Source organism: Patiria miniata, unplaced genomic scaffold, assembly GCF_015706575.1.
Source record: "Patiria miniata isolate m_02_andy unplaced genomic scaffold, ASM1570657v1 HiC_scaffold_24, whole genome shotgun sequence".
NCBI lineage: Eukaryota > Metazoa > Echinodermata > Asteroidea > Valvatida > Asterinidae > Patiria > Patiria miniata.
This window is the reverse complement of record NW_024037063.1, coordinates 21,548,457-21,651,413: the sequence shown is the minus strand read 5'-3', so window position 1 is coordinate 21,651,413 and position 102,957 is coordinate 21,548,457. Positions and strand designations below refer to the sequence as shown.

Sequence of the window (102,957 nt, the reverse complement as noted above, 5' to 3'; positions counted from 1 at the left end):
AAGGACACCAATAGCTGATCTGTAGCCCTTAATTGTTGAAATTTGAAGGCCTGAATTAAAAAGGTGAAGAAAGAAATCCCCAATCGAGGTTACAGATGCAGAACGGCGATTGACAGCTCTCTCCTCACACCATTTGGTGAAGTGGAGAAGTCTACTATCATAAGTTCTTCTGGTGGATCTCCGTCTGCTCTTGGTTGCCAAGGACGTAGCTTCCTCCGAAAGTCCCGCTGATCGGAAGGAGACTTTGAGAGCATCCAGGCACAAAGATGGAGAGTGGATGGATCCGGATGCAGAATGTGAGACCCGGGTTGTGACAGGAGGTCTGGCCGGTTGGGAAGTATGAGGGGCGAGTGAACCAGGAGATCCAGAAGGCGAGGAAACCAAGGCTCGAATAGGTCCACATGTGGAGTCCGAGTATGTTGAAGATGTGTTTGACTACAGGAGGGTGGAGAGACCAATCTGTCGGAGAGACGCGACCCCTGGAAAGGGCGTCGGCGAGGATATTCTTCTTTCCGGCCAGATGGGTGACGTGAAGAGATATTTGACGAGGAATTCACCCGCTGAGTAGCTCCCAAGTGGCTAGGCAGAGAGACGGAGAGTGAGTTCCCCCCTGGCGGTTGATGTAAGACACTACTGTGCAGTTGTCTGACTTGACTAGAACTAATTTGTTGAGGACTTCGGACTCTAGGGAAATTAAAGCCTTGTACACTGCCCGGAGCTCTAGGTGATTGATGTGAGGTAGACTCTCGTCCATCGACCATGTGCCGGCCCGTGATAGATTGTCCAGGTGAGCTTCCCAACCCAGAGTTGAGATGACGCCAAGAGTGGACCCCGTTGGAAGCAGAATGATTGCGTTCTTGTCCATCAGAGAGAAGATTTCCTTCTCCAAAGTCGCCCGGCATGCAGGATCTGAGGGAACAGGAGTTGGTCGTCTTGGAGGTTGAAGAGGAGGGTTGCTGGTGAATTCCAGACGGTACCCTGTCGAGATAGTTTGAAGAACCCAAATGTCCGAGGTTACGTGAAACCATCTCTGACTGAACTCCCCAAGACGACCACCTACTGGACCCGAAGCTGGAGGGCTGAAAACTGCGTTGTAGTCAAAGGCCCTTGTTACCTCGCGACCCCCGGGACTTGAAAGGCCGCGAATATCTGGAAGGCTGTCTCCTGGTGTAACTGGGGGGAGACGAAGAAGCCTGATGCCCCTGATTCTTGGACTGGTTGGAGCCCTTGTCGGTAGAAAACGGGCGTTGATTGTTCTTGTAGGGCTGACTGGGGGCAAATGTAGAGGGGCGTTTGGCTGAACGCCGACGAAGATCGAACTTGTCTTCAGCTTTGAGGCGTTTGGCTTCATGTAACATAGTCTCGTCGAACCTGTTGTCAAAGAGATCACGCCCAGCCAGGGGAAGGTCTAGCATGCGATCCTTCGCTCCAAGGGAAGGGAGAAACAACTTGTCTACAACAAGGGAACGTCGCAGCAACGAAGTTGAAGCAAAACCCAAACTAAATTCCTTGAGGCAAAAACTCAGACAATCATCAAAAAAATGGAACATTTCGGGTATCTTATATGGCTCACACAAGGAAGGATCTCCATAACATTGAGCAAGGGTATCCGATAACAGGATGGAGAAAGAGGCCACTTTGGCCCCTTGACGCAGATGGCTATCCAAGTAGGCAATTCTTTTGTCAAGTGTTTTCGTCTTAGCATCAAAAGTTTGCTTCTGAGATAGCGGATTCTCACGTCTCAGCAAGTCTTTGGCCTCAGAAGACAAGGAAGGGGTAGAAAAAAATCTATCAGTGTCCGCTTTATTGGTGTTGAACATGCCTGCAAACCTGCTCGGTCCACAAGAGAGAGATTGCTTGTTTTGCACCTGACTAAGGGACTCATTCATAGAGTCAGCACACATTCTATCAATAGGAAAAGTGGGCTGCGAAGGCTTAGATTTATGAGTACCAGAATCTCTGCGATATGAAGGTCGAGTAGATTCGCCTGGGGAAGGGGGTGGAAACTGAAGGATCTTACCCACTTCCGTCATCGTAAGATTAGCCCGTTGGACATTGGAGAGACTATCTTCATCCACTGTCTGGCCCGAGGAAAAAGAAGACCTTGAAGGAGATCTAGAATGTGAGTGTCGGCTTCGATGACCAGAATCCGACCGTGAGTAATCACGATCATGACGAGAAGAACGATGTCGGCGCTGATGTCGATCGTCGGAGTCCGAGCGGGACCGCGCACAAGACCGGGAACGGCGCCGTGGATCGCGGCGTTCTCTCCCCGCCCGGCTGGTGTGTTCACCGAAGCGTTGCGGAGAACGGAGTCTTTGTCCTGTGAAAGGTACGCCATGATCTTGCGGAGAATGTGAAGAATTACCCTGATAAGGTGTGTAATGGTGTGAAAATCCCATCGGAAAAGTCTGGGGATAAACCCGCGGGTCGTAGGCTGGAACACTGAGTGGATACGGAGTGCGAGTATTGTGGTCGAAGTGACGAGGATCGTTCGGGAAAAAGGACCACGTGTGAGGTTCCGAGTGATGAAGAAAATCTTGCCGAGATTCGCTTGTAAAACTAGGTTGAGAATACGAACCCGTAGTATGGCTGACTGAAGATGATGGTGGTGGTGGTGGTGGTGCCCCAAGCCTCTGTGACCCGGCGGGGCTGGTCGAATTACCGAGGGACCTTTGGGTTTCGAACGCCAAGCCCCGCCGTCCCGCCTGCACATGCGAGTCGACCTGTTGTTCCGAAGCGTGCATGTGCTCCTGCAGACTGCCGTAAGAATGCGGGATTTGTCGGGGAGTGGCCATAATTCTCATTGGAGAATTCTTTGACCCTGGAGAAATTCCAACTGCCGAACCCGGGAGATTGGACCCAGTCGTAGCAGAGGAATTATCACGCTTGGATTGAGTAGAGGGTGACTTTCCAGTAGAACGGCTTGAGACGGTTTTCTTCTTGGTTTTGGCGGAGTCCGCCATTTTGTAATCACAGCGAGAACAGCTAAAAATTGTACGTCTTTACACTACGCGTCGCTGAAAAACTAGGACGAGCTATTACGTTACAGGGTCCTTTGTGGGCGTGGGGCATGCAGTGGACAATGAGGGTGTGGCTTGGGCGCTATTCTTTTCAGCGAATGTTTGTGCGCATGCGCGCTGATATGCAAATGTAGGTAAACAGAGGTGAGGTATTTTCTGTAATGGAATCAGGTCGTTCGCACCATATGCACAACGCTAGTCAAGACGCGGGGAGCTGGCCAAAACTCTGAGGTGTGTGATGTGTGCGTGTGTGGCGAGCGGCCCACCATGGGCAAAAATTTTGGGAAACACGCGGCGTGTATCACTCCAAATACGAGTAGTGCGATCTCAAAATGAACTCTTGAACACAGAAAATACATACACAGACAAGCTAGATCAATTCTGTAAATCAACTTGCAAAAATGTTCTTTCTCCATCGGTGTTTTCTTGGCATTTTTACGATGTCGATTCCGACCAGTTGACAGTGGCCTGCACTGTACTGATAGTGCGCTATCGGTCGCATAGCTAGCTATGGACTGGTTACCGCATTTTCGTTATGTCTTCTAAATTGGCCCCTGCGTGGCGCGGCGGGAACCAGTCGTCGCCACGTGATTATAGTCACCGTGCGTGACATCGAATTGCGAAGTAGTTATATCGCGAAGCGAATTTGTAATAACGGAGGTTTCTTTTGAAAAAAAGCGAATGTAAGTAAGAAAACAAATAAATACAAGCATTTTTGGATGCAAAAGGGTTGTTGAGAGGTATTTTGTGAAGACAGAAAAGACAGATTTTATTTTTATTTATTCAATTTTTTTTTTTTTTTTGGGAATTGCCGATAATTTTTTTAGGGTCGCAGCCTAAAAATAGGGTCGGTCGGGTAACCGGAAGCAGAACTATTCTTTTTTTTGGCCTGATGTACGAACAGGGACAGACATTTTGTGACAAACGTTCAGTCTGTTTGTACGTTTAAATCCTGATTATAAAATATCAAATAATTCTTCACATTGACTCTGAGTTTTCTAGGTTTTGACTGATAGCATTCCTCCAGGGTACATCTTCTTAAATAAGTCAACATTTTATAGGGGATCATGAAATTGTATGCTTACTTTGTGAATTTATCTAAAATGTCTGTCCTTCGTTACGTATGTAACACTTTAAAAACAATGTCCGCTATATTTTCTAAAATACGAAACTATCTTTATCCTTTGCAGGTGTAGATATTTGTTAAAAGCTTGCAATGTTTACAGCAAATATTGAGAGACCAAGATCGCAGTTTTATTATCAAAACTTTAAGGTCTTCTCAAATGTCACACTTTTGGGCTCATTAGTGTGGAATTGCCCAATTGTATTTAATTGTGAATACTGTGAAATAAATGAACTGAACTGAACTGAACTGAACCTGACCTAGAACTCTCCAAGAAAAACCCAATAAAAATTGCCAATGCCCTCAGTAAAGTAGGAAAGGATCTGATTAAGAGTGTCTCAAAACACAAATCAAGGAGGGATCACTGTAAGATGTTATACTCCTGCCCAAGCTACAAAACTAAGGCTATCACCCAACTAGGCCAATGGAATGTCGAAACCTCATGCAAAATCTGAAACCCAAAGTAAAGGAGTCATAACTGGTATTACCACAGATATCACAGACAATGAGCTATTGTACACATGTGAAGAAGAAGGAGTTATCGCAGTTAAACGACTGATGAGGAAAAGGTTTGGTAAACTTGAAAAGAGCCTGTCGGTTTGTCTCACATTTAACTCCCCAAATATCCCTGATGAATTTCATGTTTGCTAGGACCAAGCAAAGAAAATTAAGAACGCACTCTCAACCAAGCATAAAGAAAGGAGACACCCATCAAAGTCCGTCTCCAAATATGGACCAAACACCCACCGCTCAAACAAACACTGACTCACTAGCAAAATGGGAGGGAAAACCCAACACTTCACTATGAATCTCCTCATCATGGTTCTCATCTGACAACGGAATGCCCAGTCTCTGTTGGCTCATGGAAAAGAATTTAAAAACGCTATTAACACTTGGAAAGACAAACCGGATCTCATTTGCATTCAGGAAACCTGGCTTAAAGAATCAAGAATATCACCTTCCCTGGCTACAACATTTATAAAAGTGACAGAAACAATGACTCTACAACAAAGAGTGGTGGATGTGCTTTCCTTGCAAAACGAGACGTTGCATTCAGCTACACCTTAGGCGTTTCCGATTCCATTGAATATCAAATCGGCGAACTCTACCATACACAGAAAAATGAAATTTCTGTCACCACATGTATAACCCTTGTAATAATTTAGAGACTAAATCTCTTAAAGGGACACTAGGTCCTGGAACAGCCCAATTGGGCTACAAAACGCGCTTTGAACGAGATGATGTTCACCGGAAAGAACATTTAAAACTTGGATAGAAACATCCACACAACTATCCTTTAAAAACTGGGCGTTTTTGTGTTATTCCTGTATTATGCGTGCGAGAACGAATTTCGGGGTCCACTTTTGTGGCCCCATGCTAGTTGTGATTTCATTCGTATGCCTAAAGTGTTCGTCTTTTGCGGACGTTGAAGAAACCACAACTGTTTTGCATTATTGATTGGTCACTGCTATTCCCGAGACACACGATGTGTATATCGTACACTGTATGAGAACAACACGAAAAATGTATTTGTACTCCGTCGTGTCCGATGTAAACAACCAGGTTTTTTTTCGTCTTTTCTCGGGTAAGACATTAGGTTGGTTTCCCTTCAACCACGTTTGAAATAGGATAAGTAAACAATCCAAAACATGAAATTTTCAGGGATTTCAGGACCTAGTGCCACTTTAATACTTGAAAAAAAAAAACCAGACCACCCATGTATAGTATGTGGTGATTTTAACTGTCACAACCCCCTATGGGGCAGCTCTAAACTTGATCACAATGGTACAATCATTGGAGAAGTGCTTACTCATACCAATATGGTCTGCATCAACTCTAATGAGGGCACAAGAGTTGACACGACAATAGGACATCAATTGTCCTGTATTGATATCACTTTTGTTTAGGCCTAATGTACATGTAGCTGCCAAAAGTAACTGGAAAGTTCCAAATTTATGACACATGGGGAAGTGACCATTGCCCAATTATTACTGAGGTCAATCATCCCGTCCAATATAACTAAGGAGAAATAACTCAAATTGGTCCTACAAAAAGCAGACTGGAACAAATTTGAGGAATGCAATCAATATGTCACCCAACCAAACGAGCTGGATACTATTCATGAAATTTATGACAACTTTCTGCATCAAATTGATACGGCTATGATCAACTCTATCCCCCAAACCAACCCTAACCATTCTAAACCTCCCTCCTCATGGTGGAATGACGAGTGCCAACAAGCCATCCTCAATAAGAAGGAAGCCTTAAAAACCTTAAGAAAAACCCGCCTCCCATCAGACCTTATCGCATACAAGAAGGCCAGTGCCATAGCAAGGAAAATGATCAATAACGCTAAACAAAAGTGATATTAATTCCAAAACCAACAAAAAAACTATTTGTAATATAGCAAACGAATTGAAAAACACATACTACCAACGGTATCCCTGTTCTCCGTCAAAACAACAACACGAACGCTATCACCGACGAGGAAAATGCGGAAGTGCTTGCCGATAGTTTCACCAAAGTCAGCAGCAATAATAACTACCACTCTGCATTTATCCCTAAGAAAGACAAAGCCGAAAAAGAACTTGTCATCGATAATTATAACGACGGTGTTATCAATTAACCTTTCAATATACAGGAATTAAATCACGCTATTCACTCCTCCAAATGTACCTCTCCTGGAAAAGATGGCATTAGTAATATAGTTTTGAAACATCTCCCCATTAAAATTTGTCATTATCTACTCTTTATTTTCAACCTTATCTGGCAAACATCAGAATGTCCTAAACAATGGAAAGATGCTATCCTCGTTCCTCTCCTCAAACCTGGAAAAGACTCAGCTAACCCCCAATCCTTCAGACCCATCGCATTAACCTCCACCCTCTGCACAATCATGGAATGAATGATCAACTCTCGTTTCCTTTGGTATATGGAAAATCACAACTTTCTCTTGAAATCTCAGAGTGGCTTCAGGAAAGGAAGAAGCACCAAAGATGAGATCCGACGTATGGTTTCGCGACGATCGAACGTGTTTCTGGATGCTTGTGAGCGCGCGAAAAGTTTTTGAATCTCTGAAAAACAGTGACTGTTTTTTCCCTTCGATCTTCGGTTCTCAGTACAAGATCTTGCTGGCATCGTTTTTTTGGTAAGCAAAATCTCAATATCAGGAGGCTGTAATTCAGGTTTTTCAGATTTCTGGGCCAATCTAGGCCTGGATTTCAACTAACAATGGAGGATGACATGGAGTCTGAAACTTCATGGGATCAAATGTCACAATCTAACATGTCTAACCCATCACCCCACTATGATGACCCACCTAGATCAACACTTGACAGATTAATAAGTCAGGCACAAGATAGCTCTCAATCCCAGACTAAGAGCCGCAAACGGCACATAACATACAGCGATGTATACTCTGACTCAGACAGCGATACTTCACAAAACCCCCAACCTACAAAAATGTAAATGGCGATTCACACAGAGTCAAAACACAAACAGCCAACCGACACTTGTCATCATAAATTCCCTGGATGTTAAGCTTGCTAAAGTTAACCCAATCAAAATAGCTAAAGCCCTGAACAACCTAAGTGGTAATCTTGTAAAAAGTGTCACCAAAAACAGCCAAGGCGGAATTACGGTTAGGTGTCATACCCCAGCCCTGGCCAAAAAACTCAAAGCCATGTCGCAACTTCACAAATGGGCAATAACTACAGAATTTGCGAAATCAGAAACTCAAAGTAAAGGAGTTATCATTGGAATCCCCACTGACATTGAAGACAAAGAAATCCAAGAGACATATAAGAAAGAAGGAGTCCTGGATGTTAAGCGTCTGATGCGCAGAAAGGATGGCAAATTAGAAAAAAAGTCTTACTGTCTGTCTAACCTTCAATACACCCACCCTACCCGAAACTTTCCAACTAGGATACAACATTTTCTGAGTCAAACCCTTTGTCCCACCTGTAGTACGCTGCTTTAATTGTCAACGACTTGGGCATGTTGCTAGCAACTGCCGCAGCTCAACCAGATGTGTTAGATGCGGGGATCTCATTCGTATGATCAATGTAAACAAATAGATCAGGTTAAGTGCTGCAGATGTGAGGAACAACACTTATCGGCATATGCAGGATGCAATACCATTAAACAAGAAAGACGCATACAAAACATCAGGGTATTGTACAATATATCTTACTCTGATGCAGCAAAAGCCATAAAAACAGACATCTCATTCAGCCCTGACGTATCCAGTCAACGTGCACCTAAAACACAAGTTACGCAACCGGCAGCAACAATAGTTGAGAACAAATCTAACCCAAACCCCAGGCCCAGAACAAATGGTAGGACTAAGGACAAAAGACCTAGCCAACCCCAAAATCATCCACCGAAACACAAAAGTCAGATGCGACTACCCAAACTGAACAAACGACAGCCACACAAACGGAGCCTACGCATCAGTGCCTTTGCAGTGAACAAAACATCCTAGAACTACTCACTGGAGTGATGCAAATCTGGGACTCTACCAAGAACAAAGACGAAAGAATAGATGCAACAAAGTCTCTAATTGAACACCTCCGTCTCCCTGAACAACCAAAAAAACCCAAAGAAAAACACGGTAGACGGGGCAGAACAATCTCGCAGTCACCAACCGGCATAAGGAAAACTGATACTCAGAAAACACAGCAGAAGAAAACCAACTCTCAATCAACTAACCAACAAATTGGAAATTAACTCCCCAAAGGCAAACAAAATACGACATCATGAATATCTCCACTATTATGACTAGCCTTCTTATTTTACAATGGAATGCACAACCTCTCACAGCACATCATAAAGAACTTAAAGCGACTATTAATTCCTGGTCCACTAAACCTGACATCATTTGTATACAAGAAACATGGTTGACAGATGACAAGCATTTCCAAATGCCTGGATACGATGTCTACCGATGTGACAGGAAAAACACCATCAAAAAAAGTGGTGGAGGATGTGCATTTCTTGTAAAATATGGCGTTGGGTTTAAGTACAAATCTGGCTCTGACACTCCTGAAGAATTTCAGATAGGTGAAATCTATGATAACTGCAAGAATAAAATCAACATCATTAATTTTTATAATCCTTGTACCCAACTAGATTTGAACTCTCTTAACCAGATCATAGGAAAAATTGACAAGCCCTATATCATCTGCGGAGATCTCAATGGTCACAACCCACTCTGGGGCAGTTCTAAACTTGACCACAATGGGCAAATTCTGGATGACGTCATATCCAATAACAACATGGTTTGCCTTAACACCGGAGAAGGAACTAGGATTAACTCATCTCACTGCTCACACATAGCTTCTCCTTGCATAGCTGCCAAATGTGACTGGTCAGTACTTGACGACACCTGGGGAAGCGACCATTGCCCAATTCTCATCGAAATCAATCATCGCATTTACAAAAGTCCTTCCAATAAATCACCAAGATGGTCACTGAAAAAAGCTGACTGGGGGAGATTCGAAGATGGATGCAATCGACTCATCACTAAACACTTAACAATGGCATCTCTATATTCACAGCTGAGCTTTTTGCCATCCTTCTAGTCCTAGAATGGATTGAAGATGTCAAACCCATTCATTCATGTGTGATCAGTGAATGTCTTTAGTGCAATTCAAGCCATCTCGAACTCCATTCCTCAGAATAAAATTATCTGTGACATTCGCCATACCCTTATAAATATACAGCACCAAGGCAACATTGTTGTCTTCGAATGGGTCCCTGGCCACTGTGGAATTCCTGGTAACGAAAAAGTTGACAAAATTGCTAAATCAGGCACAAAAAAGCCAAATGTTGACCACGATATCCCCTTCTCTGATACCGAAATCAAACGATGCCTTAAAAATGATCTTATAGACCAATGGATGAAAGTTATCCTAAACCTCGATCCGACAAAACATCTTAAACTTAACCCCTCTTTCACCTTCACCAATTGGGGTAAAAGACGCCAACAAGAAATCCCCCTTCACAGACTTTGGCTGGGAACTTGCAAAGGACTTAATACCTTCCTGCATAACATTGGTCAACACCCGACAAACTTTGCGTTACATGTGGATGCACGGATGACGTCGAACACTTCATGGTTAAGTGCAAAAAGTACAATGTCCAAAGACAGTTCCTCCAGAGGGCACTTGGATACTCTGATGCTCAAATGACACTCAAACAACTTCTAGGTCAGAAACATAATTGTGACGAAATTCTACGATATATCCACAACTGCAACATTAACATCTAATTGCTTTGACCAATGACACGCCTCTACTGATATTCTATTTTGCTTAGCCATCCCTCCTTGATATTGTAGATTTTGCGCATGTGCGGGAGAGGGGAGCGTCGATGGTTGGCTGGACACAGTGTTGCCCTCATCACCTGAAGGCGTTGCGGACCTGCGACGAACCCGGCGGGGCCCGGGCCCTTAAATTGCATGGTGAACGGTCCGGCCTTGCAGGACACCAGCGACACTGCATGTTCGGCGGATCATTGGTGCTCCTCCCACTCCTGCCTCCACGCTTTACCGAACTGTCACTGCTTGTTTTTTTTTTTTTGGCATTTTCTTTCCTTTTGTCTTTCGCAGCTCTCACAAAGTAGCTTTGTATTGTTTTGCCTTATTTTTGCTGAACAGCCTACTGATCTGTAACGCAGCAGTATTGTTTATGGCACAAAGGGCACTAGATTGCCGAATGTGCCATTATTCACAACAACAACAACATCCCTAAGAAAGACAAAGCCGAGAAAGAACTTGTCATCGACAATCATAACGACAGTGTTATCAATGAACCCTTCATTATACAGGAATTACATCACGCTATTCACTCCTCCAAATGCACCTCTCCTGGAAAAGATGGCATCAGTAATATAGTTTTGAAACATCTTCCCATTAAAATTCGACATTATCTACTCTTTATTTTCAACCTTATCTGGCAAACATCAGAATGTCCTAAACAATGGGAAGATGCTATCCTCGTTCCTCTCCTCAACCCCGGAAAAGACTCAGCTAACCCCCAATCTTACAGACCCATCGCATTAACCTCCACCCTCTGCAAAATCATGGTAGGGATGGTCAACTCTCGTTTCCTTTGGTATATGGACAATCACAACTTTCTCTGGAAATCCCAGAGTGGCTTCAGGAAAGGAAGAAGCACCAAAGATCACCTTCTCCACCTGGAGTCCTCTGTCAATAAAGCACGCTGCAACAAAGAAAGCACCTTAGCCGTCTTTCTTGATATAGAAAAAGCATATGACATGTTACGGCGGAAAGGTTTCATTATTAAACTACAATCCTTGGGCATTACTGGAAGAATCACAAAATGGATTAACAACTTTCTCAGCTATAGGAAAATACAAACTTGTCCATGTTAAAGGGAATGTACAACATTTGCTCTTGCTGCAATTTTCAGTAGTAAATGGATTTAGGGGAGTAGCATAATATAGCAAATATTGTTTAACTGACTTGTTTCACGTTTTGGGCTTGAAGACGCTGGAAAAACCAAGAAAAACATCATGTTCTTGTAGTCTGGTTCCCTGACCCCACTTAAAATGAAACGGAGCAGTTCGTCAACTTTTGGGAATTGTAAGGTCAGAGAATTAGTCCGGCAGGCTTGTACCCCTCCATATGTGTGTAGTCAATTGCAAAGAAAATGCGGAAAAACTAATTATGAAAAATTACAGGTAAGAGCAGTTTTTGAAAAAAGCCAGTTTTCTCCAATACTGGTCGGCCGACCAGCGTTGGAAAAATAAAAATTTTCTTGAAAATGTCAGCACACCAGGAGCCACGATTTTACAGGGTGCTTTAGAATGTCATTCCCTAACCATCCAGTAAGATATTTCGTGATAATTTGATCATTTCGTTTTTTGATGTTTGCAAATGTTGTATCTTCCCTTTAATAACACCTTTTCCAAAGAAAGAACCTTATATAACGGCGTACCCCAAGGAAGTGTTATCAGTCCCCTCTTATTCGACATAGCTGTAAACAACCTTGCTAATGAAATCACTGACATCAACGATATCGCCCTCTGGATATCTAATCAAAATATACTCTACTTACAGAAGAAAATTTGACAAAACCTTGATAACATCATAAATTGGTGCGGAAAATGGGGTTTCAAACTATCTGCCCCCAAAACAATCGCAGTCCTCTTCACAAACAAATTGAAATACCCGCCCATTTCTCTACCGATTCAAAACCTAGCGATCAAGACTAGTTCAGCTGCCAAGTTCTTAGGATTAATTTTTGACAGTAAACTTACCTGGACAAATCACACTGACAGTGTCACATCAAATGTAAAAAGAGACTCAATATATTACGATGCATATGTGGTGATTCCTGAGTGCAAAAACACTATACCAACTATACTCAGCACTTATCAACCCATATAAGAATACAGCTGTGAAGCTTGCGACTCTGCCTCTCAGACAACTAAACAAAGTCTCGACAGCATTCAATACCAAGCTCTAAAAATATGCACAGGAGCCATTCAAAGTACACCGCTCTACCGACTTCAAACCGAATGCGCTGATCCTCCCCTTGCACTACGCCAACAGTTCATGAGCAACTTATACAGGAGAAATTCCCTCAATAATCACCCAAATGACCAAGTTAACCTTGATAACTGGCAAAAACATTACTACGCAGAAAAACGGGATTCCTCCACCCATAACACCCCATTAGAAGCAAGGACCTCAGTTAATATCCTCTGACCATTTTCCCTCTACATGATTCATTGCCTTATTGGCATTATACAATCCTAACATCCCCACAGAAATTAAATCTCTTGTGGCATATACTGATAGCATACAACAAACGAAATATTAGTCTGGAAATTATCAATACCAAATGGAATAATTGTTTACACATCTACACAGACGGATCAGTTAACCCCACCACAATAAGGTAGGCTGTGGGATCTACATGTACATACCACAACTGAATTACTCTAAAGCATCTCGACTCAATAACAGTGTCTATCTTCACTTCAAAACTCTTCACCATCCTCCTCTCCCTGGTAATATATAGCAAATATTGTTACACTGACTTTTTTGACGTTTAAGGTTCGTAGATGGTATAAAAACCAAGAAAAACAATCATTTTCCTGTAGTCTGGTTCCCTGACTCCATTTAAGATGAAACACAGCATTTATAGACATTGGGAAATTATAAGGCCGGGGAACCAGTCTAGCTGACTTGTACCCATTCATAGGTTTGTAATTGATTGCAACCAAATGTGGACGAACTAAATATGGTCGATTGGGGCCAGTATTTGAAAAAAAGCCAGTTTTTCTTGATATGAAAATACCACTTTTCATGAAAATGACAGTACACCAGTTGCCATGATTTTACAGGATGCTTTAGACTGTCATTCACTAACAGTCCAGCAAGGCATTTCAAAATAATTTGGTAGTTTTATTTTTTGATGTTTGCAAGTGTTGTATTTTCCCTTTAAGATGGAGCAACTTGACATGTTTCAATTCAGAACTTTAACGAATTGGTCATTGTTTTAGGGTTACCTGTTTTTAAAAAAAATACATCCTGTAGAGGGTTAAATAGTGAGGCTGAAAAACATAAATACCGTCACATGCACAAATGTCGCTGCATGCAGTCAATTCATCTGAACATTTTCTTATGTTTTCATTGATCAATTGTCAGAATCTATTTATTACGCACACCATTTCATACTGACATTTCAAAGACATGCACAATCAGTTTTAACTGAAATTTTCGAATTAAAAAGTTCAGCAATTGAGAATGAGTTTAATGCAAACTTTAGAATTCATATTTTAATAGCAAATCAAGCGCTGTATATTTTACCGGGGGGGGGGGGGGGGGGTAAAATACCATCCGAGGAATCATATTTCTTCACATTCTGGTCTCTTTTTCTTTCTAAAATAAAACTCACAAGAATTCAAAAGAGCATTCACGGTATTCATCAGACCGCGAGTCGCCTACTCAGGCCAATTCCATGGGTCTGCACCACGGGTCAAAAAGGCTGTGGATCGACAACTCAAAACAATTTTAGTTTGTCGTTTTGTCTTTTACCCCATAATTTTCCTTACAAATCAAAGTCCTGCCCTCTGCACACAAACTTAAAACTGCAAGTGCAAATATTGAAGAAGTCGTCTTTACCAGCTGTTCAGATGTGAAAAAAATATCAGAATATCACTTTTGAGTGCCTTTTACTTTTAGTCAGCTGTTTTTGGTGAGTGTAATCTTAATACACAAAAGATTACTGGCAAAGATGCAAGCACATAACAGGGAACTTAATTACATGGATTGAAGCATGGCTGAAAGATAGAAAACAACGAGTCGTAGTCCAGGGAACAGAATCGATGTGGGGAGACGTAACAAGCTCTGTTATCCAAGAATCAGTTTTGGGACCAATCTGCTTCTTGATATACATGAATAACCTAGACGACGTGGTGGAGTCAAAATTAGTAAGTTTGCAGATGACACAAAAGTGGTAAGGGGAATTTCATCACCGTCGGACAGGGAAGTACTGCAAGGTGATATGGATAATTTACATGGATGGGCATCAAAATGGTTAATGAAATTCAATGTCAAGAAATGTGGAGTAATACACCTGGGCTTCAACAACACAAAGGAAGACTACAAACTGGCAGATGAGGAACTACAACATGTATCAGAAGAAAAAGACTTGGGAGTTTGTGTACAGAGTTCACTCAAAGTCAGTAAACAATGTGCCGAAGCATCGAAAAAAGCTAGACAAATTCTGGGAATGATTCGACGAAACATCCAATACAGGGATAAAAAATCATGGGGAAGCTATAAAGCCTTGGTAAGACCACACCTGGACTATTGCATGGAAGTTTGGAGTCCGCACTTACAGAAAGACAAGGACGTGCTTGAAAAAGTTCAGCGGAGGGCCACAAAAATGGTGGGAGGGCTCCAAAATAGAGATTACCAAGAAAGGCTTAACCGAATGCATCAAATGTCATTGGAAGATAGAAGACGAAGAGCCGATCTAATCAAAACATTCAGGATAATGAAAGGAATTGACAGGGTTAATGCAGACGTATTCTTTGAGCCAAGCACAGAATCAAGAACAAGGGGACACAACATGAAACTCAAGAAACAACCCTTCAGGCTAAACTCAAGAAAATTCTTATTCTCGCAGAGGGTAATAGAGGACTGGAATAACCTCCCTCAAAAGAAGCAGTAAACAGCACCACTCTACTGGGTTTCAAATTAAAGATTGGACAATACATGGGTTATCAATGGGCTTAAAAAAGCCTTCTGATCCTTTCCAAACACCAGACAGACCATATGGATCTGATGGAGGAGGTGTGTGGTATCAAGGTAAATCAATATAGGAATGGGGTCCGAAACTACACAAACGCTAGTAACAGAGTAGCCCCACTAGTGTGGCCGCGGTCTGCTGCGCTCAGAGGTTCAGCGCAGCATACCGCGGCCACACTAGTGGGGCTAGTAACAGAGCAATGGTCACTCACCATGACGGTGTTGTTGAATGTTGGCTTGCAGACTGCTGAGCTCCAGCACAAAACTCCCAAATTGTCACAAGATGAACTCACAAAAGTCATAACTGCACCACCAAGTCTTTGCAGCTCAGACAAGACCAAGTGAGCCGCAAGCAACTCATGTTGACAAAGTTCGTCAATCTCACGTCGACTGGTTTTAGTCCGCCGCGCGTGAAAAGGCGCGGTGAACGGTTGAAGTTTTCAAGTGCAGATTGCGGCACGCGTTCCTGGAGTCAATCCATTCGAGAGATGATTTGTAGGCTTGTTGTAGTTTTATAATACTTTCCACTCGCCAAGATGGTGCAGAAGATCGCTAACATTGCAATACTTCAGTAAATACGATTGAAATCCTCGCCGAGGATCCTCCGGGCAGAAGTAGAAAATCCTGCCTGATCCCCGCTACACAAAAATTGCAATGTGTCACGTCAAACCGTCAACTTCAATTGTTTGTGAAAAGAGGGCGCGCTACACAAATCGTGGTAACCATTCGGGGTCCGCTCATAATAAGGGTGCACTGAACCAATTCAAGCCCCATTGAAAACAGTGTAAAATCAACAAAGTTCAGGGCCAAATAACACGCAAGCCGAAATCACTGGGGTTTCTCAAACAAAAATTAAATAATTGTCTTGCACTTCATCTTTTCAGTTCTTTTCAATTTTGGGTAGGCTAGCCGATTATTTTTAAATATTCACACCAAATAAAATCACCTCCCGAAAAGTGATCGAGTTCCCAAGCCTGCATGTAGCCGTTTTACAAGTGGCATCCTTCCACATTCTCAGGCAAATAGGACCCATTTTTTAACCGTAATTTTATCAAGCCAGCCCTCAGATGGAAGCCCAAAAACCAGGGAGTTGATCCTTGGCTACATTAACACAATACCACCGTTTTTAAAGCCAAACGGTCTCCGTTTTCAATAGCCCGACTGCGTCTGGCCGTACAGTACTATCGCAAGCTCTGTAGTACGGCCAGACGCTCAATGCTTCCACACAGACTGAATTTTTTTCCCCGCTGATGTAGCGATAATGTGAAAATCAAAATTTGGCAAAATCGACACGTTTTTGTACATGTGGATGTGTGGCCTATGTTTACGGAGGCAGTCCAGTAAATAGGCCACATTTATGGGGCTAGGCTGAAACAACTCAGAAACACTGTCTTCAGGATGCATGATCAATACATTTCAATACTCATGTGCTGGCTAGTTTCGACATTATTTGGATAAATATAAAGAACCAGAGAAATAGGTGTCAAAACAAGCTGGAGATGTATTTATACATTAGTTTATTTTCTTTGCATGTACATGACCCCTGGCATTAGCTGTTTGACTTCTATTTGTGAGCGCACACATCATGCATTTTAAGTAATTATTCACACAGTCAGCAAGGACATAATGACGTAGTATACAGTAAGGTGGACTGGTTACTTTCTCTTCAAAAATGTTTCGTATTTGCAAAATAACAGTTTTGTAAATTAAACATCTGTTAATGTCCATTGTTGCAAGACACACCAGCTTACGCTTGCCAACTTCTGAGCAGAATGTTCGTGAAGCTGTATCAGGAAACGTAATTACACAGTTTCCTTCTGCTATCAAGCTGAGACAAAAGAAGATTAAACAATAAATAAACTGGCAAACTAGTGAAGGGAAAGGGAGTTTAAATTTCCAAGTAACTGAATGTGCCAATAGTTTGATAAGTTTGTTAATTTTAAAACATAATAACTATTTTTAGTAAACCAAATACCAATGCCAACACAATGCTCGCATGACTTGCAGACGTAAAATTGGCAGTGCATAAAAACAATACATAATTAAATTGAATGTTAGTAAATGTTTTACAAAAGTGTTAAATTATATAAAACTGATAACAAGGTGTGTATTGCAAAAAAAACCTTGAGTAAGGTTGCCCTAAACAAGAAAAATCAGCATGATACAAAATAGTCAACACAAAACAAGCTTCATATGGCATCTTACCATTGCAATCCCTAGAAACATCCTGATCATGGAAATGCACGGTAATTTGAGACTGGCCTGAAAAAAAAAGCTGCATTTTTTTTTTTTAAATTTTTATTCATTCACTCTCTCAGATAGATGTAGCACAAGAGGCGTTTTTGTTTAGTTGTAGTCTGGTTCCCAGACCAAAAGATTCTGACTATAGACCTTTCTTTTGTTTGTAAACATTGGCGCCATTTTATATGGGCTGCCGCAAGCGCATATATTGAAGCCGTGGTTGGCAACATGTTTTACCCAAAATATTCCCCCAACGCCCTCAATACAAAGTAAAAAGGCATGTTTAGGAATTATGTTGTAGCTTTGTTGACAATGTTGTATTTCCAACAATCAAATAATATTTCGGTTATCTGTAATAACTCTTCTTCATTTTTACAGTGTTGGACCTTCCATAGTTTTGCAACCCGTGGTTGGCAAAAATGCAGTTTGCCAACCAAGCGTAGAAAGGTCTATACCTGATTAGATCATAACAGTTTAATTTTAAAAATCGTGTTTTCGTAACTCACGCCATGCTCGCGCTGCGACAAATTGACTCTGTTTTTACCCCAGACACCGCATACAAAAACAAACGCTAATGTAACGTATATCCAGGCACCAGACTGTTCCTCATTTGCATACGTGTTCAAAAATCTTGCACATGCAAATGATCCAATACCAGGGTGAGAGATGAGAGCAGGTAGTGATGGGCACGTACTGCTCGACACCCTGGGGACGAGGTTGACCTGACGTACAATTTAGACGTGAGCGTCGGGAATAATTGTCAGGTCTAGGGAACCAGACTAGATTAGTTGTTGTCCAATAAGTCGGCAGCATCTTTCGATGGTATATGTGACACCTAATTTCTTAAAAAAGAAAAAAAACACTTCGTTGTCTTTGAGTCACATTGGTTTGGTGGTTTTTAGCTGGGTCTACTGGTTTTCCAGTTATTCCATATTACTTTTACAAGACTTCTTTTCGAATTCGTTCCGACTACATTTATGCTGACTAAAATGTGAGATTCTTCACTAGAGGTTAACAGACATACATGTAATCTACCCATAATGACATAATAGTTTCACATGACTGACTCTGGACGATTACCTAAGATGAATCTTGCTAGCTAAGCATTGTGTTTAGACTGCACTGAAGCACATACAGCTGGATGAGGTGTACGTAACATTGACACATTGTGTGTTCATTAGTCTTAATGCAATTTAGCTGACCAAAAACCTTAATTAATTTCTAATAGGGCGGTAACGCCAAGCATGGCAAGAACATAGTTGGTCAAAACATGACATAATTCCCGGTTTCAGTTAAACAAAGAGTTGTATTCATATGTGTCATACTTTGTGTCATTTGTTTTGCTGATTCTTGTATTTTTTTCTTGAATTCTTGCAAAATGTAAAGTTCTGTAGCATACAATTAGGGCAATTCATTATTCCCTCTCCAATGTTCCTTGTTAATTGGTTCATATTGCCAACACACCTTACATTATTTTATATGATAGCCTTACATTTGCTTTTTTAAAATGAATCCAGCATGGCTCATACACAAATGTCATTCACTACATCATTGTTACATAGTCCTATACATTAATTAATACTACAGTAAGAAAATAAAATTTTTACTTTTAAAACGTGAGACACACAACTGTTACATTCCAGTATTTAAGTAATGACATTTGCTACATACCCTAGATTTTTAATTTAAATATTTAAACAGATGAGCATTGCACCGATATATTTGTCACTTTCATTGCTTTTACGTATAAATTGCTACTGCTTGCAATAATACTTACAAACGCTGCATTTAAAAAAAAAAATCAAGTACGTGGCAGCAGTGTTAGTTGAATCAGGCAACATTATCCAAAAAGAAATAACTTATTTGGTTCATAACATATAATACAGTTTGTAAAATTAATCAAAAAAGGCTCCCCAGAACAAAACAGTCAGTGTGCGTGGCAATTGAAAATCATTAACAAATTCTTTGTACAATTATTTTTTTTCTTCATAAAATAAAAAAAGATGTACAATGCAAAATATTAAAGGGAAATGGAACAATCAGTGAAACTTGCAGAAAGACAAAGTGATGTGATTTGATTGTAAATATTCTATACGTACTTATCAGGCTATAAGCTAAAACATCTAAACATTCTAAAGGCACTACTGCACTAGAAGGAACAACAAAGCACACGGAAATTGAGCTTGAGTTAGGAATCAAAGCCACATTCAGAACTTGGCTACCGTTCCTATTTGTAAACCATTTCAACCCCCCCCCTTTTCATTTTCTGTTCCTAACCTTGTGCTCGTCTGTAATTATCAATCCTACATTATAAACAGCCGTTTGTAAAATGTTTTCTTCCAAACTTTTAGTTCCCTTCAATTTTTAGTGAAATGTAAGTTGTGTGATGTTCAATTTTCCTCACGTACACAGTACAAGGCCTTTGTTTAGCTTTGTTGGCTTACAATCATCTTTAAAGTAACTACAATTCTATTTTCTACATCTATGAAACTGCTACAGCTTAGATTTGCCGTCACACTTTTGCTCAGTCAAGTTGTTTTTATATATGGCAAGCCAATTTGCATAAAAATACTCATATATATAGATCACAACAAAAACTGCCATTAATTCTCCATTATTTTACCATTTCCTATGTGATATTTACAAGTACATACTACACCTACTCATGATGTCACTTGACGTAAGTACGATACGCACTATGTACACTGCATTTTTTAAAGTCTGTGTTCCTCCTCAACTGCATATTCATTTATGTAACGCATGATAAAGTTCTGTTTGACTTGAACAATACTGACCATTTTATCGTAACATTCAATACATCCACAGCATTTAACAGGTCAAATTATTCCTTAAATGTTTTTTTTTTTTTTTTTTTTTTTTTTACAATTGCAGAAATCTGTGTGACAGAGAGGACACATAGTTATAATTGTGATTCACTGCTTCGAAAGCATACAAAGTAGCCTTAAATTTTAAAACAACAAACTTAAAAAGAAAGAAAACCTTCAGAAAATTCCAAATTGTACCGACCTTTGGTTTTCATTTGTTACTTTCCAGTAGAATCAAAAAGATTAAACACAAAACAGCAATCCATATTATATCACAGAAAATCCACCATCACAACCCCCCCCCCTTTCCAAAAAAAATTGGGGAAAAATAAAATCACCCATCTTTCTGTATATATATGTCTGTGACTATAGGGTTCAGTCAGCATTACATACATCAAACAAAGAATGAAATGACCCAACAATGAAAAGAGAAAACAGGACTCTCAATGACACTCTCCAATCACAATCTGCACAATCTGTCCCATCAGCACAGAATTCCATCAGTGAAAGACTTGAATATAGTTTCCCTACATTTATCCCACACAGTTCTATATCTACACGTAATATAGGTACATTTACTAGGACATTTCCACTGGACAAATACAGCACAGTCAGGCTAGTATGTTGGGGTTTTCCAAGCTAACAGTATGCACGAACATATTCTAAAAGTGGTAATTTATACATGAAACTAACTAAACCAAACATCAGGTTCTCTTTGGCTACAGTGCAAGTTCCCTGATTGAATCCTTCATAATCCAAAAACCTGCTCATTCCATCAAAATCAAATCATATTAAAGCACATATATTCCAACAGAACCCATCAACAAGTGTAAACCCTACTTTAATCCAACAGAAATCCTACATAATCCAACAGAAATCCTACCGGTACTTAATCCAACAGAAATCCATTAGAGATCCATCAGTAAATCCCGAGGCAATTAGAATCTAACAGGTGCAGAGCAAGCTGAATCCAACTGAACCAAATCCAACAGAAACAAAGAATAAAGCACAAAGACCTTAATCCAACAGAATCCTAGAACTGCATGACCATCCAATCAAACTGAACCAAACAATAGTGGTACCTGTAGCTTTGAACCAAAATAATCTGACGGTTTGATGCTTACTGATTTCACATGGAAGAGTGAAGTGGACTGAATCTGACAGATTCCTACAGCTAGATTAAAAGTTCTTGAACTATGACACCACCTCATTCAATTCACATGCAATCCGAACAAAAACCCAGGAAAACAATCGTTTGGAACACTGAACTACGCAATTGCGCGTATACCCTGAAGTATGGACCCTTGTAACGACCCTGCCACTAGTTTTTTTGAAAACCAACCCTGCATTGAAATAATTTCTTCAACAAAACTGTGAGGAGGTGGATAAAATAAAAGGGTGGATGAATAAATTAAAAATGGAGGAATGAGGAGCTAAAAGTGTCCGTAAAAAATGGCAAATCTTAAAACATGATGTTGAATCAATTTGGCAGGTTTACTTAAATAATTCAATAAAAAAAACTAATGAGATAATTCCCTTTCAGTTTGAAGGCAACTTTCTAGCCTCACGGATACCTGCACTTGGGGTTGAACCTGAACCTTTAACGTCACTAATTCATTTGTCGATATCTAGATCACCACATGACAAACATTTTGGTCAAGTTTCACATTTACTTTGCTGAAACTATTAATTAAAACACTAAACACTGAACGATTATTTACATTTGACCGGACTATTTTTACGTTAAGACAACTTGCAGGATATTAATATACAGTATTTGAACATGAGTTGTCTAGGGATTGGAACATGTGCAAGTTATAGTTATACTATGATTCTAACTTTGGCAATATTCTGAGTTGCAGTTTACCAGACTTGAAGGAACCGGAGCTTGACTGCTAGATGACAAGAGAGCTTTGATTAGATTGGTCCAGCCAGAAGTAGGCCAAGTGCAAACAACCAATCAAGAACGTTCTTTCAAAGCTGGGTTTAACAACAACACCGCTGAGATCTGATTGGACCAGCCGAGGCTTGCTCTCAGTTACAGCAGCCAATCACAGATAGTCTTGCTTACACCTTGAGCTGGGTAGCTAGACGGCGAGAGAGCTTGGATCTGATTGAACCAGCCAGGAGTGGGTTGAAGGCATACAGCCAATCAAAGACATCCTTATCGCCGATGGTTTGCAGGAGGAAGCCACGGTATTTGGTGATGACTGAGAAAGTGTTTGGCGTCTGTGAATCAAAGAGAACAAAATACCAGTCTTGAGTGTTTAGGAGTAGGGGCCTTGAGCTTGACTCAACTCAAGAAGGGAGTTCCAAAGAGAGACAGGACAAATGTGATCATTCATACATGTACATGTAGTAGTACATTTCCATGAGCATGGCACTGGATTTATCACATCAAATCATACAAAACGTTTTGCCTCTGCTTTTCCAAATTCATTCTAAGAGTCTACTTATGTTTCAACCTTGATGTCAAAAGTAGACTGTGTAACTGACTTCCTACTTTCCGATGGGATACTTTTCTTTTGGTATAATATCGCTGTTCCATTGTGCTCAATATCATTTTAAGAGTAATCGTAGAGTTTGGAAGGATGCAAACTTTAACAATTCATTAATTTTCCAAATTTGATGTTACAAAGAACAAGGCAGCAGTTTAACCCCTAACCTACCCTGAGCATTGCTTGCTGGTCTTCGCTGTATTCTATCTGCGCTGTGGCTAAGTTGATCAAACTTCTCTCAATGGGGTCTTTGTCGTTGTCGTAGATGAAGACATACGGACGACGCACAATGACATAACGCATGACCCACCCTGCTGTCTTCTCCTCAAGGAAGTTAAGGTAGCCTCGCCTTGACACAACAGGACTGGGGGGAAAACCACATAAAGGAATGTAAGGTAGCCCCTCCCTGACACATGAGGATTAACACAATCAAGGAAGTTAAGAAAGCCGCTTCTTGACACATCAGGACTAAAAAAAAGATCAAGGAATTTACAAGTAAGGTAGCACCTGACACAAGGGGTTAACCCTTTCATTACCACATTGTTTATTGACTTGGCTCTCCCCAGGACCAAATTGTTTGCTCAGTCATGCAGAAATCACTAGAGCGTGAACAAAATGACCACAAGTCCAAAACTCACTTTTTTCAACCCAGATTTTCACTGCCAAGGAGTGATTTAAATCATAGGTGTTGTGTGTAAAGTTTGTTCCTTGAACCTTACTCTTGTATGTGATGTAAAAATGAAGTCCATATGTGTAAATATAAGAAAGTTATGCCTGTTTGTTCATCTGGTTCCATTTATCAAACTGCAGGCCATTTCACCACATGACCAAATGGCACTCCATACCTCAATTTGTGCGTGGATACTTCTGAAGCACTTTTCTCATTTTTTTGTAATGGCAACACTATGAATAAACTACACCATTAGAACGATCCGAAAACACTCTTTCAGCTGGTACATGGTTGATGTATGGGCGGCCAAAAATATCAACATGCCGCCTTTCTGAAAAGTAGTGAATATATCTGTGTTGAGGGTGTTCTGTGTGTGGTTTCCTGGTCGACTAAAGTCGCCCATGGGAACCAGCAGGGGGGTTCTTCTTGTGGACAAAAGTCGCCCATGGTAAGGAAAGGGTTAAATAACAAAATCAAGGCCTCTTCTTGGTAAAGGTTTCAGACATGGCCTGGACTAGCTTGAATTGACCAATCAATGAGGCCCATGACTGCTGGACACTGCCCACGTAAGCAACAACATATGTGCCTCTCAATGCCACATGTCAGACACACGTCATACGCGAGTGCGCATGTCTGACTTGTAATCACTGCTGTAATTGGTCAACATGTCACAGGGGAGGTCCTTCTTAAGGCCAACGAAGGTACTGAAGCCACACATACCTGACTCGGATTTCTTCAACATCCGGCACAAACATCCCCTTGCCACCTTTCTTCATCTTGCTGGCATCCCCTGATGCGCCTGCCATGTCGTGGCCTTGTATCCCCGGCAGATCCGTCGGGATCGGTAGCTTACGCGTGCCGGGACCCAACAGCTGTAAGTCTGGCATGGAGCTGGAGGACGACATGGGTTCATCGGGGGTCATGACCTCCTGACCTTGGCTGCCGGTGGCCACTGAGGCTGATGCAGTGCTTTCATCAACGTCTTCAGGTCTCTGGAGAGTGACAGTGGGTGGCTCAGAGGTCTGGATAAGGGGTAGGGATGTTAGCAAAACACCAAACCAACAGAATGTTAGTATGTTAGTCACTTTATGTTGCATGCAACTATTATATTAACATTCTTAATCTTGTAACACCACTGTTAGATTTGTAACACTACTCGTTTTATAACACCAACATTAGTTTCATAACACTAGTAGTATTTTTGAATCACCACTACCAGTATACGTTTGTTAACACCAACAACAAAAGTTTCATTTTTGTAAGGTTTATTTTAGTACATTGGGATTAGTTTGGTTGTTTTAGTACATTGCGATTAGTTTGTGTATTTTAGTACATGTACATTGCGAATAGTTTTGCGAGACCACTGTCGACACTTTTGCAATCCCACTTGGTATATTTGCACCACTGATCATATGTAACACCAACTTCAGTTTAGAAGCGTCACTGTTAATTTTATAAAAGCTGATATTTTGTTTATTATTTATGCAACATCATAAACAGTCCACTTTGGTTGATTTGGATTTAAGTTATCAAATCTCTGTTAATGGTCATACCAGTATTATAAAGAAAAGGAAATGTCTGTCAAGGGCAGATCCAGAACAATTTTTTTTTTGGGGGGGGGGAGAAAGAGGGCTCCATTTTTTTTTAAAGATCCTATTTTTGGGATCTCTGTAATCTCCTTGACCATTACTAGATGGCGGATGTATAAGAATTGAAAAACATATTTTCAGGTTTGTACACTGAGCTATGAAAACCTCTGTCACGCACAGTACATGTACATAACACTAGAATTACCCCAATGTAATGTGCAGCCACCACCGATCTCTATATAAAGACCGGAAACGTACATAAAGCCGCAGAAGAAAGCCATTTAAAATCAACAAAATGCGACCCCACACAATTTTATTAGTTTATTTAGATCAAAATTAGCCAAAATCGCCTATACAATTGAGTCTTTTATCTGCAAGTGATTATGTTGTTCTGGTATTATCCAAAAAGAAAATATCATGGTCTAACGTCAGTGAGTTTACGTATACTTTTAAAATAGGTACGTTGTCACATACTCATCATTGCAACGCAGTTCAAAAAGTCTGATCAGTGTGTCTCAAGTTTCTCCGTATGTATGTGTGAGTGCTTCATGCATGTTCTGTGCTAGCTGTAGCTACAGCAGCGCGGTATTGCGTGTCAGGGGAAATCCCCACGGCAATGTCTGTGCCCAACAAGCAATTCTATTGGTTGACCGGGACTTACACGGCCGCACAAACTTTCATCGCCATGCATCGCGGAAACCAAATTTTTGATGAAAGTTTTGTTTGAAATTGGAAAGAGAAATCATGTAAGCAAAGCGTCCTAATGAAGATGACATTCAAGGAATTCTTTGTAAAAAAACATGGGCAAGTCGTCCACAATTTTTCAATTGATATACAAGAGGCCAACCTGACGAACCACTGAGAAATGTAAAGAGCGTCGACACGACAGTGGTTGAACCCATGTTCCGTGCTCTATGGTTGAACTTATGAACTTTTCACGATAAACATGTCTCAAAAATCATCCCAAACACTTGGACTGTTGACCACTTAAACATGTTAGTTCCCCACATGTATATGTCTCAAGGGGAAAAAACAAATAAATAAAATAAAATGTCATGCCGGCTGACCGATGCAACTATTTTTTCTGAGACCCGAACCAAAGGTATTTTTTTGTTTAGTCTTGCCAAATGGGGAATTGCCGCATGTAGTCATGTTGAATCAGATGCGGCCTACAAATAAAACACAAAGCGGAATGTGAAAGACAGTGTCTGTGTGAGACTCACTTTGAATGGCGGTGGTGACAGGACAGGCGGCTGGTTGCGCATCATCAGCTTGACGCAACGGTCTAGCAACTCATGCTCTCTATCCATACTGTCATTGGACAGGGTCGTGTCCAGGGAGCTATCTGTCTCAGACTTCGGCATGCCCTCTCCACGCGTGTTGACCAGCTCCTGCTGGATTTTGTCTCTGAGAAGGAGGTTGTGACGTGCCTTCTCAACCTGCATCAATAAGAATTGGCAATCAACAAATTGTTCCCTTGGACCTGCGTCTATCAAAAGTGCTTATTTGTTCAGGAGTCAATATTTCTTCGTATTGATGTCCAAACATGCTGGATTTAATCAACTGATTTTAAAAATAAACCAGCATGCATTTAAGAGGTATCCGACTTCATCCACAGTATATAATTGGTGACAAGTACATGTACATGATGAACTTTAATAGCAGATTTCACATTTATGATGGACGCTCATGATCATCTATAGACTAACAATTTCTTTGGCGATTAAAAACTGTTTCTGTGTAGAAGACTTTTAAATAAATTTTAAACTAGATGCTACTAGATGTTCATGTAAGGAACTTGAAAAGTGGCCACTTGGAGACACATTGTAGTGTGATGTAGTCCTTTATGAGGTATCTATAGACTCCATGCATTAGTACCCCTCAACTGTTACAAAATGAAACTTGGGAGGGACAATGTACTGTGTTAGAGACTCTTGAATGCATTGCCAACAGCACCTGATGCTTATGCAAAGAGGTGGAGGTCTATAGACTACATGCATTAGTACCCCTCAACTGTTACAAAATGAAACTTGGGAGGGACAATGTACTGTTAGAGACTCTTGAATGCATTGCCAACAGTGCCTGATGCTCATGCAAAGAGGTGAAGATCTATAGACTCCATGCATTAGTACCCCTCAACAGTTACAAATAGGAAACTCGGGAGGGGCAATGTACTGTTAGAGACTCTAGAATGCATTGTTAACAGCGCCTGATGCTCATGCAAAGAGGTGAAGATCTAAAGACTCCATGCATTAGTACCCCTCAACAGTTACATATATGAAACTCGGGAGGGGCAATATACTGTTAGCGACTCTTGAATGCATTGCCAACAGCACCTGATGCTTATGCAAAGAGGTGGAGATCTATAGACTACATGCATTAGTACCCCTCAACAGTTACAAAAAAGAAACTTGGGAGGGGCAATGTACCTTGTTAGAGACTCTTGAATGCATTGCCAACAGCGCCTGATGCTCATGCAAAGAGGTGGAGATCTATAGAATCTATGCATTAGTACCCCTCAACATTTACAAAAAAGAAACTTGGGAGGGGCAATGTACTGTGTTAGAGACTCTTGAATGCATTGCCAACAGCGCCTGATGCTCATGCAAAGAGGTGGAGATCTATAGACTCTATGCATTAGTACCCCTCAACATTTACAAAAAAGAAACTTGGGAGGGGCAATGTACTGTGTTAGAGACTCTTGAATGCATTGCCAACAGCGCCTGATGCTTATGCAAAGAGGTGAAGGTGCTTTGGTTTTGTACACATGCGCGCTTCTTGCCACATGTACATGCGCAAACCAGTAAGCGCACACAGTGTGTCTTTCCCACTGGGGCTCTTGTGAGTGTTGAAAAAAGTGCCCTCTATTGTTAATGAATGTCCAAAGAAAGTTGCTGCACGTACCTCTTCAAGTCGGCCCAGTTTCTCTAGTTCCCACTGATGATCCAGCAGCAGTGAGTCAGCTCGTGGGCGCCAGCCCTGAAGGTTCTCCTCTCCTCGGACATAGGTGCCTGAAGTGTCAATCACTTTGCGTAAACGACGCTGAGTGCCTAATTTGCAAAAGACAATAAGAACATTAACGGCAGAACCCATCTTAGTACCACACCATGATTTCAAAACTATTGCAGCCTAACACTAACTCCTTGGACAGTGTTTAGGAACAAAGTATTTACTCAAACTTTACACAGGATATTGAGCCACACATGCCAAGTTTGAATATTAGTGGCTAGGTTTCATCTTCCTCAGTACTGCAAAATCCATCAAAATATGATGGGTCTGGCAGGGATTGGATTAACTGAGCAATTTCACAATTGTTCGCAGACTACTTTAATGTGTAGATGGGGAATCAGGTTAGCATAGCAGTTCTTTCCTCGCCTTCACCGCTGTGACCAAGGTTTGAATCCCGCCTGGGCCAATATGTGGATTGGGTTTTCAGTCCCCGTCGATTCCATGAGGTTTCTCCCAGAATGCTCTTCTGGGGTTTTCCTCCCACCTCTAAAACTGTAATTTCTTCTCACTGTCTTCTCTCTGTCTTCTCTCTGCAGGTTTCTTTAGGCTTGCGAGCTACAGTGCCTAGGGCGCTTTTGAGGAATCCTTGGTTTTGTTACCAGAAATGGTTGAAAATAATAATAACAGTAATGTTCCCACCTATGCAGTACTGTGCCCATTGTGTTTTCTAAATTGATAGGTTATCTATATTTTTAATCAACATAAATTCCGATTGTGCTACTCAGAAACACAAATAAACATGAAGAAAATAGAAACAGGAAAATATTTGAAGTAGAGGTAGAATGTTCCAACACACAAAACAAATAAAATGGAATGCCAGCCTAACATATTGTTGTGCTGTCTTCTCTATTTTCTCCTTTTTTTAAGGTCAAGCTGCAAGTCTGTATATTTTATCAGAACTTCAGAGAAGAAAAAATCAAATAAGATTTTGTATCTTGAAAGAATGGATGAAAAAAGATATTCAACAAATTTGAATAGATGACAGACAGACCATGCTGAATTTTGCATCTCTCATAATGCACTGTTCTATAGTCTAGTTTTCATTCAGTTTCCCTAACTTCACTGTTTGGAGATTTCAGAAATTCTTTATCAGAAACAAACATGCGGGAATCTTCAGGAATCTAAAGAGAGTTGTACATACCGAAAATTAATCTGACTCAGCTTACCAGCTGTGTTCTCAATCAGAGAAAGTTATAACACAGCACATTTCGTCCACTTAACTTTGTTTTATTACTGTAAAAATCCATTAACACTATGGGAACGTTCACTGGTAATCACGCAAATTCTCTTGACATTTGCAATTTTGTTCATCAGTTATCGTGCAGAGCCAGATATTGCTGTCTCTTCCAAGATGCCACAAGACAAAATATGACTACTCTACGAAGTAAACTCTACAGACAAGCAAGACGACCAGCAACTACGACAATTCACTCGGCAAAGAAAACAAAGTGACTACTCTAGAAGCCTACCTCCTACAAACTGACTGTCACAGGTCAACAATGATCTGAACACTGTAAATAAACATCAATACACATCAACACAACTCTGCAATCATTCCAACCGGTAACCCTTGTCATGTCGTTCCCAAGTCCTGGTTCCAAGACGTCCTTAGTGGTGCCATATTTCAGCGCGCATGGGTTACTGGACTCAGCAGCAGTTCACCAAAGAGGGCGCCAACAAGCCGCAAAGGACATCTTGGGAATCTTATATTTGTGCTTGCAAAATTCCAAGCAGAAGTGCGTGTGCATTTGCATGCATACATGACGCAGCATGTCTGGTTTCTGTACTTACTGCAGTTTTAGCACCTAGTCATATCCAATGAATGTGTACATGTACGTTACGTCACCTGACTATCGGTTTGCATATCAGCTCTAGTGTTTCCACCATTGCGCACGCTGTTATTTTGCATATAAAGTCACGCCCAATTGCAATGCAAAGATTCCCAAGACGTTCTTTGCATGCGGTTTGTTAAACGCGTCAGGTTCGTGGATGGCCCTATGGGGCCAGGAATATACATGCTGCTGCACGCAGCACAAAGGCTCTGTCGTGAATTACCCCACCAAGAATGTCATGTACATGTACTCAGACTATATCTCTCCATGGTAAACCTTCACAGATTGCAGTCAACACACATTTTTCAATACTTTCAATTTGAGTGTGTGTTAATGTGCCCTCACTGCGTTATGGGAAGTTCTCTATTGTAAGGGAAATTGGGACTGGGTTATAGGGACTTTCTGCTGTCCCTATAGTGTCTTCAGTCCCCATAATAACTATCGCTCAACAGGCCTGTGGTCCCCACAACTATGGAACAAGATTGTGTGGGTTTTATTGTGCAAGTAAAATGACACTCAGATTTCCTTTACTCGGTGGTAACATTTGGTTTCTGTATTAAGAATAGACACTCTTTTCAGGTCCTTCAGCAAACAAAATTCTTTACTTCAACATAATCACACATTTTACCTTGAAAATTAACATTTTTGTATCGATGGTACATGCAATGAGACATCGGTACATTAACATATCGTCTAAACACACACACACAAATACCATCCTATTCTAATATCACTTCTTTATGAACTGATGGGGATTACACATGTGCCTATGTGTGTATTAGGATGTGTATGGGGGTATTTATCAGGGGTTCTGGTACACGGCATGCTACATATACGGTATACCACATATTGAGCGCTTCAGGGAGTCAAAAGTTGGAAGAAAAGTACTGAGAAGTTTGAAGAAGTCTTGAGGAAGCACGAGTACACTTTTTAGAAAAATATCTTCACAGTACAATGTGCTTAGGCAAGGATACACAGACATAAAGAAAGAGTATTTCTTTCTAAAATAACAAGTTGACATTAATAAAATCTATCTTAAGCACATTTTACCCCGAAATGTGATAGAAATGACAAAAATGTCAACATATTCATGATTTTTTTTTTGCCACATGTATGAACTCAAAGTCAACAATAATAGCAAGTTACCATGACATTATTTTGGCCATGCTTCGAGTCCAAATTAAAAAAAATAATCCCACTTTACAATCTGAGAAAAGTCATGCAGAGAAGCAAACTTTTTGTGTTATTCTCAGCCAATGAAAACAAAACTTTTTAAATAATAGAACAAAAATATCCATGATGTGTGAATATACATGTACTCTTGACATGTGCAAATGACATATTCGTCTGATAGAAAATTGAGATATGGACATACCTAATGCTGCTTCAATATTTATACAGAGTGAAAGAGTGAGAGTTAAAGAGAGAAACACAGAAATGCTCTTTTTATCAAAACAAGTTTCAAGTTTTTGGACACAGTTTCGAGAGGAAACAAAGATTCATAACACAGACTGGAAAGAAAAGGCAATATCTACATGTACATCAATGTCACTGGTCACTCATCATTTGATTCAAGACTATGTTCGCCTGCATCCCTCCAACTTTTGACTCCCTAAGTCGGCCCTGACTTGTCGAGGTGTTACATTCACTCGTACCCATGAGCTCTCCGCTGAGATTCCCTGGTACAGGCCAGAATCAAACATCACAATGACTTGCTGATGGAAACACAAAGCACCGTGGATGAACCTACCGGTACACACAACTGACTTGCATAGAGTACAGCTAGCCTTAGGCGCTGTGAAAGCCTTCATGATTGCTTAAAATACTGGCATATATAATGTTACCCAGAATACACTGCATACAAATTTGCCCAATGAAACACTTCCTAAAATCAGCCTGTACCAGGCCCTCAGTTTTGCATGTCTTGGGTACGAGTATCGAGGAGGGGCCAGAGATAAGTCTTACCACTAGTCTGGGGAGTGTTAGCCCCAGGCGAAGTCGATTCCAGTAGGTCTCTCAGATCATATTGACTGAAAGATAGCCCTGCTGGATCGGGCCACAGAAAGGCAATGAGTTAGACAAACAAACAAACCAAAAATCATGAGGGGGAAAATAATACAAGCAAGTACACCAACGCGACAGAGATAAGACAAGAGGTGCAGGAAAGAATGGGGAGTGTGCTGAATCTGTCATAATGTAGGGCAGTTAGGAAAAATTACAACACAAAATGAAAGTCAGGTTTTCCATAGAAAGCAAGGTTGAGACCGTTAGGAAATTACATACATGTTTGTGAAGGTACAGGTGTTAAATAGTTGAAAATACCATGTCTGAGCACGACTATTTGAACCTCAAATATATTCATGGGTTGTTTCCCAAATGCACTACTACCATTGGCAGGCATGCAACGAGGAAGTTACAAAAAAGAGATTCCCAGCTTTATACTTTATACAAGTGTGAAGTGAAAAAGAGGAAATTAGCTGATCTGATGACAAGTTGCATGCCTGCATTGGTCCATGTTTTGATGTACAGAGGGAAGCTAAACAAGCTCATGCCTGGGCCCACATTCTCCACACACTAAGGCCATTAGGATAAGAATTACAAAGTCATGTGGACAAGTTTGCCAAACTTAAAGGATACTTCAGCCTGAAATTTTACCATACATTGAAATTCTTCGAAATGCCAATAACCCTTGCAATTTCAACTTATTCTCCAACACGTATAATGGCTCTTTTGATCATGCTTCTGGAAATCTTCCAAACTTCTCTCAAATCCGCCACTGCAAACTTTCTGTGAGTGTGTCCCTTATTTACTACAAGTTGGTACAATATCATTATAGTGTAGAATAACTAGAAACATACACTGTAGTGTACAAATACATCAGTTGACCAACAAACAGACTACAGAGGGGATAAACAGAACAAAATGAAAATACAGATCTATAGATGAATTAGAGAACAAAGTTATAGAAATCGAAGAAAAGCATTTTACCAAAAACAAAATAACAAAAGGCATAGACTATTGATTAAGAGAAGAAATTTCATATAACCTGGATGACCAAGGCAATAAAAAGGTATTTAATGCAGGAAGACGTAAATTATGTAAAACAAAATCAGGAAATGAGCCCAGCTACGTGTACTGTAACATTGTAATGAATGAAGCAAAGCAAAACGTGAACAAATAAACAAAAGAATTTAGACTTGAAATCAAGTCGTTAGACACTGTCGTGTTTTGTTAAGCACTGCTGTGTGTTGTCCGTGATGCGTGGATTCCAAACGATCAAGGAATTAGCTTTCAGCCACTCTGAGTCAAGCAATCGATTCAATCCAGCCTGTGTTGCACGGTGAACTAGAAGCATTCACCACGCGCGTCAGTGACATATGACACCCGTGGGACCGGGATCGGTGCTGCACCGAGCGAGACGGGTAAACAAAATACATATTCATATCCTCCTGATTCTTAGCCAATCAGAGTGCTCCGTCCAATTTTGGTAGCAAGCTCCATACACTTGTGCTCAAGGGCTTGCAGATGTTTCAAGTCGGTAATTGAAACGACGCACACACATATTGGGGCTGAGGTTGCACTGAACGATCCCGCACGTTATTTTACCGCACACTACACATAACCCTGAATGGTACTGTATGCGTATAGTGCTGTACTGTGTCAACGCCAGTGCAGGCGGTACGGTATGATACGCAGCGGCCCCGGCAGACTAAACCCGGCCAATTACCGGCTTGATTTCAAGTCTAAAAAGACTTAAGCTACATAAACATATATGTACTTCTGGAAAAAAATATTGGAAGCCTGTGTCGCTTCCTTTCCCAAAAATCTTTGATGGGGAGCAGAAGTTTCCGAAAGAGCAGAAAATGGTCTTTGGGCATGCACTGCACTAGTTTCTTATCACTTCATAATTTTGGGTCTTATTCTTTCAAAATGACAACAAAATCACAGTGAAGCAAAATCTTACACACAAATTTTTCTTTTCTTAAAATATTGTGAAATGTTTGATGAATAAGTTATAGAATAACTTGAATGATGAATAAAATATAGAATATGCCTGATCATGCATTTAGAACATGCAGTCCAACAATTAAAAGGGGCCACATTTTTAGAAGCATTTTTAGACGTCTTTTACTTTGTAAAGACTGAAATGCCTGGAATAAAGAAATATTTTTGATTGCAACAGCCAACCACAAATTAACAAATTCAGACCAGAAAAATCACTTCAAAGCAAACGTAGAAACAGAAATTGAAATGAATAAAACAATGTCACATCCATGTCATACATAGGCACATGTCTAATCTACCAGCTGGCTTGAACTAGCAAACCAAAGCATATGGGCTGAATTCAGGGCCATGTCCCATAATATGGCAACACTCATCAATACAGTGCCTTCAGTGGGATTTGATTGTCATTGTGGCAATTTGAATTTCACAGGAACACTCAGGACAAAAACAATTCCATCTTGATTTAGAGGAACTTTAGAAAACAGTTTGAGATAACATTGTCAAATTTCAGACTTCATACTACATGAAGCCACAATGCACAAGTTAAAGGTAGAGAAGATCATTTGGCATTTGTGTATTTTTTTTCTGTTTGAAGCAACAAAAGTGCTCAAAATCTACAGACAGGTGCTTAGCAACTAACCTGATGAACTTTTAGCTCAATGAATGCTGTATATTCCAAGTAAACAATTTTCTAGCATCTTGATTGCAATTCAAAAGGTGCAGAGTCATGTTTTGAATTGCGCCCGAAATTAGCGTCCGGGACACATTCTCATTCAGCCGATAGCAGCTACGCGATGTCACACACTGAACAGACGAAAAATAGCAACCGCGTGCATATGCATCGTTTCAACACTTGCGCACACCCACTCACGGATTCGCCAAATTACAAACCAACTACTAACAAAAAAATTCCAAAAATGTGTCAGTTGCCGCATCTTTGAGATGGCCTTCTTTCAATGTTTTCTTCAAAATGACAGCATGGCAAAAAGAATTAATTCACAGGGAGTGTATTGCCATTACTATCTTCATACTAAGTAAGCTTTTTAAGAATAATTTGGTCAGTTACTTTTTGGAAATCTACAGGCCAGACGCCAATTTCCCTAAGATTGAAATTGATTTTTTAGTTCAATTCAAAAACTTCTCTGAAGTACATGAATGCAGAAATTGATACAAAAACTGTAAACTTAATAATACTCTCACTAAATCATACCTGGGCTCAGAGCTTCCGCGGAACGACGCAGTGATAATTCATATACCCCGGTCACACGACTGCAACCAAAAACATAACAATTATAGTGTAATTTACAACAAAATAAATTTTGAGTCCAAATAACCTTAAATGATTTTCATTTGTCAAAGAAGATTAGCTTTCGAACATACGCATGCCTTGAATGGCTATTGGCAATTTAACACATTCAACAGAAATTTACTTTCATTTATTAAATTTAACATCATTTGTTTACGGTTTTAATTTCAGTTTCAAGTTTATACCACAGTACTTCATTAAAATGCACCGTAATTCATGAATGCAACATTCAAATCCATCACAGTTTCTAAAAATTGGTGATAATTTGAAAAAAGCATTTTTTTGGGGGGGGAGGCATTTTTTTTGGGGGGGGGGGGCATATTACCTGTCAGATGCCTTGTAGTAGCCACTACCGAAGAGGGTACGCAGTGAGCGAGCTGGGCTGATACGAGCATCGCGTTCATACATCTGTAGACAGATGTCTTTGGTTATACAGGCAGACTGGGTGCAATTATCCAGCTGGTAAACCGAGAACAAAATTAACAAATCTTAGTCTTGTACCTTGACTATCCAAGGTTATGTCAGCATAATCCCATGTAGTCGTAATGGACGAAGACCTAGACAATAGTTCTAGACAAGCAATCCAGACACGGCCTTACTCACAATCTGAAGCCAATTGCTTAGAGCCTGTAATTCCTTTTTTTTTTTATATTGACATCATTAACCGGTGCTGTGGATCAAATTTTGCGGTGTTCGACTCGTGTGCCATGGTCTGTGGGTTTGACCCAGGCCGACAAGGAACACTGCCCTTGCGTTCTTGGGCAAGACACTTTACTACAATTGCTTCTCTCTGCCTAGGAGTATAAATGGGTACATGTGAAGGTAGAGAGCAAATTGCGCTGATCTTGAGCAGCTGCAAAAACATTGTCTCATTCCTGATGAACAGGGATAATAATTGTGAAGCGATATATAAGCACATTATTATTTTTTCATATTATTATTAAGAACGAAAGAAGTAAAAACAAAATATCTGGCAAAAAATATAGCAAAAACAGTATCAAAATGGTTCCAATGATTATCTCAAATTAAAGACGAGGGAAAAATAGAAAAGGAGAAGTAAAGAAAGAAATCAAGAATATAACAAAAAATCTTGTCGTTACCACGTTCCTACTTACCTCCAGGTAAGCAGAGAGTGTAAGGTAGACCCGCTCACCATAGGGGGTCATTCTGTTAAGCAACACCGAATTGTGTAGGGAGGTGTCCCATGCCGCCTCAAAGCGGAAACAGGTCCTATACAAAATACACAATAGTAATGGTGAGGCAAATAAAAATGACATGCATACTTTTCTACCAGAAATCCACTCAGGTTATTAGCGATGCTTACCTGTCGTCTCCTGGTTGTTGTATGTACATTGCTGGCAGCAGATTGAGTGACAGGACAGACAGCTCATGATCTGGTTCTGTCACTTCCAAGGTCGTCCGAATACGACCTGAAAGAAAGAAAAAACCAAGTCACATTGGTGCAATTGTACTTCTCCACCTTCCACCTCTGTGACCAAGGTTCAAATCCTAACCTGATCAACATGTTGGTTTGTTTATGCAGTCCCTGCCTGATTCCTTGGGTTTTCATGGAACATTTCTTGAGTGTCTTCCCCCCCGCCTTTTCTTTCTGCTTCTAAGCTAAATATGTTTGGCATGGGTGGCAAGTGCTCGTCTCTCACCGCTGTGTCCCAGGTTCGAGTCCTGGCTCAGACCATAAGTGAGTAGAGTTGTTCATTGATTCTCTCCTGTGCCACAAGGGTTTTTCTCCGGGCTCTCCGGCTTACCTCCCTCTGCAAAAATCAGCACTTTCGATCTCTGGCTGTGCTCCGTAATCAGACATGGGGCATATGGCGGCTGCCTAAGGCGCCTTTACATGCCTGCGGCTTGACCACGTTGTAGCCGCGTCTTTCGCAATTCAGCTTCTCAGCTGAGAGTAAGGATGCTTATCTCCCCGAATTATTATTATTATATAACAGTGCCTAGTCACTGTTGTGGCTCACTGTATCGGTACTAGTTGCAGGATTCTGAATTACTTTCCCAGAATCTTCCAGCAAGTTATCGGCCGTTTGCAAACTGATAACTTGGTTAATACAGGGAAGTTTTTTAGACTTCTGCTACTAATTCAGGCTATCGCAGACCGAGTGCAGATTAACCAGTCCACATTTTGTCCTGGATATTTAATCGGATTGACTCCTTACCGACCACAAGTTCCCTGACATCTCTCCAGATGAGCTCGTTAGACGATTCATGGATGACGGTGATGGCAATACGTCGTTGGATACCCTGATGTAGGAGGTACACACCACTACATGGTAACTCATCGCTGTGGTCTACCACGGCAGGAAGATACCTAAAGAAACGGAGATATACAGCAACCTTGTTGGAGTGGCGTCCATCACAAGTTGAACACAAGTTCAGTTACAAGAAAGGTACAAGTCAATTACAATGCCAGTCACAAGTAATTGAGGATGAACAATAACAAAGGAATGCCACTGACATTGACTTGGGACTGGATAAATTGATACTTACTAGTAATGGACTTTTTAAAGAGTTTAAACAGATTCGATACTGGAACAAGGTTAACATGGTTAAAGGGAATATACATCATTTGCTTTTGCTGTAATTTCAGAAATGGATGGAATTGGGGGTTGGAAATATATAGCAAATATAGTTACACTGACTTTTTTGAGGTTTGGGGTTCGAAAATGCTATAAAAACCAAGGAAAACAATCATTTTCCTGTAGTCTGGCTCCCTGACTCCATATAAGAAGAAACAGAGCAGTTTGCATACATTGGGGAATTGTAAGGTCAGGGAACCAGTCTAGCTGGCTTGTACCCGTTCATAGGTGTGTAATCGATTGCAAACAAGTGCGATGGTCAATTGGGGCCAGTATTTGAAAAAAAACCCAGTTTTTTCCAACGCTGGTCGGCCGATCAGCGTTGGAAATTGATACAAAAATACCACTTTTCTTGAAAATGACAGTATACCAGATGCCACGATTTTACAGGATGATTTACACTGTCATTCACTAACAGTCCAGCAAGGTATTTCAAAATGATTTGGTAGTTTTTATTTTTTGATGTTTGCAAATGTTGTATTTTCCCTTTAATGCAGTGCGTCTGTGTTCCATAAACACTCGGCTGTTGGCTTCAGGTCATATAGGACACAAACACACTCACACACTAGCACGTTTGTTTATGGTGTAAATCGAGGATTTTCTATTGTTTCTCTTCCCTTTTCCTTTGTTTATACTCTTAATTTTTTTGCTACAGGTCTCATTGATTTTGTACACGTTTTCTAATCGAGGTCATCCTCGATTTGGCTCCTGTCCTCGATTCATCGATGATGTTGCATGTGTGTGTCCTCGACTTACACCATAAACAAACCACATGCTTGTGGGAGTAATTCGAGGCCAGATTTATCAATTTTAAGAACACATTTTGAAGGAAATTTCTGAAGTTACTTACTCTCCTGATGGTGCGAGTTCACAGATCTCAAAGAAGACCAGTAGATCATGTCGTGAATGAAGATGACTGGTACTCGGCGTGCTAACCAGGCCGAGCTTAGGCGATGGAACTAGTTGGTAAACAACAGTATCAATTACTATTGAAGCTTCATCTCCCATCAAAGGTTTGCAAATTTGCTTACAGGTTTGCAACTTTGGTTGACTACAGAACTTAAGGTGATTATCCACCAGTAAGTATTTGATTTCATCATTTTATGGCTTGTGGTGCAAGCCAGTATCCATTCCTCTAATGGACGACTAGCTTCAGTTGAACACAAGCTAGTTGATCGTACGTAGTTGACTATTGGGGCCTTAGTCTCCCAAAGATTGGACACACTTCTGGTTATCGTAGCTTTTGCCAAACAGTGCTTGGCAAACTATGAGCAGCCATCATTGCAAAACTTAATAACAAAACTTTTTTTTATAAATTTAAATGTATGTGTCCCATGTGATGCTCGGTAAAGTTTTAAATAAACTATAGTGGAATCCGGTGAAAAGAATTAGAAGCTTTTACTGCGGTGGTGTCACGCTAACATGCATGCTGCGCGCGTTCTTAAAGACGAGGTGCACGAGCATATCTGTATTCCTATTGGTCGAAGGAGCCCGGAGTGTGTGCGTACAACCTGAGCACGACTCGCGCAAGCCTGTCGCCACCATAGAAAATGGGGCCGTATCATAAGTCCGACGCCTCTTAAGTCTGACAATGGACAAACGCTATTTCGGACTTACGAGGCGTCGGAGCTATGAGGCGTCAAACTTATGCGGCGTCAGACCTATGATGCAGAATAAATAAATTGTATGCCTCATAAGTCCGACGCCTCATAAGTCCGACGCTTCATAAGTCCGACGCCTCATAAGTCCGACGCCTCATAAGTCCGAAATTTCAGACTTATGAGGCGTCGGACTTATGAGCGGCCCCCTAGAAAATGGCTGCCGCCAGATTTGTCTTTACAACCAAAATCTAGATAAAGGTTCCTCCCTCTTTAGTGCAGAATGAGATGGCCTAGATGTGTCATTTTGAGCCAAATAAAAAGGAAATTTATGCAACTCATGGCCGTCAAAACAAAATGGCACCAACGATTATAAACAGAAGATGGATGGATAAGCAACTGGAAATGCTCCAAGACCTGGACTGGGGGTAACATTTGTACCTGGTCTGGCAAGAGGAAGGCTGGGAGGAAAGTTCCGCTTCAGTGGTCGCAATCTGCAAAAACATATTTTAAAAAATAAGTCTATTGACATCCATTTCAAAGTTTATTTCAGAACCCCTAACTTTAACAGATTTGTTGTATCACCCCAAAGCTCCCTGTCTGTTACTCCTTATACTGACCCAAACTGCCCCAGTACTCTATGGTTTAATGGATTCATCATGGAGTATATACAGTGTAGTACAATGTAATACAAGAGCTAATGGGTTCATCATGGAGTATATACAGTGTAGTACAATGTAATACAAGTGCTCATGGGTTCAAGTAGCTCTGGAAACTTCTGCATCATGTCCAACATCAGATCACATTTTATGACACATTCAATATGTTAGAGAGCCCATTAGAGAGCCCAATGTGATTGTCTTTATGCTGTCCTAGTAAATGCACCTTTGTGTCCCATTAACCCTAATAATTCATTTTCATTTTGCCATTTTTAAGGGCATTCTGGCGCCTTGTTGACTTTTATGTTAATACAAATTTGCATATTTATAAGCAAAAGTGTGATGTCATTTCAGGCAGAAACCTCAATGTTACAGCTATCCGCTCCGTTCACAAGTACCCCCTAACCGGCAAAGGAAGTACAGTTGGGGGTGACCAACCGACGCCATCTTGCCTGACTGCAATTCATTTGCCGCGAAGCGCGGCCACTGCGTGTAAATAGAACAAATCCCCTGGTGTACGTGCGTCACACACAAGGAACGGTGAGCGTCAACCAGCGAAATGCCCCGCCCATGAGACGTCGTTGTTAGGTAAAAGGGCGTCCTCTTTTGGTAGCGCACGGAGCTCATATCAGCATCAAAATTTGCCAGAATGTGGTTCAATTTTTCTTTCTTTGGTGATTCGAGTTGTCTCAGTACATGACAGTAAGCCAATGAGCAAACTTTTCTCACAAATGTTTTTAATTAACTAATTTTGGGTTCACAATTTGAACAAAAAACCCTTAATCTGAACAGTGTCTTCCTAAAATGACATCACAGCAACAGCGCCCTCATTAGTCAGAAAAAGCATGGACAATTTTAAATGTGCACTTTTCAATAAGATTAACCAAACAGGGATGTCAAGTACTTTCCATACATTTACGAAGAGGAGAAAGTTGCACAAAATATGTTCCCAAGTGAAATTCATGTCATAGGCCCTTGAACTGCTTTTGTACCTGGTAGTTTCTTGGCTTTGGTGATGCAGAGGATGGGCCTGATAGTGGCCAAACACCTCAAAGACAATGGGTGAAGTGCGGACGTAGTCAAGGAACGCTTTGGTCACGGTCACGGAAATCTAGAAGGTGGAAATAGTATGCAATGATGCGATCAAACTGACAAGGGTCATGCAGTGGTAAATCAGGAACAAAGCAGTGTTGTGGGCAAGACTTCACACAAGTCAATTACACGTCATCCAGCCTCAAGTCAAGTCACAAACTATTGAAATAAACTCAAGCGTTCCTTTGCCACTGTCTGCTGATATGAAGGCAATACTTGTCATTTCATTTGATTGACGTGTGATTGACTTGCGACTGACAGGACTAAAAATCGTCACCCAGATTTCAGCAAATCAGAAATCCACCAAAGTGATGCGAAAAGGTCATACTTCACTGAAATCTTTGGTTTTTTTTTTTGCTTCAAAGGTTCACTTGACCCTATGCTAGTTATTCAGTATAAAATACAGGCTGAACTGCAATTCAAGTCCAATAACGCATACAAATAACGTTCATATAGCTTAGCCAATAATGAAACAAAAGTGCAAGAAATCTAAAAAAGCATCTACAACCAATGCTATACTGCACAGAAATTACGGGTAACAATGACAACTATACTACTTCTATGTCGGGTTTAGAATATGTGTGGTATATTCTAAACTCAATACATGAAAACGGGAGGCCTTTGTCTGGACTGACTGATGTAAGTTTAATAAAAAGCTATTTTGCTTTTTAGAAACTTTGACGAGGCACAAATGCCATGGGAAAGCTTCACGGCAATCAAAATTGTAGAAAGAATCAGCTTGAAAAAATCAAACTGGAAATGAATCATAAATGCATATTGGTTGTCATTTTCAATGTAATCACTTTTTGGTAACTTCATTTGTTTCCTGAAATATAACAGAATGCAACCTCTCGAAAAATGTAATGTTAACGGATCCATCAACATCAAGTTTACAATGGAATATCATGAATAAGACAACGGATGTTTAGGATGCTTCAAATCAACAACAAACAAAAATCAAATAAAATGAACATGTATAATGTCATAAAGTATAAACTATAAAGAAATGAATTTCATGGGGAAAATGAGGAGAAAGTCATGAGAAAAATCTTTTCAATGGGCACATATAAAAAAAACCCTCATATACATGTACAGTACACGTAGCAAACACAAATGGTAGGAACTTTTTAATTCTTGTATTAAATTCATTACTTCAATTCCCACCATCATTGGAATGCAGTTGTCAGCTGTGGTATGCCGTGGCACAGGGCTAGTGGGTAGTTCCACAGCTGCAGCTTTTGTGCAGTCCCGCTACCACACAAAGGCTGTGCAGTCATGCGGGCCACTTGCTCTATGTGTGGAGGAATGTCCCCATTACACCCCGTCCTTAAGGGGTTAACCAAGATTCCAGAATATGGATAACTTCTGTTATTTCTTCTACCTTACTTTGATCCCAAAAAACAAAAAGGCAGAAGCAACATTTGCGTTTGCTATTACATGTACATATACAAGCAAAACTAAAACACTGTAAATTTATACACAAAGAGCAAAAAACTACGCACAACCGAAGTGAAGCCTGATTGGTCTCTAAGAATGGGTTATATCTATTCTAAGTTCTGCCACAGCTGCCAGCGTTTGTGGTTTTTGCCCCAACAACAATAATGTACCGACTTACACTTTGAACAAAGTAAAACCCGAGTGGCGCCCCGCCCCCCTGCACCTTGTTCTGCACAGGCTGTGTGACAAAGGCCTCGCGCCCATGAAGCAGACTGCGGAATTAAAAGAAAAGAAAACTAAAAGAACGAAATAGCGAAGAGCCGTGCAGGGCAACAACGCGGTCATTTACTGGTCTTTAGTTTTTGTCAAAACAATTTTTTTTGGGGGGGGGGTTTAATGAGCCACTGTGAAGCAAAAACAATGAAAGGGTGTCAAAATGTTGAAAAGAAAAGTCAACGGAAAGACGTGACGTGGTGACAATCGTACATGTGCAGGTGTGTTGGCCGAGGGGTAACATGGATTTTTTTTTCATGGAGATTTCTTTTTGTTTTCAAGTATCACAAGATTTTTGAAAATAGATTTTTGGTCTTTTTATCACTAATTTTGTGTCACTTTATATAGTTTTGGATTGGAGTGTGAATCCGTGGAATATTTAGTGATTTCAAACTACTATTTGTTGAATGCCAAACTCTTTAAACAGTCAATGCAACTTTGTCATAATGCACAGTCATGTGATCAATGAAAATGCTGAGCCATGTTTAATGGACAATTCTCTGGTCAGATCCCCACCCTCATGCCACATCCCCAGCCACACACAGCCACAAACACATGTACAGAGAGATGGTACACCAAGTGGCTTTGCAAGCAACATTTTTTTTATTATCATTCCGTAGGGTGTATATGAACCCACTTACATTCTGGACATGGTAAAAGCCCAGAGGAGGGCCTTTGCCTGTGTTCTTCAAGGGTTCCGTGGAGAAGGCTTCGTCGTGTCGATGATGGAAGCTGACACCGATGGGAATGGAATTAGAGGCAACAATGGTTCCAAGCATGCCAGAGATTCAGATTTTTTTTTTTTGTTATCTGGCTTGCGGTTCGGTCATTTTTAGTTATAAGCTGCATTACATGTACATTGTACCAACTTGACAAGACAGTTTGCCGAGTGAAGCTGGACCCAAAAAATGGAAGGCAATATTTACTCAGAGTCAGTCAGTTTATGACTCAGTCGGTCAATCGGAGGACGACACAGACTGGACTTTTTTGTCCAGCAGAAATAATGATGTTATAAGCAGAACTGGTGATTTCAAGGAGGGCATAATCTACATTGCTTTGGTACCAATGAAATGAAATAAATGTTCCCAAACAAAAATATTTGACATGGCTACATGTACGTACCCTTGAAATTAAAAAAAAAATACCAGCTCTGATGGTTTGACTACACAACTCAAAATTCCAGAGTCAAGGCTGGTTTATACCTACCAGTATTACTGCCCTTGTAGTTGCAAAGCAAATTTAATGCCACAAATAATACAAGATAAATTTTGCTGGAGTTAAAATGTTTCCAAATTTAAAGGTAGATTAGACCATTTGTAGTAGATCAGTTTTCTTTTGTTTCAACCAACAAATTAGTGCTCAAAATCTAAACAAGGATGCTTAATAACTGTTGTAAATTTCAAGAGAACCGAACAAACATAACCACAATATTCTGGATCTCGAATTCCAAAGTTGGCAAGTCAAATTTTGAAATGTTATCCTTTTATGACCATTCCCCAAATCAGCATTCAGGACATGATTCTCATTCAGCCGGTTGTCACCCATTCGTGGATTCTCCAAATGAAAACCATGAACAAAATTAGAACCCATTGGGGGGGGGGGGGGGGAAATAGATTCAAAGACATTTCGGAAAATGTGTCACTTGACACATCTTTGGAAACTGACGGCATGCGAGGTTGTCACCCATTGGTGGATCCCCCAAAAGCAAACCAAGAACAACTTACACATTGGGGAGGTAGATTCACAAAAATAAATCCAAAAATGTGTCACTTGACACATCTTTGGAAATGGACAGCATGCGAGAAAGCAGTCACCCATTCATGAATCCCCCAATTGTAAACCAAGTACAGATTAGAATGCATGGGGGGAATCACAGATTTTTCCAAAAATGTGTCACATGACACATCTCTGGAAATGATCTTTTGTTTTCTTAAAATTGCCATGCCAGAGGGTTGTAAACCATTTGTGGATTCCGAAATGGCACACCAAGTACAAATTAGAATGCATTGGAAAAACGGATTCACAGGAATGTCCAAAAATGTGCCATATGACACATTTAAAATTGACAGCATGCGAGAAGGTTGTCATCCTCCAACCAATTGCAAACCAATTACAAATTAGAAAGCATGAGGGGGAAGCGGATTTACAGAACTTTCCAAAAATGTGTCACATGACACATCTTCTGAAATGATCTTCTTTGGTTTCCTTCCAATTGACCTTTCTCGGTAGAATCGCGTTAAATTCACGTAAACGCAGCTTGTAAAATCTTGTCCAATTACATATACAAATGGGCGTGGAACGCGCAAAATCCGAGACCGGATTCCACCCTCCCCCTACGATCTCGACCATCGAGTGACGAAAAATTTTGAAACTCAGTACATTCATAGAGTAACTTATCATGAACATACCCAAGAAATGTCATGACTATAGGTCAAAGGGTTTTGGAATTATGGCTAATTAGTTATTCATATGCACGAATGGTAATTCTGCTCCGAGTACACTACGTATTTGGACAAATTCAGGAACATTTTTCGCTGCGTGGCTACCCGTGGTCCGATTATCATGTTTTTGGTATCAAAAGATGTGCAAGGCTCGAGGCTAAAAAGTCATAACAGCTCGGGTCGCAAAGTCAGGGGGGGGGGGGGGGAATCCGCCCCAAGCCCCTTTAAGGTTAAACCAAGTTAACTTTTTCACAATAATCTGGTTGGTTATTTTAGCTGCAAATGGTCTAATCTACCTTTCAATAGTAACAATTGTATTAACAAAGCGCTTTTATCTGCAAATATTGGTACTCTAGGTGCTTATTACTCTTCCTCATCCCAAACATTCCACATACCATCTCAGCTCCCCGAGACATTGAACACTCAGTGCTGCAATTGTGGCTCTAAATAGCTCAAACACAACCTTGTGAAAGCCCTTCTGCCTCTCCCTGCCTCCCTCTCTGCATTAGCCCATGGTTACTGTATCGCCCCAAAACATCCTGCCTGTTACTCCCTGTACCGCCCCAAACAACCCTGCCTGTTACTCCCTGTACTGCCCCAAACCACCCTGCCTGTTGCTCCCTGTACTGCCCCAAACCACCCTGCCTGTTACTCCCTGTACTGCCCCAAACCACCCTGCCTGTTTCTCCCTGTACTGCCCCAAACCACCCTGCCTGTTTCTCCCTGTACTGCCCCAAACCACCCTGCCTGTTACTCCCTGTACTGCCCCAAACCACCCTGCCTGTTACTCCCTGTACTGCCCCAAACCACCCTGCCTGTTACTCCCTGTACTGCCCCAAACCACCCTGCCTGTTACTCCCTGTACCGCCCCAAACAACCCTGCCTGTTACTCCCTGTACTGCCCCCAAGCACCCTGCCTGTTACTCCCTGTACTGCCCCAAAACACCCTGCCTGTTACTCCCTGTACTGCCCCAAACCACCCTGCCTGTTACTCACTGTACTGCCCCCAAGCACCCTGCCTGTTACTCCCTGTACTGCCCCAAACCACCCTGCCTGTTACTCCCTGTACTGCCCCCAAGCACCCTGCCTGTTACTCCCTGTACTGCCCCAAAACACCCTGCCTGTTACTCCCTGTACTGCCCCAAACAACCCTGCCTGTTACTCCCTGTACTGCCCCCAAGCACCCTGCCTGTTACTCCCTGTACTGCCCCAAACCACCCTGCCTGTTACTCCCTGTACTGCCCCAAACCACCCTGCCTGTTACTCCCTGTACTGCCCCAAACCACCCTGCCTGTTACTCCCTGTACCGCCCCAAACAACCCTGCCTGTTACTCCCTGTACTGCCCCCAAGCACCCTGCCTGTTACTCCCTGTACTGCCCCAAACCACCCTGCCTGTTACTCCCTGTACTGCCCCAAACCACCCTGCCTGTTACTCCCTGTACTGCCCCAAACCACCCTGCCTGTTACTCCCTGTACCGCCCCAAACAACCCTGCCTGTTACTCCCTGTACTGCCCCCAAGCACCCTGCCTGTTACTCCCTGTACTGCCCCAAAACACCCTGCCTGTTACTCCCTGTACTGCCCCAAACCACCCTGCCTGTTACTCACTGTACTGCCCCCAAGCACCCTGCCTGTTACTCCCTGTACTGCCCCAAACCACCCTGCCTGTTACTCCCTGTACTGCCCCAAACCACCCTGCCTGTTACTCCCTGTACTGCCCCAAACCACCCTGCCTGTTACTCCCTGTACTGCCCCAAACCACCCTGCCTGTTTCTCCCTGTACTGCCCCCAAGCACCCTGCCTGTTACTCCCTGTACTGCCTCAACCCACCCTGCCTGTTACTCCCTGTACCGCCCCAAACCACCCTGGCTGTTACTCCCTGTACCGCCCCAACCCACCCTGCCTGTTACTCCCTGTACTGCCCCAAACAACCCTGCCTGTTACTCCCTGTACTGCCCCCAAGCACCCTGCCTGTTACTCCCTGTACTGCCCCAAACCACCCTGCCTGTTACTCCCTGTACTGCCCCAAACCACCCTGCCTGTTACTCCCTGTACCGCCCCAAACAACCCTGCCTGTTACTCCCTGTACTGCCCCCAAGCACCCTGCCTGTTACTCCCTGTACTGCCCCAAACCACCCTGCCTGTTACTCCCTGTACTGCCCCAAACCACCCTGCCTGTTACTCCCTGTACTGCCCCAAACCACCCTGCCTGTTACTCCCTGTACCGCCCCAAACAACCCTGCCTGTTACTCCCTGTACTGCCCCCAAGCACCCTGCCTGTTACTCCCTGTACTGCCCCAAAACACCCTGCCTGTTACTCCCTGTACTGCCCCAAACCACCCTGCCTGTTACTCACTGTACTGCCCCCAAGCACCCTGCCTGTTACTCCCTGTACTGCCCCAAACCACCCTGCCTGTTACTCCCTGTACTGCCCCAAACCACCCTGCCTGTTACTCCCTGTACTGCCCCAAACCACCCTGCCTGTTACTCCCTGTACTGCCCCAAACCACCCTGCCTGTTTCTCCCTGTACTGCCCCAAACCACCCTGCCTGTTACTCCCTGTACCGCCCCAAACCACCCTGCCTGTTACTCCCTGTACCGCCCCAAACCGCCCTGCCTGTTACTCCCTGTACCACCCCAAACCACCCTGCCTGTTACTCCCTGTACTGCCCCAAACCACCCTGCCTGTTACTCCCTGTACTGCCCCAAACCGCCCTGCTTGTTACTCCCTGTACCGCCCCAAACCACCCTGCCTGTTACTCCCTGTACCGCCCCAAACCACCCTGGCTGTTACTCCCTGTATTGCCTCAGCACTCTACGGTTTTATTATCCAAGTACAATGTTGTACAGGGGTGAATGGGTTATAATGGACCCATCTTCATAGTGATATTTACTAGACGCCAAAAATGCGTCACTCGCCTTCCAACCCAAAACCAAACTTACTTGAACTGGCAGAAGATGTCTGAATATTCTGTGGATATACCGGAGGCCTGTAGCACAGTGACACGGAATGTGAACGTAGACCCTAGCTTGAGCGATTCATTCTCTGGAACGTCTACCGTTGAGATTGACGTCATACTCTCCGTGGTGCTCATTGCCTCAACGTCTTGTTTCTCAATCATATCTGAGAGAGAATTATCTAAGGATGTGACGTTTACGCATTTCAATGAGAAAATTTTTTCCAAAATGTGTAAACAGAACCCAAGTTTGAAAAAGGATTTGATATTTTATTTTCAGGTGATATACAACATTTGCAAACATTAATAAAACTACCAAATAATTATGAAATACCTTACTTGACTGTAAGTGAATAATAGTCTCAAGCATCATGTGAAATCATGGAACCTGATGTGCTGTCATTTTCAAGAAAAGTGGAATTATTTTTCTTGGGGGGGGGGCGGGGGAAATGACTTTTTTTTTTTAATACTGCCCCAAATTTACACATCTGGGAATTGGTGCAAGCCAGCTAGTCTGGCTCCCTGACTTGACAATTCCTTGATATCTATAAATTGCACCGCTTCGCTTGAAGTAAGGTCAGGAAACCAAGCTACAAAGAACACCATTTTGTCTTGGTTTTTCCAGCATCTACAAACACAAAACTTTAGATAGGTCAGTGTAACATATTTGCTATAAAAGAAAAATCCCCAAAACCATCCATTTCTGAAAATTACAGCAAAAACACAGGTTGTATATTACCTTAAAAAATAATCAAGGATGCCTCTAAGCCTATTGAACAGATCACATTCCAGAAACTGTAATTGATACACAATACATGGAAAATGTAGGGCTCAACGAAGTACCTAGCTTTGCAATACATGTGCAACCCAATACAGTCAGTGCGTATACTTTTTGACAGATTCATCTCACCAAGATCGGAGTTTTCTCTCTGTCCCTCCACAATCCTGACTTCATCCTCGGAGATCGCCGATTGGCTCACAGTGGTAGGACTACGCTTGAACTGAGTTTTAAAAGTAAAACAAATCACGTGAAGGAGAGGTTAAGTATGCCAGGGTTTCTGGGAAATTGCGTTCAGGAACAATCTGAAACCATCGCACACCTACCTTCCTCTGGAAGTATTCGTCATCATTGAATGCTATCTTGGCTGTCCCCGATTGGCGCACGCCCGAGCCATAGTCTGGTGCCTCCTCGTCTGGTGCTACATGTTGCACAGCAATGCGCAGGTAGCCCTGCACGTCTCCCTTCTCATTGACGATGGCCACACGGTGGACCAATGGAACAGGGTACAGCAAGTTACTCAGATACACAAAAGATCTGCCAAATGAAAAAAGATCAACGTCATCAGCCAAATGTGGCCAGAAATAGGACAACTTGATTTTTTTAACTAACAAAAGAAACAGCGTTCCTACCTTCCAACGAGTCGGAACCATGGGAACCGATCATAGAAGGGGTCACGGCAAGTCACGGCACTGTTCTCAAAGCCGAGCGGTTCAGGGGTGGTGGGCGTGGCATCGGCTGCGTTATCGTACATCTCACGCATTAACTCTAGACGTTTCCTGATTGACAGAGGAAAAAGTCGCAATGATAAACAGCAAGCAATGCAAAAGTTTTAATATCCTAAGCACTTTAAACCAGTTCGCGCCAGGATTATGTTTACATTGACCGGACCCAGGCGTGGGATTGTTTTTCACAAACCTCAATGCCAGACGGGTTCAGGCCGTCATCTGTAGGTAGCACACCCTGATATTTCTGGCCTCGCTTGCTGCGAGTGGGTTGCCGACAGATATTTCCAGCTTCGCTCATTGCGTGTTTATCTGTCATCCGTTCCTAATACCGCAAACCCTTTTGCGAGTATACAAGTCAACCGACGTGAAATGGTTAAAAACATGACGAAGTGTGTGGAAACCAGTGAAATATTGATCAATAAGAGCTGCACACATGCATAGCTTAATCACTCTTATGTTTTTTTTTCCCCAGTTGGTTGAGAGAATAAGATAACAAACCTTAGTTTTTCCAGGGACCAGTAGTGCATAGCTCCATTTTTCTTGTCGGTCACCTCCACAGCGACCACGGTGCGTGGGAAGGGATGCTCCAAGATGTCTGTGTTATCTGAGCTGGACAGGAGGTCAGGTGACAGGGGGGAGTAGATGGTGTCTGTCAGCAGCACAAACTGGAACTCAACCTAGAGAACACGGGGAACCATACATCATTGATTACCGTCCCTAATCAACCTCGTTCCCATGGGTACGAGATCTTGCTGCGCCATGTTGTTTCCCATCATGCCTTGCGCAATCTCAACCCCTGGAATTGTGTAATTTAATTGTGTCAAAATATGGCACATTATAATTAGGCTGCAGTTTATCCGTTTTACACGCCGACGCCATCTTTAAAAAGTTGAAAGTTGTGTTTTTGAAGAGTCAATGCTTTCAAACATAAGGTTTGGACGTTGCGTTATTTAGCAAAGATTTGTATTAAATGTACGTACCCCTTTCGTCCCTTTACAACCGCAGATACAGATTTTTCTTTGCGAAAAACGAGGCCATAATCCATATCGTACAGGCATCGTGCAGTTTTGAATATTCGTATGTGATGTGACGTGCAAAGCACGCGAGCGCACTATGGGCGCGCCCGGCGTGCAATCTTCGAAATGCCCGCGCAGTACGCTCTGAAGAGCCAGTCAGCATCGTTTACGTGTACATCACGGCCAGGGGTTAGTGAAGGAACACACACGCGCCCATGGAGTCGAGGCTGGTCCCTAAAAACAACGATAGGCCTTGTCCGAATGACTTGCCTACGGCTGGAACTAACACACGGGTCTATGGGAAATGGTTCTAGCCGCTTCCATTGACACGTGTGATTGTAAGCCGTAGCTATGTACAATGTAACTTCCAAATGGCCATCTTGACAAACTGAGAGACCACATGCTCTCAAAACAGCAGCTTGTCTCAATTTCTAAGCACAAAACAAGATTTGATCAACAAAAACAGGCTGCCCATGTAAATGTTGATGTTCTGAAACTAATTCTCAACACAATATCCTGAACGGAAGAATTTAATGAGTGGATTTTAGATAAACTGGCTGACGAACCTTTTTCTTGAGTTCCACGCTAATGGCATTAGCCTCCTTCAGGAATATAGCGTTACCCCACAGATCATCCTGAGAAAAACAGAGGAAAAGACTATCATCAAAATATCACCAAAACTGGTATTTGACAATTGTAAGAAATACACACAGCGGCATAACAAGGGTTAAACTTCTAGGGGGGCACCTGGGGTGGCACTAGTTTGACAAGGGGGCACCGAAGGCAACTGATATACTGTTTTAGTGCAATTCAATTTTTTTATATGGGGGGGGGGGGGGGCATGGCCGTAGGGCTGTAAAAAGAGGCTTGTTTCACTGTATACATTGTGTGCATACATCCGTTTGAAGCGGTCAATATTTGCATATTATAACACACTCAAAACATCTAACTGAACATGCATCTCTTGAAGCAGTCAATAATTGCATATTATAACACACTAAAAACATCTGACTGAACATGTATCCGTTGAAGCAGTCAATATTTGAACATTATAACACACTTAAAACATTTGATTGAGCATACCCTGATTGAAGTGAAGCGATAGAAACGCCACTTCCTGACCACCCAGCTAGCTAGGGAAAACTCCCTCGGTGTCCAGGGATGACCTGGAAAAAAAACCAGACAGGACATACTTGAAAGTTTGACCAAGGCACACGTCTCAAACAACAGCATAATCACATCTTCGGACGTATCGGAATTGACAAGCCCAATTCACAAAGTTCCCAATGTGTAATGAAAAAAAAATGCAACAATTAAAGAAGGCCACACTTACAAATCAAATTCATTTCCAGTTCTTTGTTTTTGCTTTTGGTTAGTCTCAGTTTTGTTTTTGTTTTGTTTTCTAGAGAAATTCATACCAAATCCATCCAAATTTCTCTACCTACACTTTATTTTTTTACATTACACTAAAACAGTAGTTTCTGTGATATAAGGTTGTGTTGTCTTACAACTAAACATTGTAAACCCACGAAAAACAGTTACGTCAATCAACAGTTCCTCTAAAAAGTTTAATGTACCTGCATGGAAGACAAGAAATTCCACATGCATATTTTGACATAACATAAAGATAACTAAATATTTCCTGTACAAAAATAAGAAAAGAAAGAAACAACTCCATTACTGGAGCAAACAAAGAAGGAGCAAACAGCTTACCTTCTCCCCCATAATGCACTAGGATAGACAAATGACAGCCCAATGTTTGTTACCATGGAAACTGAACTAGCAAGATGAATGCTCCCTCTTAAATTTGCTCCTGGACACAAGCAACATTCAAATGAACGCAAGACACAAGCATCTACATGTACAGCTACACATACAGGTATATTGCAGCCATATTGGTCTGGTTACCTGACCACTCAATTACAAAGTGTGATTAATTAACCAACAATTCTTGCACCAGGTTCACTTTTCCTGTCGTGCTCTTGCCCTTGACTAACACATTGTTGGGTGCTGTGTTAAAGTCAAACCCTTCCCAAAGCCTACTCTTGTTTTGAGGAGGGAAAGTTCTTGATTTTAAGATCAAGTTTTTAGTTTTGAAGTTATCAAAGCACAGCCAATATTAAGAGCCTTATATGTAAGTCATAAAAAATGACCTTTGTTACAAATGCATAAGCAATGAAATGAAGAGAACATTGTTACCATGTAGCCCGTTGTTAACAGGAGCTGAATGTTAACTTTGCACTAAAGCAATGTTCTAGAACATACCCCTAATGTTAAAATTAGAATATGACCATTATTAGTAGGTACCGTACATTTGTATATGAAAACCTAATGTACATGTATATTAATTGTTTACTAATACAAAACATGACAAAGAGTAAATATCTGGACAGAAATGACAAACGAGAAATCATCTTGCATTAGTATTACATGTATATGTACATACATGTATGTATATTTTTATATTGGCCAACAATTTTAAATATTTAGGTAACCAGGCAAAGAAAAAGATAGAGGTTTCATTGCTCAGCAGACTCAGTAATGTGATTGGACAGTACAGGTCAGCTGACCATAATAAGCCCTTGTGATAGGACAAACATGGCTGAATAGTAAAATACTCTTTTTGGCACTCATGTAAAAGTAGTATGTATGTCAAGAAAGATACCGACCAATTTAAAAAATTTCGTGAAAAAAAACCATTTGCATTAAATTTTGCAAAATTTGCATAAAAAATCAAAACCCCATTATGTTTGCAGAAATATGAATATATCGGCAGCATAGTTGAAAGGAAATGACGGTCATGGTTATTTACATGAATTTCCAAATGAAAGATGATAAACCATGGCACCATGACAAAGTAAAGATCTTTATTTTCCATTCTAAATGTATTTTGCAGAAAAAAAGTTGACAAATTTGTTATCATCTATTGATGGCAAGTGAGAAAGTTTAGATTGGTAAAATGACAAAAAGCGTTAGTATATGAACTTATGTACAAGAAAAAGAACCAGCAATAGTCAGTGACATGTTATTGAATTTATGCTACATGTACGTATCCAGGAGCAAATGTTAGAGTGGGACGTCAACTGCTGAATTCAGGTTTCCATGGAGACAAACAAAATGGCTGCCTCTTGCATGCTCCAGTCCTTCCTCCAGCGGTCCAATCAGACGACTTGTTTCATATTGCTCAGCTTTGAGAATCACCGACGCAACTTGATGAACAGTTTGCAGGGTTGATTAAATGCAGATGCAGCAAAATAATGTCATGATCATAAAATACCTTCACATTCAAAATTTCGTTCTTTTTCTTTTAAACAAACCAGCATAGAGATGATTTTCAATTGCACTCAAGTCATTTTTACAGAGATAAGTCAACGGAGTAAAAGAGTAGCAACTGCGACTGGACGAACACACAAACAACCTTGTGCTCAATTTCACTGTGATCCTACTGATATCCCCTATAATTCCCTGGGTAGAAGGAATTTCTTGGGCTTTGGGTAAATCTAAATATAAACAAGGTTACAGACCGAGCAGCAGTAATTAACTGGTATGCTGACCGTTAACCAATGGGCAGCCTTGCTGGGCACCGTGGAATTCTGGGAAATTCCGGCCCAGTGGTTGTTGGACAGGCCTCCCTGGAGAGGTTGCAGGATTAAAGGGGCACACCACGTGGACATGTTATGTGTAATATGCATCACAGTTGACACATTGGGTTTAAAAAGTATATTGTAGCCTTTAATTGTCATCACATTTTGTTCATCTATAGAAGATATATCCTAATGCCTTTCAAGAACCCAAGATATATTCATTCAAAAAAAGGAAAAATTAAAAAAAATGAAATCTACCTTATCCAGATGATATTTGAACAAACAAAATATACGCAAGAGTTTAGATATGACTTTGGTCTCATCGTGTGATAATATTTATTTCTCAACATAAAATATAACAAAACATAAAATCTTTTTCTTTGCTGGCGAAACGATGATTCACAAGTCATGATTCATATCATTTTTGAAAGTCTCTTATTTTGGGGGGAAATTCAACTCCTTAAGCCAACATTTCTATCATGAACGAGCGCATTTTGGTGTTTTTAGCCCCCCCCCGCAGAAGTTTTGACGAGCATTTCAATACATGTACAGCATACACAGGCAGTATAAAAAGGCCCAAAATGCTTCCTCTAAAAATGCAGACGCATTATATTTTCCCTGTTCCATGAGTGCGAGTGGGACAACAAATTTATCTTCAAGCAAACTTGACGCGCAGTTAAAGGGAATATACATCATTTGCTTTTGCTGTAATTTTCAGAAATGGATGGAATTGGGGGTTGGAAATATAAAGCAAATATAGTTACACTGACTTTTTGGAGGTTTTGGGATCGAAAATGCTATAAAAACCAAGAAAAACGATCATTTTCCTGTAGTCTGGTTCCCTGACTTCATATAAGAAGAAACAGAGCAGTTTACATACATTGGGGAATTGTAAGGTCAGGGAACCAGTCTAGCTGGCTCGTACCCGTTCATAGGTTTGTAATCGATTGCAAACAAGTGCAATGGTCAATTGGGGCCAGTATTTGAAAAAAAGCCAGTTGTTTCCAACGCTGATCGGCCGATCAGCGTTGGAAATTGATACAAAAATACCACTTTTCTTGAAAATGACAGTATACCAGGTGCCATAATTTTACAGGATGCTTTAGACTGTCATTTACCAACATCCTATTAAGGTATTTTGCAAAAACTTGGTAGTTTTATTTTTCGATGTTTGCAAATGTTGTATATTCCCTTTAAGATGAACACGCACACTACATAAACTTTTCAGTGGTTATCCTATTACATGTGCATTTTGTACGGAATGGTGCGTGCATCTTAGAATAGCGCAATACGCGGAGTGCGGTATGGACCATGGCCGTGCTTCATGGTTACATGGTTATATGTAGCACGGCTTGTTGTAATGGATCGACCAATCAGGATCGAGGATTCAAGTTTACTTGATGATAATTATAAATGCCTACAAATTTTTGCACTACGAGGTAAAAAAAACACCTAGATAAAAAGTCTGCCGTGCTGTTATGAAAAAAATGTCGTCCAATCCATGTCATAAGTTTTAAAGCGAAACTTCCAGAATCAGTTGACGAGATGACATGTTGAATCATGACTTGTGTATCATCCTGTGATTTAAGTACTGACAATATGTAGAGCGCAAGGCGGGTTAACAACAAGCATGATACAATACAATAAATTAAATATATAATGACAGCTGTCTACAGTAAATACATGTACAGAAGCAACTTTATATGTGACCACTGTTTGGTGAGATGTACTGAGTTTTTTCAAACTGAAAGTATTGATATAACTATTTACACTTTTTGGTCTGGTTAATAACTTATTTCAATTCTGTACAAAAAATATATACATGTAAAAAAACAAGGTCAACTTTTGACGGCAACAAACAAAAAATAAGGTACTGTTAGATGACTTTATAGAGTTGAAGAAGGAATATCCGATGAATTTCTGTCAAACCCGTTAGCAAATTCTTTGTATGTAGTCCCCAGACCACCCCATTCTACGGTCTGTCCAAGTGCGAAAGGAATGCTTGCTAATTTTTGACTTTCTTTCAAATGGTGCACTCAGAGAGTTTTAAATATTTTGATTCAAATACTTATAATATCAGTAAAAAGTTTCTTTTACTTTGGTAACATTTACCCTTACTTTCCAGATCCTCATTTGAGTCAACAAAATGTAAAGTTATGTTAGTTTAAGTTTCCAGAAAGCATTCCGGCAAAAATGTTAAAATTCACGTACAAGTACTAATGTAATACAGCACACCAATTGGTTTCGAATATTGCAACGTCACATCAACTGTCTGTGTGAATTTTAGTTTTTTATTCAAAGTAAAATAATAAATTATGACATAAATGGGAAATTACTAGGATACCAGTAACCCATATCCAAGTAATTTCAGTGGTTTAATGATGGTTGATTTGGGGGAAATTCTCCTTTATGCAATAAAAAAGTTCAAATAAATTTCTTTACTGCAATTACTATTGTATTAATTTTTTTCTTGGAAGTTAGACACAAAATTTGTTGTTGACTTGAAAAAAATATCAAAAATTGTAATTTCGTCAAAAGATCTAAGTGGTACAAAGAGTTTAAGCAATCCTTCCTTGCATTAAACACATTTGCATATATGGGGTAAGATTGCAGGAAGCTTCATGATTGGACAATGCATTGTATAAATTTGCATAACTTAAGTAGGTAGATGTAAATCAAATGTCACTTCTTTCTCGTGCCTTAAGAAATCGCTGGAATTTTGAAGTTAGGGAATCAAAGGCTGCCTAAAAAGAGGCACTGTACCACAACGCTGACCCTGTTTACACTAATTTTAAGTTTGCTTAGAAAACAAATGTGATTAAAGGTAAGATTTGATGGAAATATTCTGCATACTTCTGTATACTGATGCACTTATAAGAGTAAGTTGTGTAGCAAATTGTAACGAGCATAGAGTGTCTACTGTGACAAGGCACTGCTTAAAGAATTCACTGATTTTAAAGAAGGTATCAAATATCCAAAAATTACAGATACATTCCATATAAAGAATTCAAAAATTCACAAATATCAGTGGCGTATCAAAAGATGTCAAAGGAAGAAACATCCTTTATTATGGAATAATAAACTTCATCGTTTCGCAAACTCAACACTGTTCTCTCGCGTCAGTACTTTCACATGTTGACAACACATTTGGAATGCAAATCATTTTATGAAAATATAAAAAATTTACCTCAAATTATTAAATCTGCTGTTAAATTATAAAAAAAGCCGGCATGGTTCATTTCAATCGATATAATTTCTGAGGTCAATATCTTTACACTCAGTGATTATGATTGATTTCAAATCAATCAATGATCAATCTCTGATTCGTCAACTTGACACTGAACTTTGTCATTATACATGCACGACCGATATTGCACTTTTTATACGTATGATATATAAAACAGACAAGTATTAACGAGAAACAACACACGAGTACATGCTGATATTCCAATCATATGCTTTTTTACATAAATGTGTTACTTTAAGAAGTTTAAAATCAGCACTGGGCAAGTTTTGACATTTAATATTAAAATTCGATACAAAAACACTGAAAAGCCGTAAAAACACTGGAAGTTCTGTTGATCCAACCAGCCAATCTCATGAGGTGATAGACACCACAGGTTTAAATGTAAAGTACAATGGATCTGATTGGCTGTTAAGCATTTCCTTTGACCAAAATAGTTTGGTACCAAGATCGAGTGAAAAAGTGTATGATGCATTCACGTGAGGTTCTTGGGTACAAGACAAGACATCCAGGTAAAAGATTGTGAACGTGAAAACTTGTCCACGAATTGCATCTTAAAACCAAAGACAACGGCAGATCTGGCATAATCCAAGCACACTGAAACAAGGAACATAAAACTCTACAACTATTTACTGTCTTACAGTCATGAGGGAAACAAAACCAACACAAACACGAAACAGAAGCAGAATCATTCCTCGGATCATTCCTAGTTTGATTCACTCCTTTTGGGACAATAAACCTCACATTTACTAGTGCAGACGTATGTTAATTGCTCAATCACGGAGCTTATCAGATTCTGAATCGGCCAGCAAGACTCAGCAAGCTCGGTGGTTGAGTAGTGAAGATGTCTGCATCAGGGAGCATGAGGGCGCTGTTTGACTGCCACCCAGGCAACTTCTCAATATTTTGATGCACTCAGTAAACAGTGCTGACAAAGTAATGTCAGTATTATTCATAAGATGGAATTTGCATCGGCTGATGTAACTCAAAATTAGGTTTTGCCCTTCACCGACATGTTAACACTGTATACTCTCACTGTATATTCTTATGAATAGTTAAATGCGGTACCCGCTGCTACATGTACATCAGATTCAAACCAGCCAACCGATTCCGCAAGCTCGGTGGTTGAGTGGTAAGACATCTTCACTAGAAAGCAGGTGGTCGTGGGTTCGAGTCCCATCCGAGTGATTTTTTTTTCCAACACTGAGCATTCAGTGTTTACACGCCGGTGAATGTCAAAACCTAATATTGATGTCAGTATTACAGACCCAGGATCAAATTCCCATCTCCCAGGCACAATAATTGACTCCTAAAAATGTGATTAAAAAAATGGTTCGGGCCCCAACCGACTGTCACCTGAGCTCCACAATGGCCACAAAGTAACAGCTAACTAGGAACAAGAAAGACACGATAACGACCGAGAAGCTGTAGATATTCCAGAACAGCATGGCCAGGAAGACAATAGTCAGGAACTTACTTTCCAGGTTGTCCTCATCATCGCCGCTCAGGTCACCGGGGGTTGTGTTACCAGACAGGAGGGACTGCTCTTCTACCTGACGCTGGAGAGCCTGCAGCTTGCTCTCGTAATCCTGGGAAGGTTAAAAGGAAGGAAAAGATGTCTTGAAATCAATTAATAATCCAAATTTTCCCCAAAGGTATGAAGTCTACAATCAATGACTTACATATACAGCAACCCTCCTCCTCACAATTTTTTTTTTACAATTCCATGTATATTAAAAAAAAACACAGAAATACTAACTTTAAAAGACATTTTTTCAATGAAGTCTATTACTACTATGAACTCATTTCATTCATGCATCTCACCAGCCTCTGTTGTTCCAAGAGCTGGTCAGCCTCTTCCTTTTCCTTCTTGTACTGCAGTTCCATGGCAAGCAACCTGTGCAATGGGACACATGGGAAGGTAGATTATAATCTGACATATTGTCTTCAAATACAGCCGTTAACCCTTGCTTGCAGTTCTCACAAAACAAGAAGAGAATTTTCAAGTAATTAGGAATTTTCAGAGTTATCTCCGATGGATACTGTCGGTAGCATCAATGGTCATTTCTAGTTTCGACTGACAAGAAAGTGGTAAATCAAAGAATTGAGTTATTTTTCTAACCATGACAAAAACTCCATTCTGGGTTTCCCAGACAATTATGTAATATTCTGCAGGGGACAATGCCAGGGGATGCTGTAGTGGCGGTATTCCTTCATGCGGTTTTGTTTGGAGGATGTAAAAATTAAGGCCATATGCGCAAAAATAAGAAAGTAATGTCTGTTTGTTCACCACATGCCCAAATGGCACTCCATATCTCAAATTGTGCGTGGATACTTCTGAAGCATTTTTCTCAAATGTTTGTAATGGTAGCATGGTACTACCATTAATATTAAACTACACCTTTAGAACAATCCGAAAACACTCTTTCAGTTGGTATATGGTTGATGTATGGGCAGCCAAACATACCAACTTGCTGGAAAGCAGTGAATAAATCTGTGTTGAGGGTGTTCTGTGTGTGGTTTCCTGGTCGACTAAAGTCGCCTATGGTAAGCAGCAGGGGGTAGTTCCTTGTCGACAAATGTCGCCCAAGGAAAGACTTAATCTCCCAGTGGGGAGTTAATAAACAACTAATATTACAAAAACTCAAATTCTTTGATACAAAACACCCCTACTCTATACCTTCTCTCCATCTCGTCCTTGATGTCAATGCCTTGCTTCTGCAGCAGCTCATTCTGAGCAAAGGACCAATCCACCGGTTCCTTCTCAGCTGCCAAGGTGGTCTCCACCTGAGGCGTCTTCTCTCTCTCCTGACGGGCCAGCTCAGGGTGGTTGTAACGGAACACGTGGTACTTGCCCAGGATCACACGACAACCTGGTAGGGTTCAGACAAACAACGACTTCAACAGCTAATTACAGGAGACAGTATGCGGCTGTACCATGGGAACAAGTATGAGTACAAGAAGACTTCTTTTTTTGAGGGGGGGGGGGGGGTTTCCCATACCTGATCGTAGTAGTAGCGGATTGGACACTTTCTTTCCGTTGATGTAACACATACTCCCCTCAAATGGTACAATCTTGACTAGGGAATCTTCTTTGGTGAATAAGCAATGCTCTTCCTGTATATGTGAGCCTCTGAGTTGTATGTCCTGGGTAATGTTAGCGTCTGAACGCCCAACTCTGCAAAACAAAACAAGTATCTGTAAAAAAGACAGGCTCCCTATATTTGGACTCCATAGAGGGAAAAAGCTGCATGGATAAGACTTTATATTTTCTGCATATTTGCACCTAACATAGACATCGTTTAGCTTTTCTGAGTTGATCAAAAGTCAATTTTTTCTTTACAATCATTGATATTTGGGTAATTCATTTGTACATTTATTTCAATTTTATTATCAAGTGTAATGAATGCGTTTATGTCTTTCATTTGAAAAAAATTGTGGATTCTCGCTAAGGCTTGACTTTTAACAGGTCGCCTTTGATTTCTGACGACCATTTCTTTACACATTCATTTATGACTCGCACACGTTTAGCTTCCAAAGCTTAAAACAATCTGACACCCAGTCAAAGCCTTATTTGGTACTCAATTCTTGTTTGTCGCCTTGATATTCTCAAAGACAAACATTAAAAGATTGATAGTCTGCAGTATCAAGCCAGTTACCTGGTGACGCCGTCCTTGATGTAGTAGAGTAGACATTCAGACATGAATGGATCCTCATTCAGATTGACAAGGTGGGGGGTCTTCTTGGGTGAGAACACGCCCACTGTGTTGCCATCCTCCCTGATAGCCACGCCCATCTCAGCTAGCATCTCCTCCCTACACAAAATAACACAGAAATATTAAAGGTGCACTTTGTCCAGAAATCGCCTTGTGCTCCGGTGCATTCTAAATGAAAGTGTTTTTCAATTTAACCAAATAAATTACAAAATCAACCTTTAAAGGTAATATACAAAACATGTGCAAACATCAAAAAACAAAACTACCAAATTATTATGAAATACCCGACTTGACTGTAAGTGAGTTATAGTCTCAAGCATCCTGTGAAATCATAGCACCTGGCGTGCTGTCATCTTCAAGAAAAGTGGAATTTTTGTATCAATTTTTAATGATGGTCGGCCACTGATGGTCAGCCGACCATCATTTTTCAAAAACTGCCCCTTATTTACTAACTTAAGTGCACATTTCGTTTGCAATCGGCTACACATCAATGAAAGAGCGTAAGCCAGCTAGTCTAGTTCCCTGACCTGACAATTCCCCAATGTCCATCATTTGATCTGTATAGTCTTAAGTAGGATCAGGGAACCAGACTACAAGAACAGCATTTTTTCCCTTGGTTTTTTTCAGCATCTATGAACACAAAACTTTAAACAGGTCAGCGTAACAATATTTGCTATAAAATACTAACCCTCAAATTTATCCATTTCTGAAAATTATAGCAAAGGCAAATGTTGTTTATTACCTTTAAACAAATAACGTAATAATCATTACGGGCCTAAATCATGGCTTGCAAAAGAATGCATACTGCTGCCACTCAAGCCCAACCTACAGCAACTCAGTTAGTTTCATGACATCAACCAATAGTTACTCTAGCATTGCTCTAAAAATCTAAAAGTTTTGGAGTTAGCGAAAATCTGACCTCTGCAGTCTGATGGATTCCGTCTTCTTCAGTTTCTCTTCCCATGTTTCATTCAGTTCTGCGATCAGCTTCTCTGATTCCTTGAAAAAAAAAAAACCACAAAACATTCAGTGACATTGATAGATACGCCCCTATGGACAAAGTTCACCAGTTCCCCTCAGCAGGTACGGACAGAAATAGGAAGGATTTGTATGCTAGATGCTCACACGAAGATGATACAGGTTTGTGAACTTTCACCAAAAAAATGTGAAGCGTTCTGACAAAATGAAACGGAACTGGGCAAAGGCCACAGTGGAGAGAAATAGCAAAAATCTGAATGGGCATGATTTTTTTTTTTCCATTTTCAGATTTATTTATAAATCTTTGATACGTTAGCACGCCATGCAGCAGTCATTTTACCTTTAGCCTATCCAGCGCATCCTCTTTCATGGGTTGTACAGGAATGATTCGTTGCTGCTGCTGTTGTCCGCTGCTCTCCGTGCTGCCAGAGTGCAGCGCGTTCATCTGGATCCCCTCAGCTATCAGCAACTCCCGCAGTCGTTGCACTTCCTCCTTGAGCTCTCGGATCAGCTTGGCGTTGGGGTCTTCATTAACGATGGCTTTGCAGACGATGTTCTTGGCTCTGTCTGCGTATCTGTCAGGACCAAAGAAAGAGAGTCCTATCAAACATTCAATCCAAATTCTGTCTGAAGTCATACCTGCCTGAGTTTGAAGGATGTGGACTAATACTGTAATAGTGCCCAGACTCTACCTCCCTCGTTCCTACAAAACCCTTCAAAACCACTGTTTAATTTTGAAGGATCTGGGATAATAGTGTAATAGTGCCAGGGCTCCACCTCCCTCATGCCTACCAAACCCTACAAAACCACTTGTTTGAGTTTGAAGGATCATGCAAGGTTAGGATTTACAATGACCTTCTCCCCTACCTGAGTGTACTGAGTGTCTCGTCATAGTTGATATCGGCCGGGCTGAGCGCAGCGATCATGGCCGTCTTGGAATTACCACCCAGGTTCTCTCTGAGTAGCCAGGTGAGTACTGAATCTCTGTATGGAATGAAATCTGCCTTCTTCTTCTTCTTGCTTGCCTGGGATGCAAGGAAATAAAGCCAAGATGTCTTAGAACGTCTGCTGAGCAATCTACGGTAGGACCTCCTAAAAAACCTTCATCACTTGCAATTTAGAACTTGTGATAACAGAATATTTGTTTTGCTTTTCTTGAAGAGGAACAAGCCTACAGATGGCAAGCTTTTGCTCAGCTGGAAAAACATCCTTCAAAAGAGGATCCTTAATACCATCAAAATGTGGAAGAAATATTCTTTTTGAACAAATGAAGCATATAATAAATTTGTACTGAAAGATACGGTACGTGTACATTATTACCATTGGAATTACATGTATGGGAGTGTGATGCTCACAATTCAAAGTTTGACACTTAATTTATTTTTTTTACAATGGACCAAATTTATATTTGTTTGAGAGTGTGTGATTTCCGACTGAACAGCTAATAATTTAGCTCACACCTCAATTGCTGCATTTATTTTTTGGAGTGTCACACCGACAAATCAAGAAGATACAAAAACATTTCCAAACCATGCAAATGTACTCACTAACAAAAATAATACACATAAATGTAGACGTTTACACAAAATGAAGTCTTCTTCGATATAAAATATTAAGTACTGCGCATAAAATATTTACCGCAAAAAAAAAGAATGCATGTTAGGCATTCTAGAAAAACGAGACTGGGCAGAGGTCGAAATGAGGGTTTGCAGATATTAAAACAAGAATAAAATTCTCCTTGCAATCTAGTTTGTTGCACTTCAGTCGGACATTCCATTGACAAGTTACTGCTGTTTAAAAAAAAAAAAAAAATGTCAAAAAACCAAACACTGATGAGAAAAAGACCTCTCAAATTTCCAAATTTTGTTGTAGTCTTGAAAATGAAAAATGCCTATTGTTTTTCCTTAAAAGCATTTAAAAAAAAGGTGTCTCCACTATGGCCTGTTAGTACGGCAGATAGGTGATAGTGCCTTTGATGATAAAAACATGGCATTTGGCACACAGTCAGAGTATGTCATGAGAAAGATATTTGGCCATAGGGCCATCGCAGATTTGTCCTTTGAATAAATATAGGTAGAATAACAAGCAAAATTAGCTACTGTGAAAATTGCTTGTTATTCTACCTATATTTTTTTTTCAAAGGACAAATCTGCGATGGCCCTATAGCCAAATATCTTTCTCATGACATACTCTGACTGTATGCCAAATGCCATGCTTGTATCATCAAAGGCACAATGCCCCCAAATATTTGCCCTATCTGCCCCACTATGTGCCCAGTTCAATCTCATTTTGCAAGAGCACCACAAACATTACTTTTGCAGCGGTTGGGAAATACTATTGACTACAGTATAAGGACAAACTTGACGACGCTACAACATTTTCATGTATCACTCATGTCTCTAAGGTTTACAACAAAATGGTTTGGAACTAATCACACCCATACATACATGTACATGTACAATGTAAGTTAGTTTGCATAGGAACCAATATATATATGTTTACCAAATACATGTAACATGAAAAATAATGGGGAAACGAGTTCAATGTATTATCAACAGCATTAGTTCTGTTAATGTGAGTGATATGTACGTTAATGCACAACAAATATATACATCACACATCAGAAATTAAAATGACACATGTTTACAACGACACGACAACAAGAAGACTTTGACTCCATTCTCACCTGTGATAATTGCATTTGAGACTGGGGGAGAGTAGTTGGGAAAAACAGAGCCAAGTTAAGAAGATTGTTAGTGGCAACAAATGCCGCACACATGGCAAGAAGTTATAGGAGTTTCAGGAGTTACAAGTGAGAAATAATGTGGGTAAAAAGTGGCCCAGACCAAGCAGGAAAGCACATGTACATTTGCTCACACTCAACACATGAATTAAGAAAAAACAATTTTTTTCATAACTGGAATTGTTATGTGGATCATTCTATCAATTTTGGGCCCAAAGTGTGACCTTTTTCCTGTCCCTGATACCTCTGAACCTTGCCATTTGCCAGTCACGTGTCATTAATAAGAACGAATTCAAATGACATTTATTATTTGTTGAGAAGTTTGTTTACTATATTCATAATCCCTCTCATCGGTTGATGTTGGACAAAATGTTGGAGAATGCATTGTGTTGAGTTCATAGACTGTACCCTGCATTGTTTATGTTCAGCCATGCATAATTGAGCCCTGCATTATGCTCGATATCATCCGCACTGCTTCTTAATGTCATCAGCACTGCCTCAACCCATTAACAGTAATTGTTGGAGGATTTTGCAGGATTGAGGCAGTGGTCACCCCGCCACTGAACAAATTCAAGACAATAACGGATAAGTTCGGAGGATTGAGGCTGAATCCAATTTTTAAATAGTTGCAATTGGAGGATTATGCAGGATTGAGGATCGTTCCTAACCAAAAGGGCCTAGGGTTAAGCAATGCAAACTGTACCGGACCAAGCTTATAAGCAAACACAGTGTAATATGCTTACCACTTCTGCTAATGCTGATATGACCTTGCCGAGTGTAGTCAACGATTTGTTGATGTTAGCTCCCTCCTATTAACAGAAAATAAAAACAAAAACATTAATAAATCGTCACACAATTTTAATAAAACAATCTTCCTAAAACAGAAATTGATCTTTCAAATCTTCCTTTTTTTTGTTCTAAACGGTTCTTGCAAGCTTTACAGGTACTGGTTAGAATCACAATGTGACTGATATTTTTTATTGAATGAATCAAATTCTTTACAGTAAGCACGTAAGTGAAAGTGATCTGATCACAGCTATTCAAATATCTACGTTAATTTGACCTGTGACTGACCTTTAACCTGACCCCCTTGGCCCCCGTTGAGTCAGCCCTTTCACTTCCTGCCAGGTCAACCAAGCTGACCTTGCTGACCTTCTCCGTGCACAGATCCGTCTCGATATCGTGACGTTTCTGGGTGAAGACGATGGTGAAGACGGCGTGTGAGCGACTGCTTGTCTCGTTCATGTTGGTGGAGGCCACCGTCCTAGCAAAGGCAAAGAAGAGAAAAATCTTAAGAAATTTAACAACAAATATGCATTTAACCTGAGCTGTCTTTGTGACTTAGGGGTAGTCTCATGGCGCTACTGAGAACAATTTACCAATCCAGAAAGTACAGGGTGACTAAAAAAAAACGAAACCCAAATGTTGGGACAATTGTTTTAGTGAAGTTCTGCATGTAGCCCTTTCAAAATCTAGGATATAAAGCCCAATTCATAAGCTTTCTTTTAGTACAAGAATCATTCAAATCACTCATGTACTTTTTAAATTACAAACTTTTTAACACAACCACCGTTTTAAAGTTCTGTCCACTGATCACAAAAAAGGTGTGCATTCTTTCAGTAAAACGAAAATAATTCACACACATCCCTATGTGATTTGTGTTGGGTTTGATAAAAGAACGGTGGTTGTGTTTAAAATTCTGTAACTTGAAAAATACATGAGTGATTTGAATGATTCTTGTTCTAAAAGAAAGCTTATGAATTGGGCTTTCATATCCTAGATTTTGAAAGTGCTACATGCAGAACTTCACTAAAACAATGGTCCCAACATTTGGGTTTCGTTTTTTTATTCACCCTGTATAATCAACAGTGCGTGAAATTACAGTCGGACATCGGACATTTTCCGACCACTTTCACGGTTTGTCCGACCAAATGCAGATGTGCTCGGACAAAATGTCCGAGCGATTTATGTATTCTTTGTGGAGTTGTCTTTTTCAGAAGTATGAAATAAACGCTTGCACTCAAAAGTATTTTGTTGTTTATTTCCGATGATCCGGTCTGTAATACTTACCGTACGCTGAGCGGCTGCTAACTACATGTACGTGTTGTCTTATATTCACGCAATAGATGCAACGCGTTTACACCCCAATCATTACACAGTCTAGTGCAGCGCGGCGTGCACAGCGATAGATTGGCATTCGTACGTACGTGCCGTTTGCCAAAAAATAGACGTGAAATCAAGTCGATAAATTGTGTTTCGATCAGCAGTCTTCGTGTTTCTTCTACAAATAAGTTAATACAACTTCTTGTACTTTTCAAGTCATTTTATGGAAATGAGCAGTGGCCGTTTGTGGAATTCCCAGTTAATTTCTATTGGGCAAAAGTGTTAAATTGGACCTGATTCAACCTCTATTCCTTGCTATAATGATTCGATCGAGCCTCTTTGGACATTCAGAACTGCAATTTCACCCAGTTTAAGTTATGTGTTCTGCAGACTTGAATCGAGTCTGTATAGTGACGAGTATAGAGTATTATAAGGACATTGACGCGCATACATGTAATGAGAATTTAGCAAGATCAAAGTACGTTGTGTTGCGCGGTATGCTTTAAGTCCGTGATTGTTACTAAATTCTCACAACGTGGCTTACTACAGAAACGAGCGCGTGAATGCCCGGCGCTTGTCATTGCAACTACATAGTGTGTATTATGGATACGTATGTACGTAAACATACATACTGTACATGTACACACGTGTATGTACCGTCCACGTGTTTGAAGTATAGTAAACGCGGCCTTTTGAAAGTTCGTCTCGCAAGGTTTCACAGAGTAATTTACTTATTTTTTTGCTCATGTGACCTTCAAATTTGGAACGCTAAATGGCAGATCAAAACTTGACAATGGCAGAACACTTTTGATTGTGCTCGGACATTTTGTCTGACCACTTTTTTTGTCTAATTTCACGCACTGAATCAATCATGAATAATTTGCTAATACCCACAAACGGAGTAATGGGCTCCATGCGCCAACAAGAGAAGGCGCTTTTTGATCATTTTGGGAGCCCGGTGGACAGGACGCATTGTTTTTACGTACTGGTTGGCTGACATACAGCGCAAACTATGCACAATTTATTTTATTCTGCATGTGCACAAAGCAACAGCATCTTGGCGTGAGCGTCAGGCATCGCCAGTGATACATTCAAATGTCTCTGCCAGTGGTCTCCCCCAACTCTCCCTTTCTTGCCGTTGAGGGGGTACTTGTGCACGGAGCCCATACTAACCTCGCTTTGTTGCCTTCATCCATCAGATCTGATATATCACTAAATGACATAACTGCCAGCTTGGACAGATCTTCCACGTAGGGACCCAGCAGCGGATGTTCCCGCACTCTCAGGTTCTTGTTGTTCTTTGGGTTGAGCAGGTCTCGCACTCGCTCACAGTAGATCTCCATGTAACTGACTTCTACTGAGTACTGCATGTTGGGTTCCGGATGGTTGCTGACTCGGTCAAACAGCTCCTTACATAGCTGAAAATTACCACAAAAAAGTTGGCAACGATTCTTCAGTTATTAATCAAAACTTGTTCATTTGCATTATTCGGTACAATTTATCCCCCCTCCAAAAAAAAACCCCCCAGTGTAAACGATAGCTTACTTTCAGAAGGTGCAAGAGTGTCAATGGGTTAAAAAAAAATTGAGAACAAGGTACTGTAAAGCTGACAGAATTATTGGTTATTGAGTGCATTGTCAACAGCATTTATAATTTTCAAATGACTTGAAATAGCAATCGGCCAGGCTTGTTACTTTAGTCTGAGACAATAATGGAAAAGGGAAGTAGATGTACATATATACATGTACTGTGTATATTAAAAAGCATGAAGGTCTCCAATAAGATTTCTTAAGAAATCTAACAGAAGTCTACCAGATTTCATAAGATCAATCATTACATTTCTGAGATCACATTTGGAGAGGTTAAAAAACCCACCCTTTTGGGGGTTATACATGTCCATCTGCCTGTACTAGAATCCTGACAATAACTTCACAATTGCAATTTTGATTTTTCAGTTTCCATTTCAATTGATTCAAAAAAAATATTCCTCACAAACCAAATCTGGCAATGTACATGAGCCTATCCAGCCCCACCTTAAAGAAGCATGCCCAGGCTCTTCAAAAATAGATTTTTCTCCTTTAACAAATTTTCAATTTTTATAATTTTATAATTTTCAATTTTTTAATATTTTCAAATTTTGGGTGTCTGCAACCATCTTAAAAAGGACTTTCACTTTGTGCACAAATAAGCCACCCTGCGAGAGCTGAATTATTGTCCGGCAGTCAATCATTTGAATTTTGTGAAGAAATCCTTCAATAACTAAACGTCGGTGGATTGTTTTGTTCAAAGTCCCAATCAAAAGTAAACTAAACATTGCTAGGAAACTAAGGACTGCAAACACCCTATTTTATGAGGTGAAACTCAAAAATAGCAGGTGGAATACATCTTTAAACCCAGTGATCCCAATGGAAATAAGTCCCCAAATATATCCAGATATCTAGGTTACAAAAGTAAACATGTTTTGTTCTGGTGCCCACATTATGCTATTTTTAATGTGAAAAGCCAGGTTTTGAGGATGAATTAGCCTTTGAGGCTATGAGGAATATTTCTAAAGGATTATCTCTGAAATGCGACACTGTCGAATCTTGATCAAATGTCGCGGAGCACGACACAAGGCGCTCATAACCTATAAACCTCAATCTTTGGTCTCCGGACGTCAGGTAGCCGTGTGAAAAGATAGGGTTACATGTGTGAACTAGAAGGTTGAAAGGAGACGCAAGTCACTTTACTCTCATGATATCCCTTGTGGGCTACAGTCTGATTCAAGATTAGTGGTGGCATTAAATCCGGATTTTTTAATATTCGGTTTGAATTCAACTATTCGGTCTGGATTTTGGAAAACCAGACATTCGTAACGAACCTTATAAAAGATAAGTTTTCTGTTGTTTTGTGACACAGGCTGAAGAAAACAATTGGAACATCGCCTCATTTGCTCCAGGGTCTCTGATTGTAACCGCATTCACTCGCTAGTCTTTTTGGTTCACAAATGGCTAAGCTTGCCCATTTGACTGTTCAGAGTTCCCGCCCATTTTTATTACAACATTACAGCTCTGGAGTGTTTTTGTTAAGGACAAGTGGTCACTGAATCCCACAAAATCCTCCAAAATCAATCCCACAAAGTGGAGGGCATCGCACTCATCACCTTACTCGTCACTTTTTGTTGGCATAAGCCGTACTAGTAGCTTCTGGTGCAAACAGATAACCATTATTCGGTTTGAAACAAATTAGGATAACCGGACTTGCAAACCTCAATTTCTCCTATCACATAGTCACATATGAAAAATGTAGCTTATAAATATGATTTCCTCAACTTTCTAATTTCTACAATAGAGTCTACAATAATGTACATGCAGTTTAATAAAAAAACATGCACACAGATTTGCACATCTATGAAATGTAAACAAGATTTGTTTAGTTTCCTTATTATTGTTATGATATGTCCATCTAGTGTAAATACGCAAGTACAGTACAAAGATGTGTACTCAGAACAGCGTACATGTACAATGTACATGTATGTATGTCAGTAAGTGTACACTAAACCGACATGCATGTATATTTAACAAGGGAATACAAGTGTGACGGTGCAGTTATTAACGTTTGGTTTAAAACCGAATTAGGGGTCTGGTCTCCGAAAATGTCCGGGGCAAGAAGTCTCCACTGCAAGGCCAAGGTGCTAGGAACTTTGGATCTAACCAAAGGTTCCAATGTAAGTTCTTGGTTCTTACCAGTGGTATAATGCCCTCCTGGGATGCCTCTTGTTTGCCTATCGTTGTGTAGGAACTTTGGATCTTACCAAAGGTTCCAATGTAATTTCTTGGTTCTTACCAGTGGTATAATGCCTTCCAGGGATGCCTCTTGTTTGCCTATCGTTGTGTAGGAACCTTGGATCTTACCAAAGGTTCCAATGTAAGTTCTTGGTTCTTACCAGTGGTATAATGCCTTCCAGGGATGCCTCTTGTTTGCCTATCGTTGTGTAGGAACCTTGGATCTTACCAAAGGTTCCAATGTAAGTTCTTGGTTCTTACCAGTGGTATAATGCCTTCCAGGGATGCCTCTTGTTTGCCCATCGTTGTGTAGGAACTTTGGATCTTACCAAAGGTTCCAATGGAAGTTCTTGGTTCTTACAAGTGGTATAATGCCTTCCTGGGATACCCCCTATTTATGCATCATTGTGTAGGAACTTTGGATCTTACCAAAGGTTCCAATGGAAGTTCTTGGTTCTTACAAGTGGTATAATGCCTTCCTGGGATGCCTAATACCCATCATTGTGCAGGAACTTTGGATCTTACCAAATGTTCCAGTGGAAGTTCTTGGTTCTTACCAGTGGTATAATGCCCTCCTGGGATGCCACTTCTTTGCCCATCATTGTGTAGGAACTTTGGATCTTACCAAAGGTTCCAATGGAAGTTCTTGGTTCTTACAAGTGGTATAATGCCTTCCTGGGATACCCCCTATTTATCCATCATTGTGTAGGGACTTTGGATCTTACCAAAGGTTCCATTGAAAGTTCTTGGTTCTTACCAATGGTATAATGCCTTCCTGGGACGTTTCTTGTTTACCCATCATTGTGTAGGACTTTCCAGACCCTGTCTGTCCATAAGCAAATATGCATACATTGTACCTGCACAAAATAAATAAGAATGAAATCCAGAAATCAGGGTTTTATCTTCATGTACCAGCAGAATTGCAAAAATGTATGTCCTTACATGTACTGGTACCATGGGGGATAAAAACTGAAAAAAGGGAAAGCATCTAATCAGTGTTTTATAAAGCAAATATATACTAGTTTATACCGTACAAGTAACACCTATCATATCCTTAACCATGTCTACCTGCAGTTTAGATTTGTGTGTGTGTGGCAACTTTAAACAATTGGCAGTTGAAAAGAACACTTGAGCTGTACAATTATTTTAACTGTCAATTTTTGAAATATGACTGTCCCAAACTCCACAGGATGGGTGGACTGGTTGCAATATGAAAACAAAACAACAGATTTGGGAAGACTTTGGCAAGTTTGAAATAACGAGAAAACTAATAAACAAAAGCTGACCACGTACCCTTCAAACGCATGCGTAAGCATCTCCTGCCCCAAGTCACTGTAGACCTGTTTCTGGGAGGCATAATCTGGCTCTTCAGGCTGGAGAGAAATCAAAAAGGGAAGGTTAGCATTATCCTGACATAGTGTACAAAGGTAACTCTACAAACCATGAAACCAAAGCCGCCCCAAAATAAATACCCCTTTTACTGGTCTATGCCATGGGCGTCAATCCTGGGGGGACAGGGGGACATGTCCCCCACACATTTTGAAGGGTGGGGACACAATATCAAATGTCCCCCCCTCCCAGATTTTTGACTCGTGCCTCATTTACAGGGCCCTATTATGTACTACAATGTATCTTTTGCTAAGAAAATATTGGTTGAAATGGTCAGGAATTGCCTCAGATCGCACCACGGAGCATTTAGAATCCAAAATTTTTCGGGGCCCTCAGGCCCCGAACCCCACGCCTTTAGCTTAGAATATAATAGCTCATTCAATGACTTCAACCTCGTAAATGATTTTTAAATTATTATCTTTTGCTGGGAAAATATTGGTTAAAGTGGTCAGAAATTGCCTCAGATCGCACCACAGAGCACTTCGCGCTCGCATTATTTCTGATCATGGTACCGGTATGTCCACCCACTTTTGAGAAGCGATTGACGCCCCTGGTCTATGCATACTGGTATTTCCTTCATGCGAAGTCAATAACAGTGGTGGGAGGAATGGGATATTTCAAAATCCAGTTATCCAATTTTTGTTTAACCGAAATCCCCCGAATAATGGTTTTCTGATTTCACCGGAAGTGATGAGTGAGGTGCCACATGAAATACCCTTACAATGACTGTGTAGGCCTATAGTTGGCAGGATTCAGTGACCACTGGGCCTTTACAAAAACACTCCACAGAGCTGTAATGTTGAACAAATGGGTAGGAACTCTCTGATCAGTCGAATGGGCAGGCTATTCATGAACCAAGAAGACCACTAGCAAGTGAAGGCAGTTACACCGCGTTCCCACTTGAATTTGGAAAAGGTGGATCAAGATCCGGCATTTTGGTGTGATCGTTATCTGACCGCAACGAAACCGCAAGTCACGTTCCGTCTTATGCTTGATCCACCTTTTCGAATGGAAATGTTGAGTCCGAAAGGTCACTGAGTTCAGAATTACGCGCGCTCTGTGGAGTGCCAGTAGTGTTGCATGCTAGGCCAGGTTGGGTCAGTTTTTAACAGCGCTATGAATTCACCGACAAAAATTACGCGAATTCACCGACATAAATCACGGATCTGTATGTAGAGGATCCGTACGTGCATAAATTAACTGGTGAAATCGAACAGCGCCGCTCAATGTGTGACATCACGGCAGAAACCAATGCATCGATAAGGGATTCCCTGGTTCTGAAGCTTCTCATTGGTTAAAAATGGTCACATGATGTACTACGACATCATTTTCCAATTTTCTATAATCAATACTACAGATTTGTCACCTCCAGACGCACCGCGTTATCGGCACTATTCTCATTGCGTACTCGTAAGCTTTTCCATGATTCTGTGCCAAATTGAAGTGTTTTGGTGAGTGCCGACTCAGAGTCATTTATGGATGGAAAAATAAGTACAATTTCACGAATAAAAAAGGTTTAGAAATGGAAGAATAACGCAACGAAAATTGTAAAAGGCCTAGTGTAGTTTCAGGATATACCACGTGCATGCGCGGTGCTAGCCCGTAGTTCCGCGGTTGTTAATTGTGCATGTTGTGTACGTTGGAAATTTTCACATGAGCTACACGCCTGAAAACGTGTTTCTTCGTTCTTAAGACCGCAACATTTTCGCGCCACTGGTGCACCGTGCGGATGTTGACAGGTCAAATTGCCGGATCAGATCCACCTTTTGCGTTCCCATCTGATCGTGATCCGCCAATTGCCGGATCTGATCCACCAATTGGGGGATCTGTATCCTGGTCCAGAGGTGGATCAGAAAAGGTGGATCTGATCCTGATCCACCTTATAACGGTTAGCGTTCCCACTACACACAATTGCCGGATCTGATCCACCAATTGGGGGATCTGATCCGGCAATTTGGCAAAAGGTGGATCAGATCCCCAATTGGTGGATCAAGTGGGAACGGGGTCTTACAATCAGACACCATGGAGCAAATTGGGGGATGTTCCAGTTGTTTCTGTAGCCTACATGCACATGTATGTCACCAAAAAATGGAAGGCTTGATTTTTTTTAAGGTCGGCTTGGAATATCCAGTTTCCAAAATCCAAACCGAATAGTGGAGTTTGATCAAACCAAATGTTAAACAATCTAGATTTAAATCCCACCACTAGTTAATCATGCCATACTCTCTGCCCATGATGTTGTCAAATCCAAAGATTTGCACACATGTATATGTACTGGTATATTCTTGATTAATCTGCAGAACACTCTTGTGTCAAGCTAGCCATGCAATGTGAGAAGGTGTGAAAGTCCATTGTGACACCCCTTGATAGGTTTTTCCTTTCTTACTTAGGCCAATTAAAAAAATAAACCAGTTTCTCGTCCAAGCTCTTTTTTTTTTACATTGCTAAAAATAGAGCATAATATTTAATATCCATGTACATACATGTACAACCAAGCATGAATGTACCGGTATTTTAAAAATTGCAGGGGAAAATATAACAGATATACATATGATGCTGCTACATGTACACTGTATTAAAATGTGAATGTATATGCAGGTTTTCCAACATTTCAAAATAATGTCATGTTACGTGGTGTACATACATAGTACAAGGATGGTGTACATTATAACATTCATGTTTATGTACTGGTAGAGAGAGGGAGCAATTTAACATTGTAAATGATACAGTATGTTCATCCTCAATTAAGGTTCATGTATGTGTCTTTTTAAGGCATCAAATTTCTTTTATCACAGGCTATGCACTCATAGTCATAGCTCCTTCGAAGCTTCTTCCATTACATATTCTCACATTACGAATTCTGGTCCATTGTGACCAGGAGAGGGGCAATATTGCAGACATCAATGCAGATACACGAACTGCACGCAAACGTGTGCAAAAATACACAACTGCATATATTACATGCATATATTACATGCATATATACGTAAGTACCGGTATGCAAGACGATATTGCCTATTGTTCCTAATGAATCCACGGTAGAATCAATTCCTTCAATATTTTATATTGAACTTCAACGTGAGGCAAGCACTGACAAGAAATGCAAGACAAAACAAGAAAAAGAAAAAAATCTTGCTGAGACGTAAAATAAAATAGGAAATCATTACAGGAGCCTGCCGGCGCCACGTTGATTTAATAAATGTCACCTTTCAGGAAGATAACAAAGAGAAAGAAAAGACGGAGAATCTGGCAGGTGACGTAGTAACGCAGATCGCAATTGACAATGATTTTGACCGTGGATACCTTTCACTGCTATCTACCGTAACCTTGGGCAAAGGAATACAGGAGGACATCAAGACGACAGGCGCCACAGCGTTTAGAATATTCACCTTATTGTGTATGCACAGCCTACATTATTTTGCAGCCCGCGTTGCAATACAAAAAATCACTTGCATATTCACACTTTGCAGGTATAATGCCACGGGTTATATTTCGTAGAAACTGAAGTTGAGTTTGGTAATTTTGCCACTCCTGCTTCTGTTTTATTGTTTTTGTTATTTTTTTAAATTTTTAGTAGCAATAATTTCCATTGGAACTTGATTAGGTTGTGAACAAAGTGATGAATTTTCATAAAGTGGCCAATAGTGGGTTTTTTCACAATCAGTGTTAACAACTGCATTTACATTTGTAATACATGGCCATGAAATGTACAACACATGTCTCTTGGGAAAACAACTTGGAGGGCTAAATTCAGATTTTTTTTTAACGGAAAATGAATTTTGTTCAATGTTCATAATGAACATACAACTGAACAGGACCTTCTTCTATTAATGGATATTAATTAATAATTTGAGTATACATGCAGCTTTCATACAGGTGGACAGTTTTAATACACGTACACAATATCTTGGAGTATTTATGTATTTTGTTAAATTTCGGCAACATCCAGCAGTGCAAGAGTCGGAACAGGATGGGGGCGTACCGGTATTCCCAGTGGGTCCCTTGGTTGAAGATGTGGAAGGAAATGACAGTTTTAGTGGTGGGAGGAAAACCCCCGAATGATAGTCTAGGGAAAACCCACGGCTCAGCATGCTCAGAAGGATTAAACCTTCAAAGTGGTGACCTAATTCTCCAGCCAAACATGACATATATGTACATGTATGTAGCTGGTTAGCACTTTGGTGTACTTTTACATGTGCGGTACTATTCTTTCAAGGGTTGACATACATGTAAATGTGCATCTGATACAATCTGAACATTTGGTACCGGTACCCGTCCATCAATGTCTATTCCATGTACCGGTACGTACATTTATGTACATGTACATGTACATTTGTAGATACAATAGTAAGTATCATCATCCCTCTCCTTCCATTACAGCATGGAGCTGTAAAAAGGATACAGCAAATGGCTCTTGCGATGCGAGGTCAACTGGTAACCATTTCTAATTCATGTACATATGTCCCATATGTACTGGTACTGGTACTTTACAAAACTCTCACAATAGGCCTACATCTCATTTGTTTTAAATTACTGCATTTTTTGGCCAAATTTCCTTATTCAATTCTATAAATTTACAAATTTATAAAATATGACTCATCAAGTTTGCATTGCAACATTTGTTAATAAGGGAATAAATATGTGCTCCGGAGGTTTTTATCACTCGTTTAATACCGCTTAGAGTCTGGGTGCTGATAATTACCCGAGCCGGAGGCGAGGGTAATTATCAGCACCCGAGCCGGAGGCGAGGGTAATTATCAGCACCCAGACTCTAAGCGGTATTAAACAGAGTGATAAATACCGACCGAGCACATATTTATTCCCATTCATAAATACCTTAACCGTAAAAAAATATCAAATAATTCGTTAAAAAAATCCCGATTTTGTTCAACAAGTTCACTTCATGCTTTTTGAAACATCCCTCTAGCAAAATAATGGAGTGTTCAGCTGGCGAGTAAGATGTAAACAACCCTTTTATGGAGATTGACGCGCGCATAACATGTTCTGCGCGATGTCACGCAGAACGCACCTGGGGCGTTGCGTTTTGAATTTAGAACTATAAAATTCTGACTCGCTTGTAGTGTTGCGCATGCCTACATGAGGATTGTGAATGTTCAACCAATGAAACGGTAAGAGGCACTGGATTTTAGGAGTCCACATTTTATTGTGACACTGGAAAAGTGTTTAAGACCAGCTAGCCATGTCTTTATCATCCGTTTAAGACCAGCCACGTGACGGGCTCTCGACCAATAGGAATAGCTAAACTGTCTGAGGTATTTATGAATTAATAATAATATGGTTGATTGCACATTATCACGCATGTGCACGCACCGGTACCACACGATGTGTCCAGAAAAAGTGACATGAAATAATATGTTGTGAGACAATGTATGAATTGAGTTTTCTAATTTTCTTCACATAATTTAATAAGCTCTTTGAACACCGAATTTGTAATCTGTCAATCAGACTTACGACCCGTTTCGTCTTGTTTTTTTTATCGTGATCTTGAGATGAGAGTGTTTTTCTCAAGAAACCTGATCCTGTACATTAAGAATGAGTCATCTTTGGTGCATCATCACATAATGCGCTACTTTGCACCCTACCTGTGTCTAGTAACCGGCCTTCTATTGTTAATAATCAAATGTGATGAATTTGATGTGATGACTAATTCCTCCGGGCCGTCGGGCTTGTACTGGCTTGCTACTTAATTATATGGACGGTAGCAACGGCCACAGATACGTGTAGCTCCTGGATCTTCCATGTGATTGGAGCATAGCACTGCTGCACCGCATTTATCATTCAGTAATGGATGATATCCGGCAAAGGCATCCGCAAAAAACAAACGCTGATACCAATTTTATCAAGTGTGCTGATCGCGCGAGGTCATGTCTGAACCAGTTAATATGTTGTGTACATAGAAAGACAATTTTTGCAGAAAACATTTGGAAAAATCACAACACATTACATGTACATGTATACATGTATGTAAACTGTCAGAATCGGCAGACAATTTTTGTTTTTCGAAACACAGACATTTGGTTCCAACTTTGGGAAAATTATAAGAATGTTTACCAAATGTACACTGTATAGCTGACTACCGGTATGTGATAATTGAGGATCACAGTACATGTCTACGTACGTACATGTTTTTGTCTGTACCTTCAGAATGAATTGTAAGACAATAATCTGTCAAGTGTGAAGCCGTGATGTCTCTACCCTGCTGTGTAGATCATCCCTAAAAACACCTCACTGCACTGATAGCATGACAGGATTAGTCTGGTTCACAGCTCCGGACCATTTCAAAATAACATTAACTTGTGACAGGAGAGCCGTGTATGTTCCCAAAAAGTACATTATAAGACAACAACCGGGAAAGGAGGACAGTGTACTTTGATATTTGGAACCTGAACTTACAATGAACTGAGTTTAATAGTGCAAAGAGTCGCTAAACAGACCATGTCACGTCTGCCCCCCCCCCCAAAAAAACTTGAAAACGTCAATATTCCAGGCAACTACATGTATGTCTGAACTTCGTGAAGGGAATTTTATTTTTACTTACGTCAGAAAAGATGCCCCACCCCCACTCTGCCAGAAATATACAACGGCCGAGGACTAAGAATAGCTGTTGCCCTTTTGTGTGTGTTTACATGCATAGTGCGGTTGTGCAGTAGCGGCTATAATTGCCGCGACAAACAGCACCTCAGCCAATCAAATCAGAATGTAGAGCTCCTTGATTTGCTCGGCGAATTTACACAGACAAGAAAAAGCTCTCCAGCAAATGCTTCCCAGAGGCAGCCTCCAAACCCATTGATTAATCAAATTTCAGCAGTTAGTGTGAAATTTGATGGGCCAGTCGTCACTGCTCGCACCATTTATCTAAATCTTTTTTTTTTTTTCATTTTCAATTTTGCAAGATATCCGGGATGATTGATTTCGCTGGGGCTGATTTCCTCTGAAGGGAAAGCTGTGATTAGGCCGGGCATAAACGCGGCAATAAACCAACAAGGGTTTATTGTTAGGCTCACGTTTAGTTGAAGAGAGGCCGGCACTGAGGGACTGCTGAGTTTATTAAAATCAGTCAAGGGTCTTGAAAATGAACTCGGTTCTAAAATATAGTGACGAGTTTATTAATAACTGAAAATGCTCTGTGAAAGCTTTACTTGTGTCATTGTGTTTGGTTTTGGTATTTTTTTTTCTTTCTTTTTCCTTTGATCGGATTTACTCACTTTGTTCATTACAAAAACAAGGATACAACATCTGAATTGCTTATTTGACCAGAGTCCAACAGTTTGGACAGAGTTTACCATATCATCATGCCAGTGCAACAAGGTCGTAACTCGATGTCCATTGAAATAATGTCGTTGGAATTTGAGTGGGGAAGGTTCCTAGTAAATCACTCCAAGGGTTAGATTAAAGCTAATTATTGATATCATTATTACACACAATAAAGAGCTGATGACAGATCCACAGCACATCAATAAAACTGATTTGATACCAATGCCAACAGCTGGTTCATGAGTGTATTCTACTTTCAAGGGTAAATTTCTCTTCTTGTTTGTTCTTTTAGAAAGACCATATGTCACAGTCTACAGTCCCCACTCACTCTACACTTGTTCAGACATTCAGTATAATAACCATGCCTTCAATCACAGACAGAGGCTGTATTGCTCGTTAAAGCTGCGTTCTCCTAGTCTGAGTATCACCCGTTGTCTAAGGGAGCCCTCTCCGTAACATAAGCATGCGTGCACATTTTATGAGATACCACATGCCAGCCAATTGGAGTCGACTTTAGAAATTGTGTCGTCATTTCGATCAGATATGTGGACTAAGCTGTTGATTGGTCAATTTGACTGCCATGCTTTTGTAATACAACAGGTTACCAAAAGACCTAATATGTACATAGAAGGCGCCCACTGAATGGTCAGAATCTCAAAGTCAAGGCGCAGTCCTGTTTTGCATAATTAATCACCAAATCTGCTTGCATATCATAGACCATTGCAGTGAAAAAGATAATCCATAGACTAGCGTTCCCTGTGCTCTTAAAAAAATACAATTTCTTTTCTCTCTCTCAATTTCGACTTCTATGTTTTAACTTTATTCCAACCAAAATTCCTGGGTTTTCTTTCTTCTCTTTTTTGGATGTCTGCCAGCCTGTTTGTTTTGGGCTCAATTAGATCCGCATTGCAAACAGACTGGCTCCCTGTCAGTACAGTATACTGATTGTAAAGAGGGAACCAGCCGAACCAACAAAAATGAAATTACTGTCTGGCAGCCAATAATTCGATCTTTGTAAAATAATTATGCAACAACTGAACATAGGCCTACCGTATTTATGCAGTGGACGTCTAATTCTAAACTGAATTTCTTTGTAATACTAGACAAAAAGCACTCCAGAAAAGTAATCTATTTTTCTGGAGGAAACTCCAAAATAGCACGGGATGCAACTTTAAATTTGAATGGCCGCCCTCAGCTTGCTGGCCAGGGTTTACCTGGCGGTCGTCATTCACTTGACCTGACTATACAGGGACAACGCAATTCAAAAACATGATCACCAAATGTGGTTGTGGTTGGCGTAGGCCTATGTTTATTTTTTTAAAAATAGAAATTTGTTACCCCCCCAAAAAACAATTTTTTTCTGGTTGTTTTTGCACCTGTACACAACAAAAGATCAGTCAGAATTATTTTCAGGCGGCAATAATGTGAATTTGATCCAGCTGTATCATGTCTTGTTGATATCTCATTTATACGTACATGTACATTTACATTGTAAATTAGGTGTGTATTATTCAAAGATGGAATTTGCGTTGGGCTGATGTAAATTTAATATTAGGTTTTTGCCCTTCAACCACATACAACACAGTATATTCAGTGTGTTACCTCCCGAGTGAAAGTTGGAAAAACTCAATTGGGGTGGGACCCTATTGGGACTCGAACCCACGACCTCCTGCTTTCTAGTGCAGACGTCTTACCACTCGACCACCAAGCTTGCGGGATTGGTTGGCTGGTTCGAAATGGATGTAGCAGCGGGTACCGCAATGAAACTATTCATAAGATGGAATTTGCGTCGTGGTGAGGTAAATTTAATATTAGGTTTTGCCCTTCACAGACGAATAATGGATGGCTGGAGTTTTACAACCCAAAGACAGCTCAATGTCTCTCCTTCCCCCCCCCCCCCTCCCAATACCAAAAGTTAATTTTTTTTTTCCCCCTAAATTGGTGAAGATCTCAAATTAAAAAACAAATGTACTGCCAAGATTTTACAAATATTAATTACATGTAAAGTGCAGAAATATTAGTTTCCTTCACATTCACATATATTTGCTTCCATATGGATACAAATTTTATCTTCAAGACCCAAGATTGATCAGGAATCAATTGTAATATTCTACTCATTCCAACCCACTCAGTTGCGCTCCATTCAAAATTCTCGTCTCTTCTTTCCGGCCTTGAAGACAAGATGGAAAAAAATAGTGAAAGATGGAGAAAGAAGGACAAGAAATGACAAGAATTCTGCCCAGACCTCGCCACTTACGACGTCTGATTCTGCTCGGGCAAACACTTGGGCTTGACGTCTTTGGGACTACGTCATCCAACTTGGATTGGAGCAGATTGGCATTTATTACCGACTTATCAGCCAGCATTTATTATGTCTACATGTTCGCTGTACATGCACCAGACAAATGCACAAAACTGTCATGTACATGTATACATTCATGCATGTACTGCATGTTTTGGTAAATTGTAGCAGTCTGCTATATTATGTACGTACTGAATGAGCCATGTATGTGTGCAGAGATAAGCAATCACTGTTTTTATTGAGAACAGGGAAAATGCCTGATGAAATTATGTACCGGTATGTACGTGCATAAAGTATGAAAACATACAAATCTCGCACATTGTGATTATACTTGGCCATATTGCTGCAATGTCAAGTGAACCACATTACATGTATACACCAACTTTGCATTCATGAGTTGGACCTTTCAACCATAAATTGCAGCAGAGTGCCCCTGCACACCATGTTATCATAAACCACCCAGCATCAAATCCAACCTACGGTAGCAGCCCACATAACCCCAGTAGCCACTCCTTCCCACACTACACGTAACTCTCCAGTACAGCCAGATGATGATGATCATCATTACTCTAGATCACTGGCTGGCCGCCCACGGTCATAAGGATGCTGATTCACCATGTCTATGCAAGAATTCTCAGAATCCCGACCCACAAATCCCCCATCCAGAATTTGCAGATAATTACAACGAAAAGAAAAAACGATGGGTGTAGTTGTTCACCCATTCTCATTAACACAAGGGCTACCGTACCTTAGACATTGTTTCCATTGCCAACCCTTAGGTTACCATGGTTATTAATTATTAAATTGCCTGTGAATTATCCCCTGTGCCTGGTGATGTGCTTGTTTATGAGGCTCTTTCCAGGCAAACTTGAAGGGGCTATACTGAGGAATTCTCTTGTTTTCACAGCATCCTAGACTGTGTATAAACATGCAGTGCTGTCTGTTGGGTTTTGTTGATCCGGGGAAAAAACAGCATCCTGTTTATAAATTCAATGCTGGCGTTTCTGTATTGTGAGCGTTTGATCAGACCAATTGAAAATTTCCCTGAATATTATTTCAACATTTGCAATAAACAAAAAATGTTTTAATTTGATGCCAAAGATTCACATTCCAAAATTTAAAAAACAAAATTGAAATAAATTTTTAACTGCATGGTAAAATCATTATTCTAAAATGATGTAATATGTTTTAAAACTGATACAAAGGTAAAACAAAAACAACTTGTTTTTTTAATGCCCACTTAAAGCTATAGTCCATCATTTGCAGCCATCCGAAAAAGTAACTGGCGTATTATTGTTGAAAAACATACATGTACTTGGTTGAAAGATAGCAAGTGGACTAAACTCCCTGTGAAATTAATCTTTCTGGCAAGCTATCATTTGAAGTAATCAACGAAAGAAGGCCTTTCCAACGGTGCGTCTTAAGACGCACTGTAGGAAAATTTAAATTAGTAGTTCGTTTTGTTATTCGGCGCAGCGCGGGCAAGCATTGGCACGACGCACAGGCGCGCGCGGTTGCTATAATTCGTCAGATCAGTGCGGGACATCGCGTATAGCTGCAATTCAAAACAGTTCAAAACATGATTCAGCAACTTTTGATTTGAAATTGAGATCCTAGAATGCTGTTTTTCCCCGAATATACAGCTGAAGCTGAGCTGAAACTTCATCAGATTAGTTGTTCAGTATCCTTCATTAGATTTTGAACACTTTTGTTGCTTCAAACGAACAAAATGCACAAATTACAAATGATGGACTAGGCCTATATCTTTAAGTACAGGGGTACAATGCAGACCAATCCCAGGCACCAACTTACTATACAAACGTGTACATGTACTCGTGCAGACCCTCACATCTTTACTTGTTCATATGTGCCTCAAATGGGCGTTGCCCTCAATGTCAAGCTGAATATTCATTGGAAACTGATGCTTCTACAATGTGACCAACAGGAATATGAAAATTTACATTCGTGAATTTCCTCCCATCTTTACCTAACAGGGGCATTTTCTCAAGCTCATATTAGTCTTGGGTCAAGGCTGGATTGGATTTTATTCCTCATAAATACAGCAGGTCCATCCGTGACAAGCAAGGTCGCTATCAACAAGATGAATCAAATCCAGCAATATTGGCAGCGCTACCCAGGAAATCTGAGCATACCTCACGCCCTGTATTCAAGCTAATGCACGTGCGTGAGGTATGCTTGGAATTTCCCGGGTAGCACTGCCAACATTGCCAGACTGCATTTGATTCATCTTGTTGACACTTCCACCACCGCAGCAACTTAATCACGTTTGTCACAGGACTGGCTGCAAATAAGGGGAATAAAAACCCAATCTTGGACTAAGGCTAACTGTTGATTGGCTATACTTACAGTGGTGTGTGACCAATAGGAATGGTCAAAGTTGAAACTCTTTGGTTGTTCCTTGTTCTGTGCTTTAGGATTTGCGATAGCTGCAAAATAGGACAAATAAAAAACAAATTACCAACTTATACAACTGTTTACATTTCCCGGAAGTATTTAAATTTACAATGAGCCACGCTGCACTGTACATGTGCCCGTAGTGAATTTCCAGATAGTGAGAAATTCTATTTCTGGTGTGCAGCACTGCTGAAAGCCTTCCTGCGGTAGGCGAGTGGTTCTCAATCAACACATTTCATCTCCGCTGGATTATGAGTGGTATTACTGATTAATCACAACATGGATTTACAATTCACATGAAGCACCCAGCTTTAGTCTGCACAGGTTCCAATTAATAATGCAGACCTGTGGCTCGTGAAAGGAGTCCTTCCTTTAAGGGTGCATGTCACTTCTACGAATATGTTAGGCATTCTGGTAAAATCAGACAGAACTGGGCAACGGTCAAACGATGGTAAGTGGGTATTAGGAAAGAGAATTTAACCTTTTCCTTACAATACTGTTTGTTGCATTTCAATTGAACATTCCACTGACAAATTACAAGCATGGCCATTTAAAAAAGCAATTTTTCAACATGTCATAAAAGTCAAATAATGAGAAAAAGACCTTTAATTTTCATGTTTTGTAATCATGAAAAAGAAAGATCCCAAATGTTTTTACTTAAAAACACTTTTTTACCCCACAATTTTTGTATGTACCTTTTCCTGAAAATAGGCCTACCAGGTATGTGTAGCAGACGACAAAGATAACAAATGTACATCTGAAAAATCGAGAAAAAATAATCACCCGCAGTTGGGTTTCTTGCATTTTTCTCCACTATGGCCTGTGCCAAGTTCTGTCTCATTTTTCCAGAACGCCTCGCATAAAATAATGCACATGAATGCATTTACTTTTTATTATCAAATACTTCTTATTATCAAAACAAAACGTGATTGCTACACATAGGCTATGTAGTTTTTGTTTTTTTAATGAAACTTTCAATTCAATTCAAAATCTACAGGTACCCCCCTGCTTGAAAGAAAATCATTTCAGAGAAACCTGCGGCAAAACATGGCTGTAATAACCAAAATAGTTCCTAAGAGCCAGGATATTTTCTCAAAGACAGCGGAAACTCTCCATCTGGAGACTACTGTCAATATCATTAAAGCCCAGGCTTGGGCTCATGCACGTCACAGTAGCGTCAATGCACCGTCTTCCGTGATCTTACACTGCGCAATCTGCGTGCATGTCATGAGGCAATGCAAATGCTGACGCATAATGGGCTACATGTCGTGTGGACCCTGTATGTAATGTACTTGTTACTACAGGTACATGTATGATTCATATTGCTCTGTTTTTGCTTGAGAAAAGAAACCCTGAAGATCTACGCACTTTGTACATTTGGGGGAACATACAATGTCACTTTTTTAACCCCAACATTCCCAAATCCTCCATCTCTTTGCAAAATGGAGGATTTCGCAGGATCGAGGCCTATGGCAAAAGTGTGTTGCTGATTTTGGAGGATGCAGTGTGTCAAGGTCTTAGGCCGGACCTTGTGTTGTTTATGCTTAGCCATGCATAAATTTAGGCCTACATTATACTTGAAATCCTCTGCACTGCTCCAGAATGTCACTGGCTCTACCAACAGTGATTGCATAGGATTGAGGCAAAGGTCACCCCTCCAAGGACCACATTCAATAAATAACGGAGGATTTTGCAGGATTCAGGATGTATTTTTACATAGAGGCAGTTGGAGGATTTGACAGGATTGCGATTACATTAGGGAGTTGTGGTTAAAATTAATCTGTACATCGTTTCACATACATGTAATGTTGTTCGTTGTGAAAGTGAAAACTAAAAAAGTATCACATGACTGTATATGTACATGTGTATCATGTCTATACTGGGTATGTACTATAATGCACTGTGTACAATGTACAAACGTATTGGCAATCTCTACGGTATTTCCAAGCTCCATTAGCATGCGTCTTTCATTATGTATCTTCATTGCAAAGGCTGTATGAAAGCAGCTGTCAACACACATTCACAATATGACGATTGAAGTCTTAATGCAAAATGACGCACTTTATTAAATGGAGTTACTGACAAATTGGGCTTGGTATTTTACAGCGCATTGAAGCTCGTGTATTATTGTACCAATATAATGTAGTCTCTGTCTACTGCCGGCAGTATTTTGATCTGAACAGGTTTTATTTATTTTTAAAATGTACATGTAGGCCAACCGGTATCTTTTTCTTATTTTAACTGGGTAGCGATTCAGTTTAATCCACTGGTCTCTCACGGGGCCGAGTAAAGAGAAGACAATGTGAAGAAATTACAGTTTCATAAAATGTAGGTAGGAGGTAAACTCCCTGATATTCTAGGGAAAACCCACGGAACCAAGTACGGGACTGGAAACCCAATCCACATGGCCCAGGCAGGAATCGAACCCCGGTCACAGCCCGGTGGGAGGCGAGGAAAGTACGGCTACGCCAACCTGACACCCACAGGTTTGCAGGAATCTCAGGTTTAATATCAGTAAGCAGTGGGGGCTGATCATCAAGTGCAGATCATGGGTTTAACACTTGCCAGAAGAGAATGACATTCACAGACGGGGGTCTGAGAAAGGAAATCTGTCAATCATACTTCCTCCCTCTGTGATGAAGGTCGACTCACATGACCAGGAGTAATCGGGATTGCTGAAATATCACATGACATCCAGGCTGTGACCTTAGCCCACTTTCTAACCATTTATCTTTTTATGTACTGGCACATGTACCCTACAGTTATAATTTACCTGGTCACTATTTTCACACCACATGAATGTATGTCATTGTCTGGTGAAGTTGGCCTGGCAGTTGCTCATGCATGCAAGATACGGTACATGTGTTTGACAAATTAAGGTGTATGGGCACATTAGCATTGATATTATAATAACTACCGTACATGTATATTTCGCTGGTGTTTTCACGAATTTAATTTTTGGATTTTGAGTTGTGCTGGCCATTTTATTACATTTGACACAAAGAACAATTTGACAAAGTTTCAAAGCGAACTACATGTATTGTTTATTTTCTTAATTATAAACAAACACTTGACAAAAAGCTTGAAGTCTTTTTTTTCTTCGTTTTCATGAAGTGACAAAAAGTCACCTTGTTAGTAAGGCCAGAGGGATCACATGTAGGAAAACTAAGACTTAACGCCGTACATGTACCGGTACATGCGTTTATTTTTGCTTGCCACAGACCATGCCTGTCATACAGCTTGATCTCGCTGTGGACTTCCTGAAGAAACCTTTATGCAACCAGCCTTGTATAAATTACATGATTACATGAGGATGATTAATGAAGCTCTTTTTCTTTCTTTCTTTTTTTTTTGGGGGGGGGGGGGTTGTATAAGTGCTAAGATTGTTTAGGTCATGGGGGTTCGGACTCCCCTCCCTCCTCCCCCCCCCCCTCCCCGCCCTCCAACAATACTGACACTAGGATAGAAAAAATATACCGATAGAAAAAAATCAATATGCCAAGTTACTTCCCACATGTCTGTATGCTGTTTTCTGTTTGTTTTCCTGACCAGCCTGTCCCCAGCTGACCTCTGCATAACCAGGTCAGAGGGCACGATACTAGGGTCAGTCTGTCTAGTCTATGGAATGTGCTAGCCACAACAATGAATGGAATGTTAACTTCAGCCTGTTTGTCATCAGATCAGCATCAGACATGCAGGTAGACAGCATTGTTTCTATGGAAAAGTACATACATGTACGGTACATGTACGACACTCTTGTTGTAACTTGTAAGCGGACATATACCCATATTTGCTACACATACATGTACATGTAAATATACATGTATACATCTAACTTATGTTGATGTATCTTCAGATAATTTTGAAGATCTTTTTTTCCCGCACGTACATTTGTAGGCCATCAGAAATACACAACTTGCCGCCGGAACCCGTGTAACAAGCCCAAGAAATACAGAAATTTTAAGCAAAAAAAACTGTTCTCTGGATTTTTTAAATTTTTTTTGTGGTGGTGTTGAAGTCAATATTGGAATAATTTAGTGTTGAGACTTTATCAGGCAGTGACGCACGCAGCTCAGGCGCATTCATTAAGTGCCTGGTTCTATCCAATGCTCCTTAAAAAAAAGTGACATTTCATGTACATGTAGAAGCATTTGACTATTTGACATGTTTGATGAAGATACATGTACAGAGAGGATTATCAGGCTGGTGAGGCCACAATTAATTGCTTCCTGTTCATGTCCTATGAGACACTCACAAATAGCCCAGACAATCTGGGGATCAAGTCACATGTAAATGTCAGACATTTTTCACAGCTGATAGAGGAAATTGTGGTTTAGTATCTTTTTACTCAAAAAGCTGCTTTCCTGTGCTGTTCAATGAACTCAATTTTTTTTCTACAAACATATTTTCACTTTGAGCCTACATGTTTAATAAAAACAAAACCTCTTTTCTATTTTGGGTGTCTAGCTTTAACCCTAAAAAGAAAATTAAAAAAAAAACCCTTAAGGCCAAAAAAAAAGTCTCCGGTTTCTGGTATGGAGCTTGCTCCAAAAGTGGTGCGGCGACGTGTTTTTTTTTTTTTTTTTTACTTTTGTTCCTTCAAATGTCGACTGATGACTGCAAATGGTGCCCGACTAAATTTTGTGGAAACATGGCAGTCCAGAGAGGCCACATAAAGCTTATACATTTGTAGGCCTACTTGATTGTAACCCCATCTAAAAACACGTTAAATTGTGCGGCAGCAGAATTCCAGTCAAACCAGTGAGTTTGGCAGTTTTGAGATCTTGTACATTGAAAAAAACCTTTTTCATTTTGCTGACGCGCATGGCTATGGCGACGCGCGCGCATACCAGAAACCGGAGACTTTTTTGGGGGGCCTAAAAGTGAGTTGCTGAATTATTTCAAATTTGTAATTAATTAGTCCATAGGAGACATTTTGTTTGATTTCTCATTCAAAAGTGAAGTATTTTTAATTACTGTATTAAAAATTACAATTAAAAAAGTTATACTTTACTGGTCATACCGGTACAAATGCAACTCATCATTGCAGATCTATGTACAGCGACATATGTACTGTATTATTTTGCAAAAATATGGTACAATGATACATTATCCGATGTATTGTATGGTGCAATAAGGTCCAACAAATAATAATACTTCGGCTTCCGGTTACCCTACCGGTACAATGTACTTACCCTATTTTGACAGCCCCTACCCTAATTTTTTTTTGGGGGGGGGGGGAATTAGGAAAAAAACCTGCAAACCATCAATTACTACTTTTTACCCTTGACTACACGCAGACACCTCCAGATACGACCGTACACAAAAAAAATATGCCCCCCCCCCCAAAAAAAATTGTCCTTACCTACCGGAACCTTCCCTACATGTACATGGGCAATTCCACACTAATGAGCCCAAAAGTGCGACATTTGAGAAGACCTTTAAGTTATGATGATAAAACTGCGATCTTGGTCTCTCAATTTTTGCTGTAAACATTACAAGCTTTGAACAAATATCCTCACCTGCAAATGATATAACTGGTTTTGTATTTTAGAAAATATAGTGGACATTGTTTTAAAAAGTGTTACGTACGTAACGAAGGGCAGACATTTTAGATAAAGTCACAAAGTAAGCATAAAGTTTAATGATCCTCCAATGTTGACTTATTTAAGAAGATGGAATACCCTGGAGGAATGCTTCAGTCAAAACCTAGAAAACTCAGAGTCAGTGTGAAGAATTATTTGATATTTTATAATCAGGATTTATACGTACGAACAGACTGGACATTTGTCACAAAATGTCTGTCCCTGTTTGTACGTAACCCTAATCACATCATAAATTTGAAGCCAGTGTGAAAACTGTTATATTTTTGCTTGATAACAATGTAAAATGGCATATTAATGTCACTGGAAGTGCCTATTAGAAACTGAATTTGTCCTAAGCACCCTTTTCCTAGCAGTGTGTCTGTCCACGTTACATACGTATCACACAGAAAAGATGCCTGTTATTTTCTCAAATAAAACAAGGTATCATCTATTGTCTTGTCTGGTCCTAGTCACTTTCAACTTAGCAAGGTATAGGAAAAAAATGAAGAAAATACTAGCTCATCTTTTACCCTTTATACGCAACATCCATAGACTTATCCAATTGGCCCATTAGTGTGGAAATGCCCACATGTATCTGCAAATATGCCATGTAATCGGAAGCAGAACTATTTTTTTGTTGGCCTAATTATGCATGTATTGGCAGCCATTGGATCTTACATTGTACATTTTCACACCCTGTTCTACCGGTATATGTATCAATCAATGTGTTAATTGTAATTAATAAATGTACATTGCACGCTCAGTTCATTTAGACCACAAAATTCATTTGTAGGCCTTTATATGCAGACTGCACAGTATACAGTGCAATCATCATTTCTCAAGCCAAGGTACACTGTATGGCAAATTGTATTCACCTTGCTCTATGATTATGCCCACTCCAGCGGACAGGTCAATAAATTAATAGGACCAGAAAGAGAAAAAAACAGAGAAAAGAAATAACGAGAGAGAGCAGGGGGGAGATGGCAGATTCTCCCCTTGCAATTTGCACCTCACACGCCATCTGTGAATCACCTGTGGAGAAGGAATGGTACAACCCACAAAATGGAACATTCCATGCCCAATCCATCTCTTGCATATTCACCGGCTGGCCGTGCAGCGCAGGGGAAAAAATGCATACTTGTGGGTAAATTAACCATTTCGTCACATTGACGTTGTTTCTTCGGAGGCTTGAGGTTCTTAAAATACTCCCGGGCAGCAGAATTTAGCCCTTTTGATCAGCAGACTACAAGGAAAGATGTGAAGACTAGAGCTGGATAGGGAAATAGTGGAGGGAAATACATGTGTAGTGCCCACAAATATAAATAAATATTCTGCATTTATATTAACAAATCATGAAAACATGACATGAATGCTTCTCATTTTCCATTTTTTTTTTTTACAGCTTGAGATTTGTGCAGAACAAAAAAGTGTTCAAACTTTTCATGAGTAATTCATAATCTTTACATTATACATGTAATTTATTTGAATATATTTGTTCTTTTTGAATTTTCTATTTGCATTTAAACGAAAATTGTTCTGACTTTTCTTGCCATTCACATTTTTAGTATCTAACCAAACGATAACAAAATAAGCCACTTTGGTGGTTTTTTGGGGTTTTATGGCAGTGGCCATAATGGGCAAATCTTTTTTCTACTGAACTGTAAATTCATTTGAATTGGGCTGATGTCTCCAAACTCACACATTTTTAAGCTAAAGAGCAAACTGAAATAAAAGCTTAGATGTCAAGAAAACACCAGCATTTTATTTGCCTACAAGAAATGAAAACCACAAAAATGTACTTACTTGTTGTTTTGCCTGTCATGCTGATGACACACTCAGCATTTCGGCCGATTTCTCTGGAGTTAAATGGACGGACTCGAACTGCTACTTTCACCGACGACATCTCGAAGGTTGTTCACTTTACAACTGATATCCAGGAATTTTTTGTACAAAATCAATTTTCTCCCTCAATCCGTTGGCCAAGACAGCTTGTGGAATTGGCGTAGCAGTTTGTCAAAGTTTTTCACAATGCTTTCTTTCGTCCGCAGCCATCACTGGAATTTACAGTTGATTTGTTGCCGGCCGCAAGTCCTAAAAACATCTTTTGAGGGGTACAGGATTCCCGACACAAAAGTGGATTTCATGGCTGGTTGCCGCATCACAATGCCACAATATGCTGGCGAAATTGACTCGAGACATCTTGGGCACACAAGAGCAAGGACGACTATCTGTGGGCACACTGTGAATTCCCAATCTGGCCCCCTTAGCGTGTGAGTGAGTTAATGTGTCTGTGTCGTACGTTGTACGTTCAGCTGTTGCTGGCTTGCCAATGACTGCATCGTGAATATTACAAGCTGTGTGTGGAGAGGGCAAGTGCGTCATCAGTGGGGCCCCATTGCTGCCTACGCCGGTGGAAACGCCGGTGCCCTACAGACAGCCCCTTCGCCCCTGCATCTCTTCCCGTATGCTCGCCTTGCTTTCCGCTGCTACGGCACTTGTCAGAATAAAAAACACGGCTGCATTTGATTTCTGGTCTCTCTCTCGCCTTTTTTTTTTTTTACATCACATATGGTTGGCTGCCCACGGCTCATTCACGCAGGCAGCTAGGGCAAATTAGCCTCAGATACTAGCAGTCCTTTGTTGCATGTTGTGATTAAGACAACAGGTCATTTTTTTGCTCTTTTTTTTCACCGTTGTTTTCTTTTTTTTAACCTGAGGAATGGAAGAGACACAAACAAGGGAAATTGAGTCCACGCTGAATAAACAAATAGGAGTGATAAACAACCTGGCATAACAATTCAGCTGAGTGGTTTCACTTTAGCTGAAACAAACAATCTGACACAACACCTGCACAAACTTTGTCATGAACACCTGGTAATTCATTTTGAAGTGAAGTGATCTTTTGTTACACATACAAATAATTCAGGTTTTTAAAAACTTTTTTAAGGTACGTGCGTAATGTTTATCCTGCATGATTATCATGTCAGAAATGTTATATTAACATACATATTATATAACTATGCACACAATGAGATTAGGATTCATGTTGTACATATTTTGTTGATGTCAACATTAAGGCCAAATAAAAAAAAATTGTTTAGCGCCCCCGCCCGCTTCCTTTTTGGAGGCCCCTCCTTTAACCAAAAAAAAAAATTATACATTTTAAACAGTGACAACATTTTGGCCTCTTTCTCTGTCGCATTTAGCCCATGTAAAGCTGGTACGTCATTTCCCGAGTCCAAGTGGAGTCCTTTTTTTTTTTAAGCTGGCAGCCATCTTAAAAAATAGCCCGGCCGGTCATTTTTTTGGGGGGAAAAGGGGCCTCCTTCCAATTTTTTTTTTTTTGGCTTGATTTGATTTAAAAAAGGAAAAAACTGACGGTAAATCTTAGTACAAACATTACAATCGTCCAAAAAACAAAAGAGGACTGGATTCCAGTGGCACACGTAATTTACATAAACTGTATGTAATTTCGTACTCACTTTCCTTGAGATGTACACTTAAAAACAGGACTGTAATTTTGCTGAGAATTACAAGGATCACACTTCAACTAATATGAAGATGTGTGTATGCATAAAGAGAATTAATTACTAGTAATTCATGGGCCCACTGAATTTTCTCAAATTTTTCATGTACCGGTATGATGTACATTGTAGGCCCCCTATTCTTCCAAATGTCGCATTCGATTTTTTCCAGTTTCTTGTCGGAGCCCAGTGCTGCATGCAGTCTGCCAGTCACTGGAGGCAAGAACCTTGCACACATCAGATTGACTTCTGACATTTCAAAGTCCCCAGCCCTCTTATTACATGCACTACTATGGGTACTGGCAACCCTGTTCATAGTACGTATGCTCATGCACCATATGCAAGGATTGAACACTGAACACTTCCTTTCTTTTTTAATTCAACGGAAAATGGTATTCAAAGAGATAAATCTGCATCTAGCCAAAACAAAAATGCTTTTGTGTGAAATAATTAAACAATTTGGACAACAGGTTTCCAGACCACTAGACATTGGCCAAATTTCATGGCACTGCTTAACAGTTAGCAGAAAAATTAGCCTTAACCATAGATAAGTCTTTTACTAAGTATTGGACCAAGTACGCCAAAATTCATCAATCAAACTTCTTGCAATGCATGCTTTGCTTTAGGCCGCCAGGCCCAAGTCCATCATACTCCATCAATATTTAGTCACACCAGGCCTGCAGGACCAAGTCCCCCAAAATCCACCAAAATGGGGGATGGATTTTGATGGAGTTGGGGAGGGTAGGGTTAAGCGCTATTTCATGGCGTGGATGTGCTGACGATTGCACATGCATGGAGATTTCTGTTGTTACGTCACTGATTTACATTGTAAGCAACTTTTCCTCTAAAAGGTACATGGCGTGCCTTTCACTATGCTTACTGCTAAATGGTCTCCATGAAATAGACGCAAATACAAAATCTGTCAGCAGAAAAAGGTGTGCTTAGTGCAGCGCCATTAAATGGGCCCTTACGTCAAAAGGCGGACACTGAGGGAAATTGATCTGTATGCTTGGACAGGCGTGAAAAAAATATAAACTGTTGTGTTTTTATTTGTTACTGAATTAAAATAACAATGAACGCCAGAGACTCGCAATGAATAAGGCCTATTGGCCAAACTCTAACATCTTTGAGAAATAATTTAAGTAAATAAAATCAATTATTAAATTTACTTGAATAAGCTTAAACTTCGTTTTTCCAAATACAGCATTTTCTTTTTGTTGACGTTATTTTTTTTTTGCATTATACTAAGGACGTGATGTGTACATAAAAATGTTTTACACAATTTGTAAATGTATCTTTTTAGCTTAAATGTTTAAACAAAACCTGTATTAATTATAAAAAAGTCAGGTGTGTTTACAAACACAAATGCCCCGCAACGGTGACAGTTCCCATGACATAACACCACTCTTTTAACATCAACTTACATGTACCTTGGTCACATGGAACATTCATTGACAGCATTAGTGTCTTCTGTAGGTTTTATATGAATTAATCCCTAATCCCTATAATCTCAGAATAAATACATGATTTCTATTGTTTTAGCCACTGTGAACTTGACCCTTGACCTTTTGGCCCCAAATTCAATAGGCTACTTAGGATTACCAAGAACAATCCACAAACCAAATTTGAAGTTCATATGTTAAGTATTTCTCAAGTTATCGCGCTGACAAGATTTCTATTGTTTTAGCCACTGTGAACTTGACCCTTGACCTTTTGGCCCCAAATGCAATAGGCTTCTTAGGATTGCCAAGAACAATCCACGAACCAAATTTGAAGTTCACATGTAAAGTATTTCTCAAGTTATCGCGCTGACAAGATTTCTATTGTTTTAGCCACTGTGAACTTGACCTTTGGCCTTTTGGCCCCAAATGCAAAAGGCTTCTTAGGATTACCAAGAACAATCCACAAACCAAATTTGAAGTTCATATGTTAATTATTTCTCAAGTTATCGCGCTGACAAGATTTCTATTGTTTTAGCCACTGTGAACTTGACCTTTGGCCTTTTGGCCCCAAATGCAAAAGGCTTCTTAGGATTACCAAGAACAATCCACAAACCAAATTTGAAGTTCATATGTTAAGTATTTCTCAAGTTATCGCGCTGACAAAATTTCTATTGTTTTAGCCACTGTGAACTTGACCTTTGGCCTTTTGGCCCCAAATGCAAAAGGCTTCTTAGGATTACCAAGAAGAATCCACAAACCAAATTTGAAGTTCATATGTTAAGTATTTCTCAAGTTATCGCGCTGACAAGATTTGTCCGGACACACACACACACCCACCCACCCATACTTGTTTCACATGACTAGTGTGGACTTTCCATTGCTTTCGTGTAGTTAAGAAAAACCAGTGAAAAAACTCATTTTTCTCAAACTGTGAAAACTCTTTCAACCCAATTTTTTTTCTATGATTCCCTTTAGTGTTTCTCTTCATTCTGCTACAGATAAACCTAACCCAAAAATGCCTCTAAACCTGTTTTCCAGAAATGGGGAAACACTGTGTGGACGTGGGGTAAGTCCACACAACGTCGGTGCTACCTACATTATGTGGACGTCTTTTGTTCGGAAGTCCACACTGCGTATGTAAGACAAACTCACCCACACACCCACCCACACACCCACCCACGGAAGGACAAGGCGGAAACAGTATGCCCCTTCGGCTTCGCCGCGGGGCATAAAAAGGAATCTACATTCACGCATTCCTCCTTGGAGTTAAAGTTAATGGCACAAATAACTGACAATGTTTTCAAACCTGTTTAAATAAACAGACCTTAGATGCATCACAGTACTTGATTGGGGTACACATAGTTTTACTTTTTGAATGACTGCCCGTTATCTATTTAAATAACAATCATTATTGATCATTTCAATCACACCGAGCTGCAAAAATAATAGTAGGCGTCAATCTCAGTGAACTGACTAAGCGTTTAAACAGTATGTAAAATATTTGCTAAACGTTTACAAAATTAAACGGAAAGTCACATCCTTACAATAAATTGACAGTGATTGTATGAGCAACAACAAAATATGTGGTTTATTTTGTTCAGCTGATGGGTGACCCTCCAAAGACTACATGCAATCTGTCAAAATTAAATTATAAGTCTTTATTCACGGGGTGCCAACATTTGCACAAAGGTCACTTGGTGTTCCCCAAAGTTTTGGCAACCTGATAATTAGTCAAAGGTGCCGAGTACAACCTATGCATGGTTTGTTAACGATGGACCGTTGTTGTTTTGCAACACACGGCTATCTAGAGGATGATGATAACGGCAGCCATAACGCATTTTTTTAACTGCTATCAAAATTGCATTGCAAAAAACACCATTGCGAATCTACATCTCATTTATAACTACCCTTCCAGCCTGAGCATTTTGGTAGCTCAATTGGTTAAACGTTCGACTACAAGCTGTAAGCACTGTCAATATCAGAATTTTCAATAATCGATCAGAAATCCAATATCGAGAATATTCGATATCCCTTGTAAAACTTAAAGACCATAAAGATGACACTTTGATTTAAAAAGAAAATAACTTAAGTCCCAATTTTCTACGGACTGGAGCATATTGCCCAAACTAGTTAAAACAAGTCTCAGCACTGACAGTTTGTCCAGAACGGACGGTTTCTTTTGAGGTTTTACATTGGGGGAGACCGTGAAAATTCCAAAGAATGCAGGGCACAAAGTATGCAGCTTGGCATTGTGTTGAAGTTTTTATTTTGAGTCACAAGCAACAAGTTGCGCCAAGTTTTATTTCATTATACAGCAAACTTTAAACACAAAGTAAAAACACAAACAGGAGACTTATTTTGATGATAATCTTACACATTTTCAATGTTCTTGAATATCATTCCTCAATATCAAAAATTTTGACATTTTAAACATGATTAAAATACTGCTATCGGTGATATCGATATCAAAATAATATCAAATAATCAAGTTATATTCAATATAATATACCATGCTGAAGGTCTCAAGGTTAAATCTGCGCTGTGAGAAATTGTTTTCCTTTTTTCTTTTTACCTAGTAATTAATACTTTTCTTCACTTTTATGTTTAATCAAATCCTACATTTCCCTTCAGGCACATTTCATTTCTTAGAGATCCTTGGCTTTGGAGGATTTTTTTGGCGGGAAATAAAGTCCAACCACCATTCTGTCAGGTCAGGAAACCATACGGTTACTAACCCCAACAAAAGCCACTTTGAAATGAAGTGTTTACTTGTAATCAATATTTACCACTAATTTACCGGTAGCTCAAAAAGTAAGAGTTTTCTTTCTTTTTGTTTTACATTGCATGCTACATTTTATTGCACAATATTTCATCTTTTTTATGATTCCTAAGTCCGGCAGATTTTTTTTTGAAGGGAAGTACTTAAATAGGGCCTAATGTTAATGTCACAAATTGTCCTGAATACTATGTCACAACAACAATACAAGCGCGGATATGCAGAACAAGACGAAGATTGGTCATAAAACATTTATTAACAAAAACATACACTGCGCAGGTTTGGTGCAGTGCCGGTTAATGTTTGGAGACCAGTTCATGGTAGCAACTGATTATGGCCAGGTGGATCAAATACTGGACTTCCTAGGTACACAATCCGGGGAATAAATGCGGAGAGGGGGGAGGAGGCACTTTTTGACCAAGGGGGATGGGCTATTGGATCCCCCCCCCCTTTTGTTGGTGCGTGAGTATACGTAAGATGTATATCCTCAATCATCATCCATAATCTGCACAGATACAACTAAAGCTTTGCAAACGCAACTTAAATGTGAGTGCGTAGAAATAGGATCGCATAGTTTAGGGTCTGACGCACACTGGGACCGTTCTGCATAAAAACATGCACAATAACTGCTGATGTTTTTCACCCACCATTCAGCTAACGCCCATACAACACATACCTTAAAATGCTATAGTTACAAGCACGTCTCTCGCGAAATTTGAGACCTTAAATCAACTATTTAAGCAAGTTAATGGCAGCTTAAAGTTTACCCACTTCACATGGAGCTACAAAATTGAAAGCTTGTGTGCTTCGCAAAGTACATTTGTATTCTGGGTCAAATGTATCCCCGTATCCCGAGTGCGATTCCGTTACTCAGCGCGCGATGCATCGATTATGATAATGGGTAGACTGGATCACGTTTGTAGACACAAGTGCATTTTAAACAATAAAAGGGAGTCGGGAACTAGCTTGAACTGGTTCCGCCCATAAAAGCTGCCCTAGTTTCCGACTCCCTATTATCGTTCGAAATGTTTGTGTTAACAAACGAGATCCAGTTTACTCATTATCATAATCAATGCATCGCGCGCGCTCGGTAACAGAATCGCACTCGGGAGTCGGGATATGGGGACCATCAAATGTACGCTGGGCATGAAGACCACAGCACGAGTCGGAAATTTAACGTATTCACGATCGCGAGGGGAGCTCTCGGAATTGAATGGGAAATTTCACTTTTCATCCGGATCATAAGTAAACTTCAGTACAACCATCTTAATCATCGATGTCTACTTGCACCTCAGGTGGCTTATCTAATAATTTGTAGGCTATTTCAAATGAGGGTGAAATCTGATGTTTTTGTTGGGCAATGTTGGGATTTTGGGTCACTGACAGAATTGTGTTGCTCAGCATATAAGGATTAGCTTGGTCCCTACTATCGCCAGACCTAGCCCAGGTTGGACGAAGTCTTCATTGCATTACGACTGACGTCCAGGATGAGAAATCTCTACATAATACCATCCAAAATTTGACCTAATTTTTGTTACGTTTTACCTCGTTATAGAAGCTTGTTTCACGCTAGACCCGTGAACGTGGCTTGTAAACTACGCCACGCTGTTGTGTATTTTCGAACCTGGCGAACGTGTCCCTATGACTCCCTCCGTTACACACACTGGACTTTATTTTGCCCATGTAATAAGTACTCACATATGAAGCTGTCTTGAATTCTATTTGTACGTCAAAACTTGCATTTGACGAAAATTGAGGAAAATTCTGGCCCCGGTTCATGAAGTCCGTCCGCTACTGCTAGCTGCCATTTTCTCCCAACTGACGCATGCGCATTGCGTTTTATTTTCGTATGATTCGACGGCTGTTTACTGTCGCAGCTAAAACAGACATCGTTTTAGACAAGTTTCAAGTCCTTTCCTCTCTCACCGCACCGCACGCGGTCGGGGGCGCGCCCGCGTGTGTGTGCGCACACGTACTGTACATACACGAGATGAGCCGAGCAGCCAATCGTCTGCGGGTTTTTTTTTTCGGGGTTGCGACATGAAACAGCCGTCAATCTGTCCAAGCGACTCGTCGGACGCGTCCGGGGTTATTTGTCAGGGTCAGGTTAAAATCTAATTTCTACACGTTCGTATGGGTCTTTACTGATGGGCAAATTTCGTCGAAATTACACAGCCTAAACAATCGGACGGGCAAATTTAGATTTCTAGGTGAGTACTCAACACCCATACGGAATTATGTATGTCGGATCGATTTCGCCAGGTTCGAAATGACACAAGAACGTGGCGTTGTATACAACGCCACGTTCACGGGTCTAGTTTCACGCCTACATACTCTATGTATCCTTATCTATTGATCCGGGGGTTCAGGAATTCCAATGTGATGCTGACCGACGTTAATCAAGAAAATAAACTCTAGAGCAATGTTAAACTGGTACTTTTTGTAGTCTCTTTTCATCAGTTTCTCACCGAATCGCTAGCGCCCTCCTTTGTTTAGTTGTGGTTGGAACAGTGACGTCACTCCAGCCAACCGAAGTCGCGAAAACACTCAACCAATGGCAAAAGCCGAAACATGTTTCTGGTAACTGTCGCGAAAACACGCTTGGTCACTGGATAGGCGACCGCACCTACAAGTTAGTGCGCATGCGTATGAGGGCGGTTACTAAGGAAGTCGCACGTGCGCAATGCACGTTCACGTTGCACACGCACGGCCGTACGTACGCCATTTACGACTGGACTCGGTACGTGTGAGAAATTGATGAAAAAGGTCTACAAAATTCAAAAGCATACAAGTTTAACGTTGCTTTAGAGTTTATTTTCCTGATTAACGTCGGTCAGCATCACATATGGAATTCCTGAACCCCCCGGCCCAATAGATAAGTCTTCATCATAGAATACTAAGACGTAAAAATTAGCTTCTCCAACAAGGTAAAAATATTGAAAATATTGGTCATAAATTTTTTCGCCCGGTTTTGAGCACTTAATATCCTGGACTCCCTCTGTAACGTGGGGAGGAAAGGGAGTCCACCTGGGCTATCGCCAGACCATGTCTGAATGTTAAAAAGGCGATAAGTTGGGTCCAAGTTACTCGGACTACGCATGTTCAATGCATATCCGGCAAGCTTACGTTTACTAAAGGTTTGCCGTCTCCGGCTTAATATCCACTGCCTAAGGATTACCCAAAATGGCACATTTTGGAATTCAATTTTTACAGATGCTAGGCCTAGTCCGTGCCCCCCCCCCCCCCTTTTAGATTTCTACAGCCGGACACATTTTGGATTTTGGTCATCCCCCATCCACAACACTCACGCACAGATTGACGCCACTGCCATAAAGTCCAGAATGATGGGGCTTGGTTCACGACCGCGACTCCCGAGCACAAACAAACACGACATGACAAGCGTTCGACAAATAACTAAACGATAAATAGCGACAGTATCCTTAGGCCTTAAGTCCTGTAAAGAAAATTAATGTCACATGAATATAGTTCAGTTCTAGAAAAAAAAAGAATAACTTGGTATCATTCTAAAAAATAAATTAATACCAATCACCAACCTGCTGCTGTTCGGTTTAAATAACTTGACATTTAGCCCGACGTTCAGCGCAGCATGCATGTGATCGAACGAAGGACGAAGTGACAAGCAATTCACTGGTACTCATAATTTACGTCGGAAATAAACAGGTTTCTAATTAGCACGGCAATACGCAAGGGTACCAGTGATAGTATTGACATAAATTAAGGGGCGGGGCTTATATAGTTCCCCCAGAATTTGAGGGACGATTATGGGTGGAGTATCAATATACATATGTCAAAACAAAATAAAAGAAAGTCACAAGCGTACATTCATCAATTAATTACATCGATGAAAAACAAGGTTTGTAATAAATCAACAAAATGGGGAATTTGGGTTGTAAATGGTGTGCCCTTTTAAGACATGTCAACAAACGAGGGCGCTCTTCAACTTTCTCGGTGATCTGTTCCCTCGTACCCGGACCCGGTACCCCGCCCTGCAAACAGGACGCTGGGATACTCTGCTGAGCTTCACAGAATCTTGTGAAGGAAGTGGCCTATGACCTATGTATAAAGCATCTGGCTGCAGCGTTCAAGACCGCAGTTACACAATGTTCGCAAATGCTATCCGAAAACTTCCCATAGAAATGCGCACAGATTTCATACCGGATGTGATTTCTGTTTCATTGCGGCCCATGTGGACAAAATTTTGAGCGTCGCATAATGCAATCCGACCGTTCGTGATTCGAAACGGAGCCCAACCAAGTGACTGGAATTGTAAATTTACAACACATGTAAGCTTTACAGAATTTCCTACATTATTACATTTTTCAACGACAAAAAAAACTCTCTAAACTGGAATAAAAGTAATGACTCAGTCTTAAACGGCCGTTTCAAACCTTGCAGAGTCATGACCGTGATGACGCGCAGGTCACTGGTCACGCAAAATCCAACCAATCAGAGCGTGAATTCATCAGAGTATCCCAGCGTCCTGTTTGCAGGGTGGGGGTACGAGCGAGCGAAACCAACACATTTTGCCGATTCTAACGGACGGTAGCGGGCCCGCGGTTAAAACTGAGAACAAATTAATATGACCCAAAATTGAGTAGGAGTCCTCAGTTCCGAATATGTCCCAAGTTTATCGATACATTTCGTTGACAGTCGGGTATGTTCGCAATAACTCGCCGGTATTCCCGGGCGTAAAAAATATTATTTACCGGTACGCCGGGATCCGCTCAGTATCCGACGCCTCGGGTCTGACGCCTCATAGGTCCGACGCCTCATAAGTCCGAAATTTCGGACTTATGAGGCGTCGGACTTAATGGGCGCCGGGCTTATGATTAACATTTATTTATTCCGCCTCATAGGTCCGACGCCTCATAAGTCCGACGCCTCATAAGTCCTAAACAGCGTTTGTCCATTGTCGGACTTATGAGGCGTCGGACTTATGATACGACCCGGTACGCCTGCCATGCTTCCGAAAATTTTGAGTTCATAAATTCATTGCTTGCATGTATGATACATTTCAGTGCTAGGTGTAGTGTTGCCCATTCGGTTTCCGTTTTTAAATTAAATGTCAAATCAGTGTGGACGTTGTGCCTCAAGTATGCACTCAATGCC

At 40.5% G+C, this 102,957-nt stretch overlaps 1 protein-coding gene across 13 annotated transcripts; it reads right to left on the bottom strand.

Moving 5' to 3' along the window:
* Positions 1-19,178: 19,178 nt before the first annotated feature.
* LOC119732505 (kinesin-like protein KIF1A) lies at positions 19,179-92,813 on the bottom strand. 13 transcript variants are annotated; one of them, XM_038206037.1, is made up of 38 exons: positions 91,889-92,813; positions 84,453-84,532; positions 72,413-72,492; positions 71,877-71,976; positions 68,529-68,773; positions 66,327-66,516; positions 65,996-66,061; positions 65,196-65,216; positions 63,377-63,534; positions 62,850-63,084; positions 62,451-62,530; positions 61,475-61,630; positions 60,818-60,993; positions 60,496-60,688; positions 59,640-59,712; positions 59,293-59,404; positions 52,071-52,153; positions 51,554-51,622; positions 50,470-50,648; positions 49,876-50,022; positions 49,570-49,780; positions 49,376-49,466; positions 48,452-48,647; positions 43,709-43,799; positions 41,258-41,376; positions 40,048-40,100; positions 38,859-38,967; positions 37,589-37,740; positions 36,733-36,838; positions 36,509-36,638; positions 35,734-35,867; positions 35,313-35,371; positions 32,063-32,140; positions 28,161-28,306; positions 26,480-26,695; positions 24,388-24,689; positions 23,169-23,361; positions 19,179-22,728 (listed from the first exon to the last, which is right to left on the bottom strand). In XM_038206037.1, the coding sequence occupies exons 1-38, from the start codon at positions 91,986-91,988 to the stop codon at positions 22,567-22,569; spliced, it is 5,091 nt and encodes a 1,696-aa protein (XP_038061965.1). In that variant the 5' UTR covers positions 91,989-92,813; the 3' UTR covers positions 19,179-22,566. The 13 variants fall into 13 exon arrangements, with proteins under 13 accessions (XP_038061965.1, XP_038061964.1, XP_038061971.1 ...); XM_038206036.1 differs by lacking the exon at positions 43,709-43,799 and adding an exon at positions 42,973-43,066; XM_038206043.1 differs by lacking the exon at positions 43,709-43,799 and adding an exon at positions 42,973-43,066 and having other exon boundaries at positions 24,388-24,659.
* Positions 92,814-102,957: the final 10,144 nt, after the last annotated feature.

Coding starts and splice junctions, on each gene's coding strand:
- LOC119732505 (XM_038206036.1), bottom strand. CDS start 91,988: ATGTCGTCGGTGAAAGTAGCAGTTCGAGTCCGTCCATTTAACTCCAGA. Junction 61,631..62,450: donor GAATCCATCAGACTGCAGAG/GTCAGATTTTCG, acceptor TATTTTGTGTAG/GGAGGAGATGCTAGCTGAGA. Junction 50,649..51,553: donor GCGTGGAACTCAAGAAAAAG/GTTCGTCAGCCA, acceptor CGTGTTCTCTAG/GTTGAGTTCCAGTTTGTGCT.